Source organism: Phocoena phocoena, chromosome 1 (genome assembly GCF_963924675.1).
Source record: "Phocoena phocoena chromosome 1, mPhoPho1.1, whole genome shotgun sequence".
Lineage (NCBI taxonomy): Eukaryota > Metazoa > Chordata > Mammalia > Artiodactyla > Phocoenidae > Phocoena > Phocoena phocoena.
Window position 1 is genome coordinate 164415258 of NC_089219.1, and position 132819 is coordinate 164548076.

General features: G+C 40.5%; 1 protein-coding gene across 1 annotated transcript; it reads left to right on the forward strand.

The window, feature by feature from the left end:
• Positions 1-22166: 22166 nt before the first annotated feature.
• Positions 22167-96759, forward strand: ENAH (ENAH actin regulator). Its single transcript, XM_065871768.1, has 16 exons — positions 22167-22183; positions 23343-23508; positions 33008-33185; positions 53177-53233; positions 58319-58403; positions 75854-76158; positions 77360-78142; positions 80123-80427; positions 81369-81514; positions 81671-81728; positions 82984-83032; positions 86577-86643; positions 89360-89422; positions 92616-92694; positions 96096-96153; positions 96722-96759. The coding sequence occupies exons 1-16, from the start codon at positions 22167-22169 to the stop codon at positions 96757-96759; spliced, it is 2454 nt and encodes an 817-aa protein (XP_065727840.1).
• Positions 96760-132819: the final 36060 nt, after the last annotated feature.

A 132819-nucleotide genomic window follows, 5' to 3' on the forward strand; every position in this document is an offset into this window, starting at 1 on the left:
AAAAGCTGGGAGTATTTCCCCTTCATTTTGTTAAGAATTAGTTAAGTGTGACCAGCTAACTACTCATGTCAAGATATATTTCATTAAGTCAGCTTCAGTTTTGGACTTCATCTGATTAAAATTAATTGATGAGGAGAAATATTTAGTTTGAATCTTTTGCCATGATTAATTTGGTGGTTTTAAGATTGAGTTGCTCCCAAGGTTCTATTTAAATAGATCTGACACTGTATGTTGTTTTCTAGATGCCCGTTTTCCCTCAACTGTATCAATTCCGTGTGTTTATTTAGTGCGTAAATACATACATTCACAGAATTTAGAAGGTTAGGTTCTAACCTTCACCGACTATGCTTTAGCAAAGGTGTCTATAAAGTAAGAGAAGTTTATCATTACTTCAAATACAAAATTGCATATTATTTCTTTGGGAGATGTTCGCTAATAAAAAAAAAGTTTAAAATCGTGGTTGTCCATGTTTCACGCTGGGCAATGTAATCCGTTTGCTCACTTGACATTCAGCAAATACTTGAATATACTTCAGGTATTAACACTGTAGACAGAGGTGATGCTGTTCTCTATACCAGGATGTGCACTGCCTAATGAATTGTTATAATACAGTAAGAATCAGGCTGTGATAGGACTCCTGGAGTTCTGTGGTGCTTGCAGACTTACTTGAGGGGTGGTGTGGAAAGGGGCCAGTCCAAGAAGAATACTTTGATGTGACCTGTAAGGTATGGATTGAGCAGTAACAATTAATTAACAAGATAGTGAGGGCAAAGAAGGCTTTTGAACATTCAGGAATAGCCTGATTAAAGGAATGGAGAGAAGAGAGACCGTGCCCCAGTGGAGCAGCAAGATCTAGGAGATTGTAATGATGTCGTTTCCCTGAAGCAATCCCAGAAACAGACTTTGCGCTGCTTGAAGATGTCCTCACTCAAATTGGAAAAAATAAAGAATATTGCATGTGCTTATGACTTTGCACAACCATTTAAGAACAAATGCCCACGAACTCTGAATCTAGCGATGTTCCAGTGAAGCCCTGTAGTTGGTTCCCACGATAAAATAATCTCTGCATTTCTAGCCTCGCCTCAACATTTACTATTGCATGCACATTCATTTCAGCTGCTTCTTATGGTAGACTGAAAAGAGAATTTTACAGCTGATACTATGTAAGAATAGCAGGTATATTCTCAAGGCACATTAGTTTGGCTACTTCTTCAGCAGGTTCCAGCGGACAGTCTTCACTGCAAGCAGCTATTGATTGTTATTAACTCTACTTTGTTGGTATTATTAGGAAAGCACAGCACTAGGGCCTTCTCGTCAGGCAACTTAAAAATAAAGTGTAGCGGTTACCATTACACCTTGTTTGAACATTTTGTAGAAGTACAGAACAAGAAATTCAGAATTTCTTAAATGTCATGCAGTTTGTGTTTGGCTGAAGACCAGTGATAAAAGTGGGGCTGCTGGTTTTCAGATTACGGCCAGTCATTCTCTTTGATCACGCTGTGCTATAATTACTTTCAGAACACACTGACAGAGTGTGTGACAAAACATCATATGCTAGTGATTCCTAAATCCCTGTTAGCTTTTATCATGTTTATTCTGTTGTCCGTGTCAATCTCGTGACTACTGACTTTCCATCTATGTATTTTCCTCCACTTCCCAGCGCTTGCGTGAAGTTTTGGTATTCATCTTGAAGTTCAGGCTTCCTCTTGTAGCGCTGACAGCACTCTTTGGTACTTCCGTCTTCTCACACTGCTGGGTTACTTGTCTCCCTCCCCAGGGCATGCTGCGGTGTGCTCGTGTATGGAGCAGACCATAAGACAAACATGGCCTCTCCACCTGGAGCGTCAATTTTGCTGAAAGATTTCTGTGGAGAACATCCTATTGAAACAGGCTCTGTAGCAGAGTGAATTGCAAAATATTCACTATATTTTGGTTTGAAACTTCCAAGAAATTTGTTTGCTGTAGGCTCTGCAGGGCTCCTAGACTTCTTTAGGGTATGTGTGTTGAAAGCCTACTGTGTGCCATCTCCTGTAATCTTCAGATACTTTTTCTGGAATATTTGTTTTATGATTGTCATCATAGTCTAGTCCTCAGAACTAAAGTATGCTGACCTTGTTTGATTCAGCTAATATGTGCCAAGGGTGATATGTCATTTAGGGGCTGCATTCCTTGTCTGTGTGGAAGAACTATATATGGAGAAAGAGGAGAGAAGTATGCTTTCCCAGCTGTAGTGGACAGACTGTTTTTCAGGGCAGAATTTCACTGCTTATAAAAAGTAGTTTTGAGCAACATTTGGCAGCTGGTGAGTGTTGAATGTGTTTGCCAAATTATATAAATATCTGGTCTGGAACCATGAATGTCCAAGAAATACTCTTGGGAAATTAAGGGTTTCCTTAGGGTAATAGGAAAACCAGGTGCGCTCCTTAGGTGGTTATTTTTAAGCCTGAGAAGCATTGTTTATAATTGACCTAGTGTGACTAAGTATCCTATGTACCTGAATATCATATTCATATTTGTCTCATTTTAAGTTGACTTGTAAATCAAATATTAAAAATTAACAAAAAGCAACTTCTTATGACTTGACGAGTCCATAATCCTTATTAAGTCACATGCAGTAGCAGTTAAATTGAAACATGAAGCTAGAATTGTATTGCAGTCCCATAGAGATGTGCTGAGCAGCAGCCATCTGCGGCAGTACACTTGTGACATTTCAAGGCTATTATGAACTCCCAGATCCATAAATAACCACTGTAGCCTGTAATAGCCACCAAATTAAATAGGTACCCAAGGATGAGTAGAAATGAAGAAAGTCTCATTGGCATGCAGGTGATAGAAAGTTCATCGAACTCACTGTCCGTGCACCAGACTGGCAGAGTGGGAAGTTCCGATTCTTGTATTGCTTGGAGGATGACTCCATGCGTGCCATGGGTCTTTAGGTTTGTTTGTCAGCACATCAAATGTTAAGGGTGCACTGTAGTTCCTTGGTAGTGTTGCCATCACTTGTGATCCTGGAATCCCATTTATTTGCTGTCCTCATTTACCGAAGTGCTGTCGCTGCCGATACAAATAATGGCGGACATTATTGAGTGCCCATCACGTGCCACGTACTGGAGGTGCTTTATGTACATGGTTTTATTCTCACGGCAGTTCTATGACATAGGAACTCTTACATTCCACTTTAGAAATCAGGAGGCTTAGGCTAAATAGCAACTTGTTTAAGGTCACATATGTGTGTGCACGGAAATGTCGGAGCTGAAATTGAAATTGATTCAGGTTCAACTCCAGATTCTCCGCTCTTAACTCCCATGCTCCAGCACTTTTAAAGATACCCACACTGTGCCCTGTAGAATCTAGTACTGATGACATAGATCTCAGAAAGAAATTTGAAACCTTGTTGAAGTACAGGCTGTTTTGGGGGGAGGGAGGGAAGTATAGTCCATTTATCAATGATTTTGATAATTTGTATATGCTTAGCAACAGTTGTCCGTGGTGAAATCTAAGATCGTCACTGTCACCTGGCCTTAACTGTAAAAGTGATGTGGTAATGTGAATAAACTGTCTTTATCAGTTTACGCTGAAAAGGAGATTAGTGGAGCCATCAGAAATGTAAGTATTTTGTAAAAGGTCCTAATTAAAATATTCTTAACTGGAGTCTCTTATGCAGAAATAGTAGGACATCATATTTTCTAGGTACTATTAAGATGCTTATCTCGGTTCAGAAAGTGCTGATTATCCGGCTTCTACCCGGAGAGGGTGTAGGTAGGAATGCTATTTTGGAGGGCCCTGTAGTAATTCGGGAAATAATGCATTAAAGCAGTGACAGTGGGACAGAGGGAGGGGGTATTAGTAGAGACTTAGATGGTGGAGTTGACAGGGCTTGGTGACTGATGTGGGGTCGATAGCGGAGGAGCAGTCTGGAGTGGCACTTGGGTTTCTAGCTGGGGCCAGACAGTAGGGCTTTTGGTATCCTTCACCTGGGATTGGAAATAGGAGCAGATAGGGTGAGGGAGGAAAGTAGGTTGCATTTTGAGTTATGCTTGTGGTATGTAGGTAGAAATACATACTAGGCAGTTGTCTATATAGGTTTAGAGCTTAGAAGAGAAGTATCAGCTGGAAATAACTTTTTTGGCACTTTTTAACAGGTATTAGTTGAAACTGTGGGTGTGGACTCTGATCTAAGCCGTGGTGGTGTGGTGGTTGTGTGTGTGTATTTTGAGTGAGAGGGGGAGGGGATTAGTCACTAGACTACTTGCCAAACGGATTATTTTCATCTACACATTGTTTTTCAACCCATTCAATTAAAAAATTTTAGAGTTCTTACTTGAATGAACATGGAGAAATAAAACATGCCAGTCTTTTGTCTTTCCTTTTTATTACTGAAAATAAAAAATGTACCGTATTACATAATCATAATTTTTATTATAGGTATTGAGTCTGTGATTAATTAGCTCCTTTACAGAGAACATTACACAGGAATGAACGTTTGGTTAATTTACCCCCCAACCCCTAATAGTTTATTATGAAAAATTTTATACACACAGAACAATTGAAACGGTGAAAATCTACATGCCCACCATCTAGATTCTACCATTAACATTTTACAATACTTTATCACTTATCCATCTAGCCATATATATATATATAAAACTTTTATGAATTTCAAAAAAGAGTCATCAGTGCACTATTTCCTAAGTATTTCAGTATGTATATCATTAACTAGGATTCCATAATACAACTTTTTTCCTTTTGTGGTAAAATATATACAGTGAAATGCACAGACCGTTGGGTGAGTTTTGACAGATGCATGCACCTGTGTAACCCAGTCTTTTTCAAGGTACAGAACATCCTGAGGTGATGGCAGAGTTCCCTAAAGCCCCTTCGCATGTCATCCTCATTTTCACTGCCCCCCCGCCCTGCCCAAACAACTGCTGTTCTGATTTATTTCCACTGTAGATTAGTATTTCCTGATCCTGAACTTCATCTATTAGGAATCATAAAATACACATTCTTGTATAAGGTTTCTCTCACAGTATGTTTTTGCTATTCATCTGTGTTATTGCATGTATCTCTTGTTTGTTTTTCTTGCTTTGTCATATACCATTGTGTAAATATACAATTTATCCATTCTATTTGTGGATACCTGGGCTGTTTCTAGTTTTTGGCAATATCTAGCATTGCAGTTGAAGGGTCAGAGAGTAAGTTCTATTTTAAAAAAGTACCAAATCATCTTTGAAAGTTGTTTAACAATTTTATATTTCCGTTAGCAGTGTATGGGAGTTACAGTTGCACCACATTCTAACTCTTCTGGTGGATGGGTAGTGACATTTCATTGTGATTTTAATTTGTATTTCTCTGATGGTTAATGATGTTTAGCACTTTTACATGGATTTACTGACCGTTTGTATATCACATTTTGTGACATTTGTTCACATTGTTTGCCCAATATTTTATTGGTTGTCTTTTAATTGTTTAGCTGAGTTTTAAAAATGCATCCTGGATACCTTTCAGATTTATGTTTTGCAAGTATTTTTTTCTCATCTGTGCCTTGCCTATATGGAAATTCCCTCTCGGCCTTAATTCCCTCCTTCCCTACTTTCCTTCCTTTCTATAGCAGCTTTATTAAGATATAATTCATATACCATACATATGCATTTTTTAAAGGTCATTTTTAATGAGAGAAAATTTTAACCTTCCTCCTTTTTTCTTCTATGATTATTGGTGAAACCTTTGCCTACCCTCAACTCATGAAGATATTCTCCTATGTATCCTCCTAAAAGTTTTGAGTCTTGCTTTTATGTTTAAGTCTGTGATAATCTTGAATTAATTTTTTTGTATGGTGTGAGGTCTGGGTTGAGATGTATATATTCAGTTGTTCCAGTACTACTTACTGAAAAGACTGTCTTTTCTCCACTAATATGCCTTTGTATCTTTGTAAAAAAAAAAAAAAATCAGTCCATATTTCTGGACTCTATTTTGTTTCATGGATATATTTGTCTATCTTGAAGCCAATACCATACTCTCTTGTTTGCTATAGCTTTGTGTCTTGAAATCAGATTGTGTTAGCCTTCTAACATTATTCTTCTTTTTCAAAGTTGTTTTGGATATTCTGTGTTCTTTGCATTTCCATATGAATTTTAGACTCAGTTAATTTCTACAAAAATGCTTCCTGGGATTTTCATTGGAATTGCATTTAATTCATAGATTAATTTGAGGGAGCCTTTATATCATATCAATATTGAGTCTTCCAGTATATGAACGTGGTATATCTTTTTATTTAGGTTGTTTTTAATTTCTCTTACCAATGTTTTATAATGTTCAGTGTAGAGATTTTGCACATCTGATATTAAATTTATTCCTAAGTCAAATACTTGAATCCTGCAACCTTGCTAAATCCACTTATTAGTTACAGTAGCTGCTTTGTGGATTTGCTAGGATTTTTTTCTTTTTTAATTAATGAATTAATTTTTAGCTACCTTGGGTTTTTGTTGATGAGCGTGGGCTTTTCTCTAGTTGCAGCGAGCGGGAGCTACTCTTTGTTGCGGTGCGCGGGCTTCTCATTGGATGGCTTCTCTTGTTGTGGAGCACATGCTCTAGGCATGCAGGCTTCGGCAGTTGTGGCACTCGGGCTCAGTAGTTGTGGCTCACGGGCTTAGTTGCTCCGCGGCATGTGGGATCTTCCCTGAGCAGGGCTCGAACCCATGTCTTCTGCATTGGCAGGTGCATTCTTAACCACTGTGCCACCAGGGAAGCCTGCTAGGATTTTTTATATAAATATTTGTTATCTGCAATTAGAGGGCATTACTTTTTCTGATCTTTTATTTATTTATTTGCCTTGGTGCAAAAGCTGGGAGTGCCACTATAGTGTTGAATAGAAATGGTGAGAAGGGCATTCTTGCCTTGTTCCTGATCTTGGGGAAGGAGTTCAGTATTTTACAATTAAGTATAATGTTAGTTATAGCTATTTCTGTAGATGCTCTTTATCACATTAAGGAAATTCCCTTCTGTTCCTAGTTTGCTGAGAGCTCTTGTTATGACAGATAATCCATTTTATCCAGTGCTTTTTCTGCATCTTTTGCAATGCACAGCTTTTCTCCTTCATTCTGTTAATGTAGTGAATTACTTTGGCTTTCAAATGTTAAATCAACCTTGCATTCCTGGGATAAACAATATTTAATTATTCTTTAAATATATTGCTAATTTTGATTTGATAATATTTTGTTAATTTTCACATCTGTATCATGGAAGGACAGTGTCATTTTATTTGTTTGTAATGTCTGTCAGGTTTTGGTATTAGAGTCATGCTGACATCATCAAACAAACTGGAAATGATTTCTATTTTCTGAGAGTCTATAAAATTGATGCTGTGTTTTCCTTAGATATTTGATACACTTCACTAGAGCAACCATGTGTGTGGAGTTTTATTTGTGGGAAGCTCTATAATTTCTTTAATAGATAAAGTAATTTAGATTTTTTCTCATGTCAGTTTGCTTTTCAGGAATTTTTCCAGTTTCATCTGATTTGTCGGATTTGGTGGCATAATGCTGTTCATCAAATTCCCTTAGTATTATTTTTAACATTTGTAGAATCTGTAGTGATAAGGCCTCTTTCATTCCTGATAATAGGTAATTTGTGTTCTCTCCTTTTCTTGATCAGTTTAGCTAGAAATTTTAATTTTTCTTACTGTTTCACTGGTTTCTTTAATATTTTCTTGCTCCTACTTCCTTTGGGTTTTCTTTGTTCTTTTCTAACTTCTTAAGAGAGGGAAGCTTAGATATTTGGTTTTAGACCTTTATTTTCTAATATAAGCATTTACAACTCTAAATTAACCACTAAGCACTGCTTTAGCTGCATCTCATGATTTTTGTCATATTTTCATAATGATTTAATTTGAAATATTTTCTGATTTTCTTGTGTTTTCTTCTCTGACCCATGAATCACTTAGAAGTGTGTTTTACCACCCCTCCCCCCCAATTTTTTTTAGGTATCCTAGTATGGTTAACTTCAAATTTAATTCCATTGTGGTCAGAGGATATCCTTTGCATGCTTTCAGTTATTCTAAATTTATTGAGAATTTTTTGATGGTCTAGTATATCATCTGTGTTGGTGATCATACTGTGTGTACTTGAAAAGAATGTATATTCTGCAGTTGTTGGGTGTAATGCTTTTTAAATGTCAATTAAGTCATAGTAGTTAATAGTTTTCAGATTTTCTGTGTGTTCAGTATTTTTAAAATAAATTCATTTATTTTTGGCTGCGTTGGGTCTTTGTTGCTGCACGCAGGCTTTCTCTAGTTGTGGTGAGCGGGGGCTACTCTTCGTTGCGGTGCACGGGCTTCTCATTGTGGTGGCGTCTCTTGTTGCGGAGCACAGGCTCTAGGTGCGCGGGCTTCAGTAGTTGTGGCGAGCGGGCTCTAGAGTGCAGGCTCAGTAGTTGTGGCGCACGGGCTTAGTTGCTCCGGGGCATGTGGGATCTTCCCGGACCACGGCTTGAACCCGTTTCCCCTGCATTGGCAGGCGGATTCTTAGCCACTGTGCCACCAGGGAAGCCCAAGTGTTCAGTATTTTTTAATGTACTTTATAAATTATTGTCTAGTTTTATCAGTTACTGTCCAGTTTTATCAGTTAACTGAGAGGTGGTGTTAAGATTTGCAACTAATGTTGTGGAAGCGTTGTTCTCTCTTTAATTCTGTCAGTTTTTTCCCCCCAATTTTATTGAGATAAACTTGACATATAAGATTGTCTAAGGGGCTTCCCTGGTGGCACAGTGGTTAAGAATCCACCTGCCGATGCAGGGGACACGGGTTCGAGCCCTGGTCCGGGAAGATCCCACATGCCGCGGAGCAACTAAGCCCGTGAGCCACAACTACTGAAGCCTGCACGCCAAGAGCCCATGCTCCACAACAAAAGCCGCGACAATGAGAAGCCCGCGCACTGCAACGAAGAGTAGCCCCCGCTCACTGCAACTAGAGAAAACCTGTGCACAACAACAAAGACCCAACACAGCCCCCCCCAAATAATAATAAATAAATAAATAAAATTTTTAAAAAAGATTGTGGAAGTGTAAGGCGTTGATTTGATGCAGTGATATATTGCAAAATAATAATTCAGTTTTTGCTTCATGTGTTTTGAAACTAATTAGATACCTGCACATTTATGATTGTTGTATCTTTCTGGTGAATCGAACCTTTTATAGTTTTTACAACCTGATGAAAATAATGTGAGGCAGAAAACTTCAGGAAACAGGTGAAATCTCTAATCAGTTGCTTCAATTCTTGTTAATGGGGGGATTTGCTAGGTTAGGGAAGGTACATGTTGCCAAGTGAAGTGTTTACCCGTATTTTTCCTTCTGTCACTGACCATTTCTAAATATACTTACTTTTGTGAGCTATCATGCTGTTAATGAGGGTTTAGGTTTGCTGGTGCACTGGGAGTTAATCTTTGAAAACTTCAGATCAATTTAAAATAAAGATAAGTGTGTAGATAGAAGATATGAGCCTGTTGATTGTGTGCTGTTTATTGTGTGCTAAGTGCTATGTGGCATGTGAAATAGAGATTGTCTTGGCTTTTAAGTTTACATAAAACACTGTATTGTATATTTGAGGGTCGCTGAGAGAGGTCTTAAAAGTTCTCATCACAAGAAAAAAAAATTGTAAGTGTGTGGTGATGGACTTACTGTGGTGTTCATCTTGCTATATCCACACACACACACACACACACACACACACACACACACACACATATCAAATCATCATGTTGTATACCTGGAACTAACATACTGGGGGAAGAAAGAAATTTAAGATCTTGGGGGACAGGCAAGAGGATGTGTGGAGGTGCTGTACTGGTTATTTATGGCAACACAATAAAATTACAGCAATATTTAGTGGCTTAAAACAACGCACGTTTATTATCACACAGTTTCTGTAGATTAGGAATTTGAGTACAGCTTAACTGGGTCCTTTGGCTCAGGGTTTCTCAACAATTGCTGTCAAGGTGTTGGCCAGAGCTGCAGTCTTAACCAAAGTCATCACGGGGGTGGGGGGGTGGGGGGAGGATCTTCTAAGCTCATTTACATAGTTATTGATTGAATTTAGTTGCAGGCAGTTGGACCGAGGGCCTCAGTTCCTCCCCACAGTTGGCCTGTCACGCCAGCCTTTCCCACAGGATGGAAGCCACAGTCTTTTTGTAAATGAACCCTGGAACTGACATTCCATAACTTTTGCCATAGAATAGAAGCAAGTTGATGGGTGTAGCCCACACACAGGGGAAAGAGATTACACAAGGGCATGAATACCAGGTGGTGGAGATCATTGGGAACCATCTTTTTTGTTGTGGTTGGGAGGAAGGAAGAAGATGCAAATTATTTCTTATAATTATACTTGTAATAGGAGCCAGAAACAGCAGGGAGAAATTATAAACCAAAGTTTATAACTAGGAAGCTAATGGTTGTCAGTGCAGCCCAAAAAGTTGTCTTATAAAAAGAAATAAGAGTAGCAAAGCATCTCAAATAACAAGACATAACAAAACTTTAAATATTCGTTGTAACACGTTGGATTAGTTCTAGACAATGTTACTGTTTGTGTTTTCTTTATTAACATAAAAATTTTGACTTGTATTAAGACATAACCTTTAACCAAATGCAAGTGGGATTAATAAATACAGTCTTATTGCTTGACAGACAAAAATACTTTTTTACATTTTCATGTTTTCTTAATATTTAAAGCTATTATATATATTTTAAATTGTGGTAAAATATATAATACAAAGTTTATGCATTTTCACCATTTGTAATCACAGTTCAGTGGCCTTAAGTACATTCACATTGTTGTGTAACTATCACCACCAAGCATCTCTAGAACTTTTTAATCTTCCCAAACTGAAACTGTACCTGTTAAATAGTCACTCCCCCTCTTTCCCTCCCCACAGCCCGTGAAAACAACCATTCTACCTTCTGTCTCTATTAGTTTGACTACTGTATGTCCTTTGTATAAGTGGAATCATACAGTATTTGTCCTTTGGTGTCTGGCTTATTTTAACTTAGCATTATGTCTTCATTGTGTTACAGCACTTGTCAGGGTTTTTTCCTTTCCAAGTCTGAATAATATTTTATTGTATGTATATACCACATTTTATTTATCCATTAACCTGTTGATGGACATTGGTGTTTACCTTTTGGCTGAATAGTGCTGCTGTGAATATTGGTGTACAAATATCTGTTCAAGTCTCTGCTTTGGGGGCTGTCTCAGAAGCTGCTTACTTAGCACAGGTGGGCATGGAAAGGAATTAGCTTTAAGTTTAATTCTGATGAAAAAAGAGATCTATAGCAGACAAGAGAGGTTTCTACTAGTTAAAAAATACAAGTGATAGATACCTAACTAAGTTGTTTCATTAAACTTTACCAAGTTACAAATGGTGTTAACAGGTTTTTTTGTGAAAGACTGAGCTTTTCATAAAGTTTTCATAAAAAGTTTCACCAAAAAAAACAAAAACAAAACCGTTTCATAAAAGTTTCATTTTGGGGACTTCCCTGGTGGTGCCTTGGTTAAGAATCTGCCTGCCAATGCAGGGGACACGGGTTCGATCCCTGGTCTGGGAAGATCCCACATGCCGAGGAGCAGCTAAGCCTGTGAGCCACAACTACTGAGCCTGAGCTCTAGAGCCCTCGAGCCACAACTGCTGAGCCCGAGTGCCACAACTACTGAAGCCCGCGTGCCTAGAGCCCGTGCTCCGCAGCAAGAGAAGCTACAACGAGAAGCTGCACACTGCAACGAAGAGTAGCCCCCGCTCGCCACAACTAGAGAAAGCCGGCGTGCAGCAACGAAGACCCAGCACAGCCAAAAATAAATACAATTTTTTAAAAAAGAAAAAGTTTCATTTTGTTTTAATGACTGGTTTAAAGAATAACTCTGTGCACTTACTGTAATTTAAGATGATGATGTTTATGGTATTTTAGAAAATAAACTACCACACCAGATGTCACTAGGTCTGCTGACCATTCACATTTTCTACAATAATTTTGGATTCAGATTATAATTCAGGTGTGCCCAATTTTGGGAAAGTCAGCGACAGTAAATTAGCCACTTACCTAAGGTGAGATTTCTGGCAACTTTAACCGTCTAGAACTCAGCCATAAAATGGAGCTTTCTTATACTGTACTTCTTTTTTTTTTAAATTATCACTTCATCCTGCACCAAGTCTTTGATTCAGCAGAAATTTAGTGAGCTCCTGAGTAGGGGCTAAACACCAGCTACTGTTAAATATATCAGTAAAACACAGTCCCTCCCCTCCCAATCTAGTTGGGAAGACATTAGTAAATGGTTATAGTGTTACCCCTGGTTCAGTCTGTATTCATATTCAGTCCTCTTCTTTGTTTTCATTTATCTGAAAGGATCTTTTTTCTGTAGTTTTAGGTTGAAATTTTATCTTAATTTTCTAGTCAGTACTATACTAACTTGGATGAAAATAACTAAAGTTTCTTGTATTATTTCATTTTACCTATTCTTTTTGAAAAATGAGAGTGGTATTCCTCATATTAGCTAGTATATTTTAGAGTTCATGTACTCTAATGCTAAATTGTTACATTACAGTAACAAAATCAGGGTAGTTAAAGATAATGGAATGGTGGGTGCTGTTCTACCATATGACTTGTCTTAAAAATCATGTTACATATTCTTCATTTGTGTGCATGCGCGTGTGTGTGTCTAGTTTGATGTCTAAAAGGCTTCCCACAGATTTTGCCTTTATGTAATTCTTTGAAGAATGTTGAGGTTCAATTGGAAGGAAACTTTCCCTGAAGTATTAATTTTATGCATATGTTTTGTACTGTCTTTAAAAAAAGTCTGTGATAGTCTAGATATGTTTTCGTAGTAGTATAAGGTATAATTTTCTCTAGTGAAGTCTTCAAAAGAATCCTGGTTTATTTCTACAAGAACATCAGTTTCAGCAAATACACAAATTCCCTTCCCTTAGCTTCAACAAATACAACATGAAGTGTAATGCAGAAATGATAGAAAACTTCTGAGGAGTTAATTTTATTGAACTAATACAATTGGTAGTTAGGCAGACTCTAACTCTCTTATTCAAGTAGAGTGATCGAAAATCCAGACTCTGAAGCAGACTGCTGCTTTGAATCCCATTTCTGTCACTTCCTGCAGTATGTTGTTTGGTCAAATTTATTCACTTCTCTGTCTCAATTTCCTATCTGTAGAATGGGAATATTAACAAGTATCTACCAAATAAAGTTGTTGAATAAATAAATGAATTAATAAAGGCAAAGTACATGGAACAGTGTGTGGATCTTCTTAAGTATTATATTCATATTAGTATTTGTTTTTATTATTAGTATCATTATTATCATCACAACCCTGACTCAGTAATTAATTATATATGTCACTTATTTGTCTCTGGGTTTTAGGTCTTTATCAATGTAAGGAGATTTCTTTACGACTGCAACTGGAGATATGTCAGTCTATACTAAATACTATAGATAGTCAAAAATTAATAGATTTTCCCTCATTGATTTTGTTACGATTTTTGTGCTTGCAGTTAAGCAGTACTTTGAAACATAGGCTCTGAAAATATTTATCTATGGATAGTTGTAGAGTACGGTCTCCTGAAGCAGTTGGTTTTAATTTTTTTAAAATAGTGTTTTGCTTTTTTTTTTTGTTAACTAGTCTTCTGTATCACAGGAAAGGCAGGAGGGCTTGATTTACCTGGGCTGCTTCTCGGCAGCAGGCCAGGGCTCCTTCAGTACGTGCCCAGCCAGTTGCACGCAGAGACAGGTTTCCATCCAAGATTTTCTGTCTTAGTAGTTTCTTAATTCTCTTTTTACTTCCTGCCCAATATGATTTCATTTTCTTTTCTCTCTACAAACCCTTATAAATTCCATTCTCATTTTCTCCTCTCTCTTGTGGTTCTAAGAATATCAAAATAGTCGCATTTTCATTTTCTGTATTATTCCTCTCTCTCCAGGTATATTGTTGTCAGAGGGGTTCTTTTTGTTGGCCAAGTCACATTTATAGAATTTTTCATGTTCTATACTTATTCAAATAAGAGGTATTCGTAATTAAAGTCAAATAGTACCATAAAGATTTTTTAAAAAGCTTACTCTTATTCCTAAACATGCATAACTGCATGTAGGAAGTGCCTCCTTTCAGGTACTTTTTCTACATAGTATTTTACCTAATGATTTCTCCTTTTTTTAAAGAGACTTTTTCATCCTATGGGATAACCCAACAGATGTGCTGAAATGTTTTCTAAAACATGCTATCTTGCTTTAGATATATTGGTCATTTTCTGTGGTGACTGTGGATCTGTTATATGCTAGATTACAGCTGTACTTTGCACATGAATATAGATGTTATGGGATGAAGAGTTAAGTAGTGACATTGATCTTTTCACCTTTTAAAAAAACCTTTTAGAGGTAGACATAGAGAATGGACTTGGTGACATGGGGTGGGAGGGCGAAGCTGGGGCGAAGTGAGAGTAGCATCGACATACACACACTACCGAATGTAAAATAGTTGGCTGGTGGGAAGCAGTAGCATAGCACAGGGAGATCAGCTCCGTGCTTTGCGGCGACCTAGAGGGGTGGGATAGGGAGGGTGGGAGGGAGACGCAAGAGGGAGGGGATATGGGGACATATGTATGCATATGGCTGATTCACTTTGTTGTACGACAGAAACTAACACAGCATTGTGAAGCAATTATACTCCAATAAAGAGCTATTAAAAAAAACCCCAACCTTTTAGTATTTCTTAGAGAGATGAATGGTATACAACTCTGTGGTCTTTAGTGGAAATTTTGCCTTTGTACGTTATTGGAGCTACTGCCTCACAGATGGTTTTCTTGCCTTGCAGAAAATAAGTTTGTTTGCTGCCTTATTTGTATCTGCTGTTTGTCAGTGGCATTCACAGAGTTTTCCCATATCCTTCAATCAGGGAGCCAGGACAGCAGCACCTAGCTGTTCTAGCAAGCAGCACCTGCCCCCGCCCCCCCCCCCCCCCCCCACCGCCATTCTTAGCAAGTTTTTTGGTTTATGGATGGAATATGAAAGGAGAAAAGCCAGTTAGTATTTCACAAATGTGGCATATAGTAGAAGCTTTTGTACGTAATGTGATCTGTACGGGTGATGATGGTTGGTTAATTGATCTCAAGCTTGGTATCCTTAAAAATGACATGTACCTTAGAGCATTTTAGTCTACATTATGTTCATTCTGTGACTTTTTTTTTGATAAAGCTTTTAGTGTTAGTCTGGTGATGAGAAGTCTACATTATTTTTCTTTCCTGAAACATGCCCATGTTTTACCTTCAGAGTTTCAGCTTTGGTTTCTTTGAAGTGGAGAGAGAACTTAAGATACATGCAGAGCATTCTCAGTATAGCAGTGTGCTAGACTTGTGTGATTCCGCCGTCTTTTATGTATATCTTACAATTTTTTAGTGACTCATCTTGATAGGAACTTAATTTTCATAGAATTTCTATATATTCACATTGTATCCCTTTATATAATATTTAAATTGCATAATTACAGTACAAGTACACTTGGAATGAATATATTTGGTCACAAACACAGCTGACTTATAATAAGTATACAGCCTAACTGGGAGCAGAAGAGTGCGGGGTGATTAGAATAGTTTACTAGCTCAGAGCTGAGTGTTTTGAGTGCTAATGGTATGTTTTATAGATGGAAAGGAGAAGGTCTGAGATTGTCCATTTGGGCACTGGAAGTCAGAAAAGGGAGTTTTCACTGGCATGTTTTGGGGCTCTTACTCAAAGCTTATGGATTTTTACTTTTGACAGTTAATATTGCTCACTACTTTCCAAGTTAGTACTTGAACAAATCTTAATTAGGAGAGATGAAAAGATACAATGCCGACCCTTCAGGGGTTTAATATGATGTTGTTGGAGACATGATATGCATAGTGTATTGTGAGAACCCAGAGAGTGAGTTCCTGTTACATATTGAGGGAGAGAGGAAAAGCTTTCAAGAAGATGTGGCACTTGTGTCTAAATTCTGCAGAACCGTCATTATTAGGCGAGGAGGAAAGGTGCAGGTAGGTTAGGTACAGGGCATGTGCAAAGGTGTAGATGTATGGACAAATATGGCGTAATTGTTATTGCTGTAGTGAATACTGATGTGCCCCCAGTGGTGGGATGTGCCACCAGAAGCAGGATGGTAGAATGGTGTCTTGTACACATTTCATGCTACAAGTATTTGAAAGAAAGTCTGAACGTTGCGAAAGAGAGAGGCCAAATCACAGTAGACCCCTTGTGCCATGCTATGAAACCAAAGTTTATCCTGAAATGAGTCTTCAGAGTGTCTTAAGCAGAACAGTGATGTGATGAGATTTGCTTTAGAAAAATTTCCCTCTGGAAGCAGGGGGAAGAAGGAGTAAAATTTCAGTCAGGGATACCAGTTAGGAGACTTGGAATAAACCAGATGAGAAACTAGGGACGGCCCAAATTAAAGCTTTCGAGCATTGTGAGCAAAGGGAATTAATGAATTTAGACGTTTTTAGGACGTAGAATTGACAGGCCTCGGTGACGGAGTGCCTGGCAGGGTGGAGGGCAGGGAGGATGCTGGTGTGACCCCTAGGTTTGCAGGATGGCTAGAGTCTAGAGTGGTGAACTGAGAGAAAAAGCCTTCTGTTTGTGACTCCTCTAGTGCTTCTTAACACAATACAGGGCATGCTGTTTATTGCTTACTTTCCTATTTGACGGAAATACATGTTTATTAGTCCCGATTTGAGTGCATAATCTTTTATAACTCTAGGAGGCCATGGAATGCAGGTGTGAAAAATAATTGCGGAATTGAAATCAAATTATGTTTAAGCCTCTTTAATGCTTGAAATGTTATAAAATTACAAGCTTGAGCAAAAAAATTTGACATCAGAGAATAAGGTGGAAATACTGTCTTTAAAATTACCAACTTTTTAAAAAAAATTAATTTTATTTATTTATTTTTGGCTGCCTTGGGTCTTCGTTGCTGTGTGCAGGCTTTCTCTAGTTGCGGCCACGGTGCGCGTGCTTCTTGTTGTGGTGGCTTCTCTTGTTGCTGAGCACGGGCTCTAGGCGCACAGGCTTCAGTAGTTGTGGCTCGCGGACTCTAGAGCGCAGGCTCAGTAGTTGTGGCGCACGGGCTTAGTTGCTCCGCGGCATGTGGGATCTTCCTGGACCGGGGCTCGAACCCGTGTCCCCTTGCATTGGCAGGCGGATTCTTAACCACCGCGCCATCAGGGAAGCCCTAAAATTCCCAACTTCTTTGTGTAATTTCTTTCTTAATATTTTATCTTCTGAATAACTGACATCTTGATTCACAGAGTCACTCAGTATCATAACAGACAAGATGCTAATTCTCTTTCTTAGCGTAAACTCTCTAAGTCGTTGGTAGTATAGCAGAGGTTATTGTATAGACCTTGATAACTTACTGCAGACTAGGCTCTGTCATTCGAAGATAAATGACATTCTCCTTTTCAAAGATGATGAATACATTTTTATATGTATGTAAAAATAAATTAATTGGGACCATGACTTCCAGTAGTGACATCCTTTATAGCATGTCACATACAACTTTGGGAGTATCAGTAAAATGCTAGGTGACATAATTTTTCTCTTGCCTTTGGTTGTCCCCTCCTTCCCCTTCTCCTTCGTCTTACTTACTAGCAAATCCTGTCTCCTGTGCTTCTGACATATATATCCCATATGCTTCCCTCTCCTTTATTTCTAGTCTGGTCCAAATCTCACCATACAGACGTCTCACACTGGTCTTCATGCTTGCATTCTTGTTTTCCATGCCACCTTCCTGAATCCCTTCTCTTTATAGTAGCCGGAGTCCTCTTTTAAAAGTGTAAGTCATGTTCTGCTTAAAGCCCTCTAGTGGCTTCCCAATGCACTTGGAGTAAAATCCTAACTCCTCCCTGTGGCTTAGATATTACCTCCGCAGAGAGTCCTCCTGGTGGAAAAATTAATGAATGCTATGGGAGGAGGGAGCAATTAATTCTGGCTTTGGGGACTCCACAAAGACTTAACAGAAGGAATGGTATTTGATCCAGATCTTGATGATCCAGTTCTTGAGTAGGATTTTGTTAAATGAAATTATGTACTGAACGAGAATGTAAACAATGCCTACTCTGTGCCTAGGCACTGCATATTCATGCTTTCTTTGACAAGTAATGGTTACTTTGAAAGGAAGTTGCTATTTTCAAAGACTTGGCTTTATTGCAATCTCAGTAAACAGCATAGACAAGAATAGCCAAGGGATCCTTACTCTGCTTAAATACCAGGAGCCATTTCATTCACAGGTAACCTATAAAAATGAAATTGGGCCAACATTTTCTACCATCGTATATACCTGTTCAGGAAATTTGACTATATTCAGAAATGAATTTTTACAAAGCCACAAAATTGGATTGTAGTGTCATGGTTTTTATACTTTTTAAAAAAATCAGCTGTCTTTAGCCTTCTAATGCCATATTTCATTTTTTAAAAAACCAAAATTAACATCAGGAAAATGAAGTATAATCAATTACATATACCATTTGCATTTGGTCATAAAATGAAATTTTTGTTTATAACTAATTTACTGCCTGGTCTTCACAAAAGTACAGCTCAGTGATTTACTAATTTAATCTTTTATGTGCTTCCTTTACTGACTCAGAATGTTGAAGGCTTACTAGGTATTCATTTTGAGCCTTGTTATAATTCAGATAGAATGATAATATAAAGATTATAAAATTTTTGTCTTTTTTGCTGTGCTTGTTTAGATCTTTATTTTCTTTAATTTTTTCCCCTTTTTGACTCTTCAGTAGCTGTGGTTCTTAAATCTTGCCTTCCTTCCATGTTACTTTTCCCTGAAAAACTGCACATACGTGAATTTCTGAAATTTCATCATTTCAGTAATTCACTCATTGACTTTCTCATCTAGAAATCCTCCTAGATAAAGTTGGAAATTCTTACCAGAAGAACCTCTAGCTGACCTGTCACTGCTCTGGTGCTTGTATAGATACCAACGTACAGGCAGTTCTGTTGTGACTCAGGCCAGTCATATAGTCATACATATAAAGCAGGCAGGCTTATAAGTATTTCACTGGGCCAGGCAGAAATGGAAGAAAAAAAAAAGTGGGCAATGTAGAGAATTGTATGGAAAGCTAATTATTATATTTATAGTATATTACATTGTATTTATTTTGAGATTTTAAGTTCCAAAATATCTTCATTTTAGTAAGTTATGGTGGTCCCCTACCTTACCCTGAAATCTCCTACCTGGCAAGTAGGCCAAAATACTGTCAACCCTGTTCTGTACTGATTCATCCAGTCGGTTTTTGAAGTTTATGGGTTTGTGAAATCCAAAACTGGGTACCACTAGCTTATTTTGTGCATACCTGTAATTTGGAGTTGGTATATTGAGTGGGAGTTTTCTTCTCAAATCAACAGTCTGTTCTCTCTTTTTTTTGTTTTTTTGCGGTACGTGGGCCTCTCACTGTTGTGGCCTCTCCCGTTGTGGAGCACAGGCTCCAGATGCGCAGGCTCAGCGGCCATGGCTCACGGGCCCAGCCGCTCCGCAGCATGTGGGATCTTCCCGGACTGGGGCACGAACCCGTGTCCCCTGCATCGACAGGCGGACTCTCAACCACTGCGCCACCAGGGAAGCCCTGTTCTCTTATTTTTTTGATACAAACTGGGTGTCCAACAATTCAACTGAATTCAAACACTGACTTTCTGGAATTAGTGCAAGATGCCATAGGTTGAGGGCTCAGTCCCACAAGACTGCTCCCACTTAGACCTGGCTGCTGTCAACTGCAAAAAAAAAATTACAACGTGACAGTAGTGAGTTAAGTAGTGAATAAGTTTTATCTGGGGCCAAATGGGAACTATAGCCTGGGAGACAGCTTCTCAGAAAGCTCTGGGGAACTGTTCTGAAAAGATAAGGGGGAGGTCAGTATCTGTGTGATTTTGGCGAAGGAGGATCAAGGAGGATCAGTCAAGCACACATTTTGGCAGAAGGTTGCTGCTAGTCACGAGGAGCAGATGTCTCTGTTAATGATTTTAGTGCTTTTCTAGATGTGAGAAGATGCAAGAAATTGGGCTCTTAAAGTCTTCTGAAAATCTCTTAACTGTCTGAAGGCCTGTTCTGCCAGTTTTCCCCAGAGCACAGAGCGCCTCATTCCTGATCTCCGCCCCGAACTCCTTTCACCGGGTGTTGAAGGTCAGCGACTCCAGTGGCTTAGTGAGAACCAGATGGGAAGTGACAGTTTTTAGTTGGCACTGCCAGTGGGGTACTTAGGTTACCCACACTTAGGCCCGGGTGACTACAAATTCGGGGGTTCCCAAGACTCCCCTTCAGGCTCAATAATTTGTTAAAATGATTCCCAGAGCTCAGGAAGGTGTTTTACTTACCATTACTGGTTTATCATAAAGGATACAACTCAGAAACAGCCAGGTGGAAGAGATGTATAGGGCAAGGAATAGAGAGCTTCTAGGCCCTCTCTAGGCATGCCACCCAACCAGCACCTGGATGTGAGCTCGATTGGGTGTTTTTACGGAGATTTCATCATGTAGGAATGATTGATTAAATCATTGGCCATTGCGAGTGAGACCAGTCTCCCGCCCTTCTCTCCTCCCCAGAGGTGGTGAAGGGGTGAGACTGAACATTTCTACCCTCTGATCTTGGCTTTGTATGGAAGCCTAGAGTAATCTCATTAGCATACCAAAGACACTCTTACTGCTCAGGAGACGCCAAGGGTTTTAGGAGCTCTGTTCCAGGAACCTGACAAAGACCAAATATATTTTGTTATACCATAGGATGTGTGTCTCTAGTTGAGGAGAGGTCCTCAGGTGTGTGGAAAGGAATGGAAAGACTTGGCTTGGTCGCTAAGAGCCCACTGGACAGTGCCATTCCTTCCTGGCTGGGCCTTGATTTGGCTTCTCTGAGTGCCGGATGCCTTGTAGAACTACAGGGTTGTTTGGGTCTTAGCGTGTATCTTCACAGCTTGCTGCATAACCTGTGTGGCTCTGACTATACCTCCAGTAACACTTCAGCTCTTACCCCCATCTTATTTTTTTCTTCCCTTTAACCTTGGCTTCTTTTGGTGCTTCTTGGTTTTGTTTAGAGTTCGATTTGTATCCTTAACATCTCAGTTTGAAGATTTCTTTTCATCTTCATTAGAAAACTAATCAACCAGTTTTTGTATTTTTGGCCTTTCTTGGCTACTTTGATACGTTCATTTAGAGGTGTCTTTGTTTCTGTGGTTATAGGGAAATTGAAGTGACTAGACATTTGCTTGCTGACTAAGTGGTTTATATATATCTTGAATAATTAAGCATTAGTCAGAGCTATTCAGTTAACTCGGTACTTCAGTAATTTGGAATGTCTCCGGCATCCCACTGTAGAGCAATGAGGAAGAAAAAGGTGGAGGAGAAAGTTGGGACATTTTATTTAACTCTCCTGGTTTTAGATTTCCTGTGTATCTTTTTTGAGGCATGGAATAACCTGATTTACAAAATAGGGGTTCAACTATTGCTTTAGCTTCTATGATCCCAGCGGAACTTCTTGAAGAGACATTATTTCTTGAACCTTGGGGAAACATCGTGTATGTCCAAAAACATTAATTTTTGAACTGGAAAATACTGTTCTGTATTAATTTACAGATTTGTTTATTGAGTTGTTATTTACAGTTAGTAAATTTGTTTCTTGGATTGTATGCTGTAAGAGGCACTTTGCCTTAGCTTGTTTCTTTCTATAGGGTTATGTAAATTTTGTCCCTTAACAAGTATTTTTGTTGTGAGCGTTGAAGAGATTTCAACTGCTGTGCTGACAAAGGCTCTTTAATCAAGCTTTTAAAAATAATTCAAGCTTTAGTCATTGCCTCGTTTTTACTCCCAGAACTAATTTACTAAAAAAAATTCGGTGCGGCATAAAACTTTAGACAGCGCCACTGGGTTTATTTCAGTGTTTGTGCTGTACAGGTATCGTTACAAGTTTTCGTAAGATTTAGCTAATGGAAAATTACAAGCGTCTATAACCCCACTGTTCGGGGTGGGTTTATTGTCCGGTGCTGTGACCTCTTTAGGTGTCATCAGGTCACACAAGTCTAGTAAAGCACATACGTATACTGTTGAGAGATCAAGTCACACAACAAGTCTAGTAAAGCACATACATACACTGTTGAGAGATGGGCCAGAAGTGTGGGTAAGCAGGGAGGGCAGGAAAGCGACTGTTTCCCAGGGTGTTGGGGAAGGATCCACATGATTTACTGTTTAAAATCTTGAAGGCTAAAATTGGTGGAATGAGCAGTGCTTTCGTTAAAAGATGGGGTTGGATGAGCTACTTGGCATCTCCATTAACAGCTGCTTAAGCAAGCATCAAGATAAGTCTTCTATATGAAGACTGAGTCATTTTAATTCGGTTAATAGTCAGCATGGAGTTACTATACCTGTTCTGTAGTTCACTTTTGGTACTTCATTTTTAAAAAATAACATATGGTATAAAATAAAGTAAAATTCCAATCAGTCTTTTTTGCCCAGTATTATTTTGGAATATATTTGAAAGATGAAACTATTGCTTAATATAGAATTAAGATCATCTCTACATTTTATTTATTCATGTATCTCAGTTTCACTTGGTGACAGATAATTGAGATGAAGCTGAGATTTAAAGATTCTATCATGGAATTGGTCTTCTTTTCTTCAATATTTATTTGTGAAGCTTAGAATTTAACATCTAGAAGAATCCTTAGAAATCATCTTATTTTACTTCTTCATTTTTAAGTGAAGAAATTTGAAACATAAGATGTTATCTTGCCTGAGTGGAGAGTCAGGGACTGACTGTCTCAGTCACTGGGCTGTCCATTGATAGCTAGTGACCACTCCATATCTCAAGGGGCAGAAGAGCCTAGCAGAACTTGTTATATAGACCTTGAAGCAAGCCTGATGATAAAAGTAATTTTGCCAGTAAAGAGAGGTAATCACAAACAGTTCACCAATATTATAAACATATGTATACAGTTAAATAATGATTAATTTATATTTGTAGTTATATTCAATTTAATGCGTTTATTAGATCCTCAGATTTAGAAGAAAATGTTTCTTCTATCTAAGTGCTCTTTGTGGATCCTGATCTCTTTCTGGTCCCTCATTACAGTTCATTTTTTGGTCTATCTTCCCCATCAGACTCTACCCATAAGAGCAGGAAGCCTCTGTCTTGTTCATTGTTTCTGTTTCTAGCACCCAGTAAAGCACTAATTGTTGACCAACTGCTCGGTTAGCTAACTCTGGTTTATATGGCTATGTGGGAAGCTTAGCATATTTTAAGTCTCTTAAAAGTTTGCTTTTCTTCCCCCCCACCCCAGTGAACAGAGTATCTGTCAGGCAAGAGCTGCTGTGATGGTTTACGATGATGCCAATAAAAAGTGGGTGCCAGCTGGTGGTTCAACCGGGTTCAGCAGAGTTCATATATATCATCATACAGGCAACAACACATTCAGAGTGGTGGGCAGGAAGATTCAGGACCATCAGGTAAGGGTCTATTAAATTCTTAACGTTATCTAGTATTACACAAGGACTTGATACATTCAGTAAAATAAAGAAGTACTTTAAAATTATAGACAAAAGAGTTTCTATGGGACAAAGGATATAGGTTTGCCTTCCCACCCTCTCCACCTTTTATAAAGCCTGAATTTAGATGAGGATTTAGAACTAATTGTTCAAGAATATAAATCTGAGTTTTTCAGTTATGAATATTCTTTAGATGCTTTGGCCTTCAAACTAGCTAGGTTTTGGAATCCAAAGTAAATTGAAGACAAACTAAAATGTGAAATACACTTAAGTAGCAGAGTGTGTTTAAGGAATTCATTTCCCACCAAAGGTATGGGGTTTGGGATTATAGTAAAGAGTTCAAAATGTAAGTAGTTTCATAAAATATTGTTAAATTCATATACGATAGAAAAATTGTAGGTATTAAGGTTGACGGAATAGTTAGGCTTTTGTAATTCATGTCTGCCATGACAACTAAGCTTTTACTGATTCCCTGCTCTGGATTTCTTAGAAAGGAGACTGGATTATCTGATTACTCGAGTTCTTGAGCCTTAACAGATCAGGAGCAGTAGATAGAGGAAAATACAAATAGGGTCTTGCTAGCATTAAGTACATGCTAATAGCAGTGAGAACTTTTATAAAGAACAGATTTACAGAATACTTTTTTTTGGTTCTGGTAAGATGGTAAAATCAACCAACGTTAAACATATGCAGGGGAAATGTAACACATCTCCAGCTGAGTTCTTACAAGGTAGGTCCCTGCATTTCCACTAGGAGACAGGGTGGTGTAGTGTGGGGTGGCCAGATGCTGCAGCAGCCCTGTGTTTTGGGATGGAGATTATGAACTGGTAGAATCCAGGGACTTAGATTTTGTGGCCTGTGAGAGGCTGGGCTTTGAAACCAGTATCTCTGCCTAAAGCTGAGCCTCTTCAAGGGGCTGCACACCATAAAAAGAGGACTTAGAAAAATCTTCCGAATCAGCACAGGTAGGCAAAGGAGTTTGTTTCTGTCTGAGCTGGTTTAGGAGCTCCTCTGAAAAATGGGAACCTCCAACTTCACTTACACAGCTCCAGTCGAGAAACTAACCAGTACTGGTTGCAGGCCAGTGAAGCTCCTAGGGCACCTGGCAAAAACAAATGCATTGCTCCCCTGGAGAGGAACTTCTAAAGACCTGAATCAGTTTGCCGAAAGGCAGGTCACTGAATTTAGCAAGTGTAACTATTAGTACTAACTGTCCCAGCCTGCCCTCTGTCCTCTCAGGCTCCCTTCTCTTTCCTGTGCCCTCGCCCCCTACCCTGTTCTTTCTCCTCCCTAGCCTCCCTCCTTTTGCTCTCTGTGCCTGTTGCTCAGCCCTTCTCTGGTCTCCAGTCTCTGTACTAAGAACCCTCTCTCCCTGGGGGGTATCCAGGTCGTTCTGAGTACTTTCTCTCCCCTTTGTCTTTCCTCCAGCAAAGTGTCCCAGCGGTGAGTTAGGCCAGAGACAAATTGAATACTTCCTAAGATGCTACTATAGAGAAAAACTGGAAACTGGACGACTAGAACTTTGTAGAAATTATCGAACATTTTAAACACAACATTCCGAACTAGTAGCTGTAAAATAAATTTTTGGTAAATTCAGTGAATTGGTCATTTGATAACACTGATGACCAAACCTAAAAGTATCTAAATATTGGCAAAAAATAAAATGAATATTTAAAAATAATTGGATCAAATCATTATTTGTAAACTTGAAATGAATATAATGTTATATGTCAGTTATACCTCAACTGAAAAAAAAATTAGAAATCTGTGTAAGTCAGGAAATTTCCATATGAAATACTGAAATTTTTATTCATAAGGGAAGTAAACTATCCTATGACTTCCAGTTTTGACAAATGGAGAGTTTCTTAAAATACTGGCAGTTTAAAAACGCACTTCTAAATAAATTGTGACCCTAAGATGGAATCATTATGAAGGTTAGAAAATGTTTAAAAATTAAGAAAAACCAACCTGGATCTGAATGACAAGATATTACATATAGAAACCTGTGGGATGTCTAAGTTGTCCGTAGATGGACCACCCACCCCCTGTCCCCCCGTTTATTCTCATATCTGCGAATCTGTTTCTGTTTTGTCATGTTTGTTTGTTTTGTTTTTTAGATGCCTCATGTAAGTGAAATCGTAGCGTATTTGTCTTTCTTTGTCTGACTTTTTCAGCATGGTACCCTCTAGGTAGATGGACAAATCTTAATGGCATATAATAAGCAAACCCCAAAAAGCAGAAGGAAATACTAAAAATAAAAGAAAAAGTAACTAATAAATAGAAATTATTAACACAAAAACTGCTTCCCTGAATAAATTGGCAGAATCAAACAAAAAAATTAAGTTATAAATAAACAATATTAGGGTTGGAAAGAGATGTCACTATAGTTATAGTAAGGAAATAAATTATAATATTATGAACAGCTTTATACTAATAAATGGGCCATTTTGTAGAAAAATATAATTTACCACACCTGGCAGAAAAGTATAGCAATATAATAGACCTCAATCATAAAATGTATCAGTAGTTAATAATCTACCCACAAAATTAAAAAAAAAAAGGAGGGCATCCAGAGCATTTATAAACAAAATCTAAAAACCTTCAAGCTATTACCTGTTTTATGCAAACAGTTCTAAAGAAGAGTGTTTTATGAGGCTAGTATAATTTTGATGTCTGAGACATAGAAGAGCCATTTGAGAGAGGAAACGTATAAGCATGTTTCACTTAAGAACATTGATATAGATATAAGAGTCCTCAATAAGATATTAGCTGACCAAATGCAACAATGTATATGGGGGAAAAAAAAGACCACCAACTTGACCAAATAGGATTTATCTCTTTATCTCAGTAATGTAAGGATAGTTTAACATTAGATAACCTATTAATTTGCTAGGAGAAAACCTGTAAGAAACAAGAGTCTCAGAAAAAGCATTGATAAAATTAAAATCCATACATAATAATTCTCAGCGTGTTTGGCATAAAAATGAGTTTTCTTAAGCTGATAAGGATGAATAATCCAATCATATAGCAAACATCTTACAAGATAGTTCAATGTTGGAAGGATTTCCATTAAACTCAGGAATAAGTTTGAGGATTTCAGCTTTAATCATCTTCATTTAGTATTGCAGAAGAGGTAACCTAGTAATATGAAGATGAAGAAATAGAAGCAATAAGGATTGAAAAGGAAGAAACAGAACTGACCTTATTCGCTGATGATATAATTGTCTACGTAAAAAATTCCCAAGAGTATCTGCAGATAAAATATTAGAACTAATAAGATTGTTCAGCAAGATTGCTGGATATAACATCAGTATATAAAAATCAGTAGCATTTGAGCTTCCCTGGTGGCGCAGTGGTTGAGAGTCTGCCTGCCAATGCAGGGGACACGGGTTCGAGCCCTGGTATGGGAAGATCCCACATGCCGCAGAGCTACTGGACCTGTGAGCCACAACTACTGAGCCTGTGCGTCTGGAGCCTGTGCTCTGCAACAAGAGAGGCCACGATAGTGAGAGGCCAGCGCACCGTGATGAAGAGTGGCCCCTGCTTGCTGCAACTAGAGAAAGCCCTCGCGCAGAAACGAAGACCCAACACAGCCAAAAATAAATAATAAAAATAAATAAGTTAATAATAAAAAAAAATCAGTAGCATTTTTCTAGAACTAACGATAAGCAAATTGAAAATATAATTTTATACAGATACTGCTTAAAGTAACAAAAATGATAAAGTACCTAAGAATAAATCTAATAAATAATTGGTTTCTTTTCATTCCAGAGTACCTTTTTTCATTTCTTAATGGTTATCAGTCTGTTCTTAGTAGAAACATATTAGTATAATTCATTAAGCAACATCTAAACTTTCTGTACTAAGAGCCATTAAAAACAATGACCCACCATTTATTTGTAAAATTGAGTATGTACAAATTATATACATGTATATGAAAAGCTACCATTTTTCTCCTTAATACTTGAGTGCTTATTATGTTCTAGGCATTGTAGTTAGGTTTTATATAGATAATAATTCCTGACCTTGAAGAGCAATGAAGTAAAGAAATGGGATATTATGCATATAAGGAAAACAGTACAGTTAGTTGTTTCATTTATGACAAATCATTGTACAGTGAGGGCATAAAAGAATGATCACTTTGTTGAGAAGATGGGGAAGAGGGTTGTGGATGACTTCATAGACAAGATAAGCTATTGAGCCACGTCAGAAGGAAGTATAGATGTTTACGTGCACGGTTTAATCTGTTATGATCAGGCTAAAAATGGATGGTGTGCGTAGGATGGAAATCACTAGTCTAGATGCAAGCTCATTGGGTTTGAAGTATTAGGATTATGAAGAAGTCCAAACTTGATAACATCCTTAGTGGACATCCAATAAACAGTTATTATTAAATGAAGGTATATGCATCCCCCTTGACTTGGAAAGCTTTTTGAGATTATACAGCTTTTTTTTTTTTGCGGTATCAGGCCTCTTACCGTTGTGGCCTCTCCCGTTGCGGAGCACAGGCTCCGGATGCGCAGGCTCAGCGGCCATGGCTCACGGGTCTAGCCGCTCCGCAGCATGTGGGATCTTTCCAGACCGGGGCACGAACCCGTGTCCCCTGCATTGGCAGGCGGACTCCCAACCACTGCACCACCAGGGAAGCCCCGAGATTATACAGCTTTGTCAATCCTTGAAAGTTAGAATCGAGTGAAATAATTTGTTCACATTTAAAAATTTCTATATTGGAAAAAGTGATCTAATGATTTAGATAATTCTCTTTTGATTCCAGTAATATTTTCCTCAACTTTTTCTAATATTCCGTCACTGAACAAGTTGAAAAAGTGAACATAACTATCTTTTTTTGCCTGCCCTTTTAATCTATTTGCCAAGCAGGGATATATATAGATTTGCCTTAAAATTTGGTTTATAATTTTCTGGTAATGTTAAATTCTAGCTTTGGGTTTCTAGTAGCTAAGGATTTGTGACCTCCCCACCCCCCTAGCCCAATATGTGTAGAAATCATATGGTAAGAGGCGATCCTATCTTTTTAATTGTAGTAAAAATAACAAAAGTTACCATTTTAACCATTTTTAATGCACAGTTCAGTGACATTAAATACATTCATATTGTTGTGCTGTACCCATCACTGCTATTCATCTCCAGAACTTTTTCATCCTCCCAAACTGAAACTCTGAACCCTTTAAACAATAATTTTCCATTTCCCTCTACCCATAACCCCTGGCAACCTCCATTCCCCATTCTATTTTTATGAATTTTACTATTCTAGGCATTTCAAATAATTGGAATCATACAATATTTGACCTTTTATATCTGACTTATTTCACTTAGCGTAACATATTTAAATGATTATATTTTAAAAATTATTGTCAAGTTTGGGTATTGGTGGATGAGGTAATTTAGATAGAGCCTCTCTCTGTGAACCAAAACAGTTGGACAGAATATTTAAAAGAAAAAAGTCTATTTGGACAGCTTACATGGCAGTGAAGAATTATGGGTCCATGACCTAAAAGCAGAAAGAACCAGACAGGTGAGCCCAGCTTGGGACGTATGTTTACCTGGAAGCACATATCAGTTTTGAAAGAGGGGACTGAGTAGCTGAACAGAGCTTTTGGAAGATCCCTGGGACTAGTAGAACAAAAATTATAAGTTAGGGCCTGCTAATGAGGGGAGGGTTGTCTTGGTAATCCCTCAGGCCATGATTTGGGACCCAGAAGCCCCATACCCTGGGGAAGAAGTTTGACTCATAAGTAGACTGGCATTTACAGGAACTGATACTCAGCCTCTAATGACATTTTAATCACTTTTGGATTAAGGTAATTTGAGATTGTTAGTTTCCCTAGCTGCTTGTCAGAAACAAATGTAAATCTTTTGTTAGTTTCCCTAGCTGCTTGTCAGAAACAAATGTAAATCTTCCCTGGAAAAATAGAACATCATTGTAGGCCTCAAAATTTCCATATAGTTGTCCATAGACAATGTCTGGCATTCAGTCAAAATAACCAGAATGCTACGAGACAAGAGGAACAGTAATAGAACAGACCCACTGGGAATCCAGTTAATGGGCTTACCAGAAATTGACTTTAAAATAACTGTGCTTAGGGCTTCCCTGGTGGTGCAGTGGTTGAGAGTCCGCCTGCCGATGCAGGGGACATGGGTTCATGCCCCGGTCCGGGAGGATCCCACATGCCGCAGAGTGGCTGGGCCTGCGCCTCTGGAGCCTGTGCTCCGCAACACTGAGAGGCCCCCGTACCGCAAAAAAAATACAAAATAAAATAACTGTGCTTAATATATTCAAGGAAATAAAAGATAAGATTGAGAATTTCAGTAGAGAACCGGAAACTTTTTTGAAAAAAGAGCCAAATGGAAATGTTGGAATTGAAAAATAACTGCTATTAACAACTCAGTGATGGGTTCTACAACAAATTAGAAGCCACTAAAAAGATTAGTAAACGGGAATATAAATCAGAAGGAACTATTCAGTCTGAAGCTGTGATGTTCTGAGAGAGAAAAATATGGACATGTGAAAAAGCTTAAGAGACATAGGAAATACAGTAAAAAATATAAGGTATACACATATGTTATTGGAGTCCCAGAGGAGAGGGGAGAATGGGGCAGGAGCAGTAATTGAAGACATAATAGTGAACAAGAATTTTCAGAAGTGATGAAAGGACATCAACTTAGAAATGCTGTAAATCTTAAATGGGATAAATACAAAGAAAACCACATATAAACCCATCATATTAAAATCACTGTAAACTAAATTCAAGGTGAAACTCTTTAGAGCAGTCAGTGAAAAAAGGACAACTTTAAAGAAGCAACAATAAACTGTCAGCTCACTTCTCGGTAGAAACAACAAAAACTTAAGAAGAGACAGATTGCAAAGAACTAAAAGAAAATACGTGGCCACTTAAAGTTCCAAACCTGATACAAATAGTCTTCAAAAATCAAGGTGAGGGCTTCCCTGGTGGCGCAGTGGTTGAGAGTCTGCCTGCCGATGCAGGGGACACGGGTTCGTGCCCTGGTCCGGGAAGATCCCACATGCCGCGGAGCGGCTGGGCCCGTGAGCCATGGACGCTGAGCCTGCGCGTCCAGAGCCTGTGCTCTGCAACGGAGAGGCCACAACAGTGAGAGGCCTGTGTACCGAGGGAAAAAAAAAAAAATCAAGGTGAAACAAAGGTATTTTCTTACAAGCCAAAATGGAGATAATTCATCACCAGGAAATCTGCTTTGAATGAAATTCTAAGGGGTGTTCTTCAAGATCAGAAATGGTCCGAACAGAAGCTTGGAGAGGGCAGAAGGAATAAAGAGCAATAGAAAATGTAACTATTGGGTAAATCTTAAATGATCATCAACTGTATAAGACTACTAATAATGTTTTATGGGGTTTAAAATACCAATGGAATTAAAACACCTGATAAAACTAGTGTACGACTCCTAGGATGGGCATTGGAAGAAAGGGAATGTTATTGGAGATCAAGTATTGTAAGTCCTTGTATTGTTGAGGTAAAGATAAAAATACTAGTTTTTATTTGTCTTTGACAAGTTTAAGGTACCTGTTGTAATCTCTAGGGCAACCACTAAAACAACAGTGAAAACATGTATAACTAGCAAGCTAATAGAGGGGACAATAATAACTCTAAAAGTATGGTAGATTTAGACCCAAATTTATATATAATTTACATTAAATGTAAATGGACTGAACACTACAATTAAAAGCAGAGACTGGCAGATTGGATAAGTAACACAAAATTGATAGTATAAAATGATAGCTGCACACAAGGGACTGAGAACAGCCAAAGCAATATTGAGGAGGAGAACAAAGTAGGAGGACATACTCTAGTGGCTATCAAGACTTACTATAAAACTACAATAATTAAGGCACTGATGTTGGATCTAAGATAGGCATATTGGCTAGTAGAACAAAATAGAGCCATTTAGTCACTTCATTTATGAAAAAGGTAAACCTGCAGCAAATTAATAGATAGTGCTGCATCAACTGGACAGCCATATTGAAACAAAAAGGAAACTTGAACCTTATATCATACTATAGGCATAAATCAATTCCAGTTGTATTGGAGATGTAAATATGGAAGTTAATACAATAAAGCTTCTATAAAATAATATGGGGATAATCTTTTCATGACTTGGGATTGAGAAACATTTCTTAAACAGGTTACAAAAAAGCATTAACTATAAAGAAAAAAGATTGTGAATTTGGACTGAATAAAAGTTAAGAACTCCTGTTCATCAAAAGACACATTCAGAGAGTGAAAAGGCAAGTCACAAAATGGAAGAAGTATTTGTAACACATAACTGATGATCCCAACAGTGAGATCATCTAGAATATGTAAAGGACTCGTACAAATCAATAAAGAAAAAGACGGACAACTCAGTAGGAAAATGGGCAAGAGATTTAGTTTAAGCAGGTATTCATAAAAGAAGATCTCTAGATAGCCATTAAAACATGAAAAGGTGCTAAATCTCAGTATTAATCGGGGAAATGCTAACTAGAACCACAACGATATAGTATTCATACCCAGCAGAATTGCTGAAGTAAAGACTTGACTATACCAGTTACAATGTTGTACTGTATGTGCAGGTGTGCAAGCTTTTGTATACTGCTGGGGGAGTGAAAATTGATAGGACCGAATTGGAAAGCTACTTTGAGTTTTCTACTAAAGTTGAACATACATGTATGGCTTGTAACAGTTCCACTCCTGGGTATGTGCCCAACAGAAATGTGTGCTCATTTGGTGGACATTTGGTAGGATGTTTATAACATTGTTATTTTTAGTAACACCAAGCTGGAAATAATCCAGATGTTCATTAATGGGAAAATGGGTGAATAAACATGATTTGTACAATGGGATACCATAGAGCAATGAAAAAGAATAAACCACAAGTACATGCAACAAATAGATACCTCTCATAAATAATTTTGAGAGAAAGATGGCAGATAAATTACAATATGTATTGTGTAAGTCCATTTATATAAAATCCCCAAACCTACAAAACTGACCTTTGATGTTAGAGGTAGGACTAATACCTTTTGGGAGGCTGGAGGAGTTGAGGAGGAGGTTTTTGATGTTAATGTCCTATTTCTTGGTTAGGGTTTTGGCTACATGGGAGCAATCACTGAGATACATGCTTATGTTTTATACACTTTCTGAATTATACCTCAGTAAACATGTTCAAATATATTTAATGAGGGATATAGATTTTCTTTCGTTTTGCTGATTTACTCTTTTAAGGCCAAACCGTTGTAACTATCAGACAGCCTAACGTCCATCAGACTGTTATTTCTGCAGACTAATTTTACTTTAGATAATTGTTTTAACCCTTTTTTGCCAAGGTGTGTCAGGAGCAGGTTTGAATGAATATGTCCAATCAGGCTTTGTTGACGTTGTTGATTTTGCCAATTATTAGCTTGACTATAAAAAGAATTACTGTCTTTTAGGTCGTGATAAATTGTGCCATTCCTAAAGGGTTGAAGTACAATCAAGCTACACAGACCTTCCACCAATGGCGGGATGCTAGACAGGTGTATGGTCTTAACTTTGGCAGCAAAGAAGATGCCAATGTCTTCGCAAGTGCCATGATGCATGCCTTAGAAGTGTTGAATTCACAGGAAACAGGTAGGGTGTCCTCTGGTTACTTGTTTTCTTGAACTGAAGTGTCATGTATATATTAAACCAAATCTTTTCTGACCAACTTTTAAACCATGTATGTATTTGAAGTGATTCTTGAATTTCTCTTGTTTTCTACAAAAATGTGAACTTTTGGTTGTTGATGATAAACGTGTACTATAAAAGGATAATCTTATGAGACTGTTAGTAACGTTTTAACCTTCTCATTTGAAGTTATTTAGTTTGTTTATTCCGATCTAGAACCTCAACTTTCATTGCAAGGACATGAGACCCAGAGAATATGCAGTGGATTGAATATGCATATTTGTCATCATCTTATTTTTTATGAAAAAACACATGTTATCTCAAACATCTTTTTTAAGCCACTACTGAACTTCAAGTAGGACTATCTACTTCCTAGTAGATAAAATTCTGTAAGTTGTTTGAAGATTTTTTGGAGTGCCCTCAGGTGGTACAAGCCATGAATTGCATGTCCTCTGACACTGCATCGTGGTCAGAAAGATGTGTAGAAATAATTCACATTATTTTAAAAAAACACAGGATTTAAAACTGTGTATGTATCAGAGGTGAGCTCTGTTTTTATTTTGGCTTAAAAAAATAGGAAAAAATATACCAATTTGTGGTTCTCTCTTTGGGGAGATTTTTATAATCAGAAAATTAAGGTTATAATAAAACAACACATATGGTTACTCTTGTCTTTGTGTATTTAGTAGCAATCTTATTATATAAGCATGCCATAAATAAAATTTATATATTTTAAGAGGAAGGACTTATATTAAAATTTGGTATTTTGTTGAAGGTATAGAATTTCAAAACCTGTTATAGATACTTTAAATTTTATACCTTGCCCTATTCTAAAAAGGATTGAAACATCTAGCCCATGTGTTAGTCTATTTCACATATGAATTTCAGAGTAAGAAAACCCTTTGGAATCTTGCTAAAACTACATTATGCCTATAGGTAGTTTATATTAGATTTTCTTTTGAGGAAATTAGTATCTCTATAAATAATTTGTACATAATTCATATCTTATCTATTTTGAGAAGATAAATCACTGGAACTTTCAGTAAGTCTAGAAAATAGCATAGAAAAGTCTGCTCGTATGTACAGTCTTGTATGTAGATCATCTAAGTCATTGTACTTTTCTTTCAGTCATCAGTATTTTATCAACATTCTCCTGTAGGTATAGAATTGCTTTTCTGTTGCCATAGTTTTACCATAAGGAAGCAACTCTAATTGTGGTTCTTAATATCTTAATTAAATAGATCAACTACATAATAAATAATTAAAGGACCAAACTTTAGATCTAAGAGCATATGTATGACAATAATGTTTGGCTTCTCCGTGTTTGGAACAATGTAACATTACTTTTATTTCTGAACCTTCAAAAGAGTATCCATGGATATTGGGAATTAAATGTTACTAATTTAAAGTGGTTAAAATTATTATTGTTCATCTTGTCATCAATTTTTTTTAACCAATTGGAAAAGATTGTTTTTATTGGCGTATAGTCATACAATTTGTTTTCAAAATGCAAATGCTAACTAATGTTTTTTCCTTCTGATCTTGACCTTTTGAAATTAATGAGTCTTAACGTGGAGAGACTCAATTACATTCTCTATTGTAAAATTTCCACATTATAGAAAGTTTAGTAAATGGGAAGATCGCCCATCATCTCATTAGCTACACAAGCATTTTGGTAAGGCAGAAAAATTGAATAGATTCTTCTCAGATAATTTTGAAGCTTTATTCTCTTCTCTGTCACAGTCTCAACTTATCATGGGCTGAGGAAAGAGAGAATGGTGGAAGAAGTTGGTCCATCCTAGCCATCTCCTTGCATCATGGCCCCAGTCACTGGCAAAGGAACTTTTGGTTCTGTAGCTTTTTCATCAGAGAAGACAAAGAAAGCACATAAAATGGCTGATGTTCTTTATAATCTGATTTATTTAGAAAATGACTGTTTTTGTAAATTACTGTAGTTAAACACTGTCTCTGATTTTTGATAGCATTGATTGGCTTGGCAGTGGAGGCATAGGAGGATTTAGATGATATGAATCGGAAGTGTCCTCGGGAAAGGATATAAACTTTTCTGTAGATCTCTGAAGTAGGATAGGTATGTACCCCACCCAAGAGTTATTCAGTGGGCCCCTCCTATCCACCTAAACAAACATACCCAATAATGTCACCTCTCATCTTGAACATCTTTTCCCCTTCCACAGCTGTTTGCTTTGGGTTCATAGCCAATTCCTTGCTAAAACCATCTATTCTCTTCTTGCCAAAACCAAGTTGGGAAAGCTTAACTCTTGCATGTCCCTCCTTAAGCAAACAGTGAACCCCATAAATCTCTGATCAGAAGTGAAAGAAACAAACTTATTCATAAAGGTAAAGTAACTACAGCTATTAGTCTTTTTTACTTAGTGTTTTATCACTTTTTAAAACCAGTTTTCCATACTGAATGCTTCTGGCTTTTTTGTTTACTGGGTGTTAATGTATTATTCATTGAATATTGGTTAGTCCTTCTTAGTGGTGTTCAGGCATTTTTAAGTTATGGACACCCTTGTTCAAACAAAATCTTTTTCAGATGCTCAGTTCATATACAGAACACTCCCCACAAAACAAAAACAAACCTCCAGAGCTTCTCTGATTAATGTAGGAGTTGGAAGACCATAACCACTGGGGCATCTATGTACCCTAGAGCAGGATTTGGAAATTACTAACCCATCTTCTCTGCCAAAATCAAAAATTGCACAATTCTCCCTTCCTCTTTCCCTTGACCCCCACGTCTCTAAATCCTCAAGCAAAATTTTTAAATTAAGAAAAAACAGCTTTTTCTGTAGCTAGTCATAATGACCTTTAAAAGGTGCTCTGTGTACATGTTTAATATTTCCATTTCTTTCACGAAAAGGGTGGGTGGCAGGCATGTTTTCCTTTATTTTGTTTTTAACTTGATGTGCAAGTATCTAATATACTGGAAGGTACAGGAGGTGCTAAATACAGTGAGTTATATTTGGAATTTAAAAAACGCAAGTCACATGTTCTAACATTTTTGAAGAAGAGTTGAATTAGTGCTTTCTTTTATACCAAAAGCTGCAGTTTATCCGTTTCCTTCGTCTAATGGAAATGGACTCAAATAAGTACATTCAAAATGCGTTATCCCGCCTGATATTTTTGATTTCTGTTTTATTAAGTACATTTATAGCAGTTTTGCAGATAATAGTTATGGATTATGTAAAATGTAGTCAGTCCTTTTCATGATTAGTGGATGTGAACTTGCACAATCTATTTCATTTTGAAAAAGATTTAAGTCACTTGAAAAGGAAATAATTTTTAAATTCCATTTTTTTAAAAGGAAAATCGTATTAGAGTTCAGTAAGATTATTCTACTATTGTTCTACTGAACCAAGATTAAGCATACCTTTATAAGAGGAAAACCTTAAAATATTTTACCATTAACTAAGACTGCTTTTGCTGGATTTTGTTTTATATCTATTGAAAGCAAGATATCCTCCTGTTGGAAATTTTCTTTAGACTTGGTAATTAAATATTTATAAAGACTGAGATTCCATTCATTTTTTAACTGTTAATTTGGTCTGATAAACCTTTCACTGTGCTTTTGTATGAGTTTTATCTTAGCATTTTTTAATCTTTTTGAGATATGTTTTGGAATTAAATGGATTTAAAATATCTCAAAAAGTTTCTAGAAATACTTTATATGTTTTATAGTGACAGTTATTTTTCATTCTTCCAGAGTGCCAGTATTCATGGGAGCAATATTAAGGTTATATCACAGAAACCATCAAACAGGTTTTGAGCGTAGGTCCTGTGCTAGGCACTGGGAATAAAGCTAACATGATAAGGCCTATCCCTTGCCTTCCAGGATTTCACAGCAAAATTAGAATTCGGTTTGTAAAATGCTGTGAATGAAGTATGCAGAAGAAAATTCTAGGGTAAAGGAAAGTTTTGAAGAGAAGGTGATGCTTGAGCTATGTTTTAAAGAATGAGTAGGTGATAGAAGAACATTCTGGATTGGCTTGGAGGCATGAGAACCCGGAGCAGCTGGGAAACAAGCGGGTGATGTTGTGGCTTGGGCACGAGAGTTTCTATTGGGGGAGGGAAGCCACAAGAGATAAGACGGGGAAGGACCTTGTATTCTTGCTGAGGGGTGTGCAACTCATGATGTTGTCTGCCGTACGGTCTTCGAAGGGTGCTGAATAAATGTTTGATGTGATCAGGTTTGTGCTTCAGGACAGAAGTGATGGATTGGTGAGCATGGGGCTGCAGGCATGGAGATGGTTTCAGACGCCGCTGTGATAATATCAGTGAGAACCATGAGGCCTGAAATGACGCAGTACAAAGAGGAAAGGAGCCTAGTGCAGAGGAGGTGACAGACTTTATCCAGTGCCTACCGTGCCTGTGAAGACATTGTTCTAGGCCTTCTACTTATGTCCTCATTTAGTCGTTAAAGCAGTTCTGAGGCAAGAATAATAATCTGTTTATTAGGCACCAGCTGTGTGGCAGGTCCTAATTGGACACGTTTATTACTGATAAACTTTATAACAACACTGCAAAGTGGGTGGCATTATCCTTGCTTTAGAGGTGATGTTGGAGCTTTCAGAAGGTCACTGGCCTGGCCCAAGGGCCCACAGCTAGACAGTGGCGTAAGTGGCGTTTGTACCCAGATTTAATTTTAGCATTCAGCCTCTTTCCACTATATCCGTGAGATGTAACGCGGACTGGTCAGGGAGGGGAGGATGGTGTTCTAAGACACCAGATGTGTCAGTTTGAGCAGCTGGTGAAGATGGATTCTAAAGGTGGTCTTGGATAATAGTTTTCACTTCTAGCTTTCCTTAATCAATAATCTTATTGGAGAAGTAACACTGAAACAGATAAAGCGTTAGCTGCTCATCAGGATTAAATGAGTAACAGGTTTGGGGGTTGGGCGGGTGGGACACTTTTTTGGTGGGTGCTGCCGTGTACTGCTTCCTTCTCTAACTTACCTCTTCACACCCTTCCCCATTTATAAATTCAGTCTCCACAATAATGTGAGGTTAATCTGTCACTCCCAGTTTCCAATTAGGAAGACTGATATGCAGAGGTGGGACTTCCCTGAGGTCACATATACCTAGAAAGGGAGGCACAACTGGGACTGGGTTTTCCCAACCTCCAGGCCATTTCTTTTTATTGCATTCCTCTGCTTTTCAATTCAAGATCTTCAAAGCATATTTTAAAAGGTTTTTGAGGGAAGTCAGTTTCAGGTGAGAAAACAGGAAAGAGAAGAACTTTCATTTACTTTTTGTTTTATGGTTTTTAGTAAAATTTTGTGGTCTTTCATTTTGATTTGGTGGAAAGAACTTAAAACTGGAGGTAAAAGACTCCAGAGTTGACTCTCCCTCTGGTGGCAGGTTGCCTTCTCTGAAGCTGTTGCCTTATACTATATAAAAGGGTCATGAGAATACCTGTGTTAGGATATCATGGGAATTAAATGAGCTTAAGACATTAGTACTTTTAAACTATACAGTAGAATGTTATTTTTTAGTGCTAACATTTAAAAATACACAGAAAATTCTACCATGTGGATTAATTTACTTAGAGGAATAAAAGTGGTAGAGAGAAGTTTTCTCCAGCCTCTTCTTTGTCTTTACTGCCTGGTACAGATATACCATGTTATGTTCCTCCTACCCTGTAGAAAATTAATTAATTTATCCATCCTTGGATACATGCAAGGGGAAATAAGACTCAAATCTTGCCCTCAAGGACTCGTCTACTCTTGTAGAGGAGATAAGACACAGTCATAATCCAAAAGAGGAAGTCATATCTGAGGTACAGATAAAATCCTGTGTGAGTATGAGAAGGGGAATGAGATTTCTTTTCACTGGAACAATTGAGGAAAAGTGTTAATGATGGGATGGCTTTTTGAGCTGATTTTGAAAGATGGATAAAATGTAGGCATAGGGACATGAGTTGGGGGGAAAGGCATATCCAGCCTAGGAAATAGTGTATGAGTACAAAAGTGGAAAGAATGAGCTTGTTTGTAGACCAGGAGTTGTTTGATTGGCCTGGTGGGGATTAAAGTCAGAAAGGTAGGTCTGATCAAGAAGGTCCTTTGAGAGCTGTGGGTGATAGAGATTTAGTGTATGTTTTTCAGCAAGTGGAATGACGTGAACAAAGCTGTACTTCAGAAGGCCAGCAGTGGTTTGAAAAGGGAGCTGCTGGAGGCCGTGAGACAAGCCTTATGTTGCTGAGTGGAAGCAGAAATAGTAAAAATAGAGAAGAAAATTCAAATAGGAGAGGGATTACGGTGATAGAAGCAGGTGTGTTTAAACAGGAAATCACTATTGTACGACTGCTTCATCCCTTTAGGTAAATTTTTCTTTAAAAAAGAATTCACGCTGCCCATTTTCACATGACAACAATAGAGATCTCTGGGAGAGTATCATATCCGTTTGCAGATAATGTGGGACCTAAAATTATTTCTGCTATGTGAAGAAAATCAGTAGTTTGGGAGAAAGAGGTGAAAAATGAAAATGTAGTTCAGCATAAGTTTGAATTTTTCCTGTGAACCTGAGTCCAGGTTTTAGAAAGAATGGTACATGGGCACAGTTTTTGTCTGTAAATAGCTTTTAGAGAACAAATATGTTAAGCCCACAGTTGAGTAATTTATTAACAGAGTTAGCATGCACGTTATATATGAATGTCCTTTTCCTTGGGAAATAATTCTGTTTGGGTTAGAACAATGATTTTCAACTTACTACCCACAAAGCTACTACAGAACAACTGATAGAGTTCTGAGATAATTTTCAGTGTTTTGGAAAGCTAAATAAACGATGTACATCATACATTCCAGTGACAGGGTTGTACCTCCTCAGATACAAGCTTCTTTGTTTGAGACTAAATTTGCCAGCTCTGTGGAGATGCTTATTTATCTAAAACCAGTAAGTTCTAATTAACTACTGTTGACACTTTGAAGATCTTGTGATTGTGCCAAGATACTGGTAACAAGAGTTGCAGTAGTCCCAGTGCCTGAATTGAACACGACCATTTATGTATCTTTGCTTACTTATGGAAGAACAAAGATTAATGGTAAATATAGTTCCTTTGGACAAGCTCACCCTAAACATGGAGTCCAAGGGGGTTAGTTAAAATAATAAATGGGTTTCTAGTTGTTGAAAAGCTTGGGAACTACTGAGTTAGGCTTCTGGTTCCTGTGCCCTACCCATCATATCTTATAACCTCTCTCCCAGCTTTTCTCAGCCAGCATTACGTAAGAGAGCTAAGTGCTCATGCAAAGTGATTTGGGTGACTGTTCTAACATGAATTATTATATATATTCATATGTGAATTTTTATTTATAATAAAAGAATTTAAAAGTATTTACTTCATGACTTTTAAGCTTCTAGTCACTAACTGTTTGGGAGAGCTGCTTTGGCTTGACCATAACTCAAGTCTGATACTGCATTTTTCATAAGCACAGCTTTTGACTTAGGTTTTGGGACTTAAGATGTTGTCCTGCTCCAAAGTGGGATTGATTAAATAACTAAAAGAGGCAAGATTTTTTTGATAAATCTGTATTTCATAATCATATAGAAAGTTATTTTAGCCTGAAGTTTGTTGTCAGACAGACACTATTCTGTCTCTCATTCTTGTTTCTCTGCTTCTCTGGTAGTTGGGGATCTTATTAATGTATTGTCTGTTACAGGTCTAGCTGGTGACTTCAGTTCTTCAGGCTTATTTTACAGTAAGCTTGAAATTTAATTAATGGTGCTGCAGTGAACTGAGGATGTCATCCGTGATTATTTACGTGTTTCCCTGTGTGAGAATAGTAATTTGTATACAGTTACTTTACTTGTGTTCCTGAATTTTAATCATATTTGTTGCCCATAAATTGGAGAAGCATTTGCTGGCTGTTAGACAGTCGAAAATTCTGATACCTTTTTGTCGGACTTTTTCATCTTTACACGGGGGTGCAGGGAGAAGCTTTGATAGAATAGAATCTGACTTGTCCATTGATGACAAGACATGAATTGCAGGAACCACTTGTACTCTCATGAGACCAATCGCAACACACAGTGGCAGCCGAATCTGTGGCCCAATTTTTACAGCTTAATTTTTTTCCAATTGAAGTATAGTATATTACAATATTATTATTAGTTTCAGGATCACAGCCCGATTTTGGACATGCTTCCCTCAGTCTGTAAGTGATAGTGTGTACCGTTGGGTTGTCCACGTTTGTATTCAGCAGAGAGCAGGTGAACATTGGTTCGGTGCCTCTGAACTAACATTGGGCATTCCTGTTTTTATGATCTAGGCGAGATAGAAAAATTCTGATTAATCTTTTGAAGATGGTATTAAATTGTGGTATTTTGACATCAGCTTTTATATATAAAGAATATTGTGAGGTTGTTTTATTAACCCATTAAAAATTGCTAAGAGGTAGATGATCTCATCTAAAAGAGGAAAAGCCACAGTAAACTGAATTACTTGTACTCCTAATAAAAGTACTGTGTTACATGTTACTAGGGAAACAAAAATGAGTGATTCGACATTGCTGACCTTAAGGAGCGGTTGTGTAGAGAAGATACACCACGGTCAGAAATATCTGCAAGGCAGTGTCAGTACCATGCATGGTACAGAGCGGTAATTAGGAAGTGGTATAGGCAAACATAGCATGCTACTCACGTAAAGATACCAGGAGTAACTCCTTTAAGGTAGACCTGCTATTTCTGTAGGCTTTTGCAATTTCTGAGATGATTCAGGTGAGGAAACAAATCACTGCTGTTTTCTGGAAATTTTCCGTGATATTTGGCTATGAAAATGCCATTCATGTAGGAAGAAATGTATTTTTATTGAGGAGTTTCCTATGCAAATATTGTCCTGATCTTTACTGTGATAATACTATTCAATATACTAAAAACAAAGAATTACTTTTTTCTTAATTCAGATTTAAAGTCACTGGTCTCCATGGATTTCACATTTTCTTTAAGTCTTAGAATCATACATCCCCAATTTGAAGATATTGACTGAATGGGTGATGTGAATTCCCGGGAAACAGGTCTCTAGTGTCTTCTGCAGATAATACTAGAGAATGACCTTATGTTCATGGGAGGTAGGGTGGATTTTTGCATACCTCTGTTGTGTGTACCAAATCATCTTGCAATGGCTTTCCATAGCTCTTAGAATAGAGTACAGGCTTCTTAACAGGACTCTGGGTTCCTTCATGAGCTGGCCCCTCTTGACTCTGCATTAACTAAACACACTCTCCCCTGCTTCAGGTCCTTGCACATTCTGTTCCTTCTTTCACCACAATGAGACTTACTGTTTTCAAAAACACTTTAAAATGTTAATTTCTGGACTGTATAAATAAATTTGGCAGAACCAAAGTTAGTGACAATCCTAATACAGTGACATTTACTGGCAATTTTATTTGCACATAAAGATCAAATTATTCAAAGTGTCTCCTTCTGCCCAAGTCCAAAAGATATATGCATACGTACATTTTAAAATGTAGCCTACAACCTTATTAATCTGGATTAAGATATATAAACAGCTCTCAAGTACAGTTAATACAGCAGTAGTAATTTATAGTATTATTTACATGAATAGATGTTTGAGTCTCTAGAGTTTTGTTCTTAGGAAGCTATAACTGTTTTTCTGTTCCAAAGGGATAACTGTTCTTTTGGGAAATCAGCTTGAATTATATCTTTTCCCTCTTAAGTAGGTACTTTGGCCTCAGTTTGGGTAGTACGGTTTTATTTTCAAGTATCATAACCCAGATAAGAGCTAGGTTTTCAGGACTCTCTGATATTTCCACATTGTTGATTAGTCCATTGTCGATTAGTCCAGCAGTTATTTATTTCTCTGCCAATATTTATTTACCCTTTTATTCATTAAAGTATGAATTTGAACAAGTGTCATTTAAAACTTCCCATAAGTATTTCTTGTGCATTTTATCTTCCTGTGAATAGTGATGCTATGGTCCCTGCAGCCGACCTGTGGAGTCTTGACTTGCTTAAAAACAAATTCAGCATAAGGTCGTTGCCGGAAGAGACACAATCAGACTGCCTTTCTAAAGACACCTCCCTGTTTTCTAGAGTCACCCCTCCCTTTAACAGTTCTCTTGTGCCCTGACTTCTGATGCTTTTTGGTCATGAGGCTTGGGAAATAACTTACCTTCACCTGAATTTCTTCACACTGGGAATTGGCTACGGACCAGGCTTTTTCCTTGCTTTTTTAAAAAATTTGTTTTTTGGCTGAGTTGGGTCTTCGTTGCTGCATGCGATCTTTCTCTAGTTGTGGCGAGGGGGGCTGCTCTTCGTTGTGGAGCATGGGCTCTAGGAGCGCGGGTTTCAGTAGTTGCAGCGTGTGGGCTCAGTAGTTGTGGCTCGCAGGCTCAGTAGTTGTGGTGCAGGGACTTAGTTGCTCCGCGGCATGTGGGATCTTCCCGGACCAGGGCTCGAACCTGTGTCCTCTGTATTGGCAGGCGGATTCTTAGCGACTGTGCCACCAGAGAAGTCCCTTCTTTGCTTTTTAAAGAGTTGATTTCCCCCCCCCCCCCGGAAGCTTGTGGGATCCCAACCTTATAGTCCATTAAAAACTTCAGATATAGATTTCCTGCGTGTTCTGGGATTTCTTTATTATAAAATTATATACAGATTCATTCATTCTCATATTTATTCTCTCCTATTTGCGTTATTTAGATGGATTGCTATATGTAAAGTTACTTATAATACATAGTAGACCTTTAGCGAGTTCTGATTAAGTTACATTGATTTGGGCTTCCCTGGTGGCGCAGTGGTTGGGAGCCTGCCTGCCAATGCAGGGGACACGGGTTCGAGCCCTGGTCCTGGAGGATGCCGCATGCCGCGGAGCAACTAAGCCCGTGTGCCGCAACTGCTGAGCCTGTGCTCTGGGGCCCGCGAGCCACAACTACCGAGAACCTCATGCCACACCTGCTGAAGCCTGTGCTCCGCAGCAGGAGAGGCCACTGCGGTGAGAAGCCCGTGCCACAGCGAAGAGCGGCCCCCGCTCGCCGCAACTAGAGGGAGCCCGCGCACAGCAACGAAGACCCAATGCAGCCAAAAATAAATAAATAAGAATAAATAGATAAATAAATAAATTTATTTTTTAAAAAGTTACATTGATTCTGTAAAACTCCTATTTAGTTAAATAATCAGTCACCTGCAATGTGCCAAGTACCATACTGGTTGCTGGTAATGGGAAGCTGAGTATGGCACAGATAAGTACCTTTGAGTATCTTTAAGTCTAGTGAGGCAGACAGCTGATTCTAACACAATATAAAGTAGTAACTCACAATAAATTGGAAGGATCTTAGGCTCAACCAGTTTTGGTATTTTACAGTGTGTTTCCTTCTGAGCTCTAGCTGGTATTGAAGTTTTCTTTTTCCCCTCCCCCTGTTTTGTTTTTAAATAACAATGTATCACTGCTGCTTTTGTAGTTCGTTTTTAGAGAATGAGTAGTAAAAGACTAAGATTTAATGTGGAAAATGTCTAATGAAGAAAGTAAAGTGACATAGGATACAGGTTGAACTAAAATATTACTAAGAATATCATTTAAAATACGATAATAAGTATTTTGTGCACAGTTTTCCAGAAGAAGTGTTCTTTATTGGGTAGCAACCATGGATTCTTAAGAGTGGGAATATGGCATTCCTAATTTAAAGTTTCCTTAATTTTTATAAGTTTGACCACACAGCTGATGACTTTTTTCATTTTCTTTGTTTGTCTGAATATTTGATGTTTCCTCTAAATAACACACCCTCACGTTTGAATTGTCATATCAAATTTAGACCTATTAATTATGAGTCATATATTTTAAAGAGTAGTGAAATAAAGATACATATTGCTATGGATATAATTACATTTCAGAGACTGAAGTTAATGATGTTTAGTTTGTAGAACAAGTTTATTTTTATGTACTTGCTGACAGCCCACACCAATAACTTTATTTATATTTAATTCTATTTCATAAACCCCATGTGAGGTAAACAAACCCAGTTTATCTAATTTATTATATATTCATCAAAACTATTCTTTTAATAAAATTTTACTTATTTTTGAGTTTCCAAAAGTAAATGTGGACATCTTTGTCATTTAAGTGTTAGGATTGTCTGGGGTTGTTTTAGATAGAAGTTGCTTCTTGGTTTCGTCGATGAAGTATCACGAATTATTGTCCAGAGAAAATGAGAAGGGCAAGGGCAGTAGGGTTCCCAGGGAGAAGTAGACAGCTGTCTTGGTTTAACTAGGACAGGCCTGGTTTTCAGTGAACCATCCTGAATGGATATGTATTCAGAGTCATGACCTAAGAAATGGCTTTGATTTTTGATTCCTCCTGAAAAATAACACGATGGCAGAGGAACCTTCCCAGACCAGCTCTAGTGTTTGGAAGGGACAGCCAGGTGCTGGCTCTGCAGTCTTTCCAGGCACTTGGGGTCATGCTGGTACTATTAATCGAGTCACTTCTCTCATTGTGTACATCCAGTTCTCTCGTCAGAACCTAGAGCCAGTTGGAGCTCCACCCGACAAGAACTGCTCTGGGCAGTAGAACTCGGATTTCCAGCACAGCATTTTGTTTTTCTAGCAAAAAAATTTTTTCTGATTAAAAAGTTGTGTGCTTATTATAAAAGTTTAAGCAGTACAGAAAATCATAAGAAAGTAAAAATATCTAAAGTCCCACCATCCACGCAATGGTTAGGAATCCACCTACTGCAGGGGACATGGGTTCAAGCCCTGGTCCCGGAAGATCCCACATGCTGTGGAGCGACTAAGCCTGTGTGCCACAACTACTGAGGCTGCGTGCCACAACTACTGAAGCCCGCATGCCTAGAGCCCGTGATCTGCAGCAAGAGAAACCGCTGCAATGAGAAGTCTGCACACCACAAGGAAGAGTAGCCCCCACTCGCCACAACTAGAGAAAGCCCGTGCGCAGCAACAAAGACCCAACATGGCCATAAATAAATAAATAAATGTATGTTTTTAAAAAAGAAAATCCCACCATCCAGAAGTAATCACCTTTAATATTTTCCATAATAGAAAAGTAATAGGCACTGGGATATTTTTCAACTTTATGTTATAAACAATTCCAAGATGAAGAATACAAGCATGACATGGCACTTTTTCTTTTCCTTAATAGCTTTACTGTACCATACAGTTTACCCATTTAAAGTATACAATTCAGTGGTTCTTAGTATATTCATAGAATTGGGTAGCTATCCCCATAATCAGTTTTAAGAACATCTTCGTCACATGGGAAAGAAACCCTGTGCCCCTAAGTCCCTATCACCACCCCTACTCTTACCCTACTCCCATTCCTTCATACCTCCCAGCTCCTGGCAGCCACTAATCTGCTTTCTGTCTCGATGTATTTGCCTGTTCTGTACATTTCATATAAATGGAATCATACAATATGTGATCTTTGATGACTGGCTTCTTAGCGTAATTTTTTCGAGCTTCATGTATTTTTTAGCAGGTATCATGTATGGCAGTTTGAAAAGTAAGTCATTATAAGAAAGCATGTATTCACGTATCTAGGCATACTCTCTAAGTTTGAACAATTGACCTTCTTATTTTCACAATTGATGTTTGTGTGTTAAAGTTGTAGGAGTATGGTATACAGTGAAAGTAATGACTAATACTTAATATTTTTTTTAAATAAGGAGGTTACAACCAAATCAGAAAGGCTTCCTCATATTCTTTAGTTTAAAAAACTCAACATTTAAAAACTTGGTAAATTGTGAAAGTAGAATTGTGTAGTAGTTTTCTTTGCCAAATTGAATGTAAATAGAGATGAATGCTTGGCCATTTGTGAAATCTCTGAAGTTTATTCTCTTGGTCCCCAGGCTCAGTTTTCTTGCCCAGCATTGTCCTTCCTTCACTTTTTTCCCACATCCAAGAGCATTACCTTAGAACTGCATACTTTTTTGATTCTCTTAATTCTTTTTCTCTTACAAAAGGAGGAAAGAACAGACATGGTCTTTGAAAATTTTTGTATTATACTTTTAGAATGAAAACACTTTTTTCTTGGTTAAAAGAATTTCAGCTCTTTACATGTGGATGAGGAAGCAAAATTGCATGTGTTTCCTTAAAAATGATCTGAGGTGATCTCATCTCATTGGATTGCCCACCACCCCCAAATGAGCCTGGCCCATGGAATTGGGTGCCTTTATCATCCCCCCCACCCCAAACTTTCATTTTGTAGCATGTCACACATCTATTTTATCTGTCTCCCACTTTCCTTCTTGTCTGAATATAAGTTTGTACCACTTTGCCTAATTTTAATGTATGAAAACTTTTCTTCTAAGTCTTTAGACAGATTCTTCATATTTCTTAGAAAATTTGGTGTTACCCAATCTTATACTTATTATCTCCTTTCAAATTTTTTGAAGTGGATAACTGGGAAAAAACATATATAATTATGAAACTAGAAATAGGAAATAAGAATAATGAGTGAAGGAGGGAGAAATAATTATATTAGTTGCCTGGGGGCTAATAGTAGCTCCAGTTCAGTTTTGACTGCCAGAAAGTTCTAATTAGTACAAAAAGGAAGCATACTAGGTGACCAAGAAAAGAATATCACAGGCAGAAGGCATGTGGCATGTGTAAAAAAAAGCCCTGCAGCGGGAGGAGCATATAGCTCATTTGAAAATTTGGAAGAGCAGTGTACCTGGAGTGTAGAGAGAAACAACGTATGAATGGGATGAGTTAGGCCACAGCCACATCATGGGGAGAAAGCACTGGAGTTTGGTATTTATCTTAAGATCAGTGGGAAGATATTGAAGAGATTTTACTAAGGGAGATGATTTGATCTGGTTTAGTTATTAAAGTATCACTGGCTGCTGTGGGGAACGGGAGAGGTACAGCATCAGAATGGACAGTTTATTTAATAGTCTAGGCCGGTGATCCCTTAATTTTTGAGCTTATCTCCTAATGCACGTGTATTTATAGCTTATGTATATGTTTGGCGTTGACATATTACATACATTGTAAAACATGAAAAAATAGAACTGTAAAAAGGATGAGAAAAAAATTAACAGAAATGGAAGTACTACTGTGTTCTTTCCTACCTACCCTAGGGTATGTTTAGCATTCTGGGATATATGAATCCCACTTTGAAAACCAAGAGATCGTGGAACATGAAGAGTGACAGTGGAGGTAGTTTGGAGAACAATGAGGAGATTGCATTAACAGGACTTGGAAGTAGGTTAAATAGTAGTAGTGGAAGGGCCCTAGATATCTGGTTTGCATAACTGAATAGATAACAGCGCTGGTTAGAGAGTTAACAGATACTCTAGTAATAAGCTAATCATCTTTGTTAAAGTGCATTCTACCTGAATGTGGTGTTTTCTCTGAGCATATATGTACTTAACAGTGCCTTAGTAACGAAAAAGAAGGGGGTTGGGGATGGTGAGGGAATTTGATCTATGTCCATGAGGAAGAAGCAGAGAAATGAATGTGGGACACGGACTACTCTTACCTTTAGAAGTGTTAGGATATGGCAGGATTGGTAAATTATAAACCCCTCAACTTCAATTTCTCTAGCTGGAGACAGTCACTCCTTCCACATCTAAAAATAAATGGCTTACAAACAGATGTTGGACTGATGCTATTGCCAGTCAAGCCTAATCAATTATCAGCAATTTTCAACTGTTAGCAGCAATTTTCATTCTTGCTTAGAAGGGAATAAAGTGCATTTGAGACCCTAAGTTGGGGGAGAACTAAAGAAATGAAGAGGGGCGGGGAAACCAGTCATATAAATAGTTTTGCTTAAGATTCAGTAATGAAAAAAAAGAGAGCAGTTCTATATGGTGGTATTTTTTTCACATGTGGCTATAGATGCATGGTCCCTCATTTTTTGAGATATATAACGATTTTCCTTTATTAAAAACTGCATATATTTTAAAACAAAATTTGAAATTCTTTTGCAAATGTTTTTAAATGCCACTTTAAAATTATCCTCACTTTGAATAAAATTTACTATTTGTAATTCTCATGTCTTTTAGCACAGTGCCCTGCAAATATGGTACCGTTTTCCTCCCAGTTTTGTTTGTGTGTGTGTGTGTGTGTGTGTGTGTGTGTGTGTGTGTGTGTGTGTTACGCGGGTCTCTCCCGTTGCGGAGCACAGGCTCCGGACACGCAGGCTCAGCGGCCATGGCTCACGGGCCCAGCCGCTCCGCGGCATGTGGGATCTTCCCGGACCAGGGCACGAACCCGTGTCCCTTGCATCGGCAGGCAGACTTTCAACCACTGTGCCACCAGGGAAGCTCCCCTCTCAGTTTTATTGAGGTATAATTGACAAATAAAATGGCAAGATGTTTAAAGTGTACACGATGATGATTTGATACACATATAAATTGTGACAGGATTTCTTCCATCTGGTTAATTAACACATCTATCACATATTTCTTTTTTGTTTGGTTGATTGGTTGTTTTGTTTTGGTGAGAACATTTATGTTCTATTCTCTTAGCATATTTCAGTTATATAGTACAGTGTTATCAACTGTGTTATCCACCGTGTTTTACATTAGATCTTCAGTCTTTATTCATTTTGTAACTGAAAATGTGTACCCTTTTACCAGCCTCTATTTCCCTCACCCCCCCAGCCCCTGGCAACCACTTTTCTGTGACTTTAGCTTTTTTAGGTTCCACATCCAGGTGATTCCGTGCAGTCTTTGTTTTTTCTCTGTCTGGCTTATTTCATTTAGCATAATGCCCTCAAGGTCCATCCATATTGCTGCTAACAGTATTTCCTTTTTCCTATGACTGAATAATATTGCAGTGTGTGTGTGTGTGTGTGTGTGTGTGTGTGTGTGTGTGTGTGTGTGTGTGTGTGTGTGTGTGTGTGTACTGCATCTTCTTTATCTGCTAGTGGACACTTAGGTTGTTTCATACCTTGACTATTGTGAATAATGCTGCCCTGAACGTGGGAATGCAGATATTTCTTCAATATCCTGTTGTCAATTTCTTTGGGTATATACCCAGAAGTGGGATTGATGGATCATATGTTAGTTCTGTTTTTAATTTTCTGAGGAGTCTCTGTACTGCTTTCCATAGTGGCTGTACCAGTTTATACCCCATGGTACCTATTTTTGAACACAGGCAACCATACCACTGCAGTGTCTTCTTCCATTCTATTCTGTATACCTTAGAACAAACACAAACACATTTGCTTTCATGCCCTCTCAAAAATGGTTATAGTAGAACTTTGCAATCACGAGGGTAATACCTGGGGCCCTAATGATGGTCAGAAGTATGATCACTGCTAATTTGCATGCTATGCTGTGCTTACTCAACAGACCAGCTTTCCAGAGAGTACAAATCAAATTAAAACCAGCTGTAAGCAAACATTATCTCATTTAATCCTCAGAAAAAGTGCTGAGCTGGGTAGTTTCCTCGTTACAAATTTCTTTGGGATTAACTCCTGATCGTGGAGACCTCTAATGTTAAAAATGTGAATGCTAAGGGTCTACTATAGTAATTATATATTGCAATAAAATGCAGTAATACTGATCAAATGACAGCCTGTCATTTTCTCCTGCTAATATCTCACCCAAGGTTTGTGTATTTCCCTGCTTGTACAAAATACCTAATGGTAAAGGATGTTAAAAGATGGGGAAAAGCCTGAGGGACAGCTGTTTCACAAACTATATTAGAAATAAATGAACAACCATAACAAGACTATTTCAAGGTCAGAGTAGCTCATAGAGATGGTCTTTTTTCTTTTCTAGAAGTCTAATATAGATGTTAAGTTTTGCTTTTTTGATGCATCTTAACTGCTTTAGTTAACCTCTTTAGGTCATGTTTTCCTTTAGGGTGCATCCTTATTTCTGTCAGCCGTAAACCTATTTTAATACACTGATTTAAAGAGAAGTGTCTTTTTTTTTTAACTGAATTTACTCAGTCTGTACACTGAACATTCTTTTCCCATATTCCACCCTCCTCCCTCAACTGAGTGAAGAAAGAGTTAACAGCATCAGTATTAAGCAGGAAGTGCTGTTAGCCTTATGCATATGATGGAATGAATAATTTAGTATCTTCGGGAAATGCAAACTGCGGTAGAACTCAAGCGACCTTATCAGAATTTAGATAAGTATTTTAGGGATGGTATGAAGTAAAAATCAGTAGAAAGAATATGTTTAAAGATACCAAGTGCAAGAATGTTGCATAATAGTTTAAACTGGCAAAATTGGGGATTTGGGGTCTTAACATGGTAGTAATGTTTTACGTCAATTCTGACGATTGTCAGATGACTTTTTACCAAAGTGATCGGTAATGGAATGTGGCAGTTTCTTTGCTGTCAGAGATGAGATAATTTCTCAGGTTTTTCCTGTAAGTTTTTAATATTTTCCTTATTTTTTTTCCTCCTTTAAATATGAATGAAAGGAACTGAAGGGTAAAACCTGAAGACTAGGCATGTTTATTTAATAGGGGGCTTTGTAGAAGTAGTCATTTACAAACATCGGTAAGACCGATTTTTTTAAAAGTTTAAACAAAATATAATTATTGAACATCTCCTAAATGGTTTATCGTCTTTGGCATGATCTGATTAGGCTAGTAGACATTTTATATGTATGCCTGTGGTCTTTTTTATGTCATTACTGTAAATATTGTGCATGCGACTTTGATAATAATTGATTAAGTGGGTGGAAGGACTTAGGAAAGGTGACATTCAACGATCTTATTTTGTGTTTGAAAATATCTGCTGTATTTAATATCTTTAAAACAAGACTTAAACGTAATTGGATTATATTAAATCTAATTTCTAAAAAAACAATAAAAAATTCTCTTATTTAAGATTTATTACCATTTTCAGGTGTGCATTCTTTAAATTGGTTTGGTTTTGATTCTGTGCAAACTTTTAGTTAGCATAAATTGTATTATTTAAATAATACAGTTTTAAGGGAAATCTAAATTACTGTCTTGTTTGCCTTTATGTAGTCTTTCTTAAGTCAATATATTTTTAACTTGTTTATTGTTTCTTGATTAATACTAATGGAAAGAAAATCTTTCCTATGCTGAAAAGAATTTCTGTAGTATTTTATTTATAGAAAAGTATTGATGTAAAGTTTTGAACGTCACTAATGTAAAACTAAAAGAAATTTTTGTTTTTCCCACCCCAGTTTTGAGTGTCACCTTGCTTTTGTAAAAGCCTTTCCCCTTTTCATAAATTATCATCTCCTTCTCATTGAATTTTTTCACTTAAAGAGAATTTACCTCATTAATACTTAAGGTAAATTTTAGTATAGGCAACCTAAATATTAAGTGGCTTTTTGAGGTGGCCACGCATTTTTTAACAAGATTTTGTCAAATTCGTATGCATATATACATATTGAAGAAAAAAGGAAAATAAAATGTGGCTTGATAAAACAATGAATAGTTTTGCTGTCTTTCAAAGATGAAAAATGAAGATATTCTTATTTGACATCAACGAATATATATCACTTTAATTGCTGGAGGCTGTGTAAAATGGCTTTGGTCTTCAACTAGTAGAGATGAGTTCATCTCATGTTAAGCTAATCTTAAGCATTTCCCTTAAATTTTTTTCAGCTGCAAATTCTTTTAAATGAGCAATACTAAAAGAGGGTAGCTATCATGGAATTAACTAATGGCCATAGATCTGACTTCCTGTATCTCAGGTCCACTTACTTTTTAAGGTAATTGTAAAATGCAAATCGATTGCATTCTCTGATTGTATAACTCAGGAAATAATTAAGCTATAAGTGCATCATTTGGTCTGTGGCTTATTATAGGGTTTTTTCCACAAATAAGATTACACATAAAAAATTTTAACAAGTTTATGTTATAAAGAGGATACGTTTTTATTAAATTACAGAGTTTCCAGAATGAGGATCTAGCTAGGACGTATGTGTAATACTTTTGAACCTTTCAAAGCACCTTTTAGTTTATGTGAAGTTCTTCAGATGGCCCCGTTGTCCTTTGAAGCTTCTAACACCAAGGTGTCTGTTGCAGCCCAGAGCAAAGTTACTGCTACCCAGGACAGCACTAATTTGCGATGTATTTTCTGTGGTAAGCAACATTATGTTTACATTACTTTTTCAAGCTGTGGTACATACTCCTTGCGCATTTCCATAACTTTTGTTTCCTTAGGCCATGGTCTGGTTTGTGGTATTTGGGATACACAGCAAGCTACTGTTTTATGTTGTGATATTTGTTGTGGTTCATGTAGGTGGTTTGGTCAGCTTTTGAGTTGGCTTCTTAGAAAGGATTTAGTTAGAATTAGGATCTCAGAACTAATTTCTTGTTCACTTCCTCCAACACGAATGAGAGGGGTTTTTGTTTGTTCGTTTTTGTTTTTAACTATTTTCTTTGAGAGCAGTCTTTTAAATTAGAATTTAAGGGGAAAAGTTATATTCATCTTAATATGATTTGGGGAATATAAATGTGATTTATTGGAAGGGAGCTTTTGCTTAACTTGAATTAATTTTCAGGTGTACATGTTGTAAGGCAGATGTGAGCTCTTATTAATAGGTTGGTTTCTGATCGACAGCCTCTATTCAGTAGGTTAGATATCTGTGGCTTAGGAGTGAATTTAGGCTTACAGAGTGTTTTCTTTCACTCTCACGCTCATATACACACGTGTGCACATATATGTGTTGTTTGCATGGACAAACCGGTTACGTCACTTAACCATTCCACACTACAGTTCATCAGGTATGCATTATATGCATATCCTCCTCCTTACACTAGGATGGATCTATATATGTACACATATACACGACACACACACACACACACACACACGTCTGAATTCTTTTTATTCTCATTTGATCCTAAAACTTTCTGATTTGAAAACCCAAGTTCAAAAAGTGACTTTTAAATCTTAGAGCCTTTTTTTTTTTTTTTTTTTTTAACTCGTATATACGTTTTTGACTACTGTATACCTTGGCTGGCCAGATTATTTTATGAGAGATAAAATGATATATACTACTAAAATTTTATATAAACAATTCAGCTGTGTATATGTACTTTATCCATGTGAATCAGAGTTTTTGATATGATCCTTCAGTATTACTCATACTGTTTCTTGACCTAAAAAGAGAATTGCTTTAAGATTGATATACTTGCTGGTTTAGGCAAATAAGCATGTGTTATAAATTTCCAAAAATGAAAATTCTAATGCATTTCTTAATCACCTGAGGTTTTATTTTACGATCTCTCCAGGTGACAGTTACAGCAGTGAGCCTGTTGTGCGGCTCCTTATAAACTCTCTACTCCTTCTCAGGTTCCTTAATTAATCATTACAGATTAAGTGATTAATTAGTAACTTTTAGTTCTGATTTTTCTGCCTCCTCTTGGGGGTTCTTCCAGGCGGTCTTTTGAACTAGCCATGAGTGATTGTTTGTGTTTGTGTTACTAGGACTCTTTTTAGCTCTTTTTGAAAACCTACTTGATGTTCTATACTTCGCTACTTAATATGTGTAGTGCACATGCAGAATAATAGAGTTTACCCAACTGCAGAGAAAAGATTGATTTGGCCTTCATAAAGGTGAATTTTTTAAGTTGTAAAATAATGTGTTAAAAAGCAGTTTCCCCCAGTAGTATGTTTAATTGATTTAACAGTGTACAAACAATATAATTACCACATTGCTAAGTTTAAACTTGATTGTATTGTGTATGATAACACCTATTTGTCTTTTAGTCCTGTGTTTTAAATAGTCTGTGGCTAAGTGTGAAACTAGGTCTGTGAAAATTAAAATGTGACAATAAGTGAAATATGCTTTACCCAAAACTCAGTATTGAAGTCAAGACTGAAATGCCATTCATTCCTGGTTTAGAGAGACATTCTATTCTGATTCCATCATTTATAAGATACCATATCAGTGACATGGACACATTTTCTTTATTAGAAACATGTGATTTACATACTTTGCTATATGAATTCTAGCCAGGACAAATTAAGACCAACCATTGTCTTTGGCTGTGGTAATAGAACAGAGAAAACTAACCCTCATGTAGCTACTGTTCTTTATGATACAATAGTAGGAACAAAGCAGGTTCACTTGTCACTTCTCCTTTTTTCCCCCAAAAGAGCCGTTAACCACCCTGTGATGCTCATAAAATATTGTTACTTACCCACTGGTTAGGAAAGTACCTTTTTTGCATTCTATGAGAACACAAATACTCATGTAGGCATATGACCTATGTGAAGTAACTAATAGTTATATTCCAGAAAATACAGTGGCAGCTGACAGCCTTGCCTAATCTTAATTGCTGCTTCATGTTGTGTGTGGTGCCTTTGGTATAATTTAACAATTGTATAACCCAGTAAAATGTTTGACAGGAATGAAGAATATAATTGAGTACCTGAAGTTCATAATTTACCTAAGACTCTTTTATTTAATGCTCACAGTATATTTATATTATTTCTTAAATGCACATGAATTTCAATGTGCTTGTTATTGTTAGTTGACAATATTGATGCAGAAGAAACAACGAAATAACCAGGTTAGATATGGATGTGAGAAAATGCCAGGGTGAAGGCGTCCTCTCTTCTGCCCCCCAGTTAATAACGAAGGTGTTTGGGAAGACAGATAACCCACTATCACCAAGAACCATGTAGAAAAGAATTTTAAGAGTTGTTCAGTTGTTCTTGGATTCCTCCCATTTTAAAAGGATCTTCCTTGTAGTAAACTATTTTTATAATTAATAATATCAGCCAGAAAATATTGCCCACATTTTTAAAACCTCCTTTTAAAACAAGCTTGCTGAGTAAACTATTAAATTAAAAAAAAAGTTTTTATAAATTGCTAAAAGAAACCTTTCTCACATTCAGATTTTTTTGTAAGTTGTATCAAACTTTTGACAGTTTAATTTTAAAAAAAAACCTTTAAATAAAATCAGAAGGATTGAGTTGAAATTTTGACATCTTTCTCTTGAATTTATGTATTTGAGTTAAAACTTACGTCGAGATTTTAATTGGTGAATTTAATCTATTAATATTATTGTTGAGCTACAGTGCTTGATGTAGATGTGAATTAGTAGGATCGAATTCTTTGAGACTGATGCCAAACAAATCTACCTACTGACATTCACTGCTTAATTATTTGAGTAGCATGAAGTTTTAACTTAAATACACAAACATTGTTTTTAAAACTAGTTAAACCGTGGTGGTCTTGTGAGTTGCACATGCTGAATGCTCACATTTAATTTTTTTTTTTTTTTTTTTTTTTGCGTTACGCGGGCCTCTCACTGTTGTGGCCTCTCCCGTTGCAGAGCACAGGCTCCGGACGCAAAAGCTCAGCGGCCATGGCTCATGGGCCTAGCCGCTCCGCGTCATGTGGGATCTTCCAGGACCGGGGCACAAACCCATATCCCCTGCATCGGCAGGGGGACTCTCAACCACTGCGCCACCAGGGAAGCCCTCACATTTAATATTTTTGGATAAATATAACTTTGGAAAATACTACCCCAAATAGTTTATATTTTCTCACACTTACCCTCCCACCTTGTATGTCCCCCTCCTCTGCCAGAAGAGACGAGTAAAGTACTAAACGTTAGGGTATGGCTTAATAGGACAGTCTATTTTTATATCATTATGTTAATATCCGAAAGAAGGAAAGAATTCCAGTCTGTCTTCTAGACACATTACATGTTTTCATTTATGCAAACATTTAAGTGCATTTTTAATTCTAAAAGCTTTATTTTATTTTATTTCTTTTGCTGTTACTGATTACATGGGATTAATATATTTTTATATTTCCTCTATGTGGCTCTTAAAATAGCAGACTCTTTTAGGAAATCTAATGAAATATCACTGCAGTTGTCATCTAATTTGTCTTTAGAGGACAAATTAAATGATTAATGTAAAAACGTGTAAAGAGATGAGGAGAAAAATTAGTAGGTAAGTTCAGATCAAATTATTTGTTTTTCTGCACTTGGGATATAAAAGTACTGTATTACATTCTAGTGAACCTTATCCTTCTCTTTGTGAAATCTTCTCCACTAGTATAAAATAGATACTTTGTGCTTTTAACTCATATAGATTACAAGAGTTTGCTTTAGCACATAGAAAGAAGCATTTATTTATTAACTGTTTTTTATACTAGTGGTCTACAAAACACTTTCAAACTATCTGTTAGGGGCCTTTGCTGGCACACTAGAATTCACAGATACGTGCAGCATATCATTACTCATATATTTCTCTCCAAGCGTGGAAGATAACTACTGTTTCTTTATTCTCTTGTTTACTGGACTAGATTTCAAGATTGTCCTATTGTAACCATAGGCATTGTATATTAGGTCCAGTATTTTATTTATCTCATTTTATGACACATAATTTTTATATCCAGCGACATTAAAATGTCCCCTTATTTAGTGGCCTTCTTTATGAGATGCTAAAAATGGGTCTGCATTTTATATGATGTGGGAATGAATGGTCATTAGTTTCTCATGACAGAACCATGTTGGTTTGAACGCAGGTTTTTTTTGCTTTGTTTTGTTTTTACCCCAAATGAAAAGTTATTATGATTACCTGTGTTACATCAAAAGTTCAGAGAAGTAGGTTAATTATATATGGAAGTTTAGCAAATGTTGGTTTTCACCAGTGCTGGAAATGCCAGGCCATTAAATAAGAATGGCAACTTAAAGTGGGCAAATTTGATAAATGCATTAGCATACATCAGTCTAGTAATAAGGTTCTCATGCTCTCTCTCTCCTGTTTTTCATTTCCAGTGTTCTATTTAGGTGAGTTTTTGAATTCTGATTTTTCATTTAAGTTCTCCCTCTCCACTTCATGAATAAGTACCCCAAAGAGAATGTCTCATTGTCTTAGAAACGTCAAGCTTAGGTGCCTATTCAGATGCTCATTGAACACTTGTTTTACTCAAGCTCTTCATATATAAATGTTTATTTTTCTTTTATTGTTGATGTTTTCCATTTGTTTCAAGTAAGCCTTCTGGAGATAACGACAGTATTATGTTGCAGTCTTTCATTTGCTGTGTGTTATATGAAGCTTATATTTTATTTTGCTAAACAAAAAGAAGATACATTTGTAAATATGTTACGGTTTTATGTTATTCTCATGATTTTATCTCCTCTATCCAGTGCAGTATAAAGATAATGTTCATCTATAATGTCTCCCTCCCTTTTTAGGGCCGACATTGCCTAGACAGAATTCACAACTACCTGCCCAAGTTCAGAATGGCCCATCACAAGAAGAATTGGAAATTCAAAGAAGGTAAATTCACGAGTTATTTGCACCTGTTCTTTCTACTACAGAAGACCAATCTGTGAACATCTGATATTGAAAGTAGATTATGTCTCGTCAGCCATTTGGAAGTCTGAACTTTTATTGTTATATTAAGTTTTAGAATCACTGTTAATAATCAAGCAGATTCTTAATAGGCTGGACAAAAGATGTTATAAAATTTCATATATGCTTTTTTGGTGAAAAGCATACTCATGAATCTGAAATATTTTAAATACTCTTCACAGCATATACAATGTCTTCACACTTCAAGCAGTCTTATTTTTATAGCAGTTATAAATTAATCTGATCATTTTGCCTGTCACATGACTGGAAAGTTGAAATAGTGTTGGCTCTTTGTACAAGGCATCGAATATTGAACAGGAATAGTAATGGAATACAGAATCATTCTGTTTATGATTAAACTGTGATTGAATGAAATCAATAACGTCTTCATTATCTCAGTGCAGTTTAGAAATACATTTGAAATTACAATACGGCCTCATTTAGGGGTAGTTTTTTCTGAATTAACCCAGAGTCTCTAAATTAGAGACTACTTTATAACAAAATAGCTTTGTAAAATTCAGTCACATTCAGTAACTAAAATTGAGCTAGTCAAACCAGGTGCCCCATTTTAAACAAATCGAAACTTTTTAGAGATGTTGATACTGCTTTTTGTTACTAGTAGGGCACCCCTGTTTCGTTCTGGGGAATTGATAACCATCTTACAGATGGAATTTTCCAGTTGAGAGGCATTTGCTCCATGGCAAGCCAGCAATTTTTCTTGTCACTTTTGATTTGGACCTCATATTTGAAATGTTCTCCATATTCTTTATGTTGTCTTAATATATGTGTCATGTTTCCCTGACAGACAGTCAAAGGAATTTCTTGCTTGGTTTTGTGTTGTTGCTTTGCTGTGTAACTACTTAGCTCTTGAGGAGCGCCCTCCAGGATCTCTTAAAGTGAATTTCGTTTTTGCCACAGTCTATATGTTTAGTTAGATCACTCTGGAACTAGCCTCCAAATTTGGTGAAACTTTCTGCTCTTTAGAGCGATGCTGTAACAGATACAAATAAAATTAAGTCTCTATAGAAATAAGGGAAGTTTAAGGAATATGTTCATTTATTTCAGTTCCATATTGAAAATTTTAAACATACTAGAATAATTCCAGGAGTTAGAAATTGTATGCTGTCTCTCACACACCAAACGGAAAAGTAATTCATAAAAAATGATCATAGTTTTATTGAGAGTAACACATTTGTAGAAAACGAGGAAGAACCAGGAGAAAATCCTGAACGTAATAGATCGTCTCTGGTAATACAGAGTAGGCAAGCAAATAATCCCCGACACAGTTGCTGGAGTCCAGGGCAGTACAGAATACAAACAGAAGTCTTCTGCTGGTACCGCTGCCTTGTCAAGGGTCACAGGTGGGTCATCTGCTTCACAGAGGGTTGTCAAGAACTTGCAGCATGCAGTTTTAGTTGAAAATGAGTACTGAGTGAACTTTTAGTAATTGTCATGAGAACGCCACGCCCTCATGTACGTTCTTTCTCATTTCAAAGCGTTCATCTGGACTTGAGGTTTTTCTCTTTGTATGTAAGTAGATACTTAAGGGTTTGAAAACTGAAGATGTTTATATTACTTATTTGTTTAGTTGAAGACTTTAACTCAGTCATTTTGAAGAGTGGAATCCGAATTTCTGAAAAATTGGTATGAATTTTAAATTATTTTCTGTCCATAGTCATGCACAGACTCTTCTTTCTTCTTCCATTTGACACCAACCAGTTTCCTTCTCTCTCATTATTAATTTCATCTCCATTCCTTTTCTTTACTTTTCACCCCATTTCCTTTTTTTATGTTCTTTTGTTGTTGTTGTTTTGTGGGGGTTTTTTGGCTGCCTTAGGTCTTCGTTGCTGCGTGCGGGCTTTCTCTAGTAGTGTCGAATGGGGGCTCCTCTTCGTTGCAGTGTGCGGGCTTCTCATTGTGGTGGCTTCTCTTGTGGCGGAGCACGGGCTCTAGGCACGTGGGCTTCAGTAGTTGTGGCATGCAGGCTCAGCAGTTGTGGCTCGCGGTCTCGAGAGCGCAGGCTCAGTAGTTGGGGCACATGGGCTTAGTTGCTTCACAGCATGTGGGATCTTCCCAGGCCAGGGCTCAAACCCTTGTCCCCTGCATTGGCAGGGGGATTCTTAACCACTGTGCCACCAGGGAAGTCCCACCCCATTTCCATTTTAGTCTCATGAAATCTGCTTTGTGTTCACAAATCTACTGGATGTGCTGCTACCATCATTGACTTATTCTAGTTTAAATGTCTTCTCTTGGTCTACGTATTCCACTTCTCTCTCTTCCTTTTGATGCTTTAGAGTGTCTTTTTTGCTAACTCTTCTCCTTTTCTGTACCTCTTCCTTTTCTTATATAAGGCTTTACACTTAGCAATCTCTTTTTTATTTCTGCACACAGTATAACCTTTGAAAAGTTGATGATTTGGTTGGATCTTATAGTTTCCTTTTAACTTCTGTGCTGATGGCTTCAAAATCTACAGCTCCTGATTATCCATTGGAGAGCCAGACCCATATTTCCAGATAAATGGAGTAGTGTCATGGGTCCTTTTGAGAATTTGGTAGAAGTAGTGAACTACTGTCCTCTTCCATCCAGTTCCCCCACCCCACCCAACCTAACCCTTCAGATGTGCATGTGATTTTGCACATGTGCACACATGTGTGCCCTTACATGGTCCAGAGGATTACAGACACCCTTAATTCCAACAGTGGATCCTCAATGAGAATTCCTATTTTAGAGCTCATCCATTTGGGTATCCTACTGATGCCTCAGTTTAAACCCTTATGGTTTCATTTTTAATGTACATTCCTTCTTCTAATATTTCTCCCAAAATTTCAGCTTAGAAAGTCTATAATTATCTTCATTCACAATATCTATTCAAGTACATTTTGTTATTTCTTTCTCTGAAAGCCTGTTGGATTTACTGTCCTGACATTCTCATTACTAATAGCTTTCTCCAGTATTTATTTGCTTGTATACTGCTATATTTTCTGACTTGCTAGTTTTTCTGTCTTTAAGCTAGATCCCTTTCACTTATTCCTACTTTATTACTGCTAGATTATTTTTTCTTTTTTTAACTTTTTTGCACAGTGCAGGAGGGTCTAAAAGTGGGGGAGGGTGATCTGCACACTTGTGCCCTCCCCTCATATTAATCATGAGACTTAATCACTTTTAACCATTTCTACTTTTAGTACTTTTGATGAGTTCTTCTATAGTAATATATAATGTGTTTATATATCTGTTTCTTGATTAGTCACATTACAGATAGTACTTATTGACTCTACACTATGAAAAAATGAATTCTTCACTTCCCCTGCCAGTCATGAGTAGTTATTATTTTTAGTTCTTCTAACCTTAGTATCTCTTAACTCTTCACTCTGTAAGAGGAATGCAGTAGTTCTGCACATCTCCCTATCCCCTTTCTTCCATTCTACCACCTAGTTTTGATAGACACGTCATTTTTTTAATTTTATTTTTTTGTTTTTTTTATTTTCATGGTTTATACATTTTCAGTCTTTTTATTACTGCCATTAAATCTTTGTCTTTATGTTAGTAGGTGATCTTTTCTCCCCCTTCCTAGAATCCTTTTAAACCTTCTTACTAACCATGGTAGTCTGAGTTTTCACAAAGATGTGATTTGTTTTTGGTTTTGGGGTCCCTCCCTGATTTATTAAGCTCAGTACTTAATGGACTGTTTCCATTTGAAGACTTATCCACAACTCCTAGATTTTTTAAAATGTTATTTCTTTAGCCATTTCCTTCTCTGTTTTGTTCTCTTTTTGGGGAGCTCCTACTGATCAAATGCTGGGCCTCCTGGGTTATTTCCTTATGATGCTTACCTTTTCTCATTTTCTGCCTCTGTTTCTGTATTCTTTTTGCGGTACGCGGGCCTCTCACTGTTGTGGCCTCTCCCGTTGCGGAGCACAGGCTCCAGACACGCAGGCTCAGCGGCCATGGCTCACAGGCCCAGGTACTCTGCGGCATGTGGAATCTTCCCGGAATGGGGCACGAACCCGTGTCCCCTGCATCGGCAGGCGGACTCTCAACCACTGCGCCACCAGGGAAGCCCCAGTGTTCTGTATTCTTGATGATATTTTTAACCATACGTTCTAGACCAGCGTTACCTAGTAGAAATATAAGCTACATATTTAATTTAAATTTTTCTAGTAGCCATACTAGCAAAAGTAAAAAGAAACAGGTGAAATTAATTTTAATAACATAAAATATGTTAAGTAAAATATTTAACCCATTATAATGGAAATATCATTTCAAAAAGAAGTAAGTATAGAAATTAAGATATTTTACATCCTGTTTGTGGTACTGAGTCTTCCAAGTCCAGTTTGTATTTCTTACACTTACGGCACGTTTCTGTTCAGGCTGCCCAAAGTATGAGTGCTCGAGAACCACATGTGGCTCATGACCACCTCATTGGACAGCACAGTAGTTGATCTCCTATAATTTAATTTTATTCTCCAAGAGCCTTTTGCGGGGCGGAGGCAGGGGAGCGATTATTCCTTTTTCAAAACAGCCTGTCCTAAATTCATGATTGTATCTTAAGTCCCTCTTGTTTCTCATCCTTTGTTTGAATTATCTCCTTCCTATAGAGTAGTATTGTTTGCCTTATTGGTTTTACCCAAATATCTGGTAATCTTTAGTGGTCTTCTTTATTTCTAAAACAAGAAACAGTCTGAATGACGTCAGTACCTGGCTTGGGTTTCCTGTTCCAGTATGAGGTTTGGGTGTCTATGGACAGTATTCTTCCCTGACCGAGGGCTGCCAAGGGGGTCTGTGCAAGTGGCCAAGCAGACAGACTGACAGGCTCTCCTTTTGGGTACAAGAGAGGGGAGCCGACAGGCCTCAGCCCCACAAAGCTGAGACACCTCTAGTTCTACCAGACACGCTAGCTCATCTGAGGCAGCTTCTTCACTTTGTTTAGAGGACCGTCTTCTGTGATAAATGCCATTCCATCCATTGAGCTGAGGTTGGAGAACAGAGGGTTGACTGGAGCATTTTCTTCAGACGGTGTGTGTGTTTATTAATCAGCTTGATGATGGTTGTACCGCCCATTCCCATTCTTTCTACCTGCTGATCTCAAGTTAGGTCTTTCCCAGATTCTTCTCGCGTCTGCTTCAGCCATTCTGAGTCTGTGTTCGGGACCCTGGATGCTTCCACTCTTCAGTCCAGTTATGTTCGAGGCTTAGTGCTTTGTTCTGAGTGCTTACAGTATATCAGGGTGGTGGGTGGTGGACAGAAAGCCTCAACCTAATCAGAGAATAGAGTGAACATGACACAGTGTAGCAGAAGATGGTAAGTGCTATGGGAGGAAAATAGAGCCAAGTGAAGGGAGTATATGTTGCAGAGGGCCAAGGGGAAATGGTTACAACTTTAAATAGGTTGGTCAGAGTAGATCTTATGGAAATGAAAGGAAGGAGTTAGCCAAATGGATGTCTGGGTGAGTGCATTACAGCAGGGGGAGCAGTCTGTGCAGAGTCTTAAGGCAGGATTGTGCTCGTGTACAGGGAGGAACGAGGAGGCATGGAGGCTGGAGCAGAGAGAACAGGAGCAGAAAAGGAGAGTAGTGGAGGAGTCCTGTCATGCAGGACATTGCAGGCAATTATAAAGAATTTAGCTTTTGGGCTTCCCTGGTGGGACAGTGGTTGAGAGTCCGCCTGCCGATGCAGGGGACACGGGTTGGTGCCCCGGTCTGGGAGGATCCCACATGCCGCGGAGCGGCTGGGCCCGTGAGCCTTGGCCGCTGAGCCTGCGTGTCCGGAGCCTGTGCTCCACAACGGGAGAGGCCACAGCAGTGAGAGGCCCGCGTACCGCAAAAAAAAAATGAGCTTTTTTCTGAGAGAAATGAGGGCCCATTGGATGATTTTGATAGGAACGATCTGGCTTAACATTTTAACAGAATTAGTTTGCCTGCTTTGTTGAGACCAGGCTATAGAGAAACACAAATGAAAGCAGGTACAGGGTTGTGATAGCAGCCTAGCAAGAAAACTAGTTAAGAGGCTATTGCGGTAAACTAGGCAGGAGATAATGATGGCTTTCCCCAGGCAGTGGAAGCGGTGCGAAGGCAGATCCTTACATTTCCTGGTGGATTGTATGTGGGGTGAGAGAAGGAGAGGAGTTGTGGTTTTTAACGGGAGCTGTGGGAAGGATGGAATTACCATTAACTGAGACGACCGTGAGTGGCAGGTTTTGTGGGGAGAGGTCAGATGAATTTTGAAGATGTTAAGCCGAAATGCTCATTGGACATTCAAGTAGAGATGCTGACTACTAGGCACTTGGATGTACTAGTACATAGGAACTGGGAGAGAATTCTAGACATGTAACTCCTCCCTAACCCTTTTGGTCTTCCAGAAATTTGATGAGACATTTGGTCTACTAAAGACCACTCAGCTCAATTGTCTACTTTGTAGTGGGTTTATTTATACACATTTTTATTTTTCTGAAATTCCAGTAGAATCTTGGAGCGGGGGAAGACAGTTTGACTGCTCAAATATACCAACTTGAGTAAGAAGAGTCCAGGAGCTCATGTCACTTCCCGGCTCACAGTACGGGTGGCCAGCTCTCCTCGCATCCAGTTTAATTCTTTGGCCTGACACTTAAGAGCCCACCCCATGATCTCTTTCCTCCCTTATGACTGTCTGTACACCATACTCGGGTTCTCCCTCTGTGCTTCTCTGTAGCATTTACCTCTCTGTCCTGCCCTTCTCGTCCTTTCTGTCTTGTCCTTTTCTGTAGACTGTTTTCCAGGTATATTAATGGTTTTCGTTTCTGAACTCCTGTAACTTAACCACATGCTTTTTTATTGTTTGTTGTTTGCTTTACATATGAGTCTTGTCTCCACAGTGAACATTGTAGGCTACTTGAGAGTAGGGACCTGAATAAGGTTTTGAATAAAAAGCCAAGAAGTTCAGTGGTACTGAATTCATTTATATGTAGGTGTTGGGGCATAACAGGCAGACAGTATTTCATAAGGTTGTTGGGACCATTAAATAAGATAATACGCACTCTTTTCATGCTGCCTGGGCTTTTCTGTCTGTGCTGTTTGGGAGACGGTGGGAGCCGTTCCTGAGGAGATGCTCTTTGAGCTGTGCCTTGAAGGGGAAGTGAACTAGGAGTTTCCAATCATAGAATGGAAAAGCATTCTAGGCGGAAAGAGTCTATGTGTAAGAGCCAAGGGAGTGCACACCAGCTGTGTGACGTGAGTACTACCCCTCTTCCTCCGCTCCAGGACTGATGGTGCTATTAAATTAATACGTAAAGGGCCTTTATGCCATGCTAAGACATTGCTTTTTAATATTCTTTCCCTGTTTGTCATATAATAAGAAGGCATCTTGCTTTGTAAAACTTTAGTATTTTCAAGTTGTAAGAAAAGTATATGCCATCTTCTTTTGACCTACATGCCAAACAATCTGTTTTTGCTTATGGTTGAAAGATACTTGGGAAAAGGTACTACAAAACCTAAAAATATCTGCTAAATTTTATATACACAGTGCTGGTCTTCACTTTATCTCAGCCAGCAGCTGTGCATGGCTGGATCTTGTTTTGTAGATTAAAAAACACAGTGGCAGAGAGATGTACAGCACATTCTAGTGAGACGTTTGGTTTCCAACAGAAATTATATTTTCAGAATTTATTTTGGGTAGTTATTTATATAAAAATAAATTTTCTTGTGCTTGATTTTATTTTCAGAGGCATGATAAAATACCCTTGGGACAACTTTTATTTCATAAGTTGAAAAAAGTAACTTTATCCTGTTACTTTGGCTATTTAACTGGATCTTTATACGCCGTTACTGGAAAATGTAGAAGAGAATATTAATTTGCATCTTAACATTCACCTGCAATTTTAGTAGTTATATTTTCAGTATCAAGTTGAGTAACTACTGTTACTACTCTTAGGTGAGCTGTTAGTGGGTATCAGTAATTGATTTTTGAAGCCTGGTAAATGATTCGTATTTGGTGAGCTAGTGATAATGGATGGGTTAGGAGGAAAATGGTGTGAGTAGTGCTCCTTGGGGGTATGTGTGCATGTGTATGTGTGGTGTGCATAACAAACTTGATAGGGTTTTTGCTCAGAACCATAAACTATAAATGGATTATTTTAATGAATAGCTAAAAATTCTTATTCTTCAAGTTATTTTTCTTGGCTTCTGACTCTTACAAAAAGGAAATGAATTGCTTAAAGAAAAGTTTAACGACGTATTTAGAATCTGGTTTTGTTTGGGGCCGTCCATTGCACTTTGAGGAACAGCGGTTGCGCTTTGGGGACATCAGTTGTACAATGTAAAGACAAGAAATGGCCGTCTACTTTCTGGTTTCTAAAGTTTTATTGATGAGTGGTGTTACGGATTGAATAGTGTCTCCCAAGAAAGATACTTGAAGTCCTGGGACTTCCCTGGTGGTCCACTGGTTAAGACTCCACACTCCCAATGCAGGGGGCATGGGTTTGATCCCTTGTTGGAGAACTAAGGTCCCGCATGCCGCATGGCACAGCCAAAGGAAAAAAAAAGAAAAGAAAGATATATTCTAATCTCCACTACCTCAAAATGTAACCTTTTGGAAATAGAGTTGTTAGTTAAGATGAGGTCATACTGGAGTGAGATGGACCCCTTTGTCCAACACGACTGATGTCCTTATAAGAAGAGGAGAAAGTTACAGAAGCAAGATGGCCGTGTGAAGACACACACAGAGAGAACATCATGTAAAGATGGAGGCAGAGGTTATAGTGATGCTTCTACAAGCCAAGGAATTCCAAGAATTACCAGCCTTCCTGCGAAGGAAGAGCAAAGCATGGAACAGATTCTTCCTTAGAGCCCTTAGAGGGAACCAACACTGCCAACACCTTGATTTCAGATTTGTCACCTCCCATACTGAGAGAATAAATTTCCGTTGTTTTAAGCCACCTAGTGTATGCTTCTTTATTATGGCGACCACAAAAACTAATACAGGTGGTAACTAGCTTAGTAGACCAGCAAAAGCTAAAGTAAGCCAGGACAGAGAAGAGAAGGGTTGAGTTGCTGTGGTGCCTCTCAGTGGCAAGGCGTTTCATCATGCTACACGTAGGAGGGTTAGGTAAGTCTTTATAAGGAGGGTTTAGCTACCCAGATTTTCCCCACAACACCCAAACAGGAGACTAGAGATTTATTATCTTCTAGAGATGTGCTAGACCAGTGCTGTTCAATGGAAATGTAATGCAAACTACATGTCATTTTAAAGTCTTCTAGTGACCACATTTTTGAAAGTTTTAAAGAAACCAGTGAGATTAATTTTATTAGTATATTTAACCCTATACATCTAAAATATTATTTCAATAGGTAATTGATACAAAATTTTAGAGGTGTTTTTACACTCTTTTTTTTCATACTAGGTATGAAAAATCTGGTATGTGTTCCAAAATCTGGTATGTGTTTTTATATTAAAAGCATATCCCACTTCAAGCTAGGAGCATTTGAAGTGCTCAATTTGCAACATACAGCTAATAGCTACCGTTTTGGACAGCATCGCAGTGTAGGCTAGGAGTTGGCAAACTATAGCTCGCTGGCCAAGTCCAGCCCTGTAGTCTGTTTTTGCATAGCTGAGAGCTAAGGAGGGCTTGTGCGTTTTTGCCGAGTTGTTTTTTTAAAAAGGAAGAAAAAAGAATACGGACAGAGATACTCTCTGGCCCTTTTCAGCAGGTTGGCTGGCTCCTGGTAAAGCCTGAGGTATAGGAGGCACAGCTGTGAAGGTGTGGGTGGGAGGCCATACTGAAGAGAGATGAGTGAAAGTCAGCCAACTTGGTCTCTTTCCTTTGCTCAGCTCCCAGTCATTGGCAGCCAGACCTGTAGAACTCAGGTAAGGAACTTGAAGAGTCCTCCTCCGGAAACTTGGCTCGGCCAAGAGAAAAGACAAAGATATTGACACCCAAGGTCCCTCCTGTTGAAGCTCATTTATTTAAGGGCTTCTGATCAGCTTTAGTACCACTTATAAACATGAATGGACAGCCAAGGATCATCATACCTTTAAGGACAACTTTTATTACATGAAGACAGATCAAAACAAACAGAAAAAATTGAAATTGGAGGAAACACGTAGTAACAGGGAACAGAAGAAAACCTAAAAAATGATATAATAGCTTCAGAGAACTAAGAATATATTTTATTCATAAAGCAAATGTTTGTAGTTATTTAAAAAGAATCAGAGTGTAAGAAAATGTACTTAGAATTTTTTTTTAAAGCATTAATTTTAACACTAGGAGGTTTGAGAAATAAGGTTGAGGAAATTGCCCTGAAAATAGCTGTAAAAGATAGAGATAGTACCTGAGAAAAAAAATAAAAGAAGATCAGATTAGGAGGTCCAACATCTAAATATGAGGAATTTTAGGGGGACGAAACAAAAATGTGAGGAAATGGAATCTGCAAATAAATAAGAAAATTTCCTGGAGCTCAGTGACCTGATTGTGGTCAGGGGTGCCGACTCTTTCTGAAAAGGGCCAGACGGTAAAGGTCTTAGACTTTGTGGGCCACGAGGTCTCTGTGACATTTGTTCAGCTCTTCCTTTGTAGCTTTGCCATAGACAATGCGGAAATGATGGGTGTGGCCAGATTTGGGCCATGGACTGTAGTTTGCCAGGTCCCCTGGTCCAGATTGAAAAGATTCACCAAGTGTCCAGCCCAGTAAGTAGGAAAACGTAAAAAGATCTACCACCAAGGCATATCACTGGGATTTTAGAATATTAGAAGATTTTAAAAGTGGGGGGAGCTTCAAATTCCTGAGAAGTTATTTCCAATCTAAAATTTCCTCCTCTGCACAGTTTCCTAGGAAGCTACTGCAAGATGTATTCTATTAAAATGAGAGAGTAAACCAAGAATGATGATACCATGGGAGGAGCCAGGAAACAAGGAATCCAGTGTAGGAAAGAGATAAGGGAATTCCCGGCTTGACTAAGGCGAAAGCAAAATCTAGGGACCCAGCAGGTCTGAAAGTTATACAAGGGGAATAGTAATCCCAGCACCGAAGCCGGGAGTTGGAGCGTTGAAAGTGTATAGCCCTACAGTTAACCTTCAGAGGCAGGATGGACCAAAAGTTTCTGGGGGGGAAGAAAAAACAATAAGCAAACAATAGATCACCTGATATACTTGACCCTATTGAGAGGGTTTACAGTTTTTTTTACACTTTTTTTTTTTTTTTTTTTTTTTGCCCCGGATGCGCAGGCTCAGCAGCCATGGCTCACGGGCCCAGCCTCTCCGCGGCATGTGGGATCCTCCCGGACTGGGGCACGAACCCGAGTCCTCTGCATTGCAGGCGGACTCTCAACCACTGAGCCACCAGGGAAGCCCGGGTTTACAGTTTTGATGGAGAGGTAGGGGTCGGTATAGAGAAAAAGAATCAAATGTAAAAGGTAGCCATTTGTAACACCAGGGTTAAGAAAGGGATTGTTCTGGAAAGTAAATATTGTCAGCCGTGAGTAAGTTAGATGGATGCTGATGTATCCAGAGTACTGTCATGATTTTATTGGGAGAATGAAGAAGGAAAGATTTTAGGGTGTTAGAGGGTGTAGGAATTAAGTCATTTGTGTAGTATGAAGTCAGTAGATAACTTCTGAATCTGAAAGACTAAGAAGTATTAGTTCTAAACAGATGGATGTATTTAGTTAGAAACGTGAGATAAGTATCAAAGTGTTGAAAGTAGCTGCTTCTGGGGAAAGAAATCAGAAGTGGTAAGGGTTGAGAAGAGGATTAGTGTTTTGTTATAAACTTTGTAACACTCTTTGACCTTTTAAACTATGTATGTATTTTACAAGTTTCAATTTTAATGAGAATAAAATTGAATTGATAAAACATGTTTACTTTAAATGTTAAATCTCATTAGTCCAATACTTTTACTATAGTAATACAATGATAGTGTAGTTTAGTTTTCTATTCATATGTTGTGTAGCATTTGTTAATATCAGTTTTTGGTTCTTACTCATATTAATTTGGCTTCCTTGGCTGACTGTGATGAAAAAACATATTCTAAGAAACATGAGTCAGTCCTGTGTCAGTCTCAACATGGAGCTTAATGTAGTTAATATCTATAAATAGTTTGCAAATCACCACTATTGCCTGAAAGTTATAAAAGGGGAATAATAACCCCAGCACCGAAGCAGGGAGTTGGAACAATGAGAATGTACAGCCCTCCGATTAGCCTTCAGAGGCAGGATGGACCGAGAGTTGACCGCCTTCTCTTGTAAGTATTGTCTCTTGTCTCAGGAGCTTTGTAATATTAACACTTAATTATCTTGTTTAGTTTTATCCATTTTTCGTTTGTTTACTGATAGAGAAGTGAAATGCCCACATTTTATGTATGCAGTTTTATTTTCTGACAGATGTCGGTAGCATTAGTGTTACTAAATGTTATCAGCCCAGAACATTTTTCCTAATCTGCCCTCCTACTTCGTGATGTCAAATGTAAATCACTCTTCATTTACCTAACACTTTTTTTGTTATACATAAGGCTGAATGAAATGTGTTTCAAATTTTTGTTATACAGGTTTTGCTTGCTTTAAGAAAAGTAAACCTTTGAGTTAAGATAAACTAAATATGTGTTCAAATATATTAAAAAGCTATTAATCTCATTGTTGGCTGGTGCTTCGTGCATCTCTTTGCATTTGGGGGATAGCTCTTTTGGGTGAGGAATTCAATAGGTATTTTGGTGGTGGGAAGAATTTTTCCTGATATTTTTTAAATGCTCTTGGTTGCTATGATACTAGTCATTTGTACTATATTGTTTTCTGAAAAAATATGTTTTCTCAGAAGGTTTCAAATTATTGTAAAATGCATATCCTAACTTAAAAGAAAAATTAGTCTTCCAGAATTTTTCCATAATTCAGAATTAGGGCCCTTGTACTTTGAAAAAATCTTCAGATGAAAACAGTCATTTGTAGACAGAACTCTAGTCATGTGCATTTCCAGTATGTGAGTTGGCAGTGGTGTTCTAAGAAAAGCAGAATTTATACATTTGGAAACTGTCCCCCTAAAAAGATATACAGATGTCTTGCTTTAGAAGTCAAAACATGAAAGTCAGAAGATTTATATATACCATCCAATTTAGGTGGAATTATTCATTCCACTAAAGATTTGTAAGCCTGAGATTTTGTTTGACACACAACTTTGGGAAATATGTTTAGATGTGCTTCTTTTTAGTAAACAGGCTAAAAATTAGATAGAGGCTTTGAACAGTTTCCTTTCTTGCATCTTTCTTACTTTCAAATCAAGAAAATACACAGTCATCAGACTCTCCTACAGCTGTATGAACTGCCTACTTCAATCATCTATCAATGAACTTGGGAGATCTCTCTGGCACTGTGCTCTTTCCCTACATCAGTAGATACTCTTATTTATAGACTGAAAACCCAGAATATTATGACGTGTGGAACAATCTTTTTAAGTCAGGACACCCTAGTTGTAAATGCCGTTATTTAATAATTCTTTCAGATTCACTTTACTCGTACCTGGCCTTCTACTTGTGCTTTAAGCTTACTTTTTGTGTTGAAAGCAATATATGGTCTAGAGAAGCAGCCATTAACTTGGGGGTAAAAAAACGAAGAACTTACAGTACTGCGTGGTTCAGGTGTGAACAGTGTTTACATTATCATATTAATAATGTAAACTCTGAATACTGATTTAACCAGAAATCAGTATTCTCCCATGACTATATTGGGAAAAGCCTGTGTGTGGTGAGGGAGTTATAAGAGATATCTTAAAAGCCAGTAGACATGTATAAAGTTAAAGTAATCAAAAGAATTGACATAATCTAAAGAAACAGCCAAAAGAATTGATAGTAATTATCTCTAATATGTTGGAAACTGGAGTGGGAGGGTTGGAACAATGAGCTGCTAATTTTTCTTACAAACTTATAAACTATGTGCTTGTATTATTTTGATAAAATAAAATGAAAGAGGTGGCACAGGAATGTAACAGGACCAAATAAATTGGATTTTTTAATCATAGATCTTGGTGCGGCTACATTAAAAGTTAAATACTTCCCCTTAGCTTCTGTTTTCAAATATATTCTAATTAGAATAATATGGGTATATCTTTTGTCTTCTGGACCCGAGAGATTGCTTAGAGTATTATCACATTTCACGTGCTCTTATTTTTTGATGCATGATGTGTATTTCAAATGTAATATAAGCCCTAGCTGAGTTTATACATTAGATGCAGGTTATTCAATAATAATAACTTCGTCTAGTTTATTATTAAAAACATTCTTCTGAATATACCTGATTTCTTGCCCTCATCCCTAAAGTGATATTGTTATCCCTCAGAAACTTTGACCCCTAATTTATCAAATGGTATAATGAAGTCACTACTGTACCGTAAAAATCAGATTTTATTATTTAGTCGTCAGTATTTTAAGCAACTGTTGGGTTGGCCAAAAAGTTCATTTGGGTTTTTCGGTAACATCTTACAGAAAAACCCGAGCGAACTTTGTGGCCAGCCCATAATCAGCACTACCGTAGGTGTCTTCTGTTTTCCTCTGGCACTGATGAAGTACGATGATCTGACCAGAGAGAAGCTTTGTGGTGTTGTCCCAGAAGTGGGATTGGGCTTCTCCTTTGTTTTATAGTCAGTTCAGGAACCATGAAGGGGAGGGATTTCTGGAAAGGTCTTACTGGCTTTTTGGTAGTGTTGGGAGGAGCAAAGGGCAGCACGCGCATTCTGTCATGAAGCTCAGCCTGCAGTCAGAATCCAGCCAGTTTATTAGCCAGTCCAGGGAAAGTCTCAGTTTGAAACCTCCAAATAAATATTACTATAGCTCACGTTTACTGAGTTCCTGTGCTTCAGGTACTTAGTAAAGAGCTGTCGCGGTATTATCTCATTTAATCTTCCCCACAATGCTGTGAAATACTTTATGCGTAAGATGGGTGTAACTCTTTTTAAATCTTAGGGCGAGTTAATTTTTTTTAATTAATTAATTAATTTATTGGCTGCATTGAGTCTTCGTTGCTGTGTGCGGGCTTTCTCTAGTTTCACTGAGCGGGGGCTACTCTTCTTTGCGGTGCGCTGGCCTCTCATTGCAGTGGCTTCTCTGGTTGTGGAGCACAGGCTCTAGGTGTGTGCGCCTCAGCAGTTGTGGCACGCAGGCTCTAAAGTACAGGCTCAGTAGTTGTGGCACATGGGCTTAGTTGCTCCGCGGCATGTGGGATCTTCCTGGACCAGGGCTCGAACCTGTGTCCCCCGCATTGGCAGGCAGATTCTTAACCACTGCGCCAACAGGAAAGTCCCCAGGACAAGTTAATTTTTATAGCAAGATAATTGTTTAAGTCCAGGTGGATACTTGGAGACATTTTCATGCTCTGTTACGTTATATATGAAAGGTAAAAAGCAAACTTATATATATGAAAGGTAAAAAGCCACATCCAGGAGGCTTCTGCAGGTTTGTGATATAATCACAAAGAGATTTTTGTAGTCATCATTTGAAGTCCTAGAGTTGAAGAAGATTTTTAAAACTGAGTAAATACTGAGACATTCTATACTTTCTTAGATAAGATAAAAAGATGTGAATGTTTTTCTAGCTGCTCTTCAAATTTAATGAAACGTTAATAGAATTGAGAGCATAGGTCTTGGCGGAAAGGGTAAATTTAACAAAGTGATACTAAAATTTACCTAGAAAGAGTTAAATATCTGAGAATCACCTAGAAAAACTCAAAAAGAAGAGTAATAAAGATGGCTGCACCCTACTAAATATTAAAGTATACATCAGATATCAAAGCATCAAGATACTGGTGCCACGCCAGACAAATAGATCTATGCTCCAAAACATTCTGGAACTTCAGTAACAGTCAACACATGCAAAGGTGGCATCTTAAATTAGGTCTATAAACCATTCGATAAAAGGGGCTGTGATGTAGGTCACTACTTCACATGTCAAGCCCAAGATGAGTTTCATATGAGCTAAGGATTTTATTGTAAAAAATAAAAGTATGAAAAGAAAGTGTTAATAATTATATAATCTTGCTGTGGAACAGGACTGCCTAAGAAGGATATCAAAAGCAGATCACATAAAGGAATAATATTACTAGATTTTCTAGGTAAAATTAAAAGCCGTATTACAAAACAAAACTTTAAAAATCAAAGACATTAAAAAAAGTAATAAAAGTTAATGCATATGACTAACGTGTGACAAAGGGTTATTATCTTTAATATAGAAAAGAACTCTTTCAAATGAATATGGAATATTAACTGTTGCAAGAGAAAACTGGTCAAAGAACATGTGCACTTAATACTAATACAAAAATCAGTAAACAGATTGCAAAGTACTTAACCTCAGAAGTAATCAAATAAATGAAAATTGTTGTATCAGTCATATTAGCAAAGATTAAAAGCAATGATGGTGTTCAGTATTAGTGAGGGGAAAGGAAAGTGGGCATTCTCATATACTGTTGGGCTTCTGTTCCTGAAGACAGTTTGGAACCGTGTGTCAGAAATCTTGATATTTGTATCTTTTCATTTAGCAAATCTCTGCCTCTGGTGATGATCCTTAAGAAGCAGGTAGAAAACGGTTCAAATATACATGAAGATAAATGTTTATTGTAGTATCAGTAATAGTATTAGGCAAACTTATATAGTACCATAGAAGACTGCTTCAACTATGGACACCTAAACAATGGAATACTACTCAGTCATGAAAAATAGAGGTGCAAAACTGTACTTAGTGCCTTAGAATACCTTTTACAATATATTAAGTGGGAGAGAAGAAAACAGATTTCAGAGTGGTAGGGACATATTCTAATTTATTTGGTTTTTAAGGTTTATATGCATATTTTTACATGTGGAAAAGTCTGGAAGTATGAATGCCAAAATGTTGATTATACTGACCTCTGGATATGAGACTTAATATGATTTAAAGTTTATTTCTTCTTAAGTCTGTTTTTCTTTTCCATTCACCAAACATTTATTGAGCTAGTACTGTGACTAGCCATTGCATTTTCTAAAATGATAAAATATAATTTATGCAGTAAAAATTTGATGTTGTTTTAGGGAGGTAGTTACAAATTAGAGATATTTCCATTAAATGATTGAAATAATGTCTTGGTCATTACAGTGGTATGTTCAGTTATTCATTTATTTGCAGCACTTTATTCATGAAAAGTACAGAATAAAATGAGACATTAGTGTAATGTGCTGAAGCAGCCCAAAATGATCCTAATAAGAGAAATTATTTTCATTCGTATGAAACATAAGCCATCTCTATCTAATGTAGTCTTAATTCACGTGGAAAGAGGTGTTGATTGCATGGTCTACACTGCTTTGTATTTAAATCAGAACTAAGGTTCTCATAGGTTCATTGTGAAAAGAATGGGTTTTTAATGGTGAGTAGCCACAGTTGCATATTTTTCATTTCTTAATTTCAGGCAACTACAAGAACAGCAACGACAAAAGGAGCTGGAGCGGGAAAGGCTGGAGAGAGAAAGAATGGAAAGGGAGAGATTGGAGCGGGAGAGGTTAGAAAGGGAAAGGCTGGAGAGGGAGCGACTAGAACAGGAGCAGCTGGAGAGAGAGAGACAAGAAAGGGAACGTCAGGATCGCCTGGAGCGGGAGAGACAAGAGCGGGAGAGGCTGGAGAGGCTGGACCGGGAAAGGCAAGAACGAGAGCGGCAAGAGCAGCTAGAAAGGGAGCAGCTGGAATGGGAGCGAGAGCGAAGAATGGCAAATGCCGGTAAGAAGTTGACCGATTGTTCCGTGTTCCTGATGTCTGAGCTTGGATGGCAGTGGTATTTTGTGTATTCGTGTATTAGAAAGAATATTTCACATTTGAGGTGCTCGGGATTAAACAATACGATTTGAAATTAGAACAAATATGTGGCTATTGCTGCTTTAACATTTTCTTTTTTTATTTCTATTGCTTGGAGACTTAAAGAAAGCTCCAGGAAATTTTTATTCTGGCATTCTAATTCTTTGAACTCCCTATAAATTGGCTATAAAGTGTAAGTGTGTTTTTATGGGAAATTTTTATCTTAGATGAATTTGGAATATATTTCCCTTCTGAGAGTGCTTCAGTTGTCTCGAACACCGTAGCATTCCAGAAATTTGTTTGATTGTATTCTGAAGTTTTTGAAGGAGGAATTAAAAACAGTAGGTTAAAAAGTATCCTCTCTAGAGCTGACTAGTAATTTAAATGTATGCGAGTATTGTGAAAAATTAGTAAAAATTACTAAATCTGATGGAATTTTATTGAAAGACGTAAGGGTTAAGATATGACTGAAAATTTGAGGTATTTTGACATTCATTAAAATTAACATTTATTATAGGATTTAAGAATTATTATTTTGTTCCATATGGCCTATATCTAAAGTTTCAACATGGGTCGATTAAATACTGGTTGATTGGTTTGTTGTTCGAGTCCATTCATTTGCTTTTGATTGCCTAATTGTTTTCTGGAGTTATAGCCAACAAAACAAAACTTTTCCACAAATAAACATTGAATTTGGGGGTTTCTAGCCCTTTATGATAAACTTTTTGCTAGTTTCTCTCTTTATTATTTAAAAAAAAAAACAACTAAGCTTACTCTTCTTTGTGGTCTTATTCATGTAATGTTAATGTCCTTTTAGTGGACGAAATAATGAAAATTAAGACTACGATATTTTTCTTGTAAAGAATAAGCTAATCAGTTTAATTTGTCAGTCAACTTTCTGTTAGAGTAAAAGAAAACTTGTCCTCTTCTGGATCTCAGAATGTATTTATAAGTTAAGACATTTTGGAGTGAAATTAGGTATTTGCCCATGTGCTTATTCTCTGGTACTAACTGTAGTCTACATTTGTACATTTTGTCTGAATGCTGGTTTTGTGGCTTTACTAGCTCCCTTTTTCTCTCTCCTTTTTTATCCTGTCTTTCGCCGCTGCTTTCCACCTCTGTCCAGCTCCATCCTCCGACAGCTCCCTGTATCATGCTCCACTTCCTGAGTATGCCAGTTGCCAGCCTCCTTCAGCACCTCCTCCATCATATGCTAAAGTCATCTCAGCTCCAGTGTCAGAGGCCACTCCTGATTACGCTGTAGTGACCGCTTTGCCACCCACTTCCACACCCCCTACACCACCACTTCGACACTCCGCGACACGTTTTGCAACATCTCTAGGTTCAGCCTTCCACCCTGTTCTTCCCCATTATGCTACAGCTCCTCGTCCTCTGAACAAAAACTCTCGACCTTCTTCTCCTGTGAACACACCCTCTCCTCAACCTCCAGCTACGAAGCCCTGTGCCTGGTCTACTTCCAGTTTCTCGCCCCTCCCTCCGTCTCCTCCAGTAATGATTAGCAGCCCCCCAGGCAGAGCTACTGGTCCAAGGCCTGTCCTCCCCGGTTGTGTTTCTTCTCCTGTGCCCCAGAGGCCTCCATCACCAGCGGCCCCCAGCGGGCTGCTCGACTCTGTCACGTGTCCAGTGTCTCCACCGCCTACCTCAGGGCCAGCTGCGCTGCCACCGCCTTCCCTCACACCACTCTCACACTGTGGATCTCAAGCCTCTCCTCCTCCAAGCACCCCTGTTGCCTCAACTCCCTCATCCAAGCCTAGTGTTCTCCCTTCTCCCTCTGCAGCTGCCCCTGCCTCTGTGGAGACTCCTCTAACCTCTGTGCTGGGAGACTCCTCTGCTTCTGAGCCAGGCTTGCAGGCAGCCTCTCAGCCGGCCGAGACTCCAGCCCAGCAGGGTAAGGCTTCCGTTATTGCGACTAACAGCTAATCACTTGGAAATGTTACACATCCACAGCTTTAATTGCCTAGAAGAATGGGGAGGATGGTTTTTGAAAAAGGCGAAGGTGGGTTCTTTTCTGTTGGATTAATTGCATTTGGAGGATCAGTATGAGGGATTTCCATATTGAACTAGATTTGGATATCTTCTGCAGTGTCATAGTCAGAAGTGTTATTCAGTATTTAAGGGCTTCTGTATGTTTCTTTTCATTTTCACTAGAAAAACATTACTTGATACATTAATCCACACAAAAAATATATTGATATAATCAAACTTGCCTTCCTTTAATTTCTGGGAAACATAGAGATTATATTTAGTGCCCAGCTGTAGTCGTTAGATCTGTCATCCAGGAGTCTCCTCTGGGACAGTTCTGATCTTGGACCCTATTTCGTTTTGGCCTGTCCTGTACGTATTGGGCTTCTCATATCAGACTTCCATGGATGGGTGCCACCCTAAGCCCTGGGGAGCAGCCCAACTTTGCACAAAGGGTGGAGAGGACTGGCAGGCTTGATATGTGCCCCAAAGGGTTCCATGGTCCAAAATTCCAAGAAGTAGCAGGCTGAAGGGATAGTTGGGAGAGGATAGCATCCTCTACAGTTATCCCCCCACTCCCCATGCCTGAACTTTGCTGTCACAGTGATAGGGGAGGGGGGATGCAATCTAAGTATGGATGATTTGTAAGCAGAGAAGGACCTTGTTCTATAAGTAAGAAAGAAGATATTTAACCCGCTCCCTTTTAAAATAGGATTTAGGGAGGATTACAGGAAGGAATATGACAACAAATTTGTACTTACAAAGGAACGGTGTTCTAGTCTGGATTTGAAACATTCATTTAAAAAAAAATCTTAGTTCTTAAGGGCTCGTTATTGCTGTGTGTATATTTTTCATGTTGACTTACTGAATTTGCTTAAAGGTTGAGTCACAGCTCTAGTAGGTGCAGTTCGGTATCATTGTGAAAGTGATTCTGGAACAAGAGAGACACAGTTAGCCTGACAGAGTCCAAAGGCCCACCTCCTGTATCCTCAGAGCTCTGATGACCCCTCATGTAGCCCATCACTATATTCTTCCAGCAATTTATGGTTCCAGCTTGTGTAACTGTTCAAAGTTAGCACTTTCAAAAAACTTACCACCCAGTTTGCAAATACCATTTTATTTGTCCTAAAATACCCCTTTAAGCCTTAAGGAAGGGGGAGGACCTACAGGGTCAGTCTCCTGGTTCCTGTTCTTGTCCACTCCTTTGTGATTTTACAAGATCTGGACATTTCTCTCTTAACCCCTGTCTTCTGTACTTCAAATTCTATGTCTTCTAATTATTTCTGATAGTTGTTTTGAGGTTTTACTTTGTTCTAGTAGATTCCTTTACTCCAATGATTCTCAATTCTCTTTATACATTGCTTTTAAATGTGGAATATTTTTGAGATATTGAAGCCTGGGACCCACCCTTCTTTCATGTTCTCGATTCAGTCACTTTGGAAAGCAAGTAACTATATGCTTTCACTGTTGTAGAATTTATTGTCTCAACTTTTAAGGTTTACCCAGATTATTTTGGTCTGTTATTTTGAAGAGCAGCACTGACTGCCATCCTGTACATTCATTTGTCTTTTCAGGGATGCTGCCTCTGTCCCACATTTTATAAGCATTTATTTTATTTATTTACCAAATGCCCGTGAGCAAAGAAAAAAAAAAAAACTAATTTAGATGATCCGTTGCAAAGTTCTATTAATAAAGCTCTAACAGTAAAGGGAGTAGTTATACACTTTGGCCGTAATTGTTAGTATGTTTTTAATACTGATTTGGACTTTAAATATTATGATAAATTGAACTCATTAATTTGTACTAAATGTTCAAGTTAATTTAGCATGTCATTCTGCATGCTTTTCCTCCTAAGATAGTGTCACTTAGCTCTGTTGTTGATGGTCTTAACATTTCTTTCTCTCAGGCATTGTCTTGGGACCACCTGCACCTCCACCCCCTCCTCCACTCCCGCCAGGTCCTGCCCAGGCATCAGCCGGACTTCCTCCTCCCCCAGGACCCCCTCCACCCCCTCCACTTCCGTCCTCAGGGCCCCCGCCTCCGCCTCCTCCGCCACCTCTTCCTAATCAAGTACCCCCTCCTCCCCCCCCACCTCCTGCTCCTCCCCTCCCTGCATCTGGATTTTTTTCGGGATCCATGTCTGAAGACAATCGCCCTTTAACTGGACTTGCAGCTGCAATTGCTGGAGCAAAACTTCGAAAAGTGTCACGGGTAAATGCATCTCCTAATTAATTGTATTTTTTACGTTATGTCTTATTCTGTCTCAGTATCTAAAACATCAAATTTATTGTATTCTGATTTTATGAACCCTATGTTATTAACTTCATCGACTAAAAAACATGTGAAATAACTTAAACTTAATTAAAGTTGCAAGAATCATAGTTTCTGTAACATTCACCACTTAACATTTTACATTTGCTTTATTATTCTTTGTGTATGTTTCCTTCTGTATAAACGGACACACACACTCTCTTTTTGTCCGAATTGAGAATAAATCAGAGACACCTTGCCCCATTTCCCTAAATATTTACCTCTGTTTTTGTAAGAACAAGGATATTCACCTACATGACCACAGGATGGTTATCAAAATCAGGAAATTCAGTTGATACGATACTATAATCTACAAATCTACGCAAGTTGCATCTATTGTCCAATAGTGTCTTTTATGGCACTTCTTTTTCTACTCCAAGATCACCTGTTATATTTTGTTGTAATGTCTCTTTACTTTTAATCTGTAATATTTCCTCAATCTCCTCTTTCATGATACTGACAATTTTGAGGACAACAGTATAATTATTTTGTAGATCATCGTTCAGTTTGGTTTATCTGATATTTTCCTAAGATTTGATTCGAGTTATGCATTTTTGGGGGCAGGTTTTACATTTTTTACTACCAACGTAATATGTCCTTTTCAATGTATTACACACGGGGACATGTGATAGCATTTTATCCCATTATTGATGATGTTAGCTTTGATAAAACTTCACTGATAACATAAAATTACTCCATTGGTCCTTAAAGTTTAAAAAATAATATCTAGGTGTTTTTATTGAAATGAGTGCTGATACATCCTTCTGTTTTGAATGTAATAGATTAATAAACATAGGATTGTCCCACATAGGAGTTTATTATGTATGTATATTCTCATTAAGATGGAGGATACCTCTTTCCCAAGCGGAGGGAATACCATTGGCGTGAATTCGGCCTCATCTAAAACAGATACGGGTCGTGGAAATGGACCCCTTCCATTAGGGGGCAGTGGTTTAATGGAAGAAATGAGTGCCCTGCTGGCCAGGAGGTGAGTGAGAAATTATATGGATGTGTCCAGAATTGAGAGGATTTTGTTACTTTTATTCTAAGTATAATTTAACTAGATGCAGTTCTTCCCTTTTGGCATAATTTTACACTAAGTTACCTGATGTTTTTTTAAAAAATTGATTTACCTTCTTTCTAGGAGAAGAATTGCTGAAAAGGGATCAACAATAGAAACAGAACAAAAAGAGGACAAAAATGTAAGTGAATAAAAATAGTCTACTACATGGAGACTTCTCTGGCGGTCTAGTGGTTAAGACTTTGCGCTTCTACTGCAGGGCCGCGGGTTCCATCCCTGGTTAAGGAACTAAGATCCCACATGCTGCGTGGTGCAGGCAAAAAATAAATAAGTAAAAATAAAAATAGTCTACTACACCTGGAAGTGTGAAATTCAAGTATAGCTCATTCAGGAAATTGTGTCAAAGATTAGTTTGAACTTAATTAATTTCAACTAACAGTTGTTTCTTTTTAACTCTTCAGATACTAAAAATGGTATTATTTATAAATTTTTAATGGCATTCTTACTTAGTAAAATGGGTTGAATGTGTGGAGTTGGGGGAAAAGCACTGAAATTCTCACCTTTAGAGTTTAATTCGGTACCCAAGCCTACCATTGAAGGAGTGAATGACCTTTTACTAGGTTTTTTAAATCTCTTAAAGTCTCAGTTTCCTTACATTTATAAATTTATTTATTTATTTTATTATTTATTTTTGGCTGCGTTGGGTCTTTGTTGCTGCGCGTGGGCTTTCTCTAGTTAGTTGCGGTGGGCGGGGACTACTCTTCGTTGTGGTGTGCAGGCTTCTCATTGTGGTGGCTTCCCTTGTTGCGGAGCACGGGCTCTAGGCGCATGGGCTTCAGTAGTTGTGGCTCGCGGGCTCTAGATCGCAGGCTCAGTAGTTGTGGCACACGGGCTTAGTTGCTCCGCGGCATGTGGGATCTTCCCCAGCCAGGGCTCGAATCTCTGTCCCCTGCATTAGCAGGCGGATTCTTAACCATTACATCACCAGGGAAGTCCAGTTTCCTTGCATTTAAAATGAAGGAATTAGACTAAATCACGGTTTTCAAATGTTTCCCCTAGGAGCCCTGTGGTTATTAGCTGTGCCCCGCTCTCTAGTTCAGGAGGGCAGACTCTGCTTTATTTGTTTTATATATTAGTGTTAAACAGTATAATTGTTTTCCCTGATGCATTTGGCCTTCTTTGATGCCATTCAAATCTCTCTCTCATATCTGGCTTAATCACATTGGCGAGCACAGTTCTCAATGAGGATGCGTGAGGAAAGGAGCCATGGGGAGCTGCAGGGGGTGGGAACAGGGGTGGAGGTCTAAACTAGTGTAGAAGGGAGAAAAGACTGATGAAGGGAAAAGTGGGAAATGGCAGAAAGTATGAAACACCAAATGTCTACAACAGGTTTCTAGAAGATGTGGTATTATTAATATGTATTTCTGTATATTTAGGAAGATTCAGAGCCTGTAAGTTCTAAGGCCTCTTCAACAAGTACACCTGGTAAGTTCGAGATATATTTTAATCTTTATGAACTTTCTGTAAGTATCAACACTCCTCAATTAAAAATTCCACATTTCCCCATGTTTGGGTAAAGCGACTGCTTAGTTACTAAAACGTTCAAGTTCTTTGTTCACACTTGAGAGCACTGACTTTTTCCTCTACCTTTTGTGACCCCAGAAGCAGCTGTTAATTTCTTTCCGATATCGGGAGATCTATTAAAATCCAAAGTTTTTTTTCTGATGACTCTTTCTCTGAAAATCATGATTTTTGCACATTCTGTGTATATTATTGTTAATGACTTGAAGTTATTCACTTAAACAAGGAAAACTATGTTATCCATATGAAAGGAAAATATTTTTAGTCCTTGATTCTTAAAGGTAAGGATTATGTGAGCATGTAGCTAGCATTGAAGTCTATCTCAAAACATTCTCCCATTGAATCGTCATTTTAGCCATTTATTTGCATAATATTGATAATCAAGGAAATTAAAGCTTCTAATTTGTAAGGTTGAAAAAATTTTAAACAACAAGGATTTACTATATAGCACAGGGAAATATATTGTAATAATCTATAATGGAAAAGAATATATGTGTGTATATAGCCGAGTCACTTTGCTGTACACCTGAAACTAACACAATATTATAAGTCAACTGTATACTTCAATTAAAAAAATAATAGAAATAAATCTCCTTAAAACTTTCGGGAAATGTTCTTGAATTCAGTAAAATTTCTGACATTGAGAAGTCTTGGGCATAGAATATATTACTTAGAGTATTAACAAAATACATTTCACTGGAGGTACTTAATGATGACTATATCCATATTTAGAATATGAGCTTGTTACAGTGTACCTGTCATTTCTTCATATTTGACTAAAGGCTAAGCATTAGACTGTCGATTCATCTCCTTACCTAATTTGGAGTGAAGTGACATAAGTAAATTTGATGAGTTTGATGAATTAATATTTAGAATGAGCCATAAGAATCCATCATAGGAAATCGTCTGTAACCACTCATTCTCATTATTGAATAGTGACTCTTCAGCGGTCTGATTGCTGTATTATAATTTATATTGTGACTGTGAATAAGTTTTCCTCTGAATAGGACTCAAATCAGTTTATGTTATCTTCATTAAAAATTCAAAGCCAAAATCAAAATGCATGCTGTTATTAAAACCATAGATGTTTTAGAATTCAACTATAATTTGGGGTCACAGAAACTTTTAGAATTTGAAAAGAGCTATGGACCCTCTCCCAGGGAGGGAAAAAATCGTATTTTTATACAAAATTGGTCACCATTGCAAAATATTCGTGAATTCCCTGAGGGTTATCTATGGACTCCAGTTAAGAACTCCTTATCTAATATATATCCCCTTATTTAAAATATGAAAACTGAAGCATGGATTTGGCATGTGTTTTTGTGTGTATGTTTGCATATGTGTGCCGTGTTTATAAAATTCAGGTTCATTCAGAAGGTCTGGAGGCTTCTTTTTTTTTCTCACTTGTTTCAGTCAAAAAAAAAAAAAATTTTTCCCCCTAATTGCCACGTGTCAGACACTTGACAGGCCAAAAAGAAGCGAAAGATAAAGTCACCCTAAGCGCAAGAAATCCATGGTTCAGCTGAGATGATGAGATACACACGAGTGAACAGTTCATCTTTTGCAACCACATGTTGAATTATTAGATAATGTGTCAAAGACAGAGGAGATTGTATAGTTTGGAGTCACCTGGGTCGTCTTTGTAGGAAAAAAAATGACATTTTACCCTGCCTTAAAGAGTATTTATTTACCTTAGCTGTAAGTAGAGGAAGGGGTGCTGTTTCAGGAAGTGGGTACGTCATGGGCAAAGATGGGAGTTGGAGCTGGAAGAGACTAGGAAATATCAGGTAGACGTGCCTGACTAGGATGGAAGGCTCTTTTTGAGGCGTATTGGGGGAGAAAGTTTGGAAAAGCAAGTTAGAAGTAAAATGTTGAAAGCTTTTCATGAAAAGATCAGGAGTTTAGACTTCATCCTGCAAAGAATTGAGTTGACAATCAACTGAAACTGTTCTAGGAACATTAAAATTGCAGTTGTGAGCAGAGTGATGTAGAAATCGGGGAGGACCAAGATGGGGAAACTGGTGCCAGTAAGGATTTGGTGTGTTTCCAAAGACCCAAAGAAGGCAACCCAGCCTCTGTCCTTCCTCCTGAAACCGACCTGGAGCCCCCTCGGAGAGAACGCGGCCTCACTATGTGCAGAGCCACACTGAACTGCTCTTCTGCAAAACCACATGCGCTCTCTGAAGATGAAAGGATAGTTCTGGTTTGGCTGATTGAGAAAGGACGTCAGCCAACTGTTAAATGGTAGCAGTTGCTACGTCTTATCTTGTTGGAATTATTTCTTCATCTCTTTGCCTGCCTCTTCTTTAGTGACAGTGTCCTAATGGCTATTCTCTGCCTCTCCAGTTGTCCTTCAGGATTTCCCTCTTTTCCCCTCCTCTGGCAGATGTCTCTTGGATGTGTTTCTGGTTCTGTCTGTCGTGGACCTCCTCATCTGATTATCTGATGTCCCCTGGCTCACTCTGTAGTGGTCAGTTAGAATACAGATGAAGGAGTAACCATTGATTGATTGACAGGGAGTAAAGCAAGATGAAAGATGACTTTGTTACTTTGTTTCACACCTAGGTGACTGAATGCAGCAGAAATCCAGAACAAAAGCGGTGTTTCAGAGTTTGAGTTGAGAGTTTAAGTTTCGTTTTGCGTATGTGCAGTTTGAAAAGAGGACAAGCTACCTCAGTAAGAATGTGCATAGGCCAGTTGAGGGGCTACCTTGGAACTCAGACCAGTGTTTTTAGCTAAAACTGTGCAACTTGTATGTAGACTTGATTCTCATGCGGCCCAGATTCATCCTTCCATGACAAGCTTCCACTCCAGATTTTGCCCAGTCATCCAGTGAGGCCAGTGATGGCATCAGCGAGGCAGCCCAGATTAGAAAAACAGTTCAAGGCACAATCAACTGAAAGCTCAGAGGGAACTTTATTTAACTGGAGTTGTCTGCTAAGTCCCAAGAATTGGATTGGTTGTTTGACAGTCAAGGAAGTACAATACAGTCGGATGATTCTGAAATATATTTTGAGTTTGAATTTTTTCCCAAGAGCGCTGTTTGAATTTAGATTAACTATTGAAGTACATGAACACATTAAAGATTCTTTTTATTCGTTTTACCATTGGCACTAAAAATAGTTTAAAAGTATAGTTAATACTGTCCCATTCTTGTAAATTTAAACTATCCTTATTAATTTAAAATAATTTTCACAATTCCATTCTAATTAATTAAAATTGTCTTACCCTTAATCTTATTATCCTGTCTTTATTAGAGAAACTTCTTACCATCTGGTGTTTAAAATCATTGTATTTTAGATTTAACAATCTAAGTTCTTCTTAGGGAAACTTGTCATACTTGCTTATTAATTTCTTCTCATTTTGGGGTCTGAAATGGTACAAGTTAAAATCCTAACTCTGGGAGCATGTAGGATATTTAATAACTTACATTCTTTTATTTTTAAAGAACCGACAAGAAAACCTTGGGAAAGAGCAAGTACAATGAATGGCAGCAAGTCACCTGTTATTTCCAGGTATCAATTTTTTTCCTAAGTTTTATTTTAGAATTGTACCTGAAAAGAAATCTGCATTTTTATTGTAAAAAATATTCGAATGGTAGATCTGAAATTGTACAAAGGAGCAAATAAAACATCTATAATCCTACTGCTGTTGGACGACCACTAAGCCCCACTGTATTTTTATTAGTAATTGTCTAAATTCTGCCCTATGCTTATTATTGTCACCCAGGTTGTCTGAAATTTTAAGATAGCTTTATTCCTCCCAATTTTTTTATTTTGAAAAAATTCAGAACTGCAGAAAAGTTGAAAGAATAGTATAGCAAATGTCCGTGTACCCATCACTTAGATTCACCAGTTATTAACATTTTGCCAGCATTGGCTTGAACTCATATCTACACATCCACACTTTCTTCTCTCTGAATAGGTGGAAGGCAGTTTGCAAAACTGTGCTGCTTCAGCCTGAATACTTCAGCATTTTTATTAAGAAACAGGACATTCTCCTGTATAACCTCAATACCGTTATCCCTGTCAATAAACAACATTGAACTTTTGAAAGAAACTTACGTTTTAAACTGAAAGGCAGCTGGAGAGAAAAAGCTACAATGTTTAAGAGAGAGTAAAATAAAACCTAAAATTTTGAATTTATAAAGTAGAAAGATTTATTTTTCAGTTGAAACTTCTGATTATAATCGAGTTAGAAAAGATAATGCTCAGAAACAAGACTGGTTAATTCGTGTTTCTACAAGTGGCTTTGTATGCATGGTCAAGCAAATTCAGTATTTCTTAGCCAGGCATACTTTACTGTCATAACTAACTTTATATCATAGGTCTTTAAACATAGGTGAAACTTTTTCTTGGTTTATGAGACAGTTTAAAGGACTCCTATTTTTTCCAGAGAAAGGTATGTATCTAGAGACTAAAAAGTGTTTTCGCCTTTTCTTTCTGAGCTGTTTGTCTTATTTTTGCCTCATAAAAAGCAAACTTGAGTCTAATTATAGAAACCTAATAAAGAAAAATGCAAGAGTAGATCTTATATTGTCACAAGTCTGTTGTGTGTTAGCTTCAATCTAAGTTTGGGTTTGTTTTCTGTGTGGTTCTTTCTGTTGGTGGGAAGATTTGGTGATGACGTAGTTATTTAAGCTCCGCAAAGAATCTGGGCCTTTTTTGAATGTATGGAAGCTTTCAGTTTCAAGAAACTGGGCCTTTTTTGAATGTATAGAAGCTTTCAGTTTCTAAGTGACTGAAAGATGAATATATTTGATTTTAGGAGAAAATGGCAGAATTGCTTTTGGTGAACATGTTTTCTCAGTAGAGTAGAAAAATTGCACATTTATGTTCTCGCGTACCTAATTGATGTGGGCTTCTAATGCATCTCCAGTAGTTGTTACAGATTTTCTTCAGTAGCACATTACGAAGCCTGGTTTATCAAGTGCATATCAGAACAGAACTGTGACGTGCCATTTGTCCTTTGTCACTACTTTCATCCCTTCCTCATTGATAGGGATTCTGTAGTGAGCTTGGCTGAAGCTAAACTTAAATTCATGGCAAAGTCCTATCTTAGAAGGGACGTGGAAAAGCTCCTCCAGGTGGAATGTATGTGTTCCTTGATGTGGGTGGGTTCATTTAATGAAGGAAAGAATTTTATTTCAGAGATTTTTCAGACTTCTAAAGGAAGTTTAAGTAAGTGCTCTAAATATCACCATTTAAAAAATATTTTGTCAAATATGAGTTCTTATATCTAGTAGTGTATTGTAATGATGTTCTAGCTCTGGTAGATAGTTTTCCTCTCTTCCCAAAATAGACGTTCTGATTCTTTCCTGAGCGCTCATATCCCTTTTGATAGATTTGATCCAACCACTGATATGTATGTCTTAAAATTTCACTGCAAGCAGTTTTAAACCATAAGAGATTTTTAAAATATGTTTAAAAGACTAATAACTGTATTGCTTTTCTTCCTAAATTATGTACCCCGTTCCTTCTGAAAGCAAGTATATTGGCCGTTTTTTGTTTTTATTTAAGCACACTTTATACTTGCACAGTACTGAAAGTACCCATTTCTCTTCTGAATATCCATGTCAAAATTATGTTAGTGATAAGATGGATTAATATCCTGTAATATACATGAGATGTTGCATTATGCTCTATTTATTAAGTGAAGATGTCAGACAGAATAAAAGCAAGAGTGTTGAAGTTAAAAATGCTCTAAATCATGACTGGAACATAACATTGGAAAGTTTGTGAATGCTTCCTGTGGTTTTTATTAAGAGCTTACAGATCTTGTATTCAAGATGGAAAAAGAGTTCTTTATGTGCCTCCTGAGAAGGGTTAATTATGTATACTTCAAGCTATAGTGCTTTTTATTGTGTTTTTTATTTGAACCTGTAGTTTTATTTGTATTCACTCTAATAGAAATGTCTTTGGTTGCATTCTGATACTTGTTGAATCTTTGTATAGGTAGATTTTACTATGTCTGCAGTCTGTAAAAGTAGCCATTGCATAATGATTTTTAAAAATTCTCTATAATTGTCAAGTAAACAGTGTCCTCACATAACTAGACTCCGTCTCCAAATAATTTTTTTTAATTGGGAAAAACAATTATTTTAAAGTTAATGGACTCCTTTAGTTCTTCTTCTGTTTGCTATAACTAAAAACCTATAAAACAGTAACATAATGAGAATTAATTTTTAAAGTTCTATTGTATACCCCTTTAAATGGTTTTTCCCCTTCATAGACGGGATTCTTCAAGGAAAAATCAGATTGTTTTTGACAACAGGTCCTATGATTCATTACACAGGTATCATCCTGATGTGATTTTGTGATTTGAGACTTTGAAATAATATGTTATAGGGCTGAGCTTTTTCTACATGGATTGGTCATCACCACAGGGAGAGATGTAGGCAGATCGAGCCTTTCATATTTAGCTGTATTTAGAACACTTTTTTAAAAAATTCTGAGCGATTTTAATGAGAAAAATTAATAGATTAATATTCATTTCCCCACCATGGGTTTATATTTGGATTATGATAAATATAAATGATAAACATATCAGAAATACTAATATAAATGATAAACATATCAGAAATACTAGCGTGGGAATCTAAGGCCTCATATATCTAGAGTGTTTGTAGCTTTTGCATTTTATTTTAAAGGCCGTTCTCCTTATGAGTATAAGACAAGGCTTTAAAATTTTGAATAGAAGATCCTGTACTGTTTGTCACTGGAACACAGGACAGTACTATAGCCACAATTGTAATAATTTATTATTTGAGGAAAATCTCTATTTCCTACATACTTTGCAGTATACTGAGTATCTTTAACAACCTAACATCCTTGAGATTATTTCTTTTCTAGGATGAGTCTTATTATACCATTTTTTAATTAAGAAAACTTAGGATATGAGCCATGTATTTCTTTCTTGATTAAAAAAATTGACAATTACTTAAAATCCTCAAGTGCTTAAGCCATATTTAGAATTAATTTGGCAGAATAGAGACTTAAACAGTTGTAGTACAGTTACTTTATAGGCAGGTATCTAGAGGCAACACTCTCATTATAAAGTAATAAAAACCTCTGAGAATCCCCCTTTTTTGTTATCAATTATGGTAAAAACCCTTATGTTAGAAATAACTGAGACATACCCATGTTATTATATACACCTATTTTTAAAAGTACACATCAGGTCTACTGGGAGCATGAATTAAATAGTATATGGAGGGGGTGTCTATGGCAGTGAGTAAGGAGTTCTGTAATCAGACTCTGTGTGGCCAGGCTGTTATTAGCTACAATTATTTTCATGCCATAGATGATTAAAATATTTGGTAAGTTCATTTTGTCAGCCAGTTAAATCTGCATAAAGCGTTCATAATACAATAGTGAAACAGTTTCTCCTGCTTTTTTTGAGATGGTTTAATTGTTTTGAGCAGAAGACTTATTTAGAAAATTTGCTAGCACATAGAAAAGTAGCATTTAACAACGAGATTTTCTGTTGTAAATCTTCTCAGTTACCTTGCTGCTTTCATACGTAGTGCCCCCTGGGATAATGTTGATAAGCCTTTTTTGAGAAGTGGTGATTACGTCTTTCCTTCAGTATGAAAAGTTCCCCCCTTTAGTAAATTATCATGGTGGTGGTGGTGGTGGTGGTGGTGGTGGTGGTGGTGGTGGTGGTGGTGGTGGAGGTGGAGGTGGATTGCATGTTAGCATGAGTTAAAGTTTTTAAAAATTGCATGTTTCCACAGTTTTCTGTCATATAACAGTAATTTTGCATTGTTTATTAAATATGGATATATTCATAACATACTGCCTGGTTAAGTAGCAGACCGTAGTTATTCACATGAATTTCAGGGATAGTCTGTAACATCTTACAAAAAAACCTGACGGAAAAACTCGAACAAACTCTTTGGCCAGCCCGGTATAAGTTTAGGAGAAAACAGTTAGCTAGTTTGTACCAGTTAAATGTGAAATGTAAAAGAAAAGCAGAATAAATGATAATTTACTTCTGGAGAGCAGGATGGACACTATGGGTAAATGAAACGCACAGTATGTCAGCCTTTATGAATATTTACTGTATAGACCAGACTCTCCAGAGCACTGTGACTTGCACACTGTGGGTCTCAATACGTCTTAATTGACTGTAGAATTAAGTAGTCTCAGCAAAGTGAAAAAGGTGTATTGTCTCAAGAGGGAAGGAAGTATGTCATATAAATCTTCTTATCCAGCCCAGGGCCTAGCTCAGTGCCTCTTGAATGAGGTTTTCTGAAAGTTATTATTTTTCTCGTTCATATAAACATAGCAGCAGATATGTAATAAAATTGGTTGTCTTCCTTCACAACAATCTTTTAAGTTGTCATATGTTTGATGTTAAAGCAGATTAACTCAATATTTCATCTTCACAAACAGTGCCTATGGGTTTGAAGTATAAATATGCCTTATAACAATTATAAGTTTGAAAAAGTGATTATACCCATTGAATCTTGGTTCAAATTTCTAACATTGGTACTCTGCAAAGTTGGAAATATATGACCTGACTAATGGTTTTCATTTGCATTGATTTGTGACCCTTAAAGAGTGGCCACTCAGTATATACTAAACCTGAAAATAAAGGACCATCTAATTAAAATTCTAGATTTTCCACTTAGTATTTTCTCTCATTGCCAGAATTGGAGAGGGAGCCATGACTGACTGACTTGATAAAAATATACCTAATACTTAAGACTTATTTCTTCATGTAAAATTTTGAACAGAAGCTAAACTTCTGAAAGTGCAATAGTAATTGACCATCTGCTTCTATGTGCCATTCCCCTCCCTTTTCCTTTTAAAAAAATAAAATAAGTTTTTGGAAGTAGTTAGATGACAATTCAGATGATGTCTTCATAAAAACTTCATTGGGAAATAGCCACATGAGTATACTTTTAATTTAATAATCATTTTCCCAATATCCTTATTTGTTTTGATGCTTAAAACGGAATAAAACACATACAAAGAAATCATACTCATTAAGTATTTTTTCCTCCTGCATAGAATTTGTAAATTGATTTATATAGAGTGAAATATTCAAGTCTTTATAATTTCCTGTTCATTGGTTTGCCAGATATTTAGTAGATAACGTACAGTTTCAAAAGGAGAAAACATGATTGTTTTACTTGGGCTGGGACGTTGCGGCTGGCCTCCCGTCTGTCCTGATCACCATGCCACATGTTACCCAGTCACCCTCCTCGTGCCCAAAGAGTGTCGTCCTCTACTGGAGAAGTCTTCTCATCTTATCACCTTTTTCTGATTTCTTTACAAATAACTGATAATACTGAGAAAAGTGAGAAATACTTTCATATGTTCTTATCAGTTCTGCAACTATTAGAACAATGAACTTTTTTAACTCATGTTTTAAGAAATGTACTTTAATCTGGTGTTGGGTTGGTAAGTTTGCAATTACTAATGAACTCATTAAATATCCTAAGCGTTATTTACCTGTCCTGAAAATTTCATCTGTACAGACCAAAATCTGCACCCTCGTCACAGCCCAGTGCCAACGGAGTCCAGACGGAGGGACTGGATTATGACAGGCTGAAGCAGGTGGGCGACCAGTGGCAGCTTCCCTTTATTTGCACTTGTTCTTTTAAAAAAAAATCCCATGTGCATATGTTTGACAGGTTGCGAACGTGTTTGAAAAGAATGTAGAGTTAAAAAAAAAAAGAATGTAGAGTTAGATATTTTTTTACGCAAGTTAAACAGTGGCATTAGTACTATGTTATTTTTTTCAAATCCTCGTGTTTTGGTTCATAAGTTTGCATAAAGTGCCAACAGTGGTGGAGGGTAGGGGCAATGGTTTAATGCTATATTATAAACTTTAAATGTAAGTGAATGGTGTACAATTGCTTAAAAAAAAAAATGGGCTTGCACTTTTCACTTATCATTAGCCGAAATGGACCCACCAAGTCTGGTTTTGGCAAGAATGTGAGGAAAATGGGCACTCTCACCTCACATACTTCTGCTGTCTAGGAAGCGGTTTGGGAAGACAAACCAAAAGCCTTAAAAATAAATGATTTACCTTTGAACCCGGCAATTTCACTTTGAAGAATTTATGCTAAGAAAATAGGATAGAAGTATGTAACTATACAGTGTGGAGGAGGGCTCTGCAGCTATTAAGGAACCATAACTGAGAATAATGAACAATAAATTGTGAACACTTGCCCACATTAGGTGAAACAGGCAGGTAACCAAACAGTATGAACAGTTATGTCGATTTTATAAAAAGGAAAAAGATATTATTCGTATTTTGGATACATATGCATTATATTTAATACCTATATACACAGAAAAAAAATGGAAGGAGTAATAGGTGATTTTGGAACCTTGAACTATCTTATTTCTAGAAGAGGTAAATAATTTTCTTTTTTAAATGGTGGTGTTTAAAAGATTTGAAATGGAAGGCAGGACATCTTAGTAAAACAACTGTCAGTTTTGCAGACCTGAGTACAGATGTGCGTGTGGTGAAAAATTTAATCTTTGTCTTCTTACCCTGCAATTCAGGGTAGCCTCTGAAAATAACAGTTGTACAGATCACCGTAGCAGGCTTTTATTGACTGTCTGGCGGACTTCAGTGCTACGCATTTGCTAGGTTATTTGCACGACATTGTCTCCTAATTCTCATAGTAGTCAGATAACATAGTGTTTGTACTCAAGTTGTACACATCTGAGGTTCAGAGAAGTTAAATTTACTCAGTCCCACAGTCAGGATCAGAACCCAGTCTAAAGACTCAGACCTACTAGAGAAATGGACTTGAGGATATGGGCAGGGGGAAGGGTAAGCTGGGACAAAGTGAGAGTGGCATGGACATATATACACTACCAAATGTAAAACAGATAGCTAGTGGGAAGCAGCCGCATAGCACAGGGAGATCAGCTCGGTGGTTTGTGACCACCCTAGAGGGGTGGGATAGGGAGGGTGGGAGGGAGGGAGACGCAAGAGGGAAGAGATATGGGGATATATGTATAGCTATAACTGATTCGCTTTGTTATAAAGCAGAAACTAACACACTTAAATTATTAAAAAAAAAAAAAAAAAAAAAGAACCCAGTCTTTATTCGGAGTTCACTTTCCCCATTCTATCACTCATTTTTTTAAATGCCAACAAAGTTTGAGTGGGGCTTAAAAAGAGACCAATAATGTTGCAATAATGAGTTCAAAGTAAAAGTTAAATAGGAATTAAAGAGACAAATGCTAACAATTTCAGATCAACCTAATTTTTATACTGCAAAGCTGTTTGAACAGTTCAGTTGAGTTATGTCATTTGAAAAGCATGTGGTCATTGATAATCAAGCCCTTGTTTCCTGTGTGTTAAACATGGCTTTCTTTTCTTGACAAACATTTTAAAATGGAGCACTTGCACGTATTTAAAATATGGTAAGTTCTTGGCAATCTGAAGTAGGGACTAGAAGAGAGGGTAGATTTGATTTTAGGACTGATTTTAAGTTAAATCAGTTAAAGTTAAGTTAAATAAGTTAACTTGAAAAAGGATATCTGTTAGTCCATATAATAACTTCTGTGCCTCAGTTTCCTCATTGGAAAATGAAGGAATTAAACTAATTGATAGTTTTCAACCTTATTTTAAGCGTGAAAAGCTTTTTTAAAAAATGAACCTTAAACACAGAGCAATTTAATGTTACCTGAGGTGTGTGCAGTATTAAAGTCAAATAACTTGAAATTAATCCTTCCAAAGGATAGCTATTTTTCACCCATTAAAATTGTGTCACCTTGGGCTTCCCTGGTGGCGCAGTGGTTGGGAGTCCGCCTGCCAATGCAGGGAGCACGGGTTCGTGCCCCGGTCCGGGAAGATCCCACGTGCCGCGGAGCGGCTGGGCCCGTGAGCCATGGCCGCTGAGCCTGCGCGTCCGGAGCCTGTGCTCCGCAACGGGAGAGGCCACAGCAGTGAGAGGCCCGCGTACCGCAAAAAAAAAAAATCGTGTCACCTTATTAGCCCTTTTAGCTTTCATATTACACAGTCTTCATTTTTTAACTAGGGGGTATCCATTATTTCAAATTGAACTTTATAAATAGAGATTTTGCAAAATATGTAACGATGGATCGGTTTTCATATAGGAAGGAGGGTCCAGAGCATCACTATTAACTAGAAACATAACACGGGCCACATAGTACTTTAAATTTGTAGTAGCCACATTACATACAGAGAAACAGGTGGTATTCACTTTAATATATTTTATTGAACCTAATATAGCCAAAATAATATTTCAATATATAATCAGTATCTTTAAATTACTCATGAGTTATTGTACATTACTTGCCTCATACTAAATCTTTGAAATCTGGTGTCTGTTTTACATTTACAATGCATCTCGCTTCAGACTAGCCACGTTTCAAGTGCTCAGCAGCTATGTGTGGCTGGTCCCTGCTTCTTGGACTGTGCACGTCCAGCGGGGTCCAATCCTCTTCCTTCCCCACCTATTAGGGCAGCCCCTGAGGGCCCTCCAGGGGAATCCTAGATTCCTTGAAACTTAGTTTGGTAGCTCTGGTGACTCCTGAAGTAAGGAGTCCCCGTACTTCAGACCAGGTGACAGATTTGCCAAGCGCTGGTTGTCCGGTTCACATGTCTTCTTCCTTGAAACTTCTTTATGTATTGTTACCTCTTAGACAGCTCCCAGAAGACTAGATTAAAAGCAGAGCCATTACGTTTTCTAGAAATTATCTGAATCATACCTTTCACTGGACGACCAAGTAATTATTTTAGTTTTAGAAAACATTCTGCTTCATATTTTGCTAAGCTAGAATAAGCAAAGATTGGGAAGCAAAGACCATTAAAACAAAATTTACCAAGGTTAATCTTCTAAGACATAAATTGTGACTCTGGAAATGAAAAACATACGTAATATTTCATACATTCTTAAAATTTTATGTGAGCAAGAATCTTTTTAACAGTTTTTTTCTGTATTTCTGATGTTTTTCCCTTAATATTTTAGGACATTTTAGATGAAATGAGAAAAGAATTAACTAAGCTAAAAGAAGAGCTCATTGATGGTGAGTGTCTAAACAAATATGCTACCCTTTAGAGTAGTGTTCAAGAATAGCCATTTTAAAGAAAATGCAAATAAAGAAATACCCAGTTTATTACTTGAGGGCATAAAACAATTACTTTTCCATATTATCCTGCCCTTTACTTGGTTTAGGAGTCAGGGAGGAGCTCTGTCTCCTTCATATAATGGAAATTATTTGTGAGAATAGGGGTAAGCAAGATTCCTAAGTTTCCGGTGTTGAGTAGTATTAGATGGAAAACTAGGTGAAGGAGTCTTTCTCTAGGTTACTTCTGTTCATCCATCCCATCCCACTGACCTCTTGTTTTAAGCCCCAAAAATCGGTGTTTTCGTTTTGTGTACAAAATGGAGAGAATCTATAAATATATAGAAATCAGTATGGTCTTCGTACAAATAAGAAAACAAAGATTTCTGCAATGAAAGATGCAAGATCAGTGTGTCTTTTTATTACTGTGAGTTTGAATACAATCGTTAAGATTTCTTAAGAACGAATCACCCATTTATTTTACCTTATCATTATATTTACTTTTAATATTTTTCCTTTTCCTACCCAGCAATCAGGCAGGAACTGAGCAAGTCAAATACTGCATAGAGAGAATCAAACTAAGGAGAGACAGGACTTTAATCTGGAGAAAGGAAAAGAGAAAAAAACCTACAAAGAACAGCTGTGTTAACAACAACAAAACCCTTACATCTTGTGAGCTGTAAGAAGAAAATGGAGACAAACAGTCGGAAGGAGGGAAAAACCAACATACTTTGAAAGCCTTCAGACATTACTACTCTGGCGATAAGCTGTTTCCCTCACAGTTTTCTGCTTTTCTCTGACCTTTACAACGGGATGGAGGAGAGTCATATAGGAGTTCCTGTATCAGTTATGCAGAAAATACCGAATCCGTCAGGCAAGATCACCATGCATTGAAATACTTTCATGTCAAGAGAAAATCGCACGTTTTCCACAATCCATTGCTAAAATAAAGAGGAGAAAGGCTTGAGAATTTTTTTTCAGAGAATGGTGATGAGGAATGTAGCAAGTTATGCTATTGTATTGTAAATGTTTCTCTCAGGTTTGTCTTCCTATCATATTTGATATTCCATGAATAATTGAGTTTAGCCCTATGTAGGTTAAGATCATAAAATGTGGAACAAATGGAATTGTACGTGCTTTCAAAGGGTGATATTTATAAGAAAGTGTCCTAAAAATGATTTGATCGGAGTGAGGAATTTTAGAATGATAGGAAGTCTCTCAAGTTTAGCCTTCATGCAATTTTGTAGATTCAAACATAAAATTTGTCCAGAATTTAAAGATTTAGATGCCTTCCTAAATTGTTACAATGCTTTACCAAATCTGTGACTCCTACATAACACAAACCAGTGGTCAAATGTAAAACAGTATATTGTAGATTCACTGTAGGTTTTCAACCTTTTTTAGATGTATGCACGTGGACATTTTTATAATGTAATTACAACCACCACAAAATTAGCTTTTTAAATTGCAGACGGTAATTTATGCATGTCAAACTAATACGTAGTGGCCTTTTCAAGGCCTAGTCCCAGGGAAAACATTTTGTAGAGTATAGGGGAGCGGGAGGAAGGGAAGGAATAATTTTTTATTTAAAGTTAATTTCTGCGCTATCTTCGTTCTCAGTTACCTGCATGAATAATAATGAGGAATATTTTGTGACTTTAATTCGTAAATATGTTAACAGCACCAAGTACTTAATCTTTGACATCATGTCTTCAGCTGTTTGTATTTTCACTTGAGTAAGTTCAGTGGTCTGAAACATGATTCTGAGCTTCACATGAATGACATCTTAGTGTGGAACTCAAAAGTTCCATCCCTGAATTTGGCAGTTATGACCTAGGCGCCCTGCAGTTATACAGGTATTCAGGTCCACATTCCTGACTACAAAGCTGCTTTTGAACCTTGTTATGTTGAAATCCTAGAAAAGTAACAATGACAGCAGCAAATTAAGGTCACAGAAATCATTGGATAAAGGGAAAACAACGAGGGGGTTCCTGCATAATTTTCTTTTAATAAATAAAGTGAGACTTAGGTGGTGGGAAGAAGGAACTAGATACTCTACTTACCACCATGTGTGTGCGTGCGTGCGTGTTTGTGTGGGCACTCACGTGTGTGTATGTTATCCACTCCCTTTTCTTTGAAACTTCTAAGGTTAAAATAGGGGAGAAATCCTGTATGTTGCAATGATAGAATTTTTTGAAATTTTAGGAAATCACAGTTCTCCAGGCTCTCCATCTTGATTTACGCTTGAGTTATTATGTGCCATATTTGCTTTGAAACTTTGATTATCAGTAGTTTTACTAAAATTTTGAAGAAATAATCCACTTTCGTCTGCTTTCTAGATTTTCTTAATCTAAGTTCACAAGACAGAACTTGTTGATAGCATAGTCTTGTAAGCGCTGCAAGTTTGCAGCCATTACCACTTCAAAGAGGTTTGAATGAGGGAATGTTTTTCCCTTGTTAAAATAGTTCCTGTTTCCGTAGAAACTTCATTTTTAGATCTGTGATGGAGGAGCTATCATAATTCAAGTACACAGTTCTTTTTTTCTATTCATTGTCATCCAATAGTGAAGACATTACAGATGCAGCGAGCTTACGAAGTACTACTTTGTAAAAGAAATAGGAGGCATTTTCATCTTTATTATTGTACTTTTGGTTATGCAAACACTTTGATGATACACATGTTTATGTCCCCCATAAATCTGGTCAGAAATCACTTTTGATTTTGTTGATTAAGTTAAACAGTCTATAGTAGGATAGAGTACTGGGTACCAGTGGTCCAAAGTAAGATAAAAGACTACGGTAAAAATGCTAGATCTTAAAAAGGAAACTGGTTTATGCACTAAACGTTTTGTGCCTTGGTCTAATATTAACGTGATGTCTGTGTAAAATGACAAAAAGAACCAGTGTTGAATCACGTTTTATTTCCTGTCGTTCTGCATTATCCCAGATTGCTAAATGTGTTCTTTCCAAGAAGTCTGATTGAATTACTGTGTACATTTGCTGTCCTATGTGACAGTGTTGTCCTTGTTAGAGATTTCAGTAATTAAGACGGGAAGCAGAAGCTTAGGTTATTTTCCTTATCAAAACCGTGTTCCTTGGAGCCACAATATTACGATGGTTTTCGTGCTTTTGTCTTAAGCTGAGCGCAGTTTAGGGGATCCTCTCTAATTTCAGGAAGGTTCTTCTTTCCTTCAACACTGTGATCTGACCTGTGACAAATCTGTACTATACACTATGTAAATGGCTAACAAGTCAATTGCAAACCAACTGAATGTACAAATCTTAGTGCTGGTGCTGAAATCTCTTCAGAATCGTCATCATGATCTCAAAGTTCGTTTCAAAATTTGCAAGCATCAAGTGTCAATCAAAACTGAAGATGAAACACTAATGAATGTTGAATTCTCATGCTTTAGGTGTACTTCCTTATTAGAGTTTTTGGTTCTCTGCTATTTTTACCGTACTGTTTCATTTAAATTTCCTACATGCTAACTTCGTTTGTGCGATTGAAATAAAATTGCAGTATATACGTGTTGCTTGTTTGTGACACTTAGATAATCTTCTGACATAATCTGTTGGTTCTAAAATAAGTTGTACTGAATGTAGAAAACACTCTTTAAAGTCCATGACTTCACTTCTTAAAGTTTACATACCAACACTACAAAGATTTCATAAGTCATAAATACTAAGTAATGTATACAAAGGGAATATGTGGTAATGTATCTATCTACTTTTTGCTTGAAATAGCTGTTGGGTGTTCCCTGTGTGTTCTTATTTTCTCTCGGCCCAGCTTGGTACAGTGTCTTACAGTCAAGAGAGTGATAAATGTTTAAGTTTACTCCGTTTTGTTTTACAGCGTAGATACGTTAAACTCATTTATGCAGTTAAAATTTTCCTTTATATAGTTTGCAGTGTAAAGGATATTGTAAGGGCCTTACCAAGTACTGAGTTTTAAATATAGTGAAATCTGTATCTATAGTGTTTGTTTATACAGTAGTGTTTGTTTATATAGTGTTTGTTTATATGTAGTTCTTGAAACCCACATATAAGCAGCAGTACGTTTTATCTGACTCTTACGAAGTATTGATTTTGAGTTCGCTTTAAAATTCTGATGTCTTCATTAGAAATACAACAGTCTTTGTCTTCTTTCTCCTACCGGACCCCAACTTATCCCTCCCTCATCCTCTCCGCTTTTCGTGGACCCCATGTTCCTGCCACTCACTGACGTTTGCAGTCATTACCCAGTCCACAGGTGTAAACATATTAACTGATTTTTTTCCTCTCTGTCCCGTCTCGGGTTCTTGCTTCCCTTCATGTATAAATCAGAGTGTTTGTCTACAAACTAAGAGTCACTTCCCATTCAAAAATGAATGAATTAAAAAAAAAAAAAAAAAGAATGAAGTAATGGGTGGTAACCTTTAAAATTTGCCTAGATACAACTTTGTCTCCTAAATTTGTATATACTTCCAGTGCCCTTGTGAAGAATTGGCCTTTAAGTTCTAAGTAGTGTTATCCTTTGAAGCACAGTTTACAAAGGTATGCTACAGGATCTCTGTGATTCCTTTCTGTAGCCATCCTGACTTTATATATAACCCTGTTACCCTTTCAGTTCTATCGATTAAGCGTAAGAATGACATCATATAAAGCATACTGTGTGAAAGAACTCTCTAGGAGCTCTTAATTCCTTTATGAAGCTATTGCATAATCTGCTTTCCTGAAGACATTTACTCCAGCATTCACATTAAAACTCCACACGTGTTCCTGGTGGTACCGTTTTTGTTTTTAATAGATGAATTCGTATCTGTACATCTCCTCAAAGCTCTAAGGGATGAGAAAGAGATCCCGAGAGTCTAATGAAATCAGTGATGCTAATACCTCTGACTTTTCACTGAAAAGCCATTTTATATTTAGACTTAGGTGTTTCTGAAGTATGCATAAAGAATCTTTGTCAGTCTGGGTGAATAGAATTGTCCCAGGTATCTTTGGCTACAAAAAGACACAGTGGAGAACATTTATTTTTAAGAGTAGTTTTCTCTCAAAATAAGCACATTTGCCTAAGAAGCTAAAGTTGGTGAGCCCTCGAGAAACGACTATTGATTGAGCCAAGTACTGTTGAGGGTCTAGAATGCAGGTTTTCTCTGTTCCAAACTTCCAAATAGGCCTGTGGATTATGTTTGTTTCCTTTATGTTGCCTCTAGATAATTTCTGAGGCTCAGGAGGTTTTTGTATCTGTTCATAATACTTTAAAAGTGAAACCTTCAAATTTTCAAAAAGTCAAAAATTGATTAGAAAAGAATTACTAGAGTAAGTTTAGGAGGGTTAGGGATATGCAGCATCAACTTAAATGGAGGTCTAGGATATCTCCCTTGTTGATACCAATGGTGAATTCACAGAGAAGCAAATTGAATCAGTAAGGAGATACAACTGAAAGCTCCTAATGTTATGAACTATGTAAATGTATCTCTTTCTAAGGAGCTTTTTTTTTTTTTAAAGTAACTGTCCCTGTGAGAGGATAAATAAATGATTGTCATAATGACTTAGGATGTTGAAAGAATTACTGCCACATTTATTGGTTATTTTTGTTCAATCTGATGAAATCAATATATCTGAACGTCAAGAAAGGAAAAAAAGGACTTTTCAGTTATTATAGATTGATGTGTTGCACGTAAACTCTCTAAGCTGAAATGTTAGTATCAGTTAAGGCATGTAGTAGGCTTCAAATACTTGCTGATTAATTTAACATGAAGAATAAATAAAGCTGAATCCTCAGTTTTAAGTGTTTGAGCCAAAAGGTCCCCGTCACTGAGATGTACCCCACTTCTCTGAAGCATGTTGTATACTTGGAGCAGAGAGCAGAGCCCCTGGAAGCTTCTGGTATAGGGCTGTGGGATTCCTAGGTAGAGGGAAGAAATCAGGGCCTCGGAGGCAGCTGAGGGTAGGGAGGACATATGCATCATATAAAGAGTGGTTTTTTGTTTTTTGGGGGTTTTTTTGCGGTACGCGGGCCTTTCACTGTTGTGGCCCTTCCCGTTGCGGAGCAGCAGGCTCAGCGGCCATGGCTCCTGGGCCCAGCCGCTCTGCGGCATGTGGGATCTTCCCGGACCGGGGCACGAACCCGCGTCCCCTGCATCGGCAGGCGGACTCTCAACCACTGCGCCACCAGGGAAGCCCAAGAGTGTTCTTTTACATCACTTTTTCATATAACTCTAACTGAAAACTCAAATACGACCTTTTCTCAACGGTTCTGAGAGAAGACAGCATTCATTTTAATAGAACTTATTAGAAAAGCTGATATGTTTCATTAGAGGACTAAGTTTGCATTTACTCCATAAGTGTAAAAATCTGTATAAAAATCACAGCCTCATAGTTTATCATGTTTAAATTTGATTTAACTTTTTTCCCCTTTGGCTCCAAGACTGATTTCTTCAGCAATAGATAACAATTTTTAAAATATATAAAAAAGAAATTGCTAATGTAGGCAGTGAATAACGTCATATGGGTGCATTTGGTTTTTGGTTAACGGTGGTTCTTCCAAGAAGACTTAGAATATATTAAAAAGCATGCAGTTAGTTGGTCCTTTGGATTACACAGGAAATGGCATTTAGAAAATTTACATTGAAGAAATTTATATTGATAGGTGTTTACATCGAAGGATATTTAATTCTCCGTCAGGTCCCAAAGTTTCCATTCAAATCTATAGAAAATGAGAAAATAGGTTCTTGGTTTACACTTAAAATACAAGCTATTTTAATCATACAAAAGAAATTGCCACAGAAGGCTTTTCAAGATTATGGTTCATTCATGCCCTTAGTCACGTCCATGGAACCTTAGTCTGAGTCCCTTTTTTAAAGATTAAAGGCATTTTTAGAGGCGTTTTTCAATTTGCTTCATTTAAATTTTAGGTGAGAAATACCGATTTGGAATTTTTATTGTCATTAACCATGTTGAACTCAGGTGTAAACTCGGTTTGTTCTGCCTGCCGTGGCATTGGGTGTTTTAAATGTTCCGGAGTTTCCTTAGATGCTCGTATCCTCAAGTCTGAGGTTTGTCCGTTCTTGGTGGTGGACTAACTTAGCGCTGTCACCCAGGCCCCGTGTGACCTCAGGTGCTGCCAGGCTGCCCGGCGGTGGTGGTTGGGCAAGTGGAAGCTGGACGTGGTGAACTTACATGTAGACCTAAGTTAGTTCTGCGCCTTGAAGGGTTGGTGGTAGGCACTGACTTTGTCACTAAAATGTCCAGGGAGAATCATTTCCCCCTGAGAAAAGTATTGGGAGGATTTAGATATTCAGAAGAGAGGTGTATTAAAATCTGGCCTCATTTTCTTTTCTACCTACTTATTACCAAGGGGAATGGGAGTTTCAGGCCTGAGCCAAGGAGTTTACAATTTGGTTTCCTTAACGTAGACACCTCATCATTATAGGTTTCAGTTGCTGAAGTTGAATTTTACGGGGTAGTATTTGGTCCTCACATAAAATAGCCTTGTTTCTGAAAGTGAACATCGTTAAAAGATTCTTATTTTAACCCACTTCTTTGCCCCTTTCTTAGGCTGGACACTTCGTGTTCCTCCCACTTTGCCGTCTCACTCCTCCCTTTGTGAGTGGGAAGTGGACCGGTCATTGGCCTGGGCTCCAGCCGGCTTGACCAGCTGTCAGGCTGCAGGGCTAGTCCATGTGGTGGTCTCCAGGCCGTGTCTCTGAGGTTGCCCCTCCTTTTAACACTTAGCTCTGTGTGTCATCATCCAGTGTGTTCTCTGCAGCCACTGGTTTGCTTTATTTCTTCCTTTTTGATCCAAGAGAAGGGGAAAAGGGCCCGAGTTTTACTCTCTGATCCTAAGTGCCGCTTTTAATTGTTTCAAAATCTTAGACCCTATTCACTGGAAAACATGCATCCTAGGTGTGAACAGTAAGGTAAAATCGATGAAGTGATGATTTTGCAGTCGTGCCACATGCAGTGTTAGTGCTATGTTAACTGCTGCCCCAAGGCCCCCTTCTCACTCGTGAGATTTCACAGATTGGGTTACAGGTGTCTGCGTTCTCCCGGCCACGGCCTCAGCCTGGAAGCACAGGCATCCGTCCATTCCCACAGATCCAAGTGATACCGTGCGGGATCATGTGAGATGTGAAACCGTGCTCCGGTTACGATTAGATCAGTGACAAAGCCCTTTTGATTCTTTCTCTGGCCCAGTAGCTTTTTTTTAAGTAAACACTCTGCAGAGCTGGATGGAGTGAAGCAGCCCTTCTCTGTTTCTTGGGGAGGAGTGCACTTCAGCAGCTCTCATATCCCCTGAGCCTGCTGTACCGTGGTTCCTTCTATCACTGTCATCCATGGGAGGAATAATGCCCTCCTCTCTCTGCTCTTCTTATATACGAGTGTACAAGCTGTCATTCCTTCCCAGGTCCTTGTTGTTAATCCAAAAGACTAACGGCAGTTTCTTGGCCAACGAGGTGACTCGCCCGCACCATTGGGGTGAATGTTGTTCTTAGTTCTTGCTTGATCTTAAGGAGAAGATAATTGGCACAAAGTCAGAGGTTGAATGGGAAGGTTTGGGATTAGAAAAGATGAGTCCTGTTTTGCAGATGTTCTTTTACTTCTGTTCTTGGTGGGCATGTGTGTGTTTTGGAATTCACTTTTTTTAGCAATAAGACACGCTTTTCATAATGTGTATTTTTTTCTTTCGGGGGAAAATGAAGTGTTTCTAACAAAAGTGAATGAGCTAGAAAGAAGATTCTATCTTGAGACATCTGTAGCTGGTGCAAAATATTCAAAACTCAATTACAGTATTTACACATTTTCATAGACATTCTTTTTTTGGTTTGCTTGATAAGACTGAATGAGGAAGCATCCCTGCAGTCTGTAGTTATAGCAGCATTGCAAGTCTGGTCTGTAGCTGGGGTAGAGAGAGTGGGTGAGTTAGGGCTAGTCCCATCTGTGCTTGAGCGGAGTGGGACTTCAGGCAGAGCTCGATCCAGGTAAGTTCCAGTTCAGAGCTTTCTGTTGCCTCGCCTGTGGGAGGGGTTTTCGAAACCTTTTACTTGGCCTGAACGAAAATCAGTTCCATTGTGCTTTCTGCTGACCTCTGGGGAGTTGGGATGACCATATGAGTGAATGACAGGAAGGCTTTTTTGGTGCTTTTTATCTTACTTTTGAGAAGTGGGGGAGTCAGGGGTGAACCTTTCTGGTTGGAGAGCAACATACACCGTTTCCATTATGAGATTTAGAATGTTAAATACATTCTCCTTTTCAGACCTACCTAGTTGATAGGACAACAGCATCCTGGCAGAGCCCAGTTGGTAAAATTTAAAGGTGAATTTCTTGTGGTCCAAATGGGTTAGTCCTCCATGTTACCCTGCTTTGCTACAAAATTTTAAAACTAGAAATGTGCATTTATGTCCTTAAAGATTATGCAGAGCGGTTTTCTTTGCTAAGGATGTGAGTACATGCAGCCCATGAATCTAGGGCTTTGTAATCTGGGAGTGAGCCTCTTAAGGCAGTATGGACTGAAATAACACTTTAAAAGTTAAGGTTGACTTAAACATATCCAAGGCCATATTTGAATTGGAATTAGAAATTATTTAATGTGTATACAGAACCTCGTGTATCTTTATCTCATGGAATTTGTGAGTTACTGGCCTTGCTGAATTTCAGGAATAAAAGAAACTGGTAGCAACTTGATTTCATGCAACAAATTGTAAGTTGCTGCTTGACTCAAAAATCATTTGTAAATCCAAATAAAGGGGGATGTTATTGTCAGGAAACATTACCTTCCAAGTTTGGAGCCTACCTTTAAGAAAGGGAAGTGGAGGAGAGGGTGAGACACGAAACCAAAATGGTTGGCAGGGTAGGTGGGATTAGACGGCACCAGGGTTTTGCACCAAAGTTTCAAATATGAATAAATAAAAAGGAGGACCACTTGCAAGACAACTTAGGAAGGACTTGCCAGAAAGTAGCAGCTCCGGCTGCACAACAGTGCCTTCAAAATGATTCTCTGTGTGAATTGCATGCAATTTTGTGTAACCATAAAGTGTAACCTGTATGTGCATGATGTGTCTAGAATGTGTAAAGTTAAGTTCAGCAGAAAAGGGGCGTAGCCCTGCCACTGATGGGTCAGCGAGCCTGCTGAAGTCCTTGGACTTAACGCGACTTCTTAGGTCTGCAGCATCAGAGCCCTGTGTTTGCATTAAGCAACCATATTGAAATCGGATCCATTTCTTCCTTTGTACTTTCTTTCCTACTTTGCAGCTTTGCTGGTTTTAACTGTTTCACTCTTCTGCTTCTTGGTATCCTTTCTTGTTTTGAAATAAAAAGATGAAATACTTAAGTCAAAGAAGACTTGTTTTTATTTTACCAGTGCTCTTAATTTATCAAAAAATATATGATGTGAAAAAGAGTGTTCCACTTTCTTGGTTGTGATTCTGACCTCAAAATATGCTCAGTTCTAAAAACTTGAAGGGCTTTGTCTGGGCCGCCTCCTTCATTTCAACCCGTCGCTAAGGAGGGTGTCAAGCAATCTCCCTTCATCCCTGAACGCTGCTCTTCACTTCTGTCTAATGGTGTCCACAGAAAACAGTGCCGTCCTCACTGGGGCCACCCAAGGCCGCTGCCCAGACTCAACGAGTGGCCTGATGGACAAATGAATGGTTGCCTCTGGGCTACAAATACCCTGTGCTTTTCAGTATCAACTGTGTTGCGTCTGTAACCCAGGAATAGTGCTACCACAAAATCACTGCATGCGGATGCTGGGAATGCTTTGGAGTCCTAGAGAACGGAGAGCACCTGAGGCTGCACGTTCTTGTCTTGTGACCATCCCGTTCTCACCGGATTTCCTAGAGGCCGGTTACCTTTAAGCCAAGAATATCTGCGAGCCTGTGGTTTGTAAGGAGCTTGCTGGTACATTCATGTAGACTGTGTGACCATTTAATGGCCTCACTTTAACTTCTGCATTTCCCCCCCCCCCATACTCTGAAGTCAGGAAAGCGAAAAGGCGGCTCTTCGTAGCCTGAACTAAAGCAATTTGAGTGCTTTCCTTTTTCACTAACCTCATTTCTAGCTGAATTTCTTTTCCTCTCCTCCCCTGTTCAAATATCTGAGAGGCCCCCGAGGTTCACGGGAAAGGAGTCGGGGAGGGTACACTGTGATGTCCGGCTTCCCTCGCTTCTGGAGACTGTGATGGTTTTCATCCCAGGCTCAATCCCATTATCTATAGCGAAGAGTTTATCCTCTAAGAGACTCGATGATAAAAAGATTTGCCAGCCTCCTCAGATCCAAGTAAGATGTTCTCTTGGAGCTTATTATCATGAGGTGTGACATGCTAAGATGCTACATTAGCAATTACATGCCAGCAAGAAGTGCAGAGGGGAAGGCAGCCCCTGGCAGGGTGGTCCAAGCACTGGGGTTTGGTGCTTCTGTTCTCTCAGCCGGAAAGTTAGGTGTCTGGGTTTTCCGACATCATTCCAGCTCAAGCTTTGTGGGTTTTATACCCGGCTGCAGGCAGCTGAGGGTCCCCACCGCAGATGGGCCAGTCTGACAGAGACATTCAGCATCACAGAACTGGAGACTGCCCCCCTGATTTTGCCGGCAGTGGCAGACCGGTGGAGGTCGTGTAGGTCAAGTTCACGGCTCCTCCATGGACCAGGTGTAAAGAGCCACTATCCTGCCATATCCAGGCCCTGACAGGGCCTGTCCTAGCAAAGGCTGAGAGGTATTGTAATGCTGAACTGATGTTAATTAACATTTGTAGAGCTACCCCATGGGGAGGAGACATTGCAGCTCTAGTCTTCAAAACTCTTTGATTTAGAAGTCACCTGGGTATGTATATGTATAACTGATTCATTTTGTTGTAAAGCAGAAACTAACACACCATTGTAAAGCAATTATACTCCAATAAAGATGTAAAAAAAAAAGTCACCTGGGATGTGACAGTGATTTCTATTATTCTTGGATGATTATGGCTATATATATCATCACTCCTGACCCCCAGAACAAAAATTTGTATGGAAAGCCCGGGCGCTGGAAATGTGATGCATAGTACGGAGTTGTGCCTTTCCTGTCTCTGCTCCTGAGACTGAGTGGAGTTCTGGGACCCTGCAGACAGGTAGTGTCAGCCCAGGAAAGGGCACACCCGTCCCTGCAGTGGGGACTGATCCCCGAGGTGAGAGCAGAGACCACCTCTCAGGAGCTGCCCAAGCCCACACCAGGGCTACCGTCAGGAGTCCTCGCAGCTAGCATCCCCCCCCATATTTTGCCTCTTTTTCTTTTTCTTAAATGAAGTAAAACACAGAAAAGTGCACTTACGTGTACAACGCACTGCCTTGACGCGGTAAATGCACCCATTGGACCAGCACCCAGATCAGGAAATGACATTGCCGTGACCCCAGAGCCCTCTCGCGTTCCCTTCCGTCCACACCCAGGAGAAACACCCTCCTGACTTCTAACCCCGTAGATTAGTTTTGGCTGTTTTTGTGCTTTATTTAAATATACTGGTGGGACTTGCCTAGGGGTCCAGTGGCTAAGACTCTGTGCTCCCAATGCAGGGGGTCCCAGTTCGATCCCTGGTCAGGGAACTAGATCCCACTTGCTGCAACTAAGAGTTCTCACGCTACAACTAAAGATCCTGCATGCCACAAGGAAGATCCAGCACAACGAACCAGCCAACCAAATAAATAAATAGGACCGGTGCCTTTTTCTTTTCTTTTTTTCTTTTTTTTTTTTTTTGGCTGCGTTAGGTCTTCGTTGCTGCGCGGGCTTTCTCTAGTTGCGGTGAGCAGGGGCTACTCTTCACTGTGGTGCACGGGCTTCTCACTGCAGTGGCTTCTCTTGTTGTGGAGCACGGGCTCTAGGCGCGCGGGCTTCAGTAGTTGTGGCTCGCGGGCTCTAGAGAGCAGGCTCAGTAGTTGCGGTGCACAGGCTTAGTTGCTCCACAGCATGTGGGATCTTCCCAGACCAAGGCTCGAACCCATGTCCCCTGCATTGGCAGGTGGATTCTTAACCACTGCACCATCAGGGGAGTCCCATGGACTGGTGCGTTTTCTGTGCCTCAATACTGTACGTGAGTTTCATTTATAATGTGTGTGGTGGTTGGTTGTCCATTCTTACTGTGATAGAACAGCTCCCAGCTCGGGACCACCGGGGCTAGCAGTGCCATGAAGGTCCATCCCAGTACTTGTCTTTGGTGACCATAGGCATATGCTTCTCGTGGGCATGTACCTGGGTCATAGCCCATGCCTGTATCAGCAGATACTGATCCACTTTTCAAGACACTCGTGACAGTGACAGAGTCACTGTTACACTTGCGGGCATGTCCACTGGAAGGGCCAGTGCTCCTCCGTTCCATCATGCTCCCCTCTGTGAACGGCCAACCGTCCACAGGGAAGGTCAAATGGAAGAACCAAGCCTGCCTCTGTGAGATTCCCTAAGTGGAGTCTGATCCTGTGTCCCTGAAACATGGAATTAAGGACTTTCTCACACAAATTCCTCGTCCTCTTACTCACCAAGAACACAATTCATGTCTACACTTATTGTGAGGAATTTGCTCAGAAGATAAGCTTCTTTTTTTCCCCCCTCCAGTTCAGTTGTTTGTACTCAATGAAATTGTTTTTTAAATTTATTTCATTTAAAATTTCCACCTAACAAAGCACAGACTGACGGAGCCGTTGTTTGTGACCTGCAAATTACAGAAATATCTCTCAGGGCAAAGGAAGTGAGGCCCAGCAGCCTAGAAAGTAGCTGCCTTTTGTTCTGTTTTTGTTTTTTCCTAAAAAATGCTCCCTCTAGGGGGAGTTCACGTGCTTCGTTATGGCATGGGAATTTGTTTGATTTGAGGAAGTAATCCCACCCACTGTGCGGTAACCCAAAGATTTAGGGCCTGAAGCGGATGTTAAGATACAAATCTCTAGTGTTAAGTTCCAAAAATTTTTGCCCGTATGGTGAATTATTATTTTTTAACTGGGAGCTATTCAAAATCCCAAGCTCCTTTCCTCTCCTAAATTTTCAAAAAAGGGAAAGACTTTTCCCCCTTAATATCATCCGAGAAAATATCAGATTCTCTTGTTAATGTTGAGATGCGTTGGTCAACACCGTCCAGATGGTTCCGATTTGGGCGGCAGATGGACCCAGAAGTGGGGTTTTTCTCCTTGTAGATCCCTTGCTTTACCAACCACTTCATGGCAGAGCATCTCAGATGCTGCTTGGAACCTGGTGATGCCAGCAAAGGACACAGGGAACTTTCAGAACGCCTCCAAGTTAACAAAAGGCCAAGAAGAGTTGATGTCCTGGATTTTCGGGCATTTTTTTCTGGAATCCTCGTGGATTAATTTAGCAGGAATGGATGTTGAACAGCAGGGATAGGATTGGGTCTATAAACTCAAAAAGCGTGATTACCAAGAGGGGTATGCCAAAGGGCTTAAGATCCAATAAAACTGTCTATTAGAGTTTAGAACTGGGGGTAACCAGCCCTGCCAGATGGTGACGGCTCCACAAGGCAGCTTGTCATTGGTGGAGCCAGTGCCTTCTAGCAAGCTGCATCTCAGGCCTCAGAGGGAGCTGTAAGGGGTTGGAGGTGGGGGATGTAATTGGAATTCAGCCAGGAGTCAGGTACAATTAGTTTGTAAATAACGGGAATAAGCTTGAAAAGATCATTTTTCCCAAGATGGCTCAGCTTTAAGTTCTCTCTTCACAATAAACTCCATCACAAATACACAAGAGCCTCGACACCCAAATAAGAATGGAATGATATAAGTCACAGGGCCAGATTTCGGGAGGTGGCTCACTCTGGATGCTTTTTACCCTTTCTTCTCTAGAACTGTAAGGTGGGGAAGAGGGAGAAGCGTGTATTACTTGCCTCTAAAGAGTGGACCCTACCCTTGCGTGGGGTAGGGGGAGGAGATCTGCGAACTACTCGGGCTGAAGTTAGTTTACAAAACCAAAGTCACAATGCATGGGTAACGAGTTGTATACAACGACACAGACACAAATGAAGAAAGAATACATGCTGCCTGGGGTTGATGGGAAGGTCCATTCACCCCACATCCAGATGGGCTTCAAGGAGCGAGTGTTGCCAGGCGACAGTGGGGAAAGGGTTTCCAGCGGAGCGGATCAGCTGGGGGTGTGAGTGCAGCCCTGCTCTGCAGACTGGCGGGATTGGAGGTGAGAGATGGGCGTGGTGGGAGGCGGAGTCTCAGGGGTGGAAAAGAACTGGAGGTATTGGGCACTTTCCCTTTGAAATCCCAGCACGTGCCACACCAGACTCCGTGGTTTCTGGAGAGGTTCAGAGGTCCTCATGAGAGAAAGAGAGAAATTGATTCTGATTTGAAAAAAGAAGAAAAAGGCTTTAAGGTTCTAGGACTGTGTGAAGTTTGCAGAACATGTAAAACTGTGTGACACAGTCCCTGTTCGCGGAGCCCACAGTGGTACCTGTGTTAACATTCTTCTGCATGTTTAGACCCTCTGTGGAAAATATAACCATTTAAAATGCCTTCTGTGTGAACAGACTGGTGGTTGCCAAGGGGCAGGGGTTTTGGGAGGGATGGAGTGGGAGGCTGGGGTTAGCTGATGGAAGCTTTTATATATAAAATGGATAAACAACAAGGTACTACCGTATAGCACAGAGAACTGTATTCAGTACCCTATGATAAGCCATAATGGAAAAGAATATGAAAAAAGGGTGTATATATATATATATATATGTATATATATATATGTATATGTATAACTGAAACACTTTGCTGTACAGCAGAAATTAACACAACATTGCAAATCAACTATACTTCAATTCTTTTTTATAAATTTATTTATTTATATTTCATTTTTGGCTGCATTGGTTCTTCGTTGCTGCGCACAGGCTTTCTCTAGTTGCGGCGAGCAGGGGCTACTCTTCGTTGCAGCACGTGGGCTTCTCATTGCGGTGGCTTCTCCTGTTGCAGAGCACGGGCTCGAGGCGTGCAGGCTTCAGTAGTTGTGGCATGCAGGCTCAGTAGTTGTGGCGCACGGGCTCAGCTGCTCCGTGGCATGGGGGATCCCGCCGGACCAGGGCTCGAACCCATGTCCCCTGCATTGGCAGGCGGATTCTTAACCACTGCGCCGCCAGGGAAGTCCCTATACTTCAATTTTTAAAATATCAAAAACTAAACTAAACGAAAACGCCTTCTATCTAAATTGTTTTAAGTATTCAGAGGAAAAGTAAAGAGTATTGGTCCCTTCAGGAAACAAGATGCCTCTCATCTCCTGGATGACGTATTGCTGTGGTGATGTGGGTGTTGCTTGGGTTCCCGCATATGCTGCCAAGGCATTGGGGAAAGTGACCTGTGATACAGGAAAGAGTAAGTCCATTGGCCTAGCGCTTTCCTGGGTCTGTGTTATGAGAGAGTTAGTGGGAGACATTCGAGCCAGGGGTCATTGGGTGTTGTCGGGATGCCTGGGCTAACCTGGCAGGATGCTTCCAGCCATAAGTAACAGAACAGTCACCTTAAAAGCAGCTCAAATAACAGGAGTTTCGTTGGTGAGGGAGGGATGCCCACCCAGGGGTGCGGGGACGGCTGAACACACCACACCCGCCCCTGGACAGAGGAGTTTGGCATCAGTTATGGGTCACCGGTACTCACTGTTCAGGGCAGGACGCTGCACACCACGCACGCTGCACGGGGTCGCAGTCAGGATCAGAGAGAACAGCGGAGCGGGGGCTGGGCGGCGGGGGTGGGGGAGTGGTTAGTGATCCCGGTAGCGCGAGGAGTCCCACGCTTCGCGCAGCAGGATGTGACTGGCAGGGAAGTGACACCTGCCACTCGGGGACCAGCAGGGTGCTGGGCAGGGGAAACCGAGATGCCCTCCTGAATCTCCTTATGCGCACGAGACACCCTCACCGCACGCAGCTGGTTCCCGAGGACAGACTCCGGAGAGGAAATGTTGACTCGACAGATTTGCTCATGTACAGTATTCCTCCATATGCTCAAAGGACTTGTCTTTGCCAACGTGGGAGGAGAGCATATCGTGTTGCTCTTTTGATTAGGATATTGCATTAGTTAGAGCTCTCCAGGGAAATAGCGCCGAAAGGATCTGTGTATGTTCACATATATATCCTAAGGAATATCATATAGCATATCTATATATGCATGTGGAATTGCTTATGTGATTACAGAAGCTGCCAAGTCTCCAAATCTGCACTCAACAGGCTGGAGACCCATGCCTGTTGTACAGTAGTCCCCCCTTATCTGCGGTTTCACTTTCCACGACTTCAGTTACCTATGATCAAGTGGGGTCCAAAAATATTAAACGGAAAATTCCAGTAATAAACAATTCATAAGTTGTGCACCGCTCTGAGTAGTGTGGTGAGATCTTGAGAACTCCTGCTCTGTCCCTCTTGGGTGGCCCAACTGTCAACATCGTCTGCCCCTGTTACTCAACCATTTGACATCATCATGGTTCAATGATCCAAGATCACCCAAAGCAGATGGTATCAGAAGGTCAGTGGTAGCCTAACGCTACGTCACAATGCCTACGTCATTCACCTCAGTCCTTCTCATCAGGTAGGCTTTTTATCATCTCACATCATCACAAGAAGGGCGAGTACAGTACAATAAGATATTTTGAGAGAGAGTCCACATTTACTTAATTATTATTACAATGTATTTTTATAATTGGTTTTTTGTTTTTTTTTTTTTTTGGCTGTGCCGAGTGGCTTGTGGGGATCTTAGTTCCCCAATCAGGGATTGAACCTTCGCCCTCAGCAATGAAAGTGTGGAGTCCTAACCACTGGACCGTCAGGGAATTCCCTATAATTTTTCTATTTTATTATTAGTTATAGCTGTTAATCTCTTACTGTGCCTAATTTATAAACTAAACTTTATCATAGGTATGTATGTAGAGGAAAAAACATAGTTATAGGGGGCTTCCCTGGTGGTGCAGTGGTTGAGAATCTGCCTGCCAATGCAGGGGACATGGGTTCAAGCCCTGGTCCAGGAAGATCCCACATGCTGTGAAGCAACTGGGCCGGTGAGCCACAACTGCTGAGCCTGTGTGTCTGGAGCCTGTGCTCCACAACAGGGGAGGCCACGGCAGTGAGAGGCCTGCGCACCGCAATGAAGAGTGGCCCCCGCTCGCCGCAACTGGAGAGAGCCCTCGCACAGAAACAAAGACCCAACACAGCCAAAAATAAATAAATAAATAAATTTAAAAAAACAAAAAAAACAAACATAGTTATAAACATGGTTCGTTGGTATGACCTGCAGTTTCAGGCATCCACTGGACAACTTGGAACAAATCTCCAGTGGATCAGGCAGGATACTGTCCTTCTGGCCTGAAGGCAGGCAGGCTCCAGACCCAGGAAGGGCTGATGATTCAGGTCAAATCTGAAGACAGGAAAAAGCTGATGTCCCAGCTCGAGAGCAGTCAGGCAGGAGTTCCCTCTTACCCTGCAGGCCTCAGCCTTTTTGTTCCGTTGAGGCCATCAACTGATTGAGTCAGGACCACGCACACTGGGGAGGGCAATCTGCTTTACTCAGTCTACTGATTCAAATGTTAATCTCATTCAAAAACACCCTCACAGACACACCCAGAGTAACATTTGACCACATGTCTGGGCACCCCATAACCCAGTCAACTCCAACATATAAAATTAACCATCGTAGATGTGTCCTCTTGATCTTCCCTTGGCTGCCAAAGACCTAGCAGACACTCTGGAAACAGGACTTTTCTCCACTTAGGCCAGATCCTACTGCTTCCTCCTACGCTAAGAGTGAGGGAAACTTTATGCCCTTTCCCACCTGTGACCAGAAAGAGGTTTTGCCCCCATTTCATTGCCAATGGGAAGAAGTTGAATGCAAAGATCTGCTTCTGTATTCCATTTGTGATTCCCCAGATCCTTCTAATTTACCGACCTGGGCCAGCCTGTCCCGGTGACCCCTGGAGATGCTTCACCAAGGAGACCCTGTCCTGGGAGTCTGTAGGCTCCTGGGGGGGACAGGGGGCATTGGTGAAAGGGGGACAACACCTAAACACAGTGATTGCACCCCTTGCAGTGTGGAGGGATATAAGGGGGGTGGTCAGGGGGAGGGTGTGACGACCTGGGGCCACTGCAGGCCTTAGGCGCAGGTGACGGCAGGAGGCTGTTGGAGAGCAGAGTTAGACTCAGCCCTATAATATTCTTGGATGTGGTGGGGCTCACGGGGGTGGGGGTGGGGTATTGTGCGTCTCTGCGGAGTGTTATTTCCATTCTTTCAAAGGCTTTGCATCACTCCCCGTTACACCATCCGCGCAATTCCCATCAGACCCTCGCGCCCCGTCACACCTGCTCACCTGCCACAGCATCCGCGGTTTGGGTCCGCATCCGGGTGAGAGGCGTTGCAGCGAACTACTGAGAGTCTTGCAAGAAGGCAAGGGATGGAGCCGCCAGGCCTGCCGGGGTCTTCCTGGCCCGTGGAGCTGGGTGGCGGCGCTCGGGCGACCCCTGGCGATCGCGATCGACAGAGACACCACCCCCCCAGCCCAAAGCGGGTGTGTAGCGCCCCCTTCCGGCCAACAGCCGTTATTTTATTTTCCTCGAATTTTGCCTTGGGATTGGGAAGTGCTGTTACTATTCCCATTTTACAGTTAAGAAAAGTGAGAAACAGAAATTAAGTAATTTATCCAAAGTGAGACTGACTGAGAAGGGATGTGAATCTGGGCATTTTGAATGCAGCATCTGCGTTAAGACCAAGATAGCTAATATGACCAAGTTATGTCCACAAAAACGTGTGCACAGAGCCTTCCCCCGGGCCCAGCGAATCTGACCACTCCTGGGGGCTGTGTTGAGCCCTGGGTATCCCACTTGCGGAAAGCCATCAGCGGCAAACCGCAACACGGCCAGGTTGAATGGCCAGAATGGTGAGAGGACTCAAAGTCCAGTCATGTGAGGAAAGATGGAAAGAATGGGGGGTTTCGGTCCGGAGAAGGGACTTAGGGAACACGAGGGGACTCCACACACCCGAAGGGCTGCGTGGGGAGGAGGGTCGGCGCGCGCCGGGGTTCCACGGTGGGGACCGTGGACAGGCCGATTTCTGCCGTCCAGAGCCTTCTGCCAGCCTGGCTGCCTCCAAAGGAAGGAACTGCCCAGCGAGGTGGACACGGCCGCTCACTGACCCTTGCCGGCCGGGGTGGAGGGATGTGGACAGATGCGAGGGGCCCGTCAGGGCGCTTACAGCTTCTTGGGGGATGCAGAGCAGTGGGCGTTAGCAAAAGGGCAGGAGGCCCGGCCAGCGCTGGGGAAGGCTGGAGGCCATCTGCTCTCCTCTATGGGGGTGAGGGGGTGGCTCACGAGGTCCGGGGGCTTCGGGGGTGGACGCATCGCAGGGCCTGGCTCCTTCGGGACGCAGGACACGTCTTACTCGCCAGCCTCTGACAGGCTGAGCTCCCTGCACCTGGGGCGTGGGCGCTGCGTGGGGACCGGGGGGGCGGGTCATCCTGCCCCTCGCCAGGGGTGAACCCGAGGCACAGATACTGCCCCGTGAAGTGGAAACTGAGGCAGAGGGTGTAGAAGAGGTGCCGCGGGTGAGGTTCTTCAGGAGGCCAGCACTGAGCCAGATTAGGGGCGCAGAAGATTTACAGGGGAGCGGCACCAGCGGAGAAAATGGGTAGGAAGAGCTGGCAAAGTGCCACTCGGATCTGCTACACTCGTCTCCGCAGCCCAATGGATGCTGGGAGCCCATCAGAGGAGCCAGCGGAGGACGGAAATGGCCAGGCCCACATGCCCTCACCTCGCTCAGTCACTGGCTGAAGGGGCCGAGAGAAAGGTGACCTTGACCTTGACTCAAAACCTGAGGCTGACCCCGTCCTCAGGGTAGACATCAGCTCACCACCCTCCTTGCCGCTCCTTCTGAGAGGCCCGTCTGGGAGTCGCCTGACCCCCGCCAGTGGTGCAGGGTAGTGAGGGGGTGAGGAGGGTTGGTGGGGGGGGCTGAAGCCAGGTCTGGCGCCCCATAACCCAGGGCTTCCCCCTAGGGGCCACACCGCTACTGACCCAGCCTCCTCCGTGGCTCAGCCCCACCCGGAGAACAGGAGGTTCACTGCATGGCCCTCCCAGTTATCCAGTGAAGAGGGGTGGTCCCCCAACTCTCTGGACTCCCTGGACCCCCAATAAAGACTGGGGTTGACTTCTTAAGGCAGTCCCATCCCTCACAACTCACCTCTGCAAAGGTGGCTTGAATAGGGTCCTAAGCACAGCGTGTGTTCAGGCAAAGTTGGGAGTGGAAGTGGCCGGACAGGAAGGCCACCACCTTCTTCAGGGAGACAGTGTTGGACCTCAGTTTCTCGCTCACTTCCAGCCCTGTCCTCTCCCCAGCCTGGCCGAGTGTGCTGGTCGCCTGCTGGCTCCAGGGTCTCCCTGCCCCCACTGGTGTCTGTCTACTCTTTCCTTTTATGCCAGCAATGATGGTGAGTCACAGCCTTGGGGCCCTGGGACCTCCCCTCAGGATGCCCAGCCCCTCCCACCAGGTGCAGAGCTCCAGACCCTCTCACCCTTCTGCTCTCATCCCCATTTTCCTCTGGCCCAGGGGTCCCCAGGCAGGTGCAAGGTGACAGTCACTCAAAACTGGCATTCATCTCCCTAATACACAATAAATAAGCCAAGCATTCTCCTGTGTTAGTCGATAAGGGTTGCTGTAGCAAAATACCACAGTCTGGAGGGCTCAAAAGAAATTTATTTTTCACAGTTCTGGAGGCTGGAAGTCCAAGACCAAGGCTTGGCAGATTCAGTGTTTGGTGAGGGACTGCTTCCTGGTTCACAGAGGATCATCTTCTCACTGTGTCCTCACTCAGCAGAAGGAGTGATGGAGCTCTTTGGGGCCTCTTTTATAAGGGCACTAATCCCATTCATGAGGGCTCCACCCTCATGACTTAATCCCCTCCCAAAGGTCCCACCTCCTCATATCATCACATTGGGGGTTAGGTTTCAACCCAGGGATTTTGAGGGGACACATTCAGTCCACAACAGCTCCACGTGATTCCTCACCCTTGAAACCCTGATGGGGTTGCTAGTGGTGGGGGTGGGCGTGTCTTCCCTGATTCTTCACTCCAGCCTCTGAAAGCTCTGACCTCTCAAGGTAGAACTTTAGAACAACCCAGACAGTTAGAAAGTGTCCAGCCGGCTGCAAGGTGCAGAGATGGGAGAGGTCCTGGGGAGCAGCTGGGTAGGTGAGAACAGCCTGGCCTCCTCCCTGCCAGCTCCCTGATGCCAGCACCTCCCCACCATTAGCTCTGGTGAGGCCTATTAGTACCGGGCACCATCCGCCTAGCCCAAAACCAGGAAGGATTCTTGGGGCTGGAGGCTGCCCTGTCAGGTACTGAGGCTCCCAGTTTTACAGAGACACGGAGTCCCAGAGCATGGGGGTGAGAGTTGTCTGAGGTTACCCAGCATTGGGTATCTGCTCCAGAACTGGGAGCAGATCAAATTGCCCACCACCAAGTGGACTGCTTCCCAGCTTACTGAATTATTTCCTTTCTCTACTGCTTGGAGTAAGATGTTTACGTTTTATTGTAGGAAGTGTTGACACTTACTGAGCACCTACTGTGTACTTGCTGCTGTGCTGAGTGCTGGGAACACGAAGAGAAATAAAACACAGTCCTTGCCACCGGTGAGTGTGTTGCCTCATTGAGGTTTGTCCTGAGAGCACAGACCAGCTCTGGACACCGGAAAGTCGATCTCCATGTTGCTTTATTTATGTGCCCAAAAGCCGTTTCCAACTCTGGCTGGTCTGAATTTCTTTCCTTCGGCTATAAGACCTGACAATCTTATTCTTGGCTTGCAGTGAACTGTTTGCAGCCACTGCCCAAGTTTCCCCAGCCAAACTCTTATACAAGCAGACATGCTCCCCACGTGGAGGTTGGCCACCAGAGTTGAGACCCCAACCTGGGGGACACCAAATGGCTTTCCTGAGCCAAGCCTGTTGCTCGGACAAAAGTTAAGGGATCCAAGAAGCCCAGGGTGACCTGAGGCTTCACCACAAACTTGTCCTGTGGAAACCCCCACCTGGGTGGATAGAGGGATGGGAGGTGCCAGGGCAGAGAGGGTAGAGTCAGCCCTGGACTCTGAGACCGGCACCCTGCATTAGTTTGCCAGGGCTGCCGTAACCAAGTGCCACAGACTGGGGAGCTTAACCAGCTGAAATGTATCATTTCACAGCTCTGGAGGCTTAGGAGTCCAAGATCAAGGAGTCAGCAGGTGGGTGGGTTCCTTCTGAGGGCTGGGAGGGAGAATCTGTCCCAGGTCTCTCTCCTTGGCTTGTACATGGCTGTCCTCTCCCTGTGTCTTCTTACGGTCTTGCTTCCGTACATGTCTGTGTCCAAGTTTCACCTCATAAGGACACCATAATAATCTCGTTACCTCTTGATTACCTCTGTAAAGACCCTATCTCCAAATAAGGTCACATTCTGGGGCATTGGGGGTTAGGACATCAACATACCAACTGGGGGTGGGGCACAATTCAACTCCTAACTCACCCCAACCACAAGTTGTCATGGTTACTGGTGTGAAGGTCAGGGAGCTCATTGTCTATTTCTGAGCCTGCCCTGTGGTGTCTGTTTCCTATGGCAGGGGCTCCCTGTCCCTTCGGGGCTCAGAGCAGACCACCCCAAGATGTATCGCAGTGGCATACTGATTATCTGAATTAAAATTATTTGAGAAACAGCCAGTGGGGGAAAAACTGACATAGAAAAACACTCTGACTCCCCTCTTTCCCCCTGAAAGTGGTAAATAAATCTCCCATGTGAAGGTATCCTCCCTATAAGGAAAGGATAGAAAGCATCCTTATCACCAGAGTCAGGGAATTCAAGGCTAAGAAAGCTGTATAAACAAACTTTGTTACTTCTTCATTAGTCTGCAGCCCCAAGCACTGCGGGCCCTTTGTTAAAGCTTCACAAATAATTATTTCTTTGTCTAAAAATGATATATAAACATCCTGATTTGGTCACTTTGGGAGTCCCATTTCTATAAGACCTCTGTGCATACAAATTAAATTGTTTTTCCTCCTGTTAATCTGTCTTGTATCAATTTCATTATTAGAGCAACCGAAAGAACCCGTGGGGGATGGGGGGAAATGAGTACAGTATACCCAGGCCTGTCTAGAGAGTCCATTGCAGTGTGTGATCACCTGGGGACTGAGGCAGAACACCTGAGCATTTGGGGCAGGAAGCAGGGCCAAGGAGGAGAATATGGGAGAAGAAAGCACTTAGGTTTAATTCCTAGCCTGGAAGTTCCTACACACTCCTCTTCAGATATGCAGGATGGCCCCAGAAGAGGATTCGCCTTCTTTGTAGGGCAGGGCTGTGCAGGGGTGGCAGCTGCAGCCCTGTTTGCTGCTCCTGGAAACTTCAACTACCAAACGGCCCTACTCTCAGGGGGTTGCGGGTGCAGAGTCCTCCTGCCTCAAGATTGCCGCATTTAGCAAATAAAAATACAGGATGCCCAGTTCAATTTCAGTTTTAGGTTCACAACAAAGTTTTTTTAGTACAAGTATTTCCCAAACATTGCAAACTGGAGGTCAGGAAAGAACTCTGAGGGACATTTGAGAAGAGACCTGAATGACATGGAGGGAGAACTGTGCAGATCTGGGGGAAGGAATGGCAGAGGCAGAGCAGGCGAAGCTGTGGTTGAGGAACTGCACAAGGGCCGGTGTGGTATGTCTCAGATTTTAGTGCGAAATGGTGAAAATGCGGATCCTGGGCCCCGCCTCTCATTTAGTAGGTGTAGGCAGGAACAGGGCTCACTTTTTTTTTTTTTTTGCGCGGGCCTCTCACCGTCGCGGCCTCTCCTGCTGCGGAGCACAGGCTCCGGGCACGCAGGCTCAGCGGCCGTGGCCCACGGGCCCAGCCGCTCTGCGGCATGTGGGATCTTCCCAGACCGGCGTACGAACCCGCGTCCCCTGCATCCCACTGCGCCACCAGGGAAGCCCCCAGGGATCCCTTTTAAACAAGCCCTCCTGGAGTCTGTCTCCCTCCCTCCCCTTCCTTGCATTTCCTGCACACAGTCCAGGGGGTTCAACTGAAGCTCTGGGGGTCAGAAGTGGGAAGCCCCCTCAGGGATCACATGGTGCAAGCCCCTCCGGCTCCTGGCGAAGGAACGGTCCCAGGGGTCTCTAAAGACCTCATCCACGGGGCTGAAGGGGAGCGCGTGGCTCTTACGCTCCCTGGTGACCAGAAAACTCCTTATCCTTCTCTTCTCCAAGCGGGATGTCTGTCAATCGCGGGCCTGTGACCCTTCCCGAGAGGCCTGGCCCTCCAGCCCCCAGGGCCCCTGAGAGCCTCACGGGCCTCTCTGCCCGCACCTCCATTCAGGAGCCGCCTCGGCGAAAGGAACCCAAAGGCTCAGAACTGCCCCCGCAGTGGCCCCCACTTCATCTCCTGCCCCCGGAGGGCGGGGCGAGCCGCTATTCCGCAGCCCCGCCCCGTCCTGGCCACACCCATCCTCTGTGGAAGGAAGCGCGTCCCCTCCGCCCCCCGCCGCCCTCCCCCCGACCTGGAGAGAGAGAACCGAGACAGGAAATGAGCTCAAAAGCCCTAGCCACAGAAAGGGCGGCTCCCGCAGGCAGGCGCTGCAGGTGGATCCAAGTTCCCTAAGCGCGGAGACCTCACTGCGGCCCCACACCGCTCCTCTCCTGTAGCGTCAGGACCTGGAGAGCTTGAACACACCACTTGGTCGGAAAGCCTTGCACACAGTCTGTCCTTGCTGCACCAACGGGGCCAGCAGCACCCCCTGCGCTTGCCAAGGCTGAGGTGAGGAAAAAACACCCCCAAGACCCTGGACGGGGCCCAGCTCTCAGCAGCTGCAGTGGCTCCAGGCCCGTCACTTCGTTGCTGGGTCTCCTTTTCCACAGGGAGTTGTGGTGAGGCTGAGATGAGAACACGTGTGAAGTGTCGTGTAAACTGGTGGATAACAATAACCCGTCCGTCCGCCTTCTTCCTGCCTGTCCTCCCTGGTGCCTTTTCAAGTTATTGGGAGGGGGCTAGCCAGGGGTAGGAGACGCATCTAGGGTGCTCATCCAGTTCATGATGCCTCTTGTTTCTCTGGAGAATATGTCCCTCCATGTCCTGGCTGTGTGACCTTCAGCAAGTGACTCAACTTCTCTGTGCCTCAATCAGACATTGGCTAAATGGGAGTAATATTATTAATACCTGCCTCATGGGGTTGTCGTGAAGATTAAACAACGCATGTAAAGTACTCCATTCTGTAAGTGCCTGGCACATAGTAAGCAATCAACAGGAGTCAGCTCTGGGTATGCCCCACCCCTGGGGGAAAAGAAGCAGAGGCCAGCAAAGGGGCATGGCTGATTCTTGTTGGCGTTCCAGTGCCAGGACACTGTTCTGTACCTCCATCTTTAGGTTCCCGCTGCTTTCTCATCCTCTTTCCAGTGAATCACCTTTTTTGGGTAAAAGTTAGCATCTCTGTTACTCCTGACTGAACCTTAACACTGGAATGTAAAAGAAACAACAAACATCATTTTCCTAAACTAAATTAATCTCACCTCAAGCTTGTATCTCCCTGAGGGGGATCGTCCACTTTTTCTTTCTGGAGAACCCCTCCCCCCAACTCCATGGGCTCATCAGGAGTCCCGAGGATTTCAGGGGAATAGGAACACGAGAAGGGGCCTGGGCCACAGTCCTGGGTGGTCATCGCTGCCTCTCCTGTTCCTGAGCACTGCCTCCACCTCCAGAGGCTCTGAGATGTCCCCCACAGGGTCTTCCTGGGTGGCCACGGGCACGCACAGGGAGCTCTGTGGACTTGTGCAGGGCACCTGCCATGTCGCCTGGGCAGTCTGACCTTCCCACTGGAGGAGTCCAAGGCCTAGGCTCTGTCCCTGCCAGGCCTTGGGCAACCCAAGTGGATTTTCTTGGGCCTCAGCAGCCCCTGAAGCAACAACAGTCAGTCGGCCTTCTGTCCCCATCTCTCCTTTTCTCTGAGAGCCTGGCTGAGGAGCGTGAGGCCTGTCTGTCTTTCCAGGTTGAGGAAGTGAACATTCCTCCCGTTTCATTCCTCACGCGCAGACAGTTTATTTCACAGCCATCCTGCACACTTGCAGCCAAAGATGTGTGAACGAAGAACAAAGAGTGTGGCTCACCCCCCAGTTCTGCAAGGGTTAAGGCTTAACCCACTGCAGTCCCACCAACAGTGCACCCTGAGAGGAATTCAGGATAAAAAACAGGATGAGACACCTGTGCTTTGGATAAATGGGCCCCTGGATAGTTAGATGTATATCTCAGGAAGAATTTCCACGACCCTATATATTTTTGCATCTTCCCATACATAAGAAAGCACTAAAATCATTAACTTGAGATATCTGTTCTTCGTGACTAGCAGTAATCTTTTACCGAGATGTATGCTTGATCGCAAGTATTTCCTAGCCAAAAATCATATATAAACTGGCTTTTCCCCTCTTTCTTCAGAGCAGTTTCCTGTGAGCTGCTGAGTGGCGTCTCTGGGCTATAGTCCTCAGCTGGACCCTGAATAAAATTTAAACTCACAACTCTCATGCTGTGTGTCTTTCTTTGAGTCAATAGATGTCTCAAAGGAGGGCACAGGGTTCAGGGGAAATGATGCTGAAGTCTTGGCAGGTGGATTCTTAACCACTGCGCCACCAGGGAAGTCCCCCACTGTGTGTCTTTGCATGTGACGATTCCTCATCCTGGGTGCCTGGGCTCCACCTGAGAATCTCCCACCTGTCCCTCTAGATTCAGCATCACCCCTCCCAGGGCCCTTCTGTGCACACCCACCCCCAGCTGCTCACCTTTCTGGCTTCATTTAGCCTGACCTCTGACAACACCAGCCCTTCCCTCGTCTTCCTTTGGATTACATCTTGCCCTTGTTTTCTCGGTTTCCTCCTGCTTCCCCGGCTGCCCCTCCTCTGTCTCCTTCAGCTCTGCCCGTCTCATCACTGGTGTTCCTCTCTGCCCCTCTCCAGCCCTCCCCACTCTCTCGCCCTGGGGGATCTCCTCCCCACGGGCTCCTGGATACTGACGCTCCCAGATCTGCGCCTCCAGCTGGACCTCTGCGGAGCACGAGGCTCTGGACTGCGGCCGACTCCACACCCAAAAGTCACATCAGCTGAGCGTGTCCACGCCTCAGCTCGTCGTCCCTCTTCCCGCATCCCTCTCTGTAACGTAGCATCTCAGGTGCACATGGCTTTGGAGCATCCTTCCAGTTCACAATAACCCCCTTCATCACAGCCACCTGTCCACCTCCAGCCACGTTACCCCCTCCCCTCCCTTGGTGCTGGGTCACTTCCCGTGGTTCAGCAGGACACCTCCGCCCAGGTGAGCACGAGCCAGCTGGCCATTCAGTCTCTTCCCTGGGAATTTGGAACCAGGTGGTGCTGGTGTTTCTTCAGGTGAATTGGCCTATTCTCTGTGGGTGGGAGCTATGGGAGAGGCATTTTCCACCACCCTGGGGCCTGGAGAAGCAGCGGTAGTCGGTCTGAGGAGAGCTGTGCAGGCAAGATCGAAGGTGAGAAGGCTGAGGCGGAGGCTGAGGCCGAGGCTGGAACGTGAGGTGGCAGGGCAGGGGTCACGCGCCCATTGTACAGATGCTGAAGGAGAGTCCAAGGGAAGAACGATGTGGTCCCCAGGTCAGTAATCCAGGCTTTTCGGCCTTGACCCTCCTTCCCTCAAGTTCGTCCCGTGCCCCTGAGCTTTTGCTCTCTGCAAGCAGGAGGGTCCCCTGAATCATCTGAAAGCCTGTCATGCTTTGGGTGGCTGGACCCCCCCTGCATCTCTGCAGCTGTGCCCCTCTGCTGTTCCTACCTCTTCCCCAGTGCACTCCTGACAAAGGGGTTGAGAGCAGGGAGGGCGGGACCGACCTGCTGAGTCCGGGCTGCTTTAGGGCCAGGTCATTCTTTATCTGGGTTTTCACAGAACAAAGCTGTGCTGTTCCTCCCGGCAGCAGGGGTCCTGGGGTGAGGAGGGGCGCATACGCCTCCCGCTGGCTCTGGCTTTTGTGTTCTCTCCTAGCCTGGCCTGGGAGCCCAGCAGGCCCAAGACGCTGCAACCCGGACCGGCACAGCCGGCAGGGACTGGGGAGGGCCGCATAGTCCCAGCAGAGTAGCAGAATGTTTGCCAGAAAACTCCCAACAGGCCATCTGCTTCCAGAGAGCAGAGCACATGGTCTTGAAAGAGGCAGCCAGCAGGGGCTATGGAGCCACAGAGGGCTGTCCTAAGGGAGTTCCTTTTTTAAAGGTTTGTTTTATCTATCGTTGGTTCATTTGGGTTTGAATGTGTTTGAAAGCAGCCCCTCTAGGCCTTGGCCAGCTGCTGCCCTGCCCCGCACCTGCCCTCCAGACCCTAGCGGACATCCTCAGACGGAGAAGGGATGAGGGACAAACAGTGGATGCGAGGCGAAGGAGAAGGGCGTGGGTCCTCCAGGTCCTTCAAAAGCAATCTATCCCTCTGGGTTAGCTCTGGCAGGGGCAGGAAGCCCCACACGCTGTTCACCCCCAAAACACTCAAGGGCAGCTGGAGGGGAGAGAAGTGCCTCAAAGGAAAAGTGGAATTACCTCCCTAGCTGGGCCATTGCAGTGGCCATGGTTCACAGCAGGGCCGTGAAAGACCCCCGCTGGGGGAGATGACCCACACTCTCTGTCACTTTTACCCTGTAGGTGCTGATTAGCAATTCAACCCTGGAAAGTTTTGCTTCTTCATTTTTATTTAATCATATTTTATTTATTGATATTTATTTATTTTTGGCTGCACTGCATGGCCTTCAGTGCAGGGATCTCAGTTCCCTGACCAGGAATCGAACCCGTGCCCCCTGCAGTGGAAGCATGGAGTCTTAGCCGCAGGTAAGTCCCAGGTTTTGCTTCTTGGGCTAAAAAAAGCAACAGAGGTGGAGCCCTCATTGGGGTAATAGTGAGAAGCGACCCCCATTTTCGCCTGAAAGCCCTGGTGGGGAGAGCTGCTCCCAGGTGGGTGGGTCATTCAGTCATTCAGCAAGTGTTTATCTAGAGGCGGTGACATGAAAGGGTCCTGACGGATAGGTAGTGTCCTATGTGGAGTGTTTGGACGTGGCGGCATATGGGGGAGCTTGCAGAGGTTAAGGGCAGGTGGGGGATGATGGGTGGCAGCTGGCTAGCCATTTTGGCTGTGGTTGCTGCTTTTACGTGAGATCAGGTTTTCCTCAAGCGTGACAAACAGGAAAGAGTAGTGGCACAGGCTGGCTTTCTGAGCAGAATTCAAACTTTGGTCAAAGCCCATTACAACCAATTTTGTATCACAATAAACATACTCTATAGTTAAAAAATACCCCAAACCTCAGCTAACTATTCGGTATTGTTGAAACCCTGAATATGCTCCCGAAGCAGTAAACCAGAAACCCTCGCCGTTCCTTGCTCTCGGTTGAGAGGCCGTGGTCATCTGTATCCTTCCGTGAGCATTTGCATTCTTCGCAGCAGGAAGGGCCGCCCGGGAGCCTCCAGATCACAGACACCCACCGGGGCTCAGCTGGTGTCTGGAGGCATCCAGGACTGGAGGATTAGACACTCTCTCTCCTGTTCTCCCTACCAGGTGCCTGTAGAAGGACTGTCTTCAGTGGTTCTCACATAGGTCTGTGCTCCCCATCTCCTAACCTCACCCTCACTCACTCCTCCCCCGACTGTGATCTGAAACGTCCCTCCTCAGACTCGCAGTGGCTGCCTGTCCTCACCCCGCCTAAGGGCTGACACCTCCAGCCTCCCCTTCTGGGTGCCCAGGGCTCAGTCCCCGGTGAGCCTTTCCCTTTGCTTCCTGACTGTTCACCACATCCTTCTCTGGCTGCTCTTCCTCTGCCCCCCACCCTAAGTATCAGGAACCTCAGGTCTCCATCGTTGCTTCTCTCCTCTTCCCCTCTTCCGACTAGACTCTTACGCGTGCTCTCATTCACTCCCGAGGAGAACAAATACATTCGGTGGTGTGGAAATCTGTCATTTCCTGGCCTCCTCTCTCAAGCTCCTGTTCCATTAACCCGTTGTTACATGGAATATCTACTGGATATCCCAGGGGCATCTCAAATTCATCATGTCCCAGGCTAAACTTGTCCCCTTCCCCCCAAATCCTTGCCCCTCCGTCAGTATTCTTTTTTTTTTTAAAAAAAGACTGTATATAGTTTATATATAATTTGGTTTAAATATTAATTTTATATAGGACCCCTTGTTCCAAGTTTGGAATGCTCTAGCTTGTCCCAGTTTGGTCCTAATATACAGGTAATTCAAACTTTCTCTGCCACCTGATATGTACCTGGTGATTCCCACAGTATTTCTCCCTCCCTTCCTTCCTTCCTTCCTCTCTTCCTCCCTCCCTCCTCTCTCCCTCCCTCCCTCCCTTTCTTTCTTTACTGGGGTACAGTTGTTTTACAATGTTGTGTGAGTTTCTACTGTACAGCGAGGTACAGTTCCCTGTGCTATACAGCAGGTTCTCGTTAGTTATCTATTTTAAACACATTCGTGTATATATGTCAATCCCAATCTCCCAATTCATCCCAAACCCCCTTTCTCCCCTTGGTGTCCAAACGTTTGTTCTCTACGTTTGTGTCTCTGTTTCTGCCTTGCAAACCGGTTCATCTCTCAGAGAGAGACGTCCCCTCCTCCAGCTAACCCACCCAGAAGCCCGGGGGTTAGAGGAATGAGGCTTCAGAGTCGAACCACTTGGTGCAAATTCCAGTTCCACCACATCCTATGTTAGCCTGGCAAATTCCTGAATCCCTCTGTGCCTCAGTTGCCCAGAATAAAAACAGCCCTTCTTAGAGAGTTACAGTGAGGAACAGAGGAGATGTTCCATGGGTCACGGCCATACAGAAGGCGCTCAATAAATACGAGCTGTTATTAGCTCCCTTCCAGCGAGAACGAGAACGACAGCAATGCACACACACACACAACCCTGTGGGCTCTACCTTGTCTCCACATTCAGGCCCCTGTTCTCCACCCTCATGACCACAGCCTTGACTCAGACCTTCCTTATTTCTGCCCTGAACTGCTGCAATAGACTCCCTCACCCTCCATGTTCCCTCTACTCCAGTCCAGCTGGAAAATCCTTTTTTTAAAAAATATATATAACAGCTTTATTGAGATATAATTCACATACCACATAATTCATTCATTTAAAATGTATATTCAGTGGGTTTTAGTATATTCACAGAGTTGTGCAAACATCTCCACAACCATTCTCCTCTCCCCAGAGCATGTCTGACAAGTTGGGACAAAGCAATGGGAGTTTGAAGATTTCTGACAGCCACAGTTCCTAGAAACTTTTTAAAAATTTTAGAATAAATGTTCCAGGAGGACTTCCCTGGGGGCGCAGTGGTTAAGAATCCACCTGCCAATACAGGGGACTCGGGTTTGAGCCCTGGTCCGGGAAGATCCCACATGCCAAGGAGCAACTAAGCCTGTGTGCCACAACTACTGAGCCTGCGCTCTAGAGCCCGCAAGCCACAACTACTGAAGCCCACGAGCCACAACTACTGAAGCCCACACCCCTAGAGCCCGTGCTCCGCAACAAGAGAAGCCACCGCGATGAGAAGCCCGCGCACCACAACAAAGAGTAGCCCCCGCTCGCAGCAACTAGAGAAACCCCGTGCAGAGCAACAAAGACCCAACGCAGCCAAATAAATAAAATTAAAAAAAAAAAAAAAGTTCCAGGAGATACGGTTCTGCCCTAACAAAAGAGTCTCTCAGGTGCGGGTCTTCAAAAGGTCACCAGGTTACATTACCTAGCACTGGGTGAGGAAGTAACTGAATGGCAGGGGACTGGCTGCAAAGGGCCACCACTCCCGGAAGGGAGACTTTTCTTTCTCCACACTTGCTATTCAGAGGGCATCTTATTACACCACCACCACATCTGTCCTTGTGTAGAAAGGACAGCAAGCTGCCTCATGCACCAGGGCAGTGTGTTCAGTCTTTCACTCCCTTAGCATTTGGGGAGCACCTGCTATGCCTTGTTCTAGGGCTGGGAAAACAGACAAACTCCCTGCCCTGCAGGAACGATTCTAGCTTGGAAAAACTGATGAATGGAGTGACACGGACGGAAAGGGCTCTGGAGAAAAGGAAAGGAAGTATGGGGTGGTGGGGAGCTGTCATTTTCAACGGAGTGGTCAAGAAAGACCTCACTGGGAAAGTAACATTGGGGTAAGACCTGAAGAAGAGAGAGAGAGAGCACCCAGCAGTGCTGGAGGATGTTCAGGCAGAGAAGGCAGCATGTGCAAAGGCCCTGCGGTGGAAGCCAACAGCATGGAAGCCAGGGTGGCTGGAGCTGAGTGGGCAGAGGGGGAATGTCAGGGGATGAGGCCAGTGAAGGGTGTGGGCGTGGCCTTCTGCACCACTGTGAAAGAAGGGAAGCCACCGTAAGGTTTGAAGCAGACACATGACATGTCCTCAAGTTTTAAGAAGAGAACGTCAATCGGTGGCTGTGTGGAAAGCAGCCTTCAGGGCAAGGGCAGATACAAGGGATCAGTTACAAGGCTGTTACAATAATTCAGGCAAGAGATGGTGGCAGTGAGGGTATGAGAAGTGGTCAGTTTCTGGGTACGCAGCATTTTGGAGGTAAAGCTAACAGGATTTCCTGACAGGTCAGATATTTCTATTTTAACACAGAATAGAAACAAATAAAAGAGCCCTGGATTCGATTTCAACAAGCCTGGCTTATAGTTCTGGCTCTGCCTCCTGCTAGCCATGAGACGAGGATAAGCACATCAGCCCCTTAGATCCCAGCTCCCTTATTTGTAAAAAGGAAGTGAGAAATACCTGCCCCTTTACCCGACAGGTTTTGTTGAGAGGCTCAAAAGAGAAACTGAGGGTGACCACTCACTGAAAGCTACAGAGTGCCATGCTTCTGCCAAATAAAAAAAACCTGATGATTTGTTTTAATGACAATTATATTTCTCTCCATCAGTGGAGTCTCTTACCTTGGGGAGGGGGTGCCAGAGGGATCAGCTCCCTCTCTCTGCTTCCCCTCTGGGTGCTGGTGTGCTGGGGTCAGGGACCTTCCCCTTCCTATAACCTACCAAAAGTGCCACGGACAGCTCTTCAGTTTGTGCCCTGTCCAAGGGCTCCTGGGTGAGATGCGGTGGGTGCTGAAATCCAGCCTGTGTGTGCCCTGCTTCAGACCTTGTACCCTGATGGGGGGCTGCATCTGCCCCAGGACTGTTCCTTGTTTTGTTTTATTTTTTTTCTCTTATTTGCACAAGACAGAGGACCAGGCAGCCCCAGCTGCCCCTAATTCAGCAGCTGAGGCAGAGAAGGGAAGATGCAGGTAGGGGATGACGTGGTGAGCTCATATCTTCCCTGTTAGAGTAGTTTCTGTGGCCAGTCTTACAGGAGAAAACATTCTCTGGGGAAATCTTTTTTTTTTTTTTTAATAAATTTATTTATTTATTTTTGGCTGCGTTGGGTCTTTGTTGCTGAGTGCGGGCTTTCTCTAGTTGCGGCGATCGGGGGCTACCCTTCATTGCGGTGCATGGGCTTCTCCTTGCAGTGGCTTCTCTTGTTGTGGAGCATGGGCTCTAGGCGCGCGGGCTGCAGTAGTTGTGGCGCATGGGCTTAGTTGCTCCGCGGCATGTGGGATCTTCCCGGCCCAGGGCTTGAACCCGTGTCCCCTGCAGTGGCAGGTGGATTCTTAACTACTGCGCCACCAGGGAAGCCCGGGAAGTCTTTTGAACTTGGATTGACGTGGGTTGCACAAGGCAAAATTGGGGCTCTGGAATCATTTGAATGCTAGAGAAGGAAAGGAAAAAAAAAGCAAATTAGGGATCCTGCCACCGGCCCCTTTCAAAGTGGCGCCACTGTAGAGAAAAGATGGAAACTTGAGATTTAGGTGGATGTGTTACACTGCGTCCCACCTGATCGGGTGCTTAGGGTGCCGAGGGCCGGATCCCACCTTGTCCTGACCCCCTGCTTTGACCTCTCACCTTCTGACCCTGAAATTCAAGTGTGGCTCCCCTTTGGCATGATCTGTGCCCAGCCTCTGGCTTGGTTAGCAGCTGGCTGCTCTAGCAGGCAGGCCTGGTGTCCCAGCCTGGCCTCAGGCCATGGTGAGAGGGCTGCACATTTTCAAGGTCATTATCTCTCCTCCAGGTTCCCCAAACCAGGCGAGAACCAACTTTGGTAGAATGGGTTTGGTAATGTATTGTGTGTAGGGTGAGCCTCTGATTTTCTCCATCTTTCCTCTGCACGCTTCCCCTGGAAGGAGTACCCTAATTACCCTCTGGAGTGGCACCCCTCCCCCACTCCTAAATCATGAACTTTGGGCCGGGGGTGGGGGGGTTAAATCCAGCTTAGCAACATGGCGGCCGTGGGACTTGCGAGCTTCTCACTGGGGAGGGGTAAATGTCCCAGGCAGAGCAATGACATGAAATGAGCCTTCCCAGAGGATCTTTGGGTCAGACGTTCCCTACTGGACCTAACAACAGGAAGGATGGCCTGAATCTTGAGCTGCTGGGGCCTGACAATGAAACCAACCTTCAGGAGAGGCGGAGCAAAGAGCTGCCTCTCTCCTGATGGCATCACGTAAGCCACTGGATCAAGCTCTACTGGAAGTACCAGATCTATCCCTGCCCTTCCCTAAAAGGCAGCAATAAAGTAATTTCCTTTTTTTTTTTTTTTTGCATAAGCCACTTATTTTTCTCCTTGCAAATTACTGCAAAGATCCTTACTGCATAGACCACAGTTCAGAGAGGGCTGCTGCCCATAGCGGTGTAGCAGAGTGAGGTTATATGGGCCACTGTGACCTTCCTCTGACATAAAGCCGAAGGCTTTGGCTGGGACAGTTGGTAAAGCTGGAGTTACACTGGCTAATGGTGAGCTATGCCTCAGGAGCTTGTCCTGCCTCAGAGGGGACTGGCGGGTCAGACACAGGGGCTGCCTCTTCAGATGACCTGGGCCCCTCCTGAACCATCAGCCTCCCCTGAGGCCTGGCCTGCACTTCCTGTCTCTCTGACTCACTCTCTCTGTGCCCCCACCTTTTCTACATCTGCTGAAATCCTGCCCACCCCTCGAGGCCCAACTGGAATGCCGCCTGCTCCTGTCACCCCTGCTGGCGCGTCCCCAGCACAGGAGCCCTCTCACCGTGGTGGGGACAGCACTGCGTACGTAACAGGAGGGCCAGGCTGCCTTGAGGCCGGAGGGCTGAGGCCTGGCTCTGCAGCCTTCCAACTGTGTGAACCTGGGCACGCAGCTTGACCTCTTTGAATCTGATTGCCCTCATCTGTAAAATGGGAACGACACTCTACCTTGAGAGTACAGACCTCGAAGGACCTGGATGCAAGGTCCCAGAGAGGCAATGAGACTCCTGAGAGAGGTAGGGTACAGGCAGAGGGGCCCAAATCACCGCTCACAGAGCCCTGTGCTCTAGCGTGGGATGCAGCTGCAGAATGATTCCCGCAGGCTCACGCTCCCCCAAAGTCCTCCACGGGGGCCTGGGGACAGCATGGAGGTGGGCCTAGGCGAGAAGGGTATCTGTGCCCTGAGCTACACACCTCCTGTGGCCGGGCACTTGAACCCCACATTTCCTCCTTTCTCCGGACCTCAGTCGAGAGGGCAGGTTCTGCAGGGACAAGGGTGGATTCTTCCCCATCCTGTGAGCTCGACAGGTGAGCCCAGCCCAGTGGCATACAGATGCCTCTTTAACTGGATTGAGAAAGTGGAGTGTTTCCCCTCCCCATTA

Coding starts and splice junctions, on each gene's coding strand:
- ENAH (XM_065871768.1), top strand. Junction 89,423..92,615: donor TCCTATGATTCATTACACAG/GTATCATCCTGA, acceptor TCATCTGTACAG/ACCAAAATCTGCACCCTCGT. Junction 92,695..96,095: donor ATTATGACAGGCTGAAGCAG/GTGGGCGACCAG, acceptor TTAATATTTTAG/GACATTTTAGATGAAATGAG.